Below are 141413 nucleotides of genomic sequence, written 5' to 3'. Positions count from 1 at the left end.
CCCAGCCTGTTGGGTTTTCCATAGGTTGCTGTACAGAAAACATACTCTGTAGCTGACTGAAAACATTTTCAAGGTGTTGTTAAGAGGTATGTGCCCATATTTTATCCCGTGATCTGGCCCAGCTTTGCTATTGTTATGGAAGTGAAAGGTTGGGAAGCTGCTGCTGGAGTTTCCCTCAGCACAGGGAAGTCGCAGCCTTGAGGAATAAGTCCTCAAGGAGACAGTACAGCCGTCAGTGGGGTAGGACCCTGGGTGATGAAGTCTGTGTGTGTGAAGGAGGCATCACAGCTTTTCTGCCTCTTGAGGTGTTTCAGTGGACAGACAGTGTCATGCTGTGCAGGGTGGTTGTGATGTTCGTAGTGTCTTTGATATGTATCTGCAAGCAGTTTTCTTTTAAGGCACAAGACGCTTCATTAGCTTTGGAGCACTTAACTGGGAGGATGTGGAGTGTCAGGAAGCTGTAACCCTGGAACTGTTTGTTGTTGCCTTCTAATAGATGTAGCGCATGAATAGGATACACAGTGGTCAACACAGGGCAACGTGTAAGTGGGCCAATGCTGGAGGCTTCGGAAAAGGGTATGTCCTAAGTTCTCCTCTTCACTGGGGACAAAGCATCTAATGTTCATAGCAGAGGCCAGTTCATAGATGCCTAATACAAAACATGGAGAGAGTATGGCTTGTCCTTTTAAAACAGACCACGGTGGGACCGGCCTCTCTGTGATCACAGCACGTGCCCAAGAGGCGCGTGGTGCCAGGTAGTGGGACTCGGGCAGAGGGACTGAAGAGCCCCATTTCCCTCACTGCAGAGACTGCCCTGGGCAGGGTGCTCTCCCCTCCACCTTCATGCAGCCTCATGAGGCTTTTGTTTTGTCTGCGGTTTTGGGGTTTTGCTTCTTAAATACCTAAATAAAAGCATCTGTTTGGATTGCTTGAGCAGGATGTTACACACACCAAAACCAGAAGGATTTTTCCCAGGGCTTCCAGACTTCGGTGGCCTTAGCACCCACTGAAACTTTGGGAAATGGAGCTTTACACATAGATGTCAAACTCTTTATCTCCACATTTTACATGGATATTTTGCTTTGCATTAATACTTCTCAGACACTGTATTTTGTGCTAATGAGCTCCAATACTTATAAGGAGCAGAACAGAACTGAATAAAGTGCCAAAGGAATAATTATTTTCACACTTGAGCAGCAGACTGACAAAGACAAGTCCTGCTCAACCTAATAAGCTCCTGGAGCAAGGAGGTGTTTTGAGAAGTTGAGCTCCAAGAGGTTAAGAGTGTATTTCCGAGCTTCCTAGAGACTGACACCTATTTGAAATGCAAACCAGAGGGAAGCAGGAAAGCATTAGCAAATCAAAGTGTGTTCTTCACTTGGGGTAGCTTCTGTCTTCAGAGGCAGATGGGTTATGGGCACCAGTCTGGTGCGATATAATTTTTTTTTTTCTCCATGACTGGGAAAGAAAATAAAGCTAATGCTGTGATTGATTAGAGAGCTCTTGCCTGGTCCAAACAGAAAAATACACCTTTTGCTGTTGGCACGTGACACTGTGAATATTTGCTTTGGCTAATAAACATGGAGAAGTTGTTAAATGATTTACCTGCTCTGTGTACCTAGTATTTGTTGCTAAGCTTTTCAATATTTAAACGCCCATCTCTCCAGCACACAGCTCTCTGCGGAGGTGGGGTGTGGAGGCTCCGTATAGTGTCTCCTACCAACCTTTTTGGTGAAAACTGGAACTGGGTGTGTAAAACATTCCAGAAGCAAGGATGGGCTCATGGACCATCAGCTCTACTCTGTAGGTAGCCATTGCGTGCCCTTGGTGGGAACTGCACAGGGGGCATTGCTGGATTTGCCTGAACAGTCTTGCCGAGGGACTGCTGGTGGCATAGTGATTGTGCTGGCTGCAGGATGCACAGGGTGCCTTTGGGAAGACAATTTGTTCTGTTTGTAATCTAATTTTGGCTTTTTTTTCCTTACAAATAGTGTTAGGCTACCAATAAATTGCAGGGGTTTGCCCATGGATCTTAATAGCAACTTTGTTGGCAAGAGAAAACTGCTTTTAAATGTGTTTGTCCTAAGAACAAGCAAGTGAACAAAAATTCAGCCAGTTGTCATCTGTGGTTTTAAAGAGGACTCAAGGTGTGAGTCATGTCATACGATTTTGGTGGTTTCTTATGCAAAGCTTTTGGATTTTGATGAGCTTGGGGTTTTTACATTTGCTTGATTCCAGTGTCTGCAGCCATATCCCAACAGGGTGGCCTGAGAGCTGGATATGCAAGACAAGCTGCCCTAAATCACTATCTCCAGTACAGGTTATCTTATTGTTATGATAGAGATTGTTGCTGGGTTTTGACCCTTCTAGGATTGATACGTAGCCAGAGGTACCTTTTAATCCTCCCTGGAGGGGGGATTTTCCAAAATAATCACTTAATGGAGCCATATATAGCCAAGAACAAATTGGCCCTTACCCCAGGTTGATGCTTATGCATGACTTCGCTGTAACGCTGTACAGCTTCTGGGCATGCTGGTGGGTACTTTGTGCCTTTGCAATCTCTTCTGCTTTAAAAGCTGAAATAGAGAAGAGCACAGAGTTTTCCTGGTCTTAAAACCCAAGACTTACATTCCGTATGCTCCAGTGCTATTTACTGATGTTGTCTATTAGCTGTTTGCTGGTGTGGCTGCAGCCCCAGAGCGTGCTCGTAGCACTGCTGGAAAACCCAAAGCAGGACAGAGGTGGTGTCTTCACCACCAGTTGACTACATCCCTGCAGTGCTGAGGGCTGTTTGGTGTCCTCTGTGTTCTCACAGGTGGATGCTCTTTTGCTCTGAACTCCTACCAGCATCCCAGAGCCAACCTCGGAACCAGGCTGGTCCCATTGGCGTAGAATCCTCTTTTAGGGCAAAACTCTTGCTGTTGACGTGGATATCTGTGTTAGCAGCAGAAATCTGTTCCTGAAAATCTGTAAACTGCAGTTCTTATGCTTATTACAGAAGGAAAAGTAGGCTCCCTAGATGGCTGGTTTGCTGGCTGGAGCTTGAAGTGTTAATTTATCTTTGCCTACCATGTTTAGCCATGCAGTGGCCCAGTAACAGCTATTCCAGACAAGTACCTGATGTTTATATGACACATGGGCAAGTGCAATGACAGACTGGCCATATAGGAATACACTGCATGGTGTGCTCCAAGGGATAGATTTACTGAATAAAAGAAAGAAGAATTTAAATAACCTTTACTCTTCATATTCAGGAGTGGGAAGGGCTCGATTCGAAGTTCTGCACACCTGCAGAATGATCTTTTTTACCCCAGTAAAGGCTTGCTAGTGAGTTGAATTTTGTACGCAGATTCCAAATCAAACTATTTGTTGATGTCATGAAAATTATACTTTAAGCTGTGTCAAACCCTCAAAAATGTAACTAATTTCCTCTGTTCACTCAACACCCCTCACTCAGTAAACTGGGGCCAGAAACCAAATGGCAAACCAGCTTGTGACTATTTTTGCTTTTTGTATGAATGTTCTGTTTGAATGTTTTTTGGGGTTGAGTTCTTTGGGGCTTTTTTTACCTTTTCTGTGGCCTTTTTTATCTTTTCTGTGAACATTCCAAGAGCGGTGTTTCTGCTGGGTGATTTTCTCTAAGCAAATGAAATGTGTTTGCTCAAATTATCTCTGAATGTGAACTCTGCATCGCATGTTTCCTGTGATGCATTGCAAGCTGTTAGTACATAGCCACCAAAATGGGGAACACGTGCAGTACTGGAGCTTCTATAATTATTCAGTACAGAACAAATTCCTAAATTTGACCGTGAGCTATCTGAAATTCACTGTTTTCAAGGTATTCACTGAAATAGACTTGTACAGTGCAGCAAAATTACAAGCAACAAATTCATTCAAAGATTTGATGAGATACATTTGAACATTCAGTGGGAAAAACATAACTCATCTGGTAGATTCCAGGTAGAAAGTAATTCATGTTTTAGCTATTGTGGTGGCTGAGTCTTTGTATGGGAACATTTCATACCAATTTTAGTCCTCCAGTAGTGTATATATAGTATAATTTCAGAGTGCTTTGAGTTAAATAGGTCTGTGTGCCTTTTTTACAAGGATCTCTAGGAGCTTTACAAATACTGATTGTGGCTTACGTTTTTCTTTCCACATGGGAGGTGTGTGTAAGTGGTTGGGTTCACATGTACAACAAAAGATTTGTGATCATAGAGGGCATCTGATCTGCCTGACATCACACACAGTACCTCAAGGTCAAGCCAGACCCCAGGAATCTTACCTGCTGCTCAATCCCCTAACTTCATCTACGACCTCAGGCTTTCTTCACATGCACTGTCAGAAGGAAACATGTATGTGTATCCCATGTTTGCCAGTAAAAAAGGTTTCTAACATCTGTGGAAATGATGGGTAGGAATTTGAGACAGGTTTCAATGTGAGCTGGAACTCTGATCTTATTGATGTGTCAGCTCTTGTAAAAGTTGAAGACTTAGAGTGGAGAAGTTAGCAAACATTCAATTATCTCTTTTGGCCCCAAACCGGGCTGTGAGATCTTAACTTGGAAATACCATGAGAAGTCAAAATACAAGAGCAACAGGAAGAAAATGTAGATGGAAGGAAATACGGTTGGGCCTTAAGCCTTAGAGCTTGATTTGATGTTCAGAGCAAAGTTCAGGCTAGCGGCTTTTCTGTCCAAGCTGGACCATGTGCCCATGGCTGGTCAGGACGCCACTCGCCTGCATGATGTCTAGCTCAAAGCACCAGAGTGTGTTTTCCCCAGTTAATGGCCACTGCCTGCAGGAGCTGAGTGCTGAGCCCACCTGAGCTGCAAGAGCGTCAAAGGGGACCCATGTTTGGTGTTCAGGCAAGGTCAGAACCGGGGGGGGGGGGGGGGGGGGGGGGCTAAGCCCCCCATTATGGGCTGCCTTTGGTCTCCACCACATTGGCCAGGCACTCAGAGCGGGCTGGCTGTCCCTTACAAATTACAGGTCTTTGGTCTCCAGTGCTGTCAAAGCCAGCAACTATCATCAGTACTGTGTTGATATTTCATAAATAAACAAAATTGGCAGAAATGGCTCTGCAAGCCATGTTGGCTCCGTGGAGGACAATTTCCCAGGTTCTTTGCTTACTATAAGCCTTGCCTTTGCCTAATGTACTAACTCTCAGAAGAGCTTGAGAAGAATTTTAATGTGCTAAAGCTGGAAAAGAAGTGACCATCTCATGGCAGGATTTGCCTTTCCCCTTTGGCCTCTGGTTCACTCTACGCTTTCCTCTGGGTTTTGAATGTGCTCCCAAAGAAACATGCTTTGTCCCCTAGGGGAGCATCGCTCTTCGGTGTTTCCTTCTATGCATTATTAAGCTGCAAAAAGAGCTTTGCAGCTTTGAAATATGTTCTCATTAGCTGTAATTAAATCTTTAACTTCTTCAGGCTTGGATAAGGCACAAGCTCTGCTCATCCCAAAGTCTTTCTTCTCCTCTTTCTTTTTTTTTAAATATTTTATTAGTCTCACACTTTGCTAATTACTGAACCCAATGATGTTTCCAAAGCAGCCACAAATAAAAGTATTTACTATTCAGCGAGGCATGTGTTAATCTGGCAAACTATTATATTGGCTGCACAGTCTCTTATTTAATATGAATCACTCTGTAAAGTGCCTCAACAGCACAGCTTCTTATTCATTATTGCTTAATTTCATGATATCTGAGATGTGGGATTTCAGTTAACGGATAATTGAGATCATAAATCAAAATATTTTCAATGAGATTACATGAAACACAAGATGTTCAGGTTTGGAGCCTGAAATACCGTTGTCCCTCTCAGCAGCTCTCAGCAGGGATGGGTGAGGTCTGCAGGCATGTCCCTTTTTCTGTCTCGACTCCAACGCTGGGTCTGCCAAGACAGGGCAAGTTTTTGGTGCGTGGTCCACTTTCTGTCTGATATACTTGCATCACCTCTAGTGGTGTAGGATTCCCAAGTGACGTTTCTCTGCTCTTGACACATCCTTTAGATGGGAAGATTTCTTGTTCCCAGTTTACCAGTAAGAACATGAGGCCAGTCACAGCATATGCACTCAACTTTTGGCAGCATGTGAACATCCAGCAATGTATATGGGACTTAGCTGGGTTTTCAGGTTCTATACTACGTTGCCAAAACCATTCTCCAAGTGTCCTTAAGGTTTTACAGGAAATCTGGGAAGGAATAAAGATGTCGTAGACAGGTGGTCTCAACAACTGACCCATCTCTCTAACTCTTTTCCATGACAGGCACTGAAAATCAACTTACCTGGGATGACTAATTCCTTCCAAAAATCCTAATTACTGCTTTTGTTACTGAAAAGGACTCCTAGATAATGCTATATAAACCACTGATGCAGCAAGTATTTTAGAAGAGAGAAATTACTAGATGTACTGACAGGCACCTTCATTCTGTCTTCCCCATTTAACCCTACTGACCTCCATAAGCCTCGGATCGATCACGCTACCAATTTTTCTGACAAAAAATTAACTGATTCCTTTTTTTGAGAAAGTGGGAAAGAAAGGTTACCTTAAAAGATCACAAAGAGGACAGGAGTCCTCTTCATGTGGAACAAAGATGTTGTAAAACAAGAATGTCCAGTTCTAAATTTTTCTAATGGAGATAAAACCTTCAGCAGAGTTTATATATTTTTCGCTAGATTCCTTTTGTTTCTTTTCTTTCTTGGCTTATTTGTAGCAGCCTTGAAAATAGTAGTTTCATATGGAAATGCTGATACAGCACTCGGCACCATAGCAGCAACCCGTATCTTCTCTGGTGTATTTTAGGTTGCCAGCAAGGCCTGGGTTACTGCTGGCCAAATCTCACCAGGCAGAATTATTGCTTTTTATAAGGTCAGACGTGCAGCTTCTTCCTACTGGAAAGCCTGAGGAAGGACAATGAGTGATTCATTGTAGGCACTCAAGACACACAGACCCCTCGTGTGCACGGTTGTGGGAATACATTAGTACACAGATTTCCTGTTCGTACAGTCCAAGTTATGTAGAAAATGCCTTTGACTCATCGCTGGAGGACAGAATGGGCTGTTTGTGACCAGCTTTCTCTTGTTTCCTATTCTTTTTTGCTCTGCCCCTTCCAGGGTGTTGTTTGACTTTGTTATTCACCCTAGGGGTTGAGCTGGGAGGTTCACCAAAATCATGGACCATGTAGATTTAGAGCAGCTGAACCATTTAACCCAGGGGTGCAGCAAACTGTGGCTGTTATGGAACCTCCTGCAGCTTTGTCCAAGAGTCTCTGAGTTGCTCCATCTATCCAGATACTCAAAGTGGACAAATACACTCTCATTGCTAATCCTGTTTACTGACCCCATGCTCTGTGCCCCCAGGTAGCTGCACAAAATGCAGGGGGAGGATGGAAAGGCCATGGGATGGGAGAGGAGAAGCACGGGAGGATCAGTGGTAGAGGGTGTTCAGAGGGAAGAGCGTCCTGGGCAAATATTTCCTTGTGCTGTTAGACCCTTCAGGTCCACAGGTACTCATACCTCTCTGATGGGATGGGGACACTATTTTATTTCAGCGAACACAGTCATTTTTCTAAGAGCTGAAAAAGTTGCTTGAAGCCTTCAAAGCGGTAGCGGTCTGATGTCAAAGTAATTTTGTGGATCCAGTGGTTTTCTCCAGGCTGTGGCAAATTTGGTGCAGCACTCATCAGTCCTTGGGTGCCTGTGGTTCTGCCCTATCATCCAAATCATCTTCATCTTCTGCCTGAATTCAAAAATTAGAAAGTGCCATTTTTCATTCCCAAAAGCTTCCAAGCTGCTCCATAGCTGCTTTACATTTGGTCGGTGTTGGCTAAAGGCCTTGCTAAGAAGTTCATCCATAGGTAAGGGTGAGTAAAGAGGTTAGGCAATGCAGTGTAAGGTCCTTCTTGCTGTCTGGCCTGGATCACAAGACCCAGGGAGCTTCACTTACTTGTTGGACCCTCTCTTCATCTCTGCTTTGCCCTTCTAGATGGGTTTTTCTTTCTTTCTTTCTTTCTTTTTTTTTTTTTTTTAATGATTAAAATAGTTCTAAATACCATCATTTTGCTCAAAGTGTAGAAATAGACTGAAAATGCATTCCCCAACTGAACCGAAAAATGTTCAGGTCTCATGTCATTATTTTTTAACCAGGTCTGCATTAAAAGTTTTATGAGCTGCTCCAGTTTCGGAAGGTTTCCCGTAAATGAACTTTCCACCACTCTGTGACAGCAGTGTGTTGCCAACACATGGATAATATGGAAAAATGAAAGGAGCGGGGGGAAGCCCCCCCCCCCCTTTCCTCCATCTGTTACAATACGGGACTGTGGCAGGAAACGAGTTTTTGCAGTTTTATACAAGCAGAAGTGTGTTGTGTGTTTTGTTGGTTTTGTTTTTGTTTTTTTTTTTTTTAAAGCCGTGGAGTGTGTCATTTCAGAGCTGTCTCCAACAATCTGGAAGCAACCAAATTAAGGCATGGAAAAGACATTATGTAATTGCAAAAGACAAAAAACCCTCCCAACACTGAGGCCTTGTGGCAGAAGCCAGTCTCTGACCTCACCCTTCTCAGGATCTCTGGAGAACACTGTGTTCCTCTGGCCCCTTGCAAAAAATAGCCTCTGCCAGATTTCAGCAAACAATTCCGGCATTTCCTTCCCCTGCCTCTGGTCTGTGGGTGTTTTGGAGTCTCTCGCATGTGTGGGCAGGGATTCATTAGCTAAAATAAAAACCGTACTACAGAGCTGCATATTAGAGAAGGAGAAAAAGAAAGTTGGGGGGGGGGAAATTTAGGCAAGTGTAATAAGCCTGCGGCATCAGCTAGTTTGGACTCAATTCCGGTTTTGGAATTAATAAAGAGTAAGCCAGAAATAAAGGGGGTCTCTTGGGTCCTCTTGTCTCCCCTCCCGTCATCAGTCGTGGGCCCTGGTGCCTTGTCTTGCCCAGCAGCAGCCAAACCCCTGGGGTCTGTAGTGCTGCATTTGCAACTCCTGCCGGCACAGCTGAGCACGGGCCGAGTATTTGAAAGATCAAGGTCTTTGTTCTTTTTTAGCTTTTCCCAGTATAATCCCTACAGAGATGTAATCATTTGGTGTTGTTTTTACTCTGAATTCTCTTTAATTTCCTGCCTGTGGTTTTGGGGGTTTTGTGAGGTTTTATGGTTGTGGAGAAATTTTGCTGTTTACAGTGGCTGTCCTACATGCTCTAAAAACAGCATCCCATTTCTTCTAAGAAAAGTCCTCGTATGTCCTAATTTAAGTTACTGGGTCATCATTATTGCCACAGTGATACTGCTGAGGGAACACAAATAAATATCCTTGCCCACGGGCATCCTGCTGTCACTTTGGTCCCAGGTCTCTGGGGGCAGGAGAACCCTGTTCATCTTCAGGCTGCAGGTTGAAGACCCCAAATTTCACTGCTGGTATATCCAAAAGCAAGGGAAAGCTTCTCCATTTCCTAACCACAGAAGCCAGCGTGTTGCCTTCAGTTTTCCCTGCAAATGTGCTTGACTGTGGTTCGTGTCTGCCAGCTGGAGCTCAATACCTTCTTTACAAGCTTCTGCTTTTGGCAGGCAGGCTGCCAGGGGAGCCGGTGATAGATTTTCAATGGCTGGGCTGTTTATTTAGGATCATTGAACCTCAGAAGGCTCCCAGAAGCAAACAGAAGTTTTGGTTGGCCTGGTAGGGAACCCTACATCTGCCTGCTTGGGCTCTGCAACTATTGTTTTAGCATTAAGGAACGTTTGTGTTGCATGTTCTTTAGCTTAACAATTTGGCTGTTGTGGTGCAGGAAAGAGTTTTGTCCTGCTCCTGTCGGCAGCGATGCTTTCCTTGCTCATAAAGCTCTGCGCTGAGGAACGGGTTGGGGCTGGGATCTCAAAGGAGTCTGAAAGTTGGCTGTGGTCAGGATGCCACATTATATGTGTTAAGGTTCCTCTGCTAGGCTTGAGAGTGTGAAAGTTGCATCTATTACCTGAAAATGTAGAAATTCAGTGATATTAGGAGTGGAGAGGCTGGGGAATAAGGTGTAGAAAGACGAGGGCTTTCATGAAGGGTGCCGTCAAACTCACTCACTGTGCTGCAGCAGGCACGGGGTTCCTCTTTCTGTGCCACAGCAGTGCACCCCTTCCCCTAAGCCCAAAGACGATGGAGAGATGCGCAGGCAAGTTCTCCACTGCAAATCCCGCTCCTGTAGCCAGCAAAGGGAGGTGAGCAGCTGCAGGGCTATGACAATGCTGCTGCCAGAGCCACAGCATCCAAGAAGCCTTCCTTTTGACTTGAGCTCAATTTCTGGGTAAAACAGGGATCCTAGGTTTTAAAAAAACCCACTAGCATATCGCTGGGATGGATGGCCAGGTGCAACAGCCCAGCGGCAGGGCTGTGCTTGGTACAGCTGGAGCAGGGCACCCACAGCCATGTCTTTCTGATACATCAGCTCACGGGCTCCTTTCTACAGCCACTTCCATACTCCTTGACAGGGCAGAAGGGCAATGAAGGGTGAGGTGAGGACTTCTTGCCTTCAAAGGGGCTTACAGCCATGCCCTTAAATGCCTCTGCATTGATCGGTCGTCCCTGGCACCAGCCTGCTGGCTGCACAGTTATCTGAGTGCTGGCCCTGCCGCTTGCCCTGTAGGGAGAAGCTGCTGCTTGCTGGCAGCTTTTGCTTTTTCCCCTGTGGAAGAAACCATAAATCATTGATGAATCCTTTACCTAAATGATGCTGCAGCTCCTCCACCAAGGGAGCCAGGCTGCAACAACCCAGAGTCATTGGGGGGAGTAATTCCCATTCCCTTGTCCCTCGCCAGCGGCAGCAGAGCATGCAGAAGCCCTGTGGACTGGTGAATCGAACATGAAGCCCTGAGAGAGCGTTTTCTAAGCCCCACAGTGGTGCTGCCTCATTGCCTTCCTTCTGGAGGAGTATCTGACATCTTGGTGCTGGGGATTTTTTTCCTCCATTGTGCCAGAACAAAGATAAATATATACATAGTGCGTTAACTGATAATAAAATTAATATATTAAATATATTATTAAACATATATTACACAGATATATCATTAATAATATAATGAATAAATAAAAATAATTAAAGGTAAATAATAAAGCTGTTTGCCTCCCTTGCAAACAACTTTAAAATGTGGCAGGTCTCCGTAGTGCTGCAGAAAATGCAGCAGGAAAGGACAGCGACCTAACTGTGGCGAAAGTGTTGATGGTCGCCAGGATCCTTCAGGCCACTTTGAAAAACCTCTGCTGAAATGGGGCAGAAACTCATTGATGGATGGATAGAGAGGGGCTGAGCTGGCTTGGGGGGTCAACACTGGCTGCCCAGTCCCAACTGGCTCCTTGTGGTATTTTGTCTTGGTTAGAGGAATCAAGCTCACTTTGTAGGATGACTGGTAAGAGCTTTTGAGTCTCTTGAGGAATGACCATCATGTTTGCCGGGGTGAGGAGCTGGGGAAGGTGTCGAGTATCTCCAAAGCTTGTGGAAATCGGTGGCTGGGGAAGCAGCAGAGATGCAGCTAGGAGAAGGGAGAAGAGCTGAATGTGGCCATTAGGCACTGGGGGGGGAGGGATATGACTAAGCTCCTGATGTCCTGGGGACCTCCTTCCATGATTGCTGAGGCTGACAAGTCTAGAAGGATCACACAGACATCAGAGAGCATTTATGAACCTGATCTCAACCTGGCCGTGCCTTGCCGGGGTTTCCACTGGGAAGAAGTTGGCTCTGTACACCTAATTCCACCTCCTCGGATCCTGATGCCTTGTTAACTGACTGCCTGATTTCTCAGGTAATGTTCCATTTACACAATGTAATTAGATTTTGGAGAGGGGGCACAGAAAGCACTGCCAGCAGTTGTTACCCCCTTGACAAACAGCACTGTGTGAAGAGAGCCTTGAAATGCCAGCCCTGAGCCCTCTCTCTAAACGCAGCCGGCAGCGGGGTTTAAGCCATATCCCCAAGGAGACACTAGCTCAAGCATCACATCTTCCCCTCTGGAAGAGGTTTTGCCTTGCTGCTTGATAATGTTCCCTATGATAATTTGCCAGCAATTACTTCAGAGCTTTGTCTCCTCTTGTAAACAGTCTATCAAATTCCGAGTTGTCATTCAGTCTCTGGGCTGAAATAGCATGTGTGTGTCTGTGCAATCCTGAACGCACCTGGTTTAGGTTAAACAAAGCCTGGGGTGTGTTTTCTGCTGCACTGATGTACCTGTGTGGCTCAGACCTGTGATTGTCCTTAAATGCTGCAGATTAGTGCTGACTGCTGCAGGGATTGCATTAGTGTCTGCTGGCTGGATATTAGGACAAATTTCTTCACTGAAAGAGTTGTCAGGCATTGGAACAGGCTGCTCAGGGAAGTGGTTGAGTTGCCATCCCTGGAGGGATTTAAAAGATGTGTAGATGGTGGCACAAAGCGACATGGTTTAGTGCTGGACTGGGTAGTGTTAGGTTAACGATTGGACTCAATGATCTTAAAAGTCTTTTCCAACCTAAACAATTCGGTGATTCTGTGGCTACTACCCAGATCTCTGTATATTGTTGTGTTCCTGCAGCACATCAAAATGTTCTCTCCAAACATTTTTGGAGCAAGAAACAGTTTTTTGGGGGGAGAAGGAAAAAAAAAAAAGTATTATTTGCTGAAAACATATTTTTGTTTTGAAAGAAAAAGGCAAAAAGCATCTCAGACAGGTAACAGGAATGTAAAATACTCAGTGGAAAGTAAAATCCTTTTGATTTTCTCTTCTTCCCATCCGTGTCTAACCCAGCCCCTCAGTATCTCCCATGCATAGCTATGGCACAGCCAGTCTAGAGTTGTTAAGGGAATTTCTTCCTTCTGAACTGAAGATGATCTGTATTGGAAGGAACAAACCTAATGCATTTTAGCTTGGCTAAAAAAATGGATTATTGTTTTAAGTTGGGTTATTTGAAAGGGTTGAAACTACTCAAAATAATTTGCTTCTTTCAATAAGCAGTACTTTATGGTGGAAAGATCATAACTTATGTGTCTTATCTTTTTATCACCGTTAAGTTTTTAATATATTACCAATTATCTCTGGATTAGTTGAAAAGTTCATCGTTATGTCTTCTCTCTCCAAATTAACATAAATTAATTACTCTTCCCGGAAAGGACTGTGGAGAGAATAAAAATGCCTTTTGGTAACTGGTCAGACTTGAACAAAAACCCAAAAGTGAGTGTATCTTTAAATGCAGAGAGAAGAGACAAAGCAGCCCCCAGTATTAAATGCCAAACAATAAAGCCTTTAACATGTCTTTGGGATTTGAGGGGACTGTACTGCTGACCTCTCATTCCTGCATATTTTCTGCTGGCAACGTGGCAGCCTTTTCCCTCTTATCTGCTCTTAGAAACCCATCCCATGAAATGGCAACTTGAGGACCAAAGTAAAAGCAGGCACTGAACTGATGGCTTTGCTTGTGAGGGTGGAAGAAGCTCAGAGCTGGTGGTCGCTGGAGGTAAAAATGGTCCAAGGCAGTTAAGGCCGTGGACACATATCCTGGTCCTGGTCTGGCTGGACTGTCTAGACACATCGCAGCCACTCACCAGCAATGATTTCTATGGCTCTCCTGGCAGAAGGGTTGTGAAGCCCCCAATGTGGCTGCTTTCTTCCCCGCAGGCTGGTTGGCTGGTAGCTGATGGGGCAGCTCTGGCATAGCCATGGTAGTAAACACATAGGGGATGTGGGAACGGCTTGATCTGGCCACCATTCATAAAAGAGACACTTATTCAGAGCCTAAATCCAACTGCAAATCCCTAGCTTGCTGCTGCAAGTAGCTCGTGAAGGTGTTCAGGCTCATGGGGAAGTTTAGGTGAGGTGGTTCCTGGTCCTGGTGGGACCTCATGAAGAGGATGGGTGCATGGTGGCTCCTTCTCACTCCAGCATGGACTGTGGTTGTTGCAGACACACAGAGCTGCCACTGTGCTGTGTCTGTGTCATGTTGAAGGCATCACCCGTGGTATGAACCTTGGTATGCACCTCTGGCAAATGTTCCAGCTCTGGAGCCAGAAGGCTTGGGCAGAGGAAAGGGGCCTCTATCTCCTGACAGTCACATTGATTCTGTATGAGCCTGACAGTGGCTTGGATACAGAAGCCTTGCCCCTGCGGGAGGAGGAGGAGACTGCATTTAGAAGTGACTCGTGGGGACATGAGCACCCTCCTTGCATGGTGGCATGAGTGCAGAGGACCTCCTGGCTGCTGGCATGGGGGGCATTACTGACAGGTAGTGGTGGGGTGGCTGATTTTATGTATTAACAAAAGGGACATCTGACTAGTAAAACAGTAATTACCTTCAGATCTAGTAAGTGTAATTACTGAGTAATCCACCAGAGTATATAAGGAGGTACGAATATTTTTAGCCTGCAAGTGAGTTCTTCATAGTCCCCAGGTGCCATACTCCAAGTAAAGAGCACTTAGGCAGCACTGATGGCCTGTAGCTTTTAAGAAATTACTGTGATGCATCTTTAAAACTGGCAGCTTTATTAAAAAGGGAGGTGGGGGGGATGCTATTATCTTAAAATAGCTAGGTTAAGAGGGAATACACATTTCAGGAGGGCCCCATTGGACTGCAAGGCTTGCAGGCTTGGTAGCTTGAGGTACAGCTTAGAGCCAGAGATGCTGAGAAATTTGTCTGGGCCATTTTGAGCTGAACATGCTGCTGTTCTCTGATCCAGGCAGTGGGGCTGGGCTGGGCTCATCCAATGCTGAGATGGGCACTGCCCAGCTGTCCCATGTGTAGTCAGAGCAGGACAAGGAACCTTTGTCAAACACCTGGAGGATGCTAGAGCACAGAAACCAGTTGAGCTGGACCGGTACTTTAACGAGTACACATTTGCTGCTTGGCTGACAAGTGTGAAAAAGGAAAGGAAATTGTAATTTTCTGGTGGAGCAGATTTATTATTCCTTTTTTTAAAAAAAATAAACTTCCAGGAAATCCCATTCATGTTTGCCATGTGGCCAGGGCACGTTTTCAAAGAACCGTTGCAGAGCAAGCAGCTCACCATTATGTTCAAGCATGATTTCAGAGCACCTGCCTGAGCTACTCCCATTGCCAAGCGCTAGATGAAGCCCTGGGAGACAGAGCCTTTGAGCCTGTGTCAGCACAAGCACTCCCTCATCAGCCTTTCTTTTAATACCTCTGCATAACAAACACCAATTACTATCATTTATGAGGGCAAAACAAAGGTCACACTGGCATCCTGACTTGTGCTTGGATGGTTTCAAGCTGCAGTTTGTTACTTATGTGACAAACATTATCTTTTGCTCCTACTAAGAACTTTCTTGGCAAGTTCCCCTCCTCCACCCCCCACCCCCAGCCAAAAGTTTGTGCGTTGGAGAATGTTTTCCTAAATTCAGGTGAGGGGTTTCAGAGCTGAGTGGCCATAGTTCACCTGAGCCAGCCAAGCACTCCCAGTCTTATCAGTGCCTTGCCAGCTGGGAGGGATGCTGATGGGATGGGTGCTTGAGTGGTTCCCGTTGTGACTGCAGAGCGATGGAGCTAGCAGTTTCTATTGCAAACACCTGTTTACCAGCAAGCCCAGTACGTACATGTTCACAGTGAAAGGTGTGCACTCCCCAAGTGCTCACAGAAAGCCTGTTAAAAAAAAAAAAAAAAAAAAAAAGGTGTAAAACCCACTCAGCTAGATTCATTTCCATATTTGCAGAAATTTCCGTGGGAATGCCTTTCACAGCACTCAGCCAGCTCGTGCTATGAATTAGCTGAGCCCTTCAACTGCCCCCGGCCTGCAAAGCAATGGTGTGCTGCCTCTTTCTTCCTTTTTTAGCAGACATTTCAAAAGGCAGTATCTTATTCCAGCCTCTTCAGACTGAAGTGGGAATGCAGGCCTCGAAACACCTGCTTCCCGCACCGGCAGCGCTGAATGGCTGAGGAGCATGCAGCCACTGAGCCTTTGTTTTAGGGCTTTCTTTTAACTACAAGGAGTAATCGGAGTTGGCTGTTAAATGAATGAGTTTCGTTGGAAGACAAGCCTGGACACCTGAGGTCTTGCATTCCCGGCAGGGCTGGTGAGCACCAAAGGGCTTTTTCAACAGGCATCACTGGAAAGTTGCTATTATGTGCGAGCTTTACACTCAAACACCTTTGGACAATGAAGGCACCAGAGGACACTGCTGCTCCCAATTGTCAGCAGCAGAATAAATCCGTGCTTCCTGCAGTGTTTCCCTCCTCCGGCCGAGGGGCTGGTGCAGAGCAGAGAGCTTTGCAGAGGCACAAAAGGTCTCTCAGTAGAGCAGGGGTCAAACTGCGGGTTCCTCCTTTCAGAACAGCTCCTGATCTCTGATGCAGAGAGTCCTGCGAGACCCCCTTTCGGAAACGGAGAAAGAGTGACATTGTGTTGCAGAAGCGAAGAAGAGAGGGAGGAGGAGGGAATTCCGTTCCAGGCCCTGCTCCTGAAATGAACCTGGGCTGGGGTTTCGAAGCTCCCCACAGCAGTTTTAGGCCCCCAGCTCCCAGTGGGACCGATGGGAACTCTTACCCTAAATCTCTGCCCTTCCTGGCTGTGCAGCATCTCTCAGAGGGGGATCCAGATACCTGCATCCTTCTAGCTGTGCACCCCATTTGGTCCCCCACGTGTGTCAGGGGGCGTCTGCTGGCCCTGGAGCTGTAGGGAGGCAGTGAGATGGGTTCTGGTACTGAAGGACACCTGCAATCACAGTAATTCAGGTGGACTGGTGATGCGTGTGTCAGCAGGAAGGGGCCGTCTCTTTGCAGAGCTGTGGGCTCCAGTGTCCACAGCCTTTCCCAGGACTTTGGTGAGGACCAGCAGAGATCTTTGGGATGAGCTATGCTGTGGTGCCGGTAGCATGCTCGCTCTTTCCTCCAGTGGTCATAGGCTGCAAGTGGATTTGCTTCTGCAAAGCAGACGGAGGCTGCAGTGCCTAACTTCAAAGTTGCTGGGCTCCCTGCAGAACCAATGTCTGCCCTTGAAGGGTGCAATACAGTGCCCTTAAAAATAGGCCGGGAGTCTTACACTTGTCCTCGCTCAGTCCTGTCCCGTGGCAGTCATTGGTGGCAGGGTTGTTTTGTACAGTGGGCTCAGCTGGACATGGCACCCCAGGATGGCCAAAGGAGGGTGCGCAGGGCGACCTCATTGCCGTTTACGTGTTATCTTCATGAGCAGATACAATGGAGCCATAGAAATTCATGTGGAGAGTGACGTATTAATACTAAGGACTTGATGTCCCCGCTGTTCGTGTTTTGGGATTAGTGCTTTGACTTGTTCTGTTCAGATCTTGGACCTGTTCGCTGATGGGCTGTATTTTTTATTTGTACCTGTAAGGAATCCTGTTCTCACAGCCTGAGTCCTCTGTGTGATGGGAGCCAAAGTGAAGAGTTTGGGAGTTCCAAACCGCACTTCTGATCCAAATCAAATCCTTCCGAGGACACTTTCTTGGACTCTCTGCTGGGGGTAGGGAGATGCTTTATCACCTTGTTTCTGCCAGTGTGTGCTGGGTGGCAAGTCTGGAAGAACTGATGGGATGTGCAAACCTTCTTCTCCCCTGTACAACAGCACAGGCACCTAGGCTGGGTCTACCAGCAGCAGCTGGAGGGGCCCAGACATCCAGCCCTCACCAAATTCGGGTGTCCGGTGGGTGCTTTGTTCCCCTGCATACTGTGAACATCCCAGCCCTGGGCCATCAAGGTCCAGCAAGCCAAGAGCCACTGTTGGCCAACGTATAAATGTACACAGCATCTACATTTTGAGTCTCTTACTACCTTTTTTAAGGCAAATGTTTTCCCCAGAGGTTTCTGAACTCTTTGAATAGTGTAGGAATATGGCCATGCACGTGGTACTCTTCCTGTCCAAGCCCTGCAAAATTCCTGGCTGCATCACCCTGGCACAGGTGAGGTCTTCAATGGCCCTGGACCCCAGCTACTGTCATTTGTCCCTGTGGCTGAGGAAGCTCTTGCAAATCATGCCCCTTCTATTTTTCTACCTGTAGAAAGCATGTGGCAGCCCAGTTCTGAGAAACTAACGCAGGGGAGCCTGAATTTGGTCGTCACATTCCCCATCTGTTAAGTACATCCACACAATGGTATTTCAGTACGTGTCTTAAAACAATGATTTCCTTTTCTCTTATTGTTTCAAATCCTTTGGATTCCTCGTGCAGATTAAGGAGTGACCCTGTAGAGCTGAAACACAGCAGCAGAGCTTCTGGGGTAAATCGGATCTCGTCTCCCCGCAGAGCACCAGCAGCGGAAGAATAGCACTGTGCTGGCATTGCATATTTGCTCTGCAGCCAGGAGCCCGGGGAAAGAAAGGATCCAGCTTGTCCATATTGCATGGGTGCAGCCGTCACATTTTAAGGGGTGGAAGAAGGGAAGGGGAGACCCACCAGAAACTTGTTGAAAATCACCATCCATTTACAGCTTTTCTTTCTATGCAATAAACTCCTCTGCTTTCTGCTGTGCAGAAAACAGCATGTGGGGAATTCTGATGCCAGCAACACTTTTTACTGGAAACCAGGATGTTTCTGTAATGAGGAAAGAAACGTTCTTCAGCATGAAGTTATCAAACAACTTGACAAATTCAGATGCGCTAAATCACTCGGTGTAAACATCTGTCTGGCCTGCTTTTATGTGCCTACAGCAAGGGTGGCTTATCCACTTCTTGGCAAGATGCGACCTCTGTCCTCTGGTGCTATTTTTAGCTTGTATTTATTTGGAGGAGGATGTTACAATAATCTAATCAGGCCTCACTTGCCTTTAATTCCTCTTAAGACTCTTTTGGGGAGAGGGGCGGTAAAAACACTGCTGTGGCTAAGGCTATTGCAGCGTGCTAGGATGTGAAAGCTCCACATATGGTTCCCTCCGAACATTGGAGCCATTGGACCCTGCATCGTTAGTACTTGTCTTGGCTGCATTAGTGACTTGCTTTCTGATGTTGGGGAAAATTGCTTCGCTGCGCTGTTTCACGTTTACGTTTTGTCCTTACGGACAAAGCTCTTTTGGGGCAAAATTGGTTGTTAGTGAGTTTTCCTGGCCCTTCTTTTGGGGTGTAGGGGGGGAGAAGCATGGCTGGGAGCTGTTAGAAAGCAGCAATATTCAAGTGTAATCCCATTGACCTCACTGAGAATGCTCACGTGTTTTAAATTAAGTGTGTCCTTAAATATTTTCAGGAATCGGAGCTGGGTTAGTTTAGGCTGAATATATTCAGAAATGCATATGCATTTGGGACCAGAAGGGAACTTGACTGTTTTAAACCCATTAAATGTAAAAGAACAAGATTGTGTGTTGGCTTAAGAGCTGGGAAACCAGTTTTGAAGTCACTATTCCCTATTGCTGAAAGGAACCCCGTGCAGCAGCTGCACAGTAGCATGGGAGGGGAGCAGAGCTCCTAAGGGCAAGGCAACCACCTCCCTTCATCCAGGCAGACCTGGGCACAAAGTGATGCTTGGTACAAACATCTGCTTGCTTTGCATTTCACTTCTCTGTGCAGTGATGCACTGCTTAGGAAGGTAGTCCCACCTGTGGGAACTGCACCTTCATGGCTTCTGTGCTCCCACCATGGGACTGCATCATGGAAATAGATTTGTAGTTTATACTAAAGGAAAACCTACAGACGGTTTTGAGAAAGTTGCCTGCACCAGGGTTTTTACCTGCATCTTTTCCCATCAAGGCATTTCTGTTTCATGAAAAGGTACTTAAAACCTTTAGCTGTTTCTTTTGTTTGGCATCAAAGCCAGCTTAGAGGAGACTTCTTTTTTTTTTTTTTTTTAATTTTAATAGCAGCCAGCTGCATTAGCATGGTCTTGAACCATATTCTTCCTTCTGCTTTGAATATGAAACGTATAGCAAGGGAACATTAGTTTTTTGTCTTGGCAATAAATAGTGTCTTAAGCTGCCAGTAATGGAACTTGCCCATTTACTTGGGAGAGAAAGTAAAAACAAGCACTAATGAAGAAAAGGAGCAAATCCAGCATTTCAGGTCCATGTTCCCTGTTCCCTATGAATAGGCATATACTGCTTGGAGCAGTTATGACAATGGACTGGAAATCCACCGGGTGTTGCTTGTGCAGGTATAAATCCTGCTGGCTGTGAGCCACTTCTCTCTTATCAGTTTCTCTGCTGCAGTGAAATGGTTCAAAATTCACTTCTGGGTCCTGAGGCAATGCCCATGTACTTGCTTTGGCTTTTGCATGTAACAGCAGAGCATGTGTTGGCATTTTTTTCTGTTTTAAAAAAGGGAGGAAGAGGAAGAAAAGAAGGTGTTTAATTTGCTCCAGGAAGGATCACCTTACAAACCTGAATGAAATAAAATAAATGCTGTTTGGTTCTCCAGCCACAAGAGAGAGCTTGTCCAGTTGACAGAGCTAATGCCCTGTTCATGGGCTAGTTCTTTTTGAGCTCTTCAGTGCCCATGGCCAACATCCCAGAGGCCATGGAGCCTATTTCTGAGCCATCCAGCACTGGGAAATGGGTGAATCCCCTAGGATTTGCTCTCTGGCATGAGCTCTTTGTGGCCCTTGGTCACACATTGCAGCACTTCTGGTTTTTGGCTGGTTCTTAAAGGATGTCCCGGTCAGGCTGAGCAGACACAGAGTCTGTGGTTTTCTCTCTTCCTGAGTTCAAGTTCTGTTAAGTGGGAGTGCAGGAAAGAAATGAGCCTTTGTAAACTGTTAGTTCACAACTGTTGCTGGGTCATGTATCTGTCCGCTCATCCCAGTGCCTGTCATCACACAGCTGCCACAACCCTCTATTTATCTTGCTCCTTCTCTTTCTTCCTCAATCATTTCCCCCCCTCCCCGCCCCATAGTCTGCCTTGCTGCTGGTTTCTGCTCTGTTTTTTCTCTCCCTCTTGCTTTCTCCTTGTCTCTGTACTTTTTTCATGCCTTTACATTTGTTCACCACCTGCGTTCGACCAGGCTTGCAGCAAGAGCAGCTCGCTCCCTTCGAACCTCCTAGGGGTGTTTCTCATCGTCTGCAGGAGTGAAATGAGCCACAACCACGGGACAAAACTGAACTTCGTTCCTGCGATCAGAGCACAGTGAAATTACTCAAAAGTCTATTTAGAAAACAAAATCCCAGCTCATCTTTCCTTTGAGTTTCAAAAGCCCAGCTCATCTTTCCTTTGAGTTTTTAATTCACCAACGTGAAGATCCAGCAGAGCTGGACACCCTGGAAGTCCCTGCAGAGCCAGTCTTGGTGCACTGCAGTCCAGCTGGGGAGTGTGGATGGATGCTGGGGACACTAGTTTAGCAGTGCTGCTGAGCCCAGGGTCTGTTGGTGCTTCAGGGGCAATTTTGACACCCAGTCCTGCCTTCTTGGTGCTTAGAGTTGGAGTAGGTGATCTCCTGAGCTGCCTCCCTGCCCTTCATTTCAGATAAGCTGCTCTGCTGGGCTGTGATACACCTGCAGAGTGCCCTGCCTGACAGCCAGCCTGGCAAACCCAAGAGGGATTGGGAGCACCCATTTCTGCCTGAGGTCTGTGTTTGCCCAGTTAGGACTTGCACAAGAGGAATCCTATGTGTGTGCATGAAGGAATGAACATAAAACCACCCTCTCACCCACCTTCCTGCATCTGCACCTCCCTACTTAGTGTTTCCAAAGCTATCTTTGCATCTGCTCACAGATGATCTCAGGAGTGATTTTGGGGGATGAACAGGCTTTGCTGCTTCTACATCAGCTTTAGTTTTCCCCGTGGCACCCTGAATTTCTTTAAACCTGAAGTTCCAGAAGTGCAAAACCGTGGCAGAAGACTGTTGAAACATGTACAAACTGGCAAGCAAAATATGCTGCATCTTACTGAGAGGGCCAAAGTCTTAGAATTATCCTTCTCTTATTTAAGGGCTCAAGTGTAAACTCAGAAACCTGACTTTAGTAACTCATGTCTCTTAGCTATTTTATTTATAAAGAGCGAAAGTTCTTCTGTGTCCTGCTAAATAACTTTTTGACTGGGAAGATATGAGGTGAGGTACATAACTGCTTCATAGTTACAGTAGTGCACTTGGGATTAAGCTTTGAATTTTCCTAGATATTCAGATATCAGAGCTTTTGCCTTGAACATGCTTTGTTTGTAGGAAGATTTTAAACAAGGCAATGTATAATTCCAATGGGATATTTGGTCAGAAGATAATCCTACAATTGTCCTTCAAGTGTGGATATATCATGGCTTATGTAGAGTTATGGAAAACTAGTCCTAATTGTAACCTGAGATTTTTATCTAAGACATGACAGTTTTTTGGAAGATGCACTCTGGAATGTCAGGTCATGACCTGCCATATTGTCAAAAGCCAAATACTGTATATAGCACACCATTCCTGTCTGCGGCTCACATCAGTTTTGGCCAACAGCTAGTCAAGGATGAGAAAGCATGGAGGAGAACAGCTGAAGGCAAGGTGATTGTCTTCCTCATCCTGCTGCCGCCTGTGTTTGCCCTACAACATGTGAGCCTGCAGAGCTGCTGTTCTCTCCGACAGTCAGCCAAGATTTCTCTTTCAGGAGAAAACTCTTGATAGCCAATAGCTTCTAAGGTTTTTGGGGTGCCCCTGCCAGACCCTAATTGGTTGTTTTACTCAAATGCCTCTTCTTTTTTGGCTTCATGCAGTTGCTTGTTAAATATAAGAATCCACTGGTCATCTGATATGGTCTTTGGAGATGAGAATATATCTTTTTATACGTAAAGATATAAATACACACAGACAAATAAATATGCTCCTTAGTGTTGTGCCGCCTTCTCTGTCTCAAAAGTCTTACATTGAGATACGTAGTGTAAGGAGCCATTAGAAACACCTGTGGACATCACCCATGTACATCTCTGTTGATATTTCTTTTCTTTAGCAACATATCTAATTCCCCTTATATTGAGCCTCCTCCAAAAGTACTAATGAAAATTGTCAATAATAGAAACCACTAACGCTCCTCAGCTCTTGCAGGGACTTGATGAGGTAAAGGACCTTCTTTTCCACATACCGCTTTGGTTTTAGCTCTATGTTTCCTGTTAAACATATGTAGTGTATTCCCAACATATGGGTGTTAAAAAAGAAGGAATTACCCCCAATGCCGCCTTATGAACATCATTATGATTCTTGTGACTTCTTGATGGTTGGTCTCCAGAGGGGGAGAAAGCGTGGGATTGCGCAGTGAAAACCTTTCTAGCCCTCTCCTGTCCAGACTCCTCTCCCTGAAAGCCAACCTGTTCCTAAGCGATGAAACGAGGGAGGCCAAAACTGGGATAGGGCTGTGCAACGGTAACAAGGCAAAAAGTATAATTGTGTTTGCATATTAGAAACCATGGCCAAATATCTTGAAATATTGCCTAAAGCAATACTCGGGCTGCTCCCCTGTGCTTTGCCGGGCACATGGTTTGTCAGCTGGATTCAAGAGCAGGCAAGGAAATGTTGTGAGGTGGTGTGACAGCTGTAATTGTCACAGAGGGGGGAAACCCTGCAGAAAGCTCGTACAGTGTGTGTGTGGTCTCCTCAATGTGCTTTACTCTGTGTGTATGGGTGTACAAAATTCCACATACAAGTTGGTTTGAACTCCAGGGATCAGCTTAAAGATCTGTGATGAGCCAGGTTGTATTGAGAAGCAGGAAGAACTGATTCAGAAGATGTCAGTGCAGGAAAAAAGTAATCCCAACGCATTTGTAATGATGGTGGCTTGGACTTTTACACTTAGTTTACCTTCTGAAGGAAGAATCTGGTTTCCACAAAAAAAAACATTTTCACTCCAAAAATTTATTTTTTACTGAAAACTGGAGAAGGGAATTTTGAGGCTGGGGCAAATGCTAGTCTCTGTGTCTTCCCGAGTACTAATGAGTGCCTCTCTAAAGTTTTATCACAAGTTGTGCATTTCTGTCCATGATCTGGACACTCTCCTTCCTCTTGTCTAGAAGTCACCTTCCCGCAATGCATTGCACTTTCTGCTGCAGGGCTTAGGTCCATACAACCCTCCACTTCATTGATAATTGCCATAATTTTCAAGCTAGCTGAGTTCTTGATTACAATAAAAGGGATGCCTATACTCAACTCAATAGATGTTAGCTATTTTGCTTCCAAGGGTAATTAGTCATGGATTTAAATAGAAGGAAATAATTGATGTACGCATAGAGTGGAAGCACTTCTGTGCCATTATGGTCTGAAAACTCATGTTTATTTGTTCATTCTGTCTGAACTTGAAGGAGCTCTTTTGTTAGCATGGTAAAAGCAGTAGGCTTTTTGACATAAGATTTTTCTGTGTCTTATTAGAAGCTATTTTCTCATTTCTGGAAGAGTGGGTAAGAGCAAATTACTTGAATTTATCATACTTGGAAAAGGAAAACAAAGGGAGTTTTCTGAAGAGTTATAACGTATTTCTGACATGGTGGGGGTTACATTGGTATAACATGACAAATGTTTATTGAGATACACCTGTATATCCATACTTTAGCAGAAACCTGTAGTTTGGAAAGGTTCTGACTCAGGATTTCCATCTGGAAGGTGCAAGACACACTGGTATCATCAGCCAAGAGCACAAGAAGGAGCTTTGCTTTGTCTTTGTAAGTCCTTTTCGTCCACTGACCTTGTGGTTCATGTTCCCTGTCTTCTCTTCTTCCAAATGACCTAGTGTGGTTAGTTGTGTTATGACAACATCATAAGGAGGAGCATCACCTGGCTCCTCAATCATCTTAAAATACAGTCTCATCCCTATTTTATGCCTCCCTTTGGTTATCTCTCAAGTCCCGTCCCCCCCCCATCCCCCCCCCCCCCCCCCCCCCATTCCCTTGCAGCACTTGCTAGGTGCAGCACCTCGTGATTCATCTGTCCTCCAGGGAGGTCATCTTGATTATCTTCCCAGTTCTGTGTCCACCTTTTCACCTAGCTTCCCACGGTGAGTTCTTACAGGGAAAAAAACCTCCACATGCAGGATACAGACCGGTGTCATGTTGGTTGTTGGAGGACGGGTATCTTACCTAAAGCAAAAAGTAACTGAAAAACTGGGCTAGGACACAGGAGCCAGAAGAGCTGGGCTAAGAACCCCTTGAGGAAAAATGGGACCCAATCCAGGTCTCCCACATTCTGTGCAAGAGCCTAAGCCACTGGCCACTAAAGAACAGAAAACCCTTTTATTTGCTGCTTCAGGTCATCAGATTTTGACTCAAATTCACCAGTTGCTGGATGACCTACACTGTATGAGTAAGCGGTTAGGTGAAAAATATGATCTATGTGTAGATAAAGTGATAACATTAATTCTTACCGTGCCTTCAATCTGACAAGAGTTACATCTTGCTACTATACGTAGGAATTCCCATTGTTGCACATACAAATGATAGTGTGTTACTTATAAGCTCTCTTTCATGTCTCTTACTGGGCTAGAGAAATGCCTTCTCAGAAACCTGTGCTGTCAGCTAAGCTGACAAAGGTTTTATTTAACATGAGGCAGAACTAATATTCTTTAAAGAAAGCTGCCATGCCATTAATTGTCACTCTGGTCTGTGTCAGATGCTTGCAAGAAGCGTGCTTGGTTCCTCCACAAACACAACTGCATCTTTCACTCTTGAATAATGTGCTCCAGATGTTCCACCCTGTGAGAATTTCTTGTGCCCGCTGCAATGCCAAGAGAAAAATAAAGCAGTTCAATTTATTTAACCCAGATCTCAGACTGTCTGTCTGCATCATCTAACTCCATCAAGCTGATGGAGCACATGGAATGGATGGAAAACATGTGGTTCCTATAGACTCTGGCATTTTATGTTGATTAACAAATGTAACATTAGTTTACCCAAGGCCATAATGGGCATGAGCGTGTATTCATGGCAGGTTCTCCGTATCTTCCCCATACTGTACCATTAATACTCATGCTTTGCTACTCAGGCCCAGAGCCCTCAGAAAACTTTGCCAATCTTTCTCATTCTGCTCATGGTATCAGCCTGAGGACTCTCTTACTTACTTTCTTTATAGGCCAAACACAGAAATAGTGCCTAAGTTGCCATTAAAATTTTAAATGGTCTGCGATCCTTTTCTGCTTAAGTATTTTGTGGATGGCGTTGGGACCTCTTGTGTTCTTGGCTGTAGCTCAAATACTTATTGTAGTGTTTCCAGGCAAGACTGGGGGCTTACAGGAGGGTTTTAAAGAAGCCCACTCACAGTGGGCTCCAAGCTGTCCTGCACAAACTGTCTTGGTAAGTGAAATGCCAGCACCACCTTCCCACCACTGAGGGGTGATGAGAACCGTTCAAGTGGCATTGGAGGGAAGGGCAGGAGAACTAGGTGTGACACGGTGGGCTACAGAGCTCTGGTTCTTCCGGCTGAGCATACGGAAAGGGGGGAGATCTATCTCCTCTGTATTTAGCTCAAGAGCTTTCGATGGTTGTTTTCAAGGGGGAAGAAGTTTTGTTGTTCAGGTGTCTTGGGACATGACTTGCAGATACAGCATAGTGACAAACTACCCAAGTAACCTCACTCATGTTGTACGGGAAGCTCGTGCACTTGGCTTTGCCCTTACAGAAAATATATGTGGGAAATCCCAACGAGTCAGACAATCTTGAGAGGGTATTTGTACAAGGGTGAAGGTTTTGTGTTGCTACAGGAATGAAGGTATTGATATGAGGATGTGTGCCTACATGAACACTATAGTCCTGCATAGGAGTGGAGAGCCATAAAGTTTGGCAAATAACTTAAAAGAATCTTTGATGGATTTCCAAAAGTCCTCCTGTCTCTGTGTTCAGAACTCATTCTTTAAAAGTTATGTAGATTTTGGGGAAGCCTGTGGTGCCTAACTCAGGCACAAGACTCCAGAGTCATACGAGTAAGAGAAATCAATATTATAATCAGTGGGACCTAGTGTGCTAGTTCAGTGAGTTAAGTCGGTATCTTGCCCTGAAGCAAAAAGTGGTGCAAGCCCGTGGGAGCTGCGGTGTGCAGGTGGCACGTGCGGGGGGTGGTACCTGCACTGACAGCAGGGCTTCATCAGGAGCGCCAAAGACAGGGCTTCAGAGCCAGAGAGTTGCACTGTCTTTACAAATGCAAACGGGAAAAATATTTTTTTTTTTTTCAGTGGCCACACAGTTGGGAGGAATTATGTTTCTTAGTGAAAGCTGGAGCTCCACGTGTCGTTCGAAAATAGCAAGTGTACAACTGACCTATTTCCCACTGGTTTCCACTAAGGTCCTGGTATTACCTGGTCCCTCCTGGACTGCACTATAGGATACAGGGTCCTGGTTCCATGGAGGTGCTGAAACTCAGCTTTTATAATGCCAGGCACCTCAGAGGTGATGGGGGCATGTGTTGCTGCCACACTGACTGTTAGGCTCCCTTGCTAACTTCCTAAAGGGTTCTTTAAACAGAGCAATGTAAACTTCAGAGCAGAGCAGCTCTTACAGGACAGAGGAGAGGCCACCAAAGTAATTTCATCCTCCGACCTGAGAAAAAAGCTGTGCAGAAGATGGTATTTGGTTACCCATGCCCCCATGTGCGCCTCTGCCAGTGCCATATCTGTACAGGATCACATGTGAGTGTTCTGGCATATCCACCTCCACACCATGGCTTTCTGAGGTTTGTTGAGTCTGGAGGACACTGATGTTCTCTAAGCCCTTTCAGAAATGTCTTACTTCCTTTGAGCTGTGTGTAAGATGCATAACCAAAGCAGCATGCAAGAACAATTATTAAATGTTGTTAATTAGGATGTGTGAAGATGGTCCCTCTCCCCTTCTCCTTTGAAGCACGAAAGCCCAGAGGGAGCCTTTATTAAAGTCAACAAAGAAATCTCAAAGGAAAAATTTCCCTTCTTTAATGTGGTCATACACATCATCTCCTGCCTGGTGTGACCTGACATGTGAACGTGATTACAGACTGTGTCGCATCAGGGCAAGGCACACTGCGCCCCGAGCCACGGTGGGGAGGGGAGAGGGACAGAGTCTGCACAGCTGGTTGAACACCCAGCTGCTTGGATCCTCTTGCTGCTGATGCCAAAAATGCAGCATCTGGAGCTTGCTTTTCATCGATCACATATTTTTTGTTACCTACCTTTGATTTAACGTGTTTTCTTTCCAAAGCAACCTCTGATAAAAGCAAGCTTCAGCACCCAGGGTAGCAGCTGGATATCCATCCTGGATTTTCCTGCTGGAGGGCTGGACATTGCAACTTCTTTACTCACCAGATAAATTTTGCTTGTGTGTTTACAACCAATCCAGAGTCTCACAGCAGCCTGGTTACAGTGTTGCTGATGGGTTCAGGAAATGCCCTCAGAAAGACCAAAGACCCCACTGTACTTTGGGAGTTGCGGTAGCAAGCCAAACCTCGAGATTCAGCTTGGTTACATGGCAAGCACAGTATCACTTCCCACCCAAATTCTCAAATGGCATCCCTTTGTAGGCATAAATGCTTTGTCCTCTTTAATCCCAAATGACAAAGACAGGATTTGAGAAGTGCTGCTTCAGGAATTGCTTTTTCTTCCTAAACCTTCCCTCACCGGGACAGGTAGGGTGTGGTGGGGTCTGATCCATAGGATCAAAGACATGGGGATCCTGTGCTGAAGCTGTGTTTTCTGTTGGATGCAGGTGGTGAAGACTGGGCAAATATGTTGTGCTATACTTTTATTGTATGAAAATATGAGAAGGTGATGCTCTTTTCCCTTCTCAGAGCTGCTCTGTGGGCTGGTGAGAGCAAACAATGTGCTGTAGCTTCTCAGGGATGCTTTGATAATCATGGAGATAAAACAGAGAAGGTTCATTATAAAATTCGCGGAGTGGAGACTCTGTACCTGCATGAAGTCTTCAGGAACATCGCTGGTTGTTGCTATCAGAAATATTTTGTTCAAACAGAAACAGTGCAAAATGTGCTGTTCTTGTCAGCTTTGTGCTGTTCCTTTGGTTTGGTCTGACCGTGTTTTTTCTAGAGAATTTTCAAAAAACCCAGGATTTCTGCCCCTCCCCATTGTTGGTTTCCCACTGGGGCAGCATCCTCACTGGGCTTTTCTGTAGCCAATACTACCAACTGTGTCCCTCTCTCTGCATCCTAGAGTTGAGCTGTGAGCTTGGATTTTTCCAACCAAAATTCTCCCTTCCTTTCTTTAAAACCAAAATAAATAAAGAGAGACATATGAAAACAAAACAAATTCCTAAGTGAAGCATCTAGCTGCTTTCTCCTAACACCCAGATAGCTTGGTATGTTCATCTAATCTTCTGCCTTGACTGCTGGGATGGCTGGCCACATCTGAAAGGAGGGGGTAAGCCAGCAGCCAGAGCCTGGATCTATGAGCGATGTTGGTGGCAAGGAGGCTTTGGCAGTGGATTCTTCTCTCACAGCTGCTTTTTTCCCCAGCTGGAGGTTCCAATTGTTGGGCAATGGCACATGAGCCTCCCCCCGAGCCCGGTGGAGCCCCACAGGAGCCGGCTCCGCGCTGTGAGCAGACAATGCAATTAGCTGAGTTTCACAATGTGCTGCTTTGGGTGACCTTTCCAGGGAAAATAATTAGAGGGAGACCATGTCTGCTGTTGATAATTGGCTTCATTAGCTCTGAGGTTAATTTCAGGGATGTGCCCAGGAAACAACAGAAGAGGCTCAGGGGAGGCTGCCCAGTTAATTACTTATGAAATCAAAAAGTCCGTCAGCTTTGTTCTTGCGCATGCGTGAGGGGGGTGGGGGGTGGGATGGTGTGTTCGTGGGGCAGCATGGCCAGATTGGACCCTTCTCCTGCCATCACAGCGATGGTGGGGTCAGCCAGCCTCTCGGAGTGGGAAGTTTCCAACTCCTTGGTACAGACTTGCCCGACTATTAGGAAATTTGAAACTCAGGGTCTGGATCTGCAAAGACCCATTTGGTCTCCCTGGCTGCAAGGCAGAGGACAGGGCTGTCCCCGGTGTAGGCTGCTGTTTCTCAGGGCTTGGGGGATGCAAAAAGAACATCCCTTTTGGGACCTGTTCTTTCTGGTGGCACTGAGGGTCCAGAGGATGGGAGCAAGATGAGCAGAATGGGAAGAACCCTGGGCAACAGAGCCACAAGCCCTCTTCATACTGCATCTGGTCTGGCATCACAAGCACAAGTGCCACTTTCTGTCTGTCACCATGGCTGTACCCACACTGCCCTGGGGGCTTCTCTACAGGGCTCTGTCCCTCTCTACAGGGGCAATTGGAGGCTGAACTTTGCATTTCCTGCTGGGAAGACAACATTCCTCATTGCACATGCAGTACAACATCTACCTTCGTGGAGTCTCTTTTTCTTTTGTCAATCTGCTTTGGTCTCACCAAAGTAATTAGGTGCTTGACCCACCAACAGCCCTGTTGTTTGCAGCCTTGCCATCTCCAGGCTGGGAGTGATGGGAGCATGGGAAATTAAGACAGAAGAGTGCTTTGCAAAATGGATTGGGATGAAACTCTCCTCCTAATCCGGATGGTGTCGGTATGCACCTGCCAGGCTTAGTGGGGCTGCTCAGTGCAGACCTACTTCAGACCCATTCTGGGAATGGACAGCTAAATAACGCCCCCCACCTTTCTCCGTGCTCGCCTGTCATTGCAATAAGCAAACTGTGGGCTCTTTTTTAGCTTTTTTGTGAACTTCCGAAACTTTTGTTTCCATTTGTATCTGAATCTGCACAGGCTTTGACTTCCACTTACTGGTGTGCTATTCTGACTCTCAAACATGCGCCACTTGATTGCATCTGGGCACCTAGGGTGTCAACCATCACTTGCGTGTGCGGTTTGGCAGGGCTTGCCAGAACCAGAACTGGGGAGAGGTGCAGCCTCAACCTGTTCCCTCACTATTGCCTGTGGTTCTCATGTTAAAAACTTGTTATTGTCTGGTGGGACGTGATGGGGAGAGGGCAGCAGGGAGAGCAGGAGCACCAACCCATGCACAGCCGCCCTCACTCCTCTCCTAACAACTACGAGGGGGCCATAGCCAGAAACGGCAGCTCAAAGGGCATCCCAGAGGTACATACAGCATCTGAAGGACACTTGAGGTACATTACATTTGTGTGGCAAGTCTTTGTGCTATGAACTAAAGAGATGTCAGACAGTTTTGTTTCCACTTCTTATTGAGAGCAACAACAGAGGCGAGCAAGAGGTCTTGGGTTTTTCAAGCAGGAGAGTCAAGCATAAAGAAAGTGGGAGAGGGAGCACTTAGGAATACATTCCCACAGCAAGCAGTTGTGCAGGAAAGAGGTGACCAGGTCAAAGGAAAAGCATATAAACAACCCAGAGAGAGAATCTTCTTGGCTGACAGTTTGTTTATATCTTGCAGAAAAGAGTTTAGCAAACCATGTGCATCTCTAGCAAGCTACGACACAGAGTTCCCGTCCTTTCAAATGATAATGCAGGGAGACAACTCGCAGAAGTCACGTCTGTATTTCCTGTCCCGATTTTGGCATAGGAAATACTGTAGGTTGTACCCTAATAAAATGATCAAAGTTTTTTTGTTTGCTTGGTTTCCCTTTCCTTGAGCGCACAATTCCCTGGGAAAGCTCTCTGCAGTGTGGCGTAGACAGCGGAAAGGTGGGAATTGTCTGGGATGTGTATGAGAGAAAGACCCTTCCTCTTGGCCTGGGTGAACCAATGCTTAAGCATGGCTGGACTCGGCGAGGCTTTGTGGATTAAGATTCCAAAATACACCATCTGATAAAGACTAGGGCTTTTAGGGGACCCAGCAGGACCTGGACATAGGTGTGCCAGACCATGCCAGTGGGTACTGGGCATTTTTGTGCTATCAAGGTTTGAGGAAAATCCAATTTGATGTCCTGGTTTGGGAGCTGCTGTTTTGTCCCTTAATCCCAAGTATTCAAATCTGTTCTCGGCACCCTGCTCCTCATTGAGCAGAAAATGCATCCACTGAGTGAACGAGAATACATTGTACCTTGATGGTATAAACATACTTTAAGAGTACGTTGGATCATCCCCAGTCTTCAAATTTTTCATTTGTGTTTGGAGTACAATTCTGCAGCCTTTATTGGTGATTGCAACTAAGCGAGTACATGTGATGTACTTCTCTGGGCCCTTTGCTGTGCACGTTTTACATGAGAACATTAGTTCAGTTTAATACTCACTAGGATGTTCTTCCCGTTGTGAAAAGCGTCACAGAAATTCAGTATGCTTGAGAGCAGTGAAGTCCTGTAAGATTTATTTGAAAAGCCTGTGCTCGATATCCGGTTGGTGTAAATCCGTCTACCTCCATGGAAATTGAAGCAGCTACACTGATTTCCTTGAGCTGGCTGTTCCACAATAATCTGGTTACAGCTTATACTTCCATGATAGATATTCAGAAAAGATCTCAAAGTCATAAAAAAACCCAGTGTTGCTTTCTATTCCACGCTATAAGACCTTTTTTTTACCCCAAAAAGTTCTTAGACTGAGACACACTCACTTGTTCACAAACTGGTCCCAGTTTTTGCAACTGTGTCCCTGATAAACATTTTCTCAGCAGTTGAGAGGACTTGCACCTGAAGGGTGGTTTAATTATGGTTAATTTCTGCAGCTTGGAGGGTGAGTGGCTGGTGAGATCACGTGGCATTGTTTCTGCTCTGTGAATCAAAGCCTTAAAGCTAGAGCTGAAGGACCAAGAAAAAAGTGTTAATAAGTAACAGGCTTCTAGGAAAAATCTTTGGAGAAATAAGTATTTGGTCAAAATTAAGGAGGTCTTGTGAAACTTCTAGACGTTTTCACAAGTACCTGAATGCTTTTTAATTTTCATCTTGGATTGTGAAGAGGCAGAAAGCTACCCCAGAACTTCTATTCATGATACTCTTTGTGAATCTCTTTAAGTTTTTCTGCTGGCAGGTATTTGTTAATTTGCAATTAGTACTTTGAACACATTCTTTTGTTCTAAATAACCCATTCATTTGCTTCCCCGGAATTACATCTTCAGCTTTATAACCTCTCCACACAGATACAGCCTTAATTCAGTGCTTGGCTTCAGGCTAGTGATATTTCTTTACCAGGAAAATATCTGGCAGCTCCTCCCCAGTGGATTTGAGAACTAGGCTGTATTGAAAATAAGGTTATACCTGGTCATTTCTCCCTACGCTGTCTTTAGAGTGAGCATAAAGCTCACCGGTCCTTTATCCATGTCATTTATGGATTTCCATAGTGCCAAAGGAAGCACATAGCATATTGCAAAGGCAAATTATTCAGAATAAATCATATGGTGAGTGTGGCAGGTTTGCAGGCAACTGGCTTCAGGAAGATTTAAACCTGAAATGAGGTTTGATGATGAATGTGGAATGATCACTTGTAAATGGATGGGAATATCCTCCATTTATTTGGAGAACTGTGAGACTCACCTAGCATACAGGAGCTCTTTATTTGTCCTTCCCTGATCCTGCCCCAAACTTCCCTCACTTTCTCACTTACCTCTCTTTCCTCCTTCCCTTCCACTGCTTTCCTGTTAGTGAAATCTGTGAAATCAAGTACATCGTCCAAGGACTCATTTTGAGGCAGAGCTGCTTATTTCTCTGGTCATGGGACATGGCTGGGTGCAGGGCGTTTGGAGCGAGCAGACGTGGCCCTCACCAGCCCGCTGGTACATTTTCACCAGCTATGTTCAGAGCCATCTGTTTAACCCACAAGTCCCATCCCACTAAACTAGCCTTGTTGTGTGTCGATTTTCATTTCTGAGCAGAAGCAGGAAACCAGCCAAAGTGTGAAAACAAGAAATAATGAGAAGACCTGTCTAAGTTGAACTGAGGTTTGATTTGCACTGCAGTTTCGGGTCAGCTCTCTGTGTTTTTTTTCTAATTAACTCAGCAAATGGGTTTAGGTAAAGCACAGCCTGTGTTTGCTGGGTAAGACCAGTGAACAGAGAGCTCTCAAGCAGAGCAGAGTTGGCATTCGTTATGGGTGAGCTCACCTTCGCAATGGGGTTTTACTGTGCTTGGCTGCAGCCTCAGAGAACCACCACAGTGCAAACACTCGCTAGGAGTAAACATCTGGAGGCCAGAGCCATTGCTTGGTCTGTCTGCAGAGCATCTTGCACAGAGAGGTCCCAATCCAGGCAAGAAGTGTGTAGCAAATAATAATAAAAAGAAGCAAAGTGATTTTTGGCAAACACAGCTAATTAGCCCATCATTCTTCTGTTCCCTGGAGATGATCTAACAGAGTTGTCTTCAAAATCCAGTGATTTTGTAAGTACGTAAATATTATTTTAGTCGTCTTTAAAATTACTTGCTCAAATGTCAAGAATGACATTAGTATGAGAGAGGCTATTCTTTGAATTATATTTCCTCTTTTCTTTTTCTGTCTCATAATTTTTAGAGCCACCTGCATAGATTATTTTCTAGCAACTTTGTGCTTTGTCATCAGGTAATCTTGTCACTAGTGATGGGAGGGATTATCTTTTTTTTTTTTTTTTTTTTTAATCACCTTTAATGTCACTTTCTTTTTCCAAGCTCTGAGCTGGAAGGTTCTGAAACCTTGTCATAACTCCAGAGCTCTGCACTTTCCTTGCCCAATCAGACAGTCATGGCTGAGTAGTTAGCACCTGGACCTGAGGGTCAGGGCACCTCGACCTATTTCTAGGTCTTTCCTGTATCTACCATGTGACCCAGAATGAGTAACGCTCTGAAAAATGTGACCACAAATAGCAGTAATGAGAATTTCTTAATCCTCGGCTTGGCTTTGCAGAAAGCTGGGTTACCTGCCCTGCAGTTACTGGTGACACCTCCCGTTTCATACTTTGGACCTACGCTAATGCCTGCTGTCTTGGAGATAGCACAGGGGATGGATGCTGGTATGCAAAGCATAGCTGCTTGCTGGGGAGCGTGTGGCACCAGGGCATCCTACCAGCATGCATTTAGGGGAGGCTGTTGAAGGACTCGGTGCTGGCTTTCATCCATTCCTGCTGTAAGACAGTAGGATATATGCAGGGGTTGACCTTAGGTTCACCAAACCAGCCTTGCCGTTGACCCAAAATCATCCCTTTTTCTGTGCAGAAGTGGAAAGTTTCCCATGTTCAGTAGTGTTGAAGTTCTCCATCATGTCACTGGGGGGGCTGTCAGGTTTTTCTAACTGGTGTTCCCTGAGATCAGCACTTTCCCCCAAAGGATCCCTTTCCAGCTGGCACTTCATTTCTGCATAGCCTGCATAGGATCTAAACATGAGCCTCACAAATACCAGAAGGACTGGAGATACCTTTCATTTCTCCTGATCGTGTCCCACATCCTCCTTGGCCCTTGGAAACATTGTTATTCCTTATAATAATTTACTTCCCAGAGGAAAATGAGTAATTCACAGTCACATAAAGACAATCTTGGCTCCTTGGAGCTCTCTGTTCAAGAATAATTTCTGTCCCAGAAGATCTTTCCAGAAGGTAGTAGATGGGTCCTTGCAGCTGGTGGGTTTCATTGAGGAAAACGATGGTAACCTCCTTCAGCTTTCCAGTACTCAAGGAACCTGCTCAGTATGCCCAAATGTTGAGCAGCTAATATTGAAGATGACCTTGTTTGACAGCACCTGCCATGAACAAAAGCCCATGACTGCCCAGCAGTTGTGTTTGGTCAGTGCTGCTGCTAAGGGAGGAGTTGCAAGAGAGGAACATTCATCTTCTGCCTGTGGCTTTGGGTGGCATTAAGAAAGCAGAAATCTTAAAAAAAAATGTAGTGAAACTTGCACAGGGTTTTATGCAAGCCTCAGCTGCTCCACCACGGTTGTGAGAGAGCCTCAGCCAGTGGCATGGGCTTTCCCCAGCAGCTCTTCTCATCAGCCACTGAATGTCATGAGCAAATGAACGTCAAGGGCCTTCCCTGTGGACATTTTCATTCTCTACCATAACCACATGACAGAATGCTTGTCAGGCCAGGTTGCATGCAGTGACCATAACAGTAAAAGGCGGTCATTTAAAGAAGTACCTGAAACTTCTAAGTATATTATAGGAGGAACAAATGAGACAGAGGATGTAGAAGGCCCACAGGGTCAGTCATCTTGTAAAACCCCTGGAAAAGTTGTCTTGATTTCATGTAACGTCTGCTTTCACAATATGGCCTGTGGTTATTTAGCAAGTCAGCTGAAGCAGAATTTCAGGCTTCTGTCTCCTTCACGGGCACTAAACGTATCAACAGTCTATACAAGTGGTTTGTTTCCATTCTCCCATCATTTCTCATCGCCATGTACTGGTGCACAGAGGCGTTTGGACAAAGCAACTGAAAGTCATCTAATTTCCAGTTAAAGCAAAAGCACTGTAAAATGCTTTCAGCTTTTTGGAGGTGTTGAACATCAAGTTGTTTTCACGCCCCACTGCAAAGCAGCAGTGCTTCCTGCAGCCCCACTTCAACTCAGGGGTCTCCTCCAGGTCAGGCTGGGGTTAAAGCTATGACAGGGACAGGGGGAGAAACTTAACCAGAGTGGAGGAAAATGCTGTGTTTCAGCTGTGGGATTATGGTTACATCGGGTCTCCTAGGTGCTAATCAGACATACCTTCCTCACCTCTGTGATGTGCCTGGCCAAAGTGAGGAGGGAAAGGAGCGGGGGTGAAGCTGGAGGGGTGCTGCCTGCTCCTGCTCATTGCATTTCTCATTAGTGGGAACAAGGGGGTCTGGGAGTCCCAGTCCTGGCTGAATTCACAAGAAGCACCTGGGGAAGGCTTGTTTGTAGTCACTAAAATCCAGGAACAACAAAAAAACAACCCAACCACCCTGTCCCCAGTCAGCCCAAGAGGTGGGCAGGTGAAAATAAACCAGTCAAGCATGGGCTGGACACCAGCAGCATAGTGGGTCTTGCATAACAGCATGGAACTATGGAACTTGCGTCATGGAGCCAAAAGAAGGGGCACATTGAGGGTAGTTGTGGGGACCCAGGATGGTGGGCAAAGCTCTGTGGAGGGCCGGGGAAGGTTTTACGAGGCTTCTTGGGAGAAGTGACCACACTGGAGAGCTTCAACAGTGGTGGTGACTTTTGCTCTACATCACAAGAAGAGCCACAAGAGGCAGAGCAGAAGGTGAGGAGGAGATAAGTATGTTTTTTCTGGCAGAGCAGTCTAAAGTTGGGAGATAAAGCACAAGGACTGTTTTGTCTGTGCCTTCATGCTTTCTCCTTATTGTGTCTCCCAGTGCCTCTTGCCTTGGGTCCTTTCTCTTTGTCACTGTGTTTTGGAGGAGGAGAAGGGGACTAACTACTCTCTGCCTCTGGTGCAAGTAAGGAAAGGCAGCCTATGGGCTAGAAACACCTCTCCTGGAGATATTTTCCTTTTGGCAGAGAGTCCCAAAGTCAAAGGTGAGGCTTCAGGACAGAGTGGGTCCAGGAACTATTCTTCAGTGGGCCTGTGTTGGAATCTTTGCCTGGGCTCTCCGATCCTTCCCCTCATTTCCCTCTCTGCCATGGTAGATCTTGGTGCCATCCTTTTCTTTCCAGCCCAGTTCCTCCACATGCCACTTTCATGGTGGGATTCATTCGCTTCCCTCCTTGCCTCTGCTGTCTCCTGTTTTCCCAGCGTGCTTGGCCTCTGCCCTAGCAGCGCTCCCATGGTTCGTGCCCTGAAGCTTGATTTCTCCCTTAATCCACCACCAAGGCCTGCGCTGTGCCGCCCTCTCAAACAGCGTAGCGCTGGTGCTGTTTGCAGGGCAGCTTTTTTGGTAAAAAGTGGCCAGTCCTAGGTGGAAACCCAGATGTAGTGTAATTACTGCATCCCCTCCTCTCTCTGTCACTTCTCCCTGTCAAGCCAGCAGGCGTGTAGACCCCCAATCTGCCGTGGATGTCAGTGGGTGTTGGCCCCATTAGTTGCAGGATATGTAGCCCTGGGAGGGATGTTGCCAGCAAGGGCGCACAGAAGGCAGAGGATGCAGAACTGTCCCCTCTGTCCCTCTCAGTTTTCTGAAAAGAGCTGAGGCTCAGGTGGGCTTTCACGGTCATCCAGGAGGGTCCTTCCTGCATAAGTTCAGGCCTTTGCACTAGAAATGGATCAGTGCATGGGTTGTACTCCCAGAAAGTCACCTCTAACACACCAAACATCTTGACAACACAAAATAACTAGGAATTTCAAGAATTTCCCTATCTCCCCACTGCTGTGCTGCATGATGCTTTTTGCTGGATGCCAGTTTGGGGGGGTGTTGCGTCTTTGAAGACAACATGGCCTTGTACAATCGCAAGCATCCAGACGGGGTGTTTGCTGCTGGATTTTCTGCTTTGACAATGCATTTTCTGGGAGAAAGAGCCACAAAATCAGGCTGTGAGGCAGCCATGGTGAACTATTGCTTCTTCAAATGAGGCTGTTTTCCTTAGGAAGTGAGACGGGACCTCTCCCTACATGCAAACCATCTTTCAGGGCACATTAGGAGTTAATAGCTGTTAGATGGATGGAGTGAACTAGGGAAACGAAGCCAGTGCAATTAGTTGGTGTATGACTGGAGGGAATTAGTTAATTCAGGCTTTGATTCTGTCCTTTGAGAAGAAAACAAATGAGAAGACATGCCATTTAGAGGAGATGAGTTGTCTTAATCATTGACTTGACATTCCTGTTCTTTCTGTTGGACACCTTTTATCAGCAGATAGAGAGTACAGCTGAGGGTACCAGACAGGCACTGCGTTAGTGCTGGAGAAAAAGTCATGTCATCTTAGGTCGTGGCTCACAAATTTCCCAGCAAAACTACACTGGTGTAACGAAACCTTGGTGTTTGGGGTAGCCCTGATGTGTAGATGCATTGCTTACTTTGGGGTATGAGTGATGCTACACAACTATGCTGCTTTAACCTGGTGGTTTCATTGTATTGGGACACTTGTGACGTTAAATTTATGGAGGTGGACGTGCCAGTAGGCGTATTGTGACTTAAATCACAGTATCTGCTGAAGGCAGTGTGTATTTTTTTCCCTTATGTATATATATATTTAAGTAGGCAGCAATTCTGCAGCGTTGCTCACATCAGCCCACCAGTCCTACCTACCTCATCGATAAATGAGTGTGACAAGTTCAGCTTCTGGGGGAAATCCAGTCAGTGCCTCTGCCCGTTGTTCCCCTGTGGTGTCCGAGATGGTCATGGGGAGCCTGTCTCTGAGATGGGTGTCAGACAGAGACATTTCAGCCATCTGTGGTCAGCAGGGTGGCTCAGCAGCAAAGGGCTGCTCTTTTCTGAGCTATAAAGCAAGGCCTTGCTCTGGCTAATCCTATGGATTTTAGCTAAGCTCACGGTGGCACAGATTTTTACCTGAGGAGAAATGTTGCATGTAAAAGTCATAAATACAGAAGCCACATGCAGCTGGAGGGGGGGCCAACCGCAGAGTGGTTTTAATCTGCTCGTACTGGGGACAATCCCAGTGGAGGGATTTTCTTGGTCCCTTTCCATGGTTCACCAGCTCAAAATAGAGGTGAGGAGCCCTGCTCCCACTTTTATTAGGAAAGGTGGTATTTGGAGGGGCTGGGAAGCAAGGTGTGAGAGGCAATTACACACCCCGAGCTTAGAGGCCAGCCGTGACTTTTATGATCTCATTTCCTCATCCACACACAAATGCTTGGCCAAAGCCCAATCTCTGCAAACAAGCTTTGGTCACCACTGGTTTTAATTAGCAGGAACAGTCCTGTGCAGTGTTCCCAATAAGCGAATGACAAAGTATCAGTCTCAGTCTCTGGCAGTTTTCTCTTCTTCATCCTGCCAGAGGGCTTTTTCTGAGCCCCAAACCAGTCCCTTGATCTCCGCTTCCAGGAAACCTTTATAAAATTCAGACCAGATTCTTGAGCAAGAACCAAATGTTTCAGCCAGAAAGATTTCTTTTTTTCCTTTTTTTTTTTTTTTTTTTCCTTCATTTTATTTTTGGAAAGGGTGAATGGAGGATGATTAAATCTGAACAGAATCTGAACAGATGATATTTTCAATGGCACATTTAGCATTTATCTGAGAAGGCTCCGATGGGCATGGCGTTGCTGTTGTTTTCTTAAAAATATCAATCGGGCCAATGTGTTTAAACAAGTTCGGCTGTTACCTTCTTTCCTCATGTTTCACAAGTACAACCAGTGAGTCATGTGCAATATTTTTTATTTGTATTACAGCACAGCAGTGACAGCCCATTGTAGGAGGCACTGCAGAAAGTCCAGCAAGCAGTAGGCTTTGCTTTTAAAGAGCATCTTCAGCAAAACACCCAAAATGCTGGCTAAAACTGCCAGCCCCCTTTTCACGCAGCAGCGGGGAGGTGGCTACCCTCCCATGGCAAGTGCCATTGCGTGGCACTGACATGACTTCTTGTAGGGCACGGTGGCCTTGTTGGTCAGGCCAAAGAGCGAGCTGAGCTTCTCTGAGCCAAAGGACAACCTGCTGCCACTCAGCGAGACCTCCCACAGCGCAGCCACGGCAGCCTCGCTGCTCTGACCTCTGCCGGGGTGCCCCAGTGGGTCACACGCACAGGGGGTCCCGTCCTGCACCATACAGTTGGGTGAGCAAAGGAAGCCTGGCATACCTGCCAGTTATTAATTACCCTCATTAAAAAAAGTCTCGCAGTGTGTGGCACTGAGTGAGTGGAATGTTTTAGTGTCTGTTCGTTTGTGCTCTCTGGCTGATGCAGTGTGTGCGCCGATCGTCATGCATGTCCCTGACCCAGTGCCTGGCATGACTGCCGAGAGATGCTTTTCTGCATTAAAGATGGTCTCTCTCCAGGCCTTAGTTAACTTCCCGATTAATGCAGCAGCATTAATTATTCATCAAACTGCCAGTGAGGCCATTAAGTTTCTCTCTCTTTGAAGATACCGGTACCTATTTCTATAACAAGAGCAAAGGAGGAGGCGGCAGATCTAATTGCAGGCATGTAAAGTGAGGAAGGCTCTTGGTCCGTTGCTGCCTTCGTACTGTGCCCGAAAAGCCTCTCTTTTATGGAGGTGTCAATAGCAATTTCATTCTTTTTTCAGAGGAACAAGTGCCTTTAACCATTTAAACCCTCTAAAACGAATGGCTTTTGTGCTTCAATTAAAGACACAATGCAGAGAAAAACAGGCCTGGCTAGCCACAGAGTGTCCCGTTGGGGAAGGTCCCGCCTGTGGCTGGAGGGGTCGTGGGTGCTGCTCTGCCCTCCTGACCCGCTGACCTCTCCCAGCTGGGACAAACCTGTCCCTGCTGAGCCAAGGCTGGACGCAGAGCTGCATGATTTGCTGTCTTAAGGCTGCATTTTGGGATACAGCTGTGGAGCAATGCCTCCCACCTACAGGTGACACCCTGTCCTGTCCAACCAGCCGTGTCCCAAAGCCCCCGTGTTGCCCCAGGAGCCCTGGGCAGCCAGTGTCTGACTCGGCATCAGGAGATGTTTGCCCTCTGCTTTGCTTTGCTCCGCTGGCTTTGTCCTGTGCAAAACCGCTTGTGAAAATGGCCTTCTGGAGCCCACAAGGGTCACCCTGTTGCAGAGCTTGAGCCCCTGCCCAGCCACGGTGGCTTGCTTTGTTGTTCAAAATACTCCAAGATCTCTGGGCTAAGTGTATGACAGCAGCATTAATAAATAATAAAAGACATCAATAGTTCTGGGGGATTTTATAGCCACTCCTATCTCGAGATCTCAAAACGTTTCACAAATGTTAATTTATGGAGCCTTACAGATGCTCTTGCCAGATTGTATGAGAGTAGAAAAGAGAGTCGGGGCATGCAGGAGAGCGGGAACCAGATCACGGCCAGTCTGTCCTCTGGCCCCCCAAGGAATGAACCTTTTGGGCTGCAGCTCTGAGCAGCCTGCATTTGTGCAAGCATCCATGGATGTTGCTTTTTCTCCCTGATTTTGATACGCATGGCGCCATTTTGATTGGATAGAAAAGAAATTAGGGAGGCTGCTTCCTCACATTGAAACTGTTTCCAGCGACCTTTGGTATAAATAGCCCAGAGCAGCAGCAGTGATACCCACCTAGTAAGCACTGGCCTGCTTATATGCTGTGAAGCATGTCTTTAAGGGAACGTGGTATCATTGTCATATAAGAGCATTACTTTGCCATTAAAATGCGATAGGATTGAATGATAAGAGAAGGAGATTGTCTGGTCCAGACAGTCTTGTCCTCCAGGTAAAGTTAAGCAAGCTTAATGGTTAAACAAGGACTTTTAATGAGGCTAGTTTGCTTTCACAGTCCTTTATTAGCAAGTGTGTTAAACCTGGTCTCAATTAGCTTATGGCTGGAGTGAACTCGAGGAGGTTTTGCTGGGCGGGCTGAAGCACCACAACAGAGCTGCAGGAAAGCTTGGAGGAAGACATGCTGTCTTCCTTTCTACATGCTTTCAAGGTGTGTGTTTGCTCGCCAGATTGAAATGTGTTTCTTGTGCCATTGCAGTGCCCTTAACTGGCTTGGTGCTCAGTTTGGTCTGAAGAGGAAACCAAATGGCAGCAACAAAAAGCTTAAGTAAGAAGAAGAAAGTCATCTTGCCTCAGTCTTTCAGGGCAGGGAATAAAGTCCTGCTGAACAGCAATATTAACAGAAAAGGGCTGAGATCCAAGCGGAGAAACCTTAGAGAGTCTGGTACAGATGGGAAGACATGAGCTGTCTGCTTAGAGACACACAGTGCCCAAAACCCAGAGCAGCTTTGGGTATGTGTGTGTGTTGCTGTATGGTCAGCGCTTATAAGGAATGAAGCAAATTACTTTGTATTTCCTAAATACTTGGTTCAATACTCAGTACCTGACCTCCAGGGAATCTGTTCAGCTGTGCTGTGACCAGTGTGGCTGCTCAGCACCAGGGCTGAGCTCAGGGGAAAGGAAGGATTGTGGCAGAAACAAGGGATCGGTGGTGTTTATTTCTGTTTATCCCATCTAAAGTGACTCCCTAGTCTTGGCACAATGCAGCAGGGAAGAGAAGGGATAAAGCAAGGCTCAAAATCCATCTTTCTTACTGACCTATCCTCAGTGAGCCCCATTCTGATAGCTAACCAGGACAAATTGTCCGCACTGGCAGTCTCTAGCCAGGAAGATCACACCACCTAGGTGAAGCCTTTTTCACCCACCAAAGATTTAGTTGTTCTTGGACCAAAGGCAACAAAACCCCCATAGAAACCTAGATCCTCTTTCTGTTTCTAGAAGCGAGGAGGGGAGGGAGCAGTTTCCACCGCAGCAGCCAAGTGCGTGACAACATGACAGCCTGTGGCCCTTCCCAGGGCTGCCTGGCTGCCATGCTAGGAGATCAGCTAGCACCCAATTGCACCCGTTAATGGTCACAAAAAAGTAAGGGGATTAAAAATTCTATAAAACAGGCAATATGACGGTTAGTACTATATCAGAAGATTAAATCATTTCCCCAAGAAATACAGGAGTGCAATATCTGCACTTGTCTACCAGGCCATGAAGTAGTGAATCTGGTTTAGGAGCAATGTTGGAGGCAGTTTCTGAACCATGTTGAGATGTTCCCTATTGAACAGCAGCCCAAAGCAGCTACAGCTAACAGCAGAGGATTATGTGCCTCTGCGGAAAGGCTTCCCAAGTCCCTGCATAACAGGAGTAAAGGAGAACCCAACTGGTTTGGGTTTCTTTCCTTTTTATCAGCCTTAGTTTATTTTAACCCACCTTGATGGGAAGTGGATTCATTTGGCAAAGGTGCTGATGTTGGTTAAAGTGTGCAGAGTGGAAAGTTTCCTCCGGTGATGCTGGAGGCTGCAACATCCTAAGCTCTTGCTCCACTGTGAGCCACAGATGCAGTGCTGTTTCTGGGGTTTTAACGGCTTGGTTGAAAACCTGGAGAAGGCACAGCACAGAGCCACAGAAAGAGAGAGAGCTAGAGAAAACAGACATTGAGGTTGAGAGACCTGTTTCGTGAGGAAAAGAGAAATGAGAAGCAATTTGACTTCTGTGCCCGAGTACTTTCACAGAGAGAAAATGCCAGGTACCAAGTGGCTCCTCAGTCTCAGGAGGTAATTCAGCGTGAGCATCCCTGGCTGGTAAAATGAAGCAAAGAAAGTCCAACAGGGCTTGTGTTTTTGGCAGTGGGGACAGTGAGCCCTGGGGACAAATCACCCCCAGCAGAGGCTCTTTGTCTGAAATGCTGTTACAGTCTTTCTTTTGAGATAGGCCATAATCAACACAAGCCATTAATCTTAATACTGGTGTAATTAAGCTTAATACAGGGTAACTGAGTGCAAATGAATAGGCTGGGATGTACGGGAAGTCAGATGGGATAATTCTTCCTGGCCTTCCAGTATACAAACAAGCTTTGTAGTCCTAATGCAAGCCCCAGAGGCTCGTTGTGTTTTACTGTGAAAAGATGTGGGTTTTATTAACAACCAGATACCCTTCCAGGCTGTTTTCACAGAAGTTGGAGGATGTTGCTGGGGCAGAAATGGTGCTGGGTTTTTTTAAAGTGTTAGCGAATCTGCTTTCCTTTCTGCACCCAGAAGTCTGCAGGGTGCAAAGAGGTCAAGTCCAAAGCTGCAGAAGAGCACTGCCTTTCCCCAAAAGTACTTGTGGGATGCACATCTTGGTGGATAGTTACAGAGGGTGCCTGTGTGGGGCAGGATGGGCAGTGCCGTATGTGCATTCAGCAGCTGCCACCCGATGAAAGGTCAGCCAGACCACTGCCATTTACAGCAGGAGCACACTGGAGCTGTGCAGAAAGATGTCTTCAGCGGAGGTGTCCCACGAGCAGGGAGGGAGGGGGAGGCAGTGCTGGGGGCAGAGGATGGGAAGCAGTCATCTCCGCAGTGTAAATGTCACTGCTCATCTCCTCTCTCCTCTGCCCCTGCACACCCAGCCCTCCACAGCCCCGTGACAAAAACCTCTTCGCTTTATCGAGAGAAATGCATTTCTTTCTGTCTGCTTTCAGTTTTGTGACTGCATTGTTTCTGATTTTATAGACATATATATACTTTCTTAAATTTTTTTTTTGCATCACCATTAGTTTCAGCCACATTCAGCCCTGCTGGGTGGCAGAAGGGAGAAAATGTGCGTATACTGTTCTTCCCAAATCTGGAGCACATACAGCCGGGTGGCAGTTCAGATTTGGCTTCTCATCTGAAAGCCGGAGCTGCATTTCTAACAATACAGCACCCACCCAGCATGAATTTGTAATGGATCACGCTTTGCCCTAGGTCTTTGGCTTATCCTTGGCTGACACTGAATTAAAGGACGTGATGTGTGGGACTCGGTAAATCCCTAACCTGCTGTCCCAGAGACAAGTATTACCAACCGTACCACGCTGACACATGAGATTAGTGGAAGAGGTGCCCTCAATGCCACAGGCAGAAATGGGTCAGCTCGGATTTGGAAAGCTCTCTACTTGAAGTGAGTAGCAAAACAGCCTGTAGAAATAAAAGACCAAAAATGCTGTGTTTTCTGCCTCAGATCCCCCCTGAGATCCACAGGCAGTGAGTCTTAAGTGGCTGAACATGACCATTTATGTGGTGGGTATTAGCTTTGTGAATGGCATTTTATTAGAAATAAAGAAATCAGGAAACAGTTCAGCTTAGCAGCCGCACCATTACCAAATATGAATCTCCTTGATACCAACAAAGTCCCTAAATTTATATTATTGTTTATCAGCCAAGAATCTGATGATTAAGGGCCTTATTGTGAACTTTTCAAATGCAATCTAAGTGTCCCCGCTGCTTCTAGTAACTCTGCGGCAGGAATGCAAATCACATATCTATTCCCCTTTCCCTCTTCCCCTTGCCCTAATCAAATCCGTTATTCATGCTTTTTCTGACATACTAGGTTTTCTGGCTTGGTTCAGCAGTGACTAAGTAGCTTTACAGTAACAAAACAATGCTGTCTTTGTTCTGGAAAAGTGGAGAAATGAAGATGTATAATCTTGAGATAAGGAAGCTCACAAGTGAGAAGGAAGCTGGGCGCACGCACTGTTGTACTCTGACATTAGCTGGGTTGAATTTACAAATGCTGCTTAGAAAGAGAGCAAAGAAAGAAAAAAACCTCTGTTGTTGTTTTGGTTTACCAGCTCTTAAATGACCCAAAACCCACCAGAGCTGATGGTGTTTCTCTGGTTAAACTGATGATACTCACCTGCCTCTCATACATTGGCTTTATTTTCTCCATTGCACTCTCCCATGCTGCATATGCTCATCCTGCCAGTCAGGGTCATGAGGAGCCCTCATTGAGTTCTTCTTCCTACAGAGCATCCCATCTTCAATTGGTATTTTGGACAGCAAATCATCCCCAAAGCTGTGCTTTACCTAGGACATCCTACTGTGCTTCTTCCATCATGTTGGCTTCTCCAAAGACAGTCCAGCTGAGCAGTACATGCATGCAGTAACGAGACCTTAACTGTATATCTTCCTGGGTGTTTTTCAGTAAACCCTGTTAATTCACCACACTTGTAGGAAGCAAAATTGAAATACGAAGTGTTATCCCTTCTGCGTAGATCCTCGGGGCAGGGTGGTGCAGCCTATGCACTTTCCACAGGCACTGGATGTCCCCACTCTGCCTGTACTTCTGGGCTGGCCACCACGTCTCTGGGAGCGTTTGAGGAGTGAGAGGTCTGCCATGAAGGTGTCACTGCTGCAAGGTGTGGATGAGGTGAAGGAGGCAGGTACATACGATCTGGGGACAAACCTCGGCTTCTCCCTTGAGCTGGTGGAGCCAAGTGTCGAGCTGGGGACAGCAGGGGAGTGAAGCTCTGTTTTACTTGCTGGTAACCTTGCAAAGCCTGTGCAGACGTTCAGGGCATGCAGCGGGCAGGAAAGGGGAATGCAGAACAGGTGGAAACCAGATGTGAGTGTGGTTGATTTGAAAGTTTGTGCACAGACCTGTGGAGTATTGCTTTCTCTGCTCTTTCGAGCCCACCCCATGAACTACCCCGCAGCACTAGTGGTACAATTAATTCCCTTGGGAAATTTGGCTTCTCTGACCATCTGATGGTATGCACAGTCTGCTCCGTGTCCAGTTGTGATTCTGTCCTGGCAGGGTGTGCTTTACCATGGCTGTGTGCTCTAGGTCTGCCTTTGAAAGGGGGAAGGGTCTCTGCCTTCCCAGAGAGCCCTGGACCCTGCTCTTGGGGAGAAACATCTATAGGGCAGCGAGCAGAGCAGAAAGCGGGTGCAGAGAGAGGTCACAGAGCTGGTGGGAAGCCAGAGGTACCTGGAGGAGACTATATAGCGTTCACAGCAGTCTGGAAGGCTCAGAGAAAGCCTAAAGGAAAGGACTTGTCTTTCAAGGCAAGAGTGGGAGCAAAGTTTGTTTTAATCCTCTTTTTAGTAGCTTTAACCTTTTTACTGGAGTTCTTTATTCCAGGAGTTCATTGCTAAGGTAAGTGCTAGAGCAGGAGGTAGTCCTGGAGGCTGCTGGTGGCACACATGCGCTGAGAAAGGGTATGGGTCAGTCCACCTCAGAGCTCTTGAGCTTTTGAAAACCCATTGCCAGATTTATCCCTTCAGCCCGTTGCTGTGGCCTTCTCTGGCCAGCCAGGACTGGTTGCACCAGCACCAAGCCAGCACAACTTCTTGGCCCAACCAGTGACCCCAGTGGAAAGCCAGCTCCAGTGGACTGGAAGTGTACAGTGTCCCAGCAGTGCTTTGCAGAGTGGGTCCCCAGCTTCTCAGCCTGGAGGGGTGTGTTGCTGCCGCAAATCCTGTTTCCCAGATTTTCCTTCATTGGTGGGAGCCTCATGAAACACGGGGCCACCTCTGCTCTTTCCCATGTCGTTGGGGTCCTTTGGGTACTGCAGGCCTGCTTTCTCGACCAGGGTGGTTTCCCTGCACATTCCCCATGGGAAGAGCCATCAGTGCGGTCGTGACACTGGAATTCATTACAAAGACAACTGTGACAACTGCAGGAAATAAACAGTGGGAGCAGATGGGCTTCTAGAGACCAGAAATCCCATTTCTCTATGAACATCCTCAATAATTAGACACACACAAAAACAAAGGAAGGAACTAAAAATGCCAAAGGCTTGGGGCAGCCTGTAGGCAGAGTTGCCTTAACACACGAGTGAGCCTTTTCTGGTGGCTGCAGCGTGGTGTGGACCTGCAGGAGCTGTACGTGAATCACCTGATATGCTCTTTGCTTCATTTTGCTGTTACTCGTTGAGCTGTTGCGTGAAGGTTTCCACACCGCCACCCCAAAGCATGGTTATCTTTCAGGGATTTGCGTTTCATCAACTCAGTAGTGTGAACCACTTACCCGATTTAACAGGGACGTTTTGTTCTCTTTTAAGGGCACAGTTGTGAAAATACTCTCTTTGCTTCTTTGATATTGAGGCAGAGGCTAAACCCCATTCTCCTTCCCGCTGTCCCATTCCACCCTGCCTGTCTGTAAATCCTGTTGTTCTGTGCTGAAACACCTTGGCTGCAGTGAAAATTACATCCTGAAATAATATGGATCTTAGCAATATGTAAAAGACAGGAGAACTGGAGAAGGCTGTGGGGAAGCAGTGGTCACCTAAGGCATGAGGTATTGCTCACAGCAGGCCCTCTGAGTCCAAACCTTGTACAATATGGCTGTCTTGGGCCAAAGGGGCTGTGGATTTGTTGCCTGCCCTCCAGCTAAGGTCCTTACTCAGTCCAAAATAGCTGCTGCTCTTCCCCAGGGTTAATGCATAGCAGTCATGCTGAGGGAGAAGCCCAGCGTGGGCTGCTCTGGGAGAACTGCACCTTTGGGTCAGCATCAGCACAGTTAGGGCTACAGTCAGGAGGAGAGCAGCAAAAGCTGGTGCTCCACTAGACTGAGCTGGTGTCTTCTTCAAGAAGAGGGATCTCAGATGGTCCTAAGAGATGTCAGATGGGATGTGATGGCTCATAGAGGTAGAGGAGGACAATACTAGATCTAGGTGTGGGGTACAGATTGGACAAGTGCCTGTAAACAATGAGGTCCAGCTGCTCAGAGTGAACTATTTAGGAGACAGGTAGTTACAGCTGGTCAGGAAGTTTTTCCAGACAGTTTTTATTTTTTTCTTAGAAGGAATATTAGAATTTGATACATAAATAATTACCATGGTAAGTTTTGTATTTTCCACAGCAATTTTGAGTTGTGCTGAAAAATGAAAAACTGAAAACATACAACCTATTTTTTTTTTTTTCATATGAAAGGCCTGAACATTCCCAGGATAGGGAGTCAATTTTCCAACCACTTCTACTGAAACTGGTGGTAACCTGCTTATTTCCTGAAGGTGACATTTGGTGTCTTCCACAAGGGCTAAGATGTACACCCTGCTTTGATTTGAGAGTGTCCTGTCCCAGGTTTGCTCCCTGGGAAGTGGCACATTGCCCTAAAATCCCCTTGAAATGTGCTCTAGCCACCACTCAGCCACAAACTCACACACGGTGCTTTTAACTGCCAGCGCAAATGAGAGTTGGTTTACACAGTTCCTTGTCTGTAGCGCTAAACGGAAACACAGAGCTCCAAAATATGCAAAGATGGAAAATAATCCTGGCAGGGGGTAGTTAATCAGGCATTAAAACCCAGGACTGAGTCCAGGCAGAGATTAGACAGTTGCTCTTTAATCAAAGCAATCGAGCTCATGTGTGACTTCTAATAACACTCACTGCTTTTCAACCTGGAATTGGAGTTAGAAAAGCAAGGTTTTCCTGTAATTCCATGAATAGCATTATTATTATTATTTGTGCAATTATCTGGAAGCATTCTCTTTAACCACGGTCTGGGATCAGGTGCTGTCAACCACTTGTTCCTGCTAGAGCAGCAGTAAAAGAGAAAGACGTTCTATTTGGTTTGGTCTGTTGCATTGAAAAGACCACAGCAAACCATTGCTTCTGAAGGTTAATGGCTTGCCAGGGCTTGCTACTGAAACTCTGCTGTGTTGGTCACTGTGAGGATGATGCTCTATCTTAGCTGACCATCTCTGGCAGCAGCCAGGTGCCTGAGCCTGAAAACCGCAGCACTTGAGCAATCTTGTTGTGTGCAATGCCCGGACTGTGCCGCGCTCACAGCCGGTCAGTGATTTGGTGGTTTGGTGTGTAAGCTGGGAGCTCAGGCCCAGAAAACCTGTCCCTCATCCTACAGGCTGCGGATCGTGCTTTACGTGGACTCTGAGGCTCCACCACAAAATATGGGTGTTGCTGTTGCATGGCTTTAGCCTCCAGGCACAGCAAAGCACTGGGCAGACCAAGAAGACCAAAACCGCCTTGAGAGCGTTGGTACTAAATACACAGCAGTCCCAGCAGCTGCCTCCTGCTGCATAATGCAGCTGTGCAGATGTGAGAGCACGGGATTAGCAGGACCCTGAGCTCCTCGCTGTCAGGATTTAAGGATGGATTCGAACTGTGCAGCTCAAGCACAAGACAGCTGCCCTCGCGGCTGGTGCTTGGTTTCTCCTTGCCCTCCTGCACTGAATGCCAACTAGTTTCGCTTCTCACCGGGTGGCCTTTCTGCACGAGCACCTCTCTTCTAGCTCTGGCAAGGTCTCCCCTCACCAAGCAGAGCTGGTGCTTACTGGAGCTTGCTGGACCCTCATGGGTGCTTACTCGAGCAAAACTGTTTATGGCACTGGGAAGGTTGCCAGGTCTGCAATAAGTGTCACCAGGTTTGTACCTCCAGCTCTGTGTGGTCACTGAGATAAATTGCACCCCAGACTACTTGGGCTTTCCTAGGGCATGGACAGGGTGGGTTGTTACCAGCCAAGGAGACGTGGTGGTAGATAGGGGTTCATTTTTGGCAGTTCCCAAAGGTTTCATATGATGGGTTTTGTTCTGGGTGTGATAGCAGGTCAGGCAGTCACAGACTGGATTTGTTTCTCTCTGGTCTTGGAAACCTTCTTGTCAAAACCTGGTTGCAATCTATGCCTTTTGACTTCAACCCACTATATCGACATAATGACGCATTTGAGCAACAGCATTTGAATGAGCTTTGCCCATCAGTTGCTCCGTGATGCTTCGGGGAATGGAGAAATAGAGCAACTCCATTCATTTCCTCCAAGGGCTTAGAGGTTGCAGTGGCAGCTGTCTCAAGAGAGTAGTTGCAAGTCCACCTACTTCCCAGTTCTTTAACTAAACTCTGAATATATCGCTGCTTATTGAGCGTGACCTGTTTTCTCCCTAGTGGAAGGAGGTGTATTGGGGACATTTCTCTTTTTTTCAGGATGAGAGAGGCTTTTCGTCATCCTAGCATTATGCAGCGGGAAGGAGTGCTTGTTGGAGGCACTGTCTGCAGATGGGTAGTGAGTAGCTCACTGGCTGTCCTGGCACCCTGCTCTTAAATTTGGCTAGTAATTTTCACCGCTTTCCAGCTAGAACATTGCTGCCTATTGTGGGCCATACAGAGTGCTAAGAAGAAATAAAGCACTCGGGAATTGGCCCAGGCACATGAAGCTGAATTGATCTTCATCTTAAAATTCACCAATAAATAAAAGGAGGCAAAAATATTTGCAAGGAAGCCACCTTGCTGCATTGCCGTGCTAAAAAGCTATGGAATTAGACATGCGTGCAGATAGATGAGAATGCTGCTGGGCAAAGCCAGGGAGATAGATCTCAGGTCATGCTCTGACACACTGCCTCTCTCTGTGGTGATGGGGGACAGAATCCACTCCTTGTTAATTGATGCTGCTTGTTGCCATCAGGACTGCAGGCCAACCAGAAAGCGTGCTGAAAACAGGCCAGCCATGAAAATGGCTGTTCTGGATTGATTTCTGCAGTGTTAGGAGGAAAACAAACAGGCTATAAAGGAAAAGATGAGCGGGAGCTGGGGCAATCGAAGGCAGCACAGGGGAGAGGCTGCTAAATAAAAGCAGGCTGGTGGTGATGTTTGCATCCAGCAATCCCTTCCAGAGTTCTGCCCTGTGCCCAGCAAGAAATCACTGCCTTCTCCATTAAGAGTTAACACCAGATCAGCACAATCCCTATTTTTACCGTCTCCAAGGTTTCCTAGCAGCCTGCTTTGACTGGGTTATGCTGAAGGCCTGCCCTAATGTTTCTGCCTTTGGGGAAAAGAGGAATTCCTGTGCCTGCCCAGGAGCGGCAGGACATTCCCAGCGTGTCCTGCTTTGCTCACTGCCTTTTCCAATACTTCTGTCTGGTTGAAAGAAGAGCCCTTCCAAAATTCCGAACAATTAAAACTCCTTGGAAGGCAGTCCTGGGTATTCTTTCAAGAAAGGAGGCTGAGCGCAAGCAAAGTTGGCAGTGCCGGTGCTGAACCATGCAGCAATGCTTGGAGCAGTTTGCCCTCCGATGGCCAGTTGGAGCTTGCAGCTCCTGCTCTCCACCGCTGCCACGGAGGTTTTCCTTCGGCTCACATGGCTCCAGACTCTGGATGAGGGCATTGTGTTCCTGGCCTGCGTCGTGGGTCCTCCACCCAGAGGATTATCCGTCAGGAAGGGCGAGCAGGGGGCTTGCTGGAGCAAGGCTGTCATGGAGAGCGCCCAGCACCTTCTCCTTCTCCAGCAGCACACTTCCTTGAAAGCAGTTTTGGCTTCTTGAGAACACTGTGAGCCTGCTCTGCGTTCCACCGTTTGGTCACTTGTTTGTGGTTAGTTGAGACTCTTGTATAAGCTACAAAATACCCAGAGCTACTACACTTTGGTGAGAGCATCTGACAAGCATTTTCAGGCTGAAGCACCATTAGGTACAAGCTCACTGGACATATCTTCTGCATGGTTCTTATTGTGACATCGCTTCTCCACTTTGGGGCCACATCTCTCACTGATCCCTTACGCTTGGCCAGCCCCACGTCAGGGTGTGCCTGTAACTGGGGTGAAGAGAGTAGGTTGGCCTGGCATGGCCTGGGGACCTGTCAGCCACCCTGGACCCTGCTGGGCTGCTGGTTCGAGCACCTCTCCCTGCCCTGGGGAAGCCCACAGGCCATTCCTGTTGTCTCTTGCAATGCACTCCACATCCCAGAGCAAAGCAGAGAGCCTGGGCCAAGGGACCAGCCAGAGCGGGCACTCCCCAGTAGTCAGCTTTTACCAGGGACAAGGAGGAACCAGTTTGGAGGAGGCATGTTTTTATCCTCCTCTCCCGAAGAGGAAACGGGATCAACAGAACCACAAAGAAAAACACAATGAAAATAGACAATCATTTTGCTTTTTGTCAGTGTTTTGCATGGTAAAACAAGAGGGTAATTACAAGCTCATGAGTTCCACAGTCTTTGTTTTGAAGTGCATTTATGTCCTGAGGCTCAGTGTTTCACAGTTAGGTAGAAGGCAAGAAGAGGTAGATAGGCTGGTTTCCCCTCCCCATCTTCAGTGACATCCTGATAACAACCAGGTATGAAGCTTTGTCTGTTCCTCTCCTTCATCCACCTATCAGAAAACTGTTCTCCCCTTTGAATTTGTGGGATTGTTGGGGGTTTTTCCCAGCACCTTTGGTAGATTTCCAGCCCCCAGCTATCCCTGCAGCCCCCAGCTACCCACAGTGGACTTTAGGCACTATGCGCATGACAGCAATTCTCACCCTGGTGACATAGGGTGTCCCCAGCCCCACTCTCCAGAAGACAAACCTCAAAAATGTGATCCCTGTTAACTGGCCGTTAGTGTTGAGTTGAATTTCTCAGTCTTTGAACGGCCGGCAGTTACCGTGCTGGGTCCATTGCAGCAAGTGTGGAAAGCCAGATGATTTTAATGACAGTGTATCCATTGAAGTCTCTGGTTTGTGGGAGGTTGTGATCATTTCCTCTTTCTCCCAGATGAAAGAAACGCAGACTAAGGAGAAGTTCCTTGGCCATTGCTGGGTGGACACTTTGAATATCTCATTTAATTTACTAGATAATGATCACATTTATGGAACAGCTTGTTTCAATTTTCTCATTATCACTAACCGAGATGATAGCTTATTTAATCCACTTCTGCACCACTTCACAGACAATGAGAAATGTGGGAAGGAAAGTCCTTCAGGGGAGCACGTGGAGCCCTTGCATAAAGCAGGCTGGTACAGGTGAACCTGCAGCAAGGAAGCCTCAGGTTGCTGATAAAGGTTACTAATAAGAAGCCATGTGAAAATGGGGAATTTTGCAGGGCGTCTGATGTCGTCCCTTCAGGGAGAGCCATCACAGGTTGTTACAGCTGGATTGCTGTAACACCAAGAACGGTGTCAGGATTGTCCTGGACACCCCATACTCCCAATGCTGCTGGAGCTGCAGTGGCTAAACCAGATGCCAAAGCTTTTTCTCCAAGGCAGTAAGAAGTCTGTGCTGACTGTCAAAAGGCTGATATATTGTCTGCCAAGAGGACTGAAGGAAATGATGAATGAGATCAGAGATGAATTTGCCTTAATACTAATATGTTATTTGTAAAAGCAGAGTGTTTCCGCTGATTCTGAAAGAAATTTAATCCTCTGCCGCTGAGAAGGAAATGGGTTTCTAAGTCTGAGGAATAGAGTGCATCATAATCCCAGAAGAAGTAGGCAGCAATTTCTGGCACCGGAGACTTGGCAGAATGTTAGGGTTGAAGTGGAAAAGGAGGAGCTTTAGCTAGTAGATTTCAGCAATGGTAAATGGGGTGAGGGACACCTGTGGTCTCTGGGCTGTTGCGACAGTTTTCCTACCTTTGCCCATGTGATGTAGCATGGTATCTATATTATCTAGTGGTTTTACATGGAAGAGAGCAAGCTCTCATGCTGCTAAGCCTTCTCCTTCCCTGCATCAAAGTGCATGTAAAGACCTGCTATGGGAGAGGATGGGGTCCCAACTTCAAGGGCAGCCGTGGAGGAGGATCACCTAAGGGCTGAAAGGGGACTCCCTCTGACTCCTTATTTGCCCAGTGTGACAGATGATGAACAAATTGACCAGCTGTCCAAGTCAGAGCAGAAAGGTTGCGACTGAAGCATTATATCCACATGCACACCTTCAAGCAACACCACCTTTTCTGAAGGTTTATGCAGATCCCCTAAAGTAAAATTATTCCTCTTATTTCAGTTGGCTTCTAAAGAAGGAGGTGCACAGAAGGGGCCTGGAGTATTGAGATGCTCAGCTGTCTTTGATGGTCTCTCCCTAGGACCTTCTGGAAAGCTCAGACGAAAAGCCAGGTGTGCATTGCAGGGGGATTTGTTTTCTCAAGTGGAAATTATAAGACAAGTAGAAAGACTGTCTTTTCAAAAGCAAGCAACTCTTCAGATTCCAGTTGTAAATCAGACTGTTGGTCCTTCTTGCATCTATTATGCAAAATATCTGCTTGACCTGTAGCTGTTTAGGAATCACTCTTGAAATACTCTATTAAGTACTAGCATCAGAGCTCTGTCTAAAAAGTCCTTTATGGTGGCATGTCCTGCTTTCAAATCCTACTCATTTTATGCCAATTGCTGACAAATTGTAATTTTCCAGTAAACCACTCAGAATAAGCTGATATAATAACTCTTTGAGAAGTCACCAAGAGTAAAATACGAAAAGCAGAGGCATTTGCTTTCGGAATTTGACCACTTTGAGTACTGCTTGGCTTCTAGACAGTTGGTACAAATTCTGTGTGTAGATGGTTGATTTTTAAACTCCAAATCACAGCGATGAGTTGAGCAGTTACCTATGGGATTGGCTCGGTTAGGATGGGAGTGCCTGGGTTGCAGTTTCTGTCCAGACTTGGGGCAATGACGTGCCCAGTCCCCACCAGCTTTGGTTGCAGCCAGATGCTGTATTCATTTAGGCACCTTTGATGTATCCAAGCTGTTACCCACTCATACTGCTCATTGCATTTCTACTCTCAGCCTTACAGAGGGCTGACTGCAAGTTGCGTGACGTGGAGGGGTGGCCAAGGTGCACTGATAATAAATGATATGGTCAGACATGCCTGGGGGTACCCCTGCTGCCTTTGGAAACTGCCCAACTCCACACAGATCCAGGAAGGGAAGTGCCAGGAGGAGCTGCTGGCCAGACCACCTAGCTAACAAATAAATCCTCATCCACGTTAGCCCTGCAGTCACACATCTGCTGTCCAATGGCAAGTGGGGGAAATTCTACAAAGTGAGCTTGTTCCAGGCAGCTTTAGTCTTATTAGTTTTTGGAGGAAACCCAGGAAAAGTTATATTGGAAAGCTGAAAGCTGTTATGGCAGGATAGCCGCTAAGTGACTTGGTATGTGCCCTTGGGGACCAGTTCTCCCAACTTTATGAAAAATGATATAATCTGATTCTCTAACTCTGTGTCATTGCAGGCCCAGTGTGGTGTTTTCTACAAAAGGATTGTGATGCTCAACAATTGCCATAGTATTTCTATTCTTTTTTGTGGGTAGAACAAAAAGGGAAATGGGAAAGAAAACGGTGAAAATGCAAAATCTGTTACTGACTTGCTTCTTCCTGGAGTCCAGTAAGTTGCTGGACACTGTAGATTTTTCAGTCCTTTCAGTTACTTGTATTAGGTAACTCCTAGTATCACTCATGGATGTTTAAAAAGAGGAAAACGGGATTTTTCCTCTCTGCCAATTGATTCATTGTGATCAACACACAATCTTCAGGGCATCATCACCACCCGTGGGCCCCTCCTTCCTCTGCTCACCACCACAGCTGCCTGGTGTGTCTGTTGAGCTGTTAACTTGGGACATGAGCTCCCACTGGAGCGGATGTTTGCTGACATCTTGTCTCAAGTCTGGAACAAGCAGAGGGAACAGTTGGAAGGAGATGTTGAAGCATGAGGGAGCAGCTGAGCTGGAACATGAGCTATGCTTTGAGGGAAAGAGGCAGGTAATCAGTTCTTACAGATAGCTCAACCCATAGGAGGGTTGGACCAGTTAGAAGCTGATGAATATCTTCCCCTTTCTTCCTCTTGTTTTGAAGGAGCAGGCTATGCTGCTTTTGACAAGCTATGAGCACCTCTAACCTTCAGCGAAGGCTTAGTTGTCTCTTTGGGCCAGGGCTGGCACTGGTGGAATGGCACCACATAGCTGGAAGTGAAGAGAGGATCTGAGCCACAGGTTTCTGTTACTCAAGGTGACTGCAGTATTGTCCCTCCACTCACCCACAGTGGAAGTGTTCCACATCCCACTCCTCATTAGGAGGGACCTGCCAAAGCCTCCACATAGCTTTTATGTCTGCTCCGTACCTGTGAGCTTGGACTGAATCATCTCCCGCTGCAGGTCCTGACAAAAAGTCAGTGTGGTTCAGGAGAGCCCCAGGAACAAGGCAGCTGGGCTTGCTGGCTGGGAAGAGCTACCAGACAAAGGAGGCTTTCTTCTTGTCATCATGCTGCTGATCCTGGGCTGCTTACAAGCAATTATGGCTTAGAGCAAACAGGACATCTTGGACATGCTCTTAGGCTTAGGAAAGGGAAAAGAGTAAATAGAAACTGGGAGGAAAGGATGACAATAGGGACGGAAGGAGGAAAGCCATTTAAGCTAGGCAGGCTATTGCAGCTGCCTACACAAAACCCTCTTCCCATCATCCCTGTCACGCAAAAGAGAGTCCAGTGCTCACCAGAAAACTAGTAAAAGGTGCACAGAGCAGCAAGCAGAGGTTGGAAAGCTTTGTCAAACACACTGTTGGGCAGTGTCAAACACAAATGTTTTCTGCTTCAGAAGATAATGCGTCGTGTTGGGAGAGCAGTGCTACACCTCGTCCTGTGCCATGGTGGAGCATCCTGGGGAGGAGAATCGCTGGGTTTCTTGGAGTAAGGAAGTATCTGAGCATGGCAGGCACTGTGGGCATTTTAGAGGGCTGTGGTCATCACCAGAAGGAATCTACTGTTGTGTTTGGTCAAAGGATGAACCAAGATGAAACTGGTGGCCTGAAGTGTGTGGCAGCTGCTTTGTCTCCAGTGTGACATGAGAGGGGAAAAGGAGCTGTTAGCCAGCCTGCACCCTCTAAACATGACTATTTTGTTGTGTCCTTAGCAGATTAGGCAGCAAGGCTAACGATTAGTCCTTTGAAGTTCCTAGCCCTCTCCCCACACCGGTGCCTTATGCTTGTGGCTGTTTGAGGCCAAACAGTGTCTCTGCATGTGCAAGGGGTTGTCATGCTGTCATGAGCTAGTTAGAACTGGCGGTGAATGCTTGATTTTACATTAGAACCCATTTTTCCCCCCCCACGCCGACTGTACGTGTCTCTTCATGCCCAGGCTGTGTCTTGTTTCCGTTTGTTTCCAATTACTACATCCCTCTCTGGCTGGACTCGCTTCCTCGCTGCCTGCTGAGCACGCATGAGATTTCAGTTGTGCCCAGAGCTGTGCAGACTTGTAGCGCTCCGTTCCCGAGGCCTCGCTCCGCTCTGCACCAGCCAGGCTGGTCCCAGCTGAAGGGATGCTGTGGGCTGAGCGAGTGCTGGCTGGCACCAAGCCAACCAGGCAGCCGGGCCAGCAGCCTGCCACTGCTCTGCTAGTAGGTGTGGTGTGATTAACAGCAAAGGTCTAAGAACAAATGAGTAATCTCCCTTTCAGTCCCAGCTCTTTCACCTTTCATTATTAAAAAAAAAAAAAACAACCAACAAACAAAAACACACACACACACAAAAAAAAAACCCCACAAACCCAAAACCCAACAAAAATCCCTTTGCGCTCTGTCGCTGAGCTACGGAAGGCCACTAAATGGCCCTTTGTACTTCATTGCCACCATCTATCCCTACCAACAGCGTGGCCCCAACTGAACCTAGAGTGTCCCTGTGCTCATAGGTGTTGTGCGTTAGGCAGCAGGGATGCCCTACATGTCAGCAGACATGGGCACAGCAGATGGAGGACCTTTCCCCATCCTCTGTAGGGTGTATGTGGCTTGTTTGGAGATGGATGGGAAACCCAAGGTAGAGATTGATGCTTAGTTCAAAACCCCTGAGCCTTAGCCAAGAGCTTTTAAACTTCTGGCCAGTCTTCCTCACCTGATCTGGAAAAGCAGTACAGCATGTGGCCAATGTTAAACAAGCGAGCAGTTTTTTTGCAAAGCCTGCTGACCAGCCTGAAAATCATTCCTTTTAAGCTGTCCCAACTTAGGAATACAAAAAGGAGAGAATTTAGTCCATTTAAATCATTTGGCATGTCATTTAAATCTTTCTGGAGCAAAGGCAAAGCTGTACAGCTCTTGTTAAAAGAAAGTGCTGTAAAAGTGCAAGGGCATAGAGCCTTCAGGAAAAAAACCCACCATTTTCAGATTGCCATGTTTGACAAGTTTTTATGTATTTGTCCCCATTGATGTACTGGAGGTAACTAACAAGCTGGTAAAGCTGATCATAATAGATCCAAAAATTTGAGTCAGAGAGATTCCCCGCAGCCCATATCCGACAGGTCTTGTCACTTGGATGCATTTGTAAAAAGCTGGTTTGTCTCTCCCCTTGACAGATGCTTTGATGAGCTAATCATCTCATTTCCGTGAAATGCACATCTGTAAAAACAAAAGGGGATGAGACTTGAACAAGTGACTAAGCCCTGTTCTTGTTTGCATTGTTTCATTACTATTATTTGAGTGAAGCTGGAATTCCTCCTGTGGAGCCTGCCGTGCCCTGCACCAGCTGACAGGTGACATGCACACATGCTATTTCAAGCAAATGACTTCTCTCTGAAATTCTGCTCACCAAAAAGTCCACAAGATGTGCCACTTATGATGTCTGATACCCCAGGACCAACTAGCCTTGGCTCGGCTGGCCACTCATCTCCTGAATGTGTTGCTCTGACTTAGGAGGCAGATAGGAAGGGCAAAGCCCCTAAAACCAAAAATAGATGCTGGAGCAAAAAACACACAGGCCACAAGCAGCAAGGCGGTCTTCGCTGTGCTTGCCATGGGTGGAGCAAGTGCTAGCCAAGGGACAGGGGTCAAGAGCCTGCCAAAACCTTTCTGCCAGGGCCATCAGTTTTGGGGGGTCACCCGCTCCGGGAGGCGGTAGCTCTCTCATGGGTGCTGGGTGCTTCCCTGCCTTTGTTATTGCCGAGCCAGTTTCCCATTATATTTTCAGCCTTGTGCTCAGCGGCCAGCGGGGTACAAAGATGTACAACTTCTTTGGGCTTTTCTATACATCTTCTGTACTTTTTCTTTATGCTGTGGTAGATGAAGTGTCTAGGACTCCAGTTCCCATGGACTACAAAGGAGCTAAGGGCAGTTCAGTGACTCTGTTCCAATGCTGAAAGTCCTTACATCCATCCTTTGCATCAAGCCCTCCACCCCATATATTCATTCTGGACAGTGATCCAACAAAGAAATCTAGTATGATTTAACTAATCTGCCTTTGCTTTCCACCATTAGTTAATTTAGATGGAATCTGCTGCATGTTCTTTACCAGGCAGTTACATTTTAGTGTATTTTTGCCTTGCTTTCCTGGTTTTCTCTCTTAACAATGTGGTTGTGGGTTTCATTCCCTTGTTTCAGTGTTTTCTGGATTAACTTTGTAGCAAACTACATTGCAACTGTATCAACTAGGGGGAAAAAAACCACCCATATGATTGTTTGCATCAGGAAATTTGGTTGTGTATTTTTTCTTTAGGTTTTTGCGGAGTAGAATTGTGACGGAGGAAGAGCAGATAAAATGGCCCTTGAGTGCAGGGAGGAATATGCCCAGCTACTGAGATGGGCAGGAGCCTTAAATACTGGTTGGGTTGTGAGTCCTCAGAAGTTTATTTCTTTTTTTCATTTCAAACTTGAATTTGGGAGAACGACACATGGTGTGGCCCTGCCTCCACCTGTCCAGAGCCATTTATTTCAAAGCAAGAAGGTTTTTGCTCTGAAGTGGAAGTTTAAAGGGAAATTATCAGGTCCTTTCTAAACCAGTTTTGCATCTTTGTTACTGCTTTATCTGTAGTAATTTGAAATGCTGGGGGTGGAATGTTTTTTGGTGCAATGCCAAAAGAAAAGTGAAGTCCAACTTTAACCCTTGGGCTCCTCTTGTCATAGCTGTGTACCTTAGGATCATGTTATGTGGACAGTAAAATTTCTTTACGCTTCTCTGGCCAATGTGAAGGGCACTCAGAAGTGCGTATGTGTTTGATGGTGGATGCAGATCTCCGTGGGTGTTCATTTTTGCAGGGCCAAGGTCAGTGTGAAGGAGGAGCATGCTGGCAGAAGTTGATGGGGTGCAGTGTGTGGAGCTGTGGCCATTCTTTCCCTGCTCTGTCTTTGCAGAGAGCTGCGGTCCTGGTGCTTCAGGCTGTGTTTTCCTTTGGTGAGACTTGTGGCAAGCAGAGGAGCTCACGCTGCCCTTACGAAGGTGTTTCCTGAGTCAGAGTTGCAGGCTGGAAATTCGGCATTTATGCATTAGCCACAGTTCCCTGGAAAGGGGGTGCTGGTGTGGCACTGACCCAGTCCAGAAACGGGGGTGCACATACATGAGTTGCACTATGAGCAGCCAACCTCGGTGAGGCTTCTGCCTCCACGTTCACAGATCAGCACTGCAAGATAGTTTAGTGATTGCTTTTTCCATGGATGTAGTTCCTATTCTTCTTTTTCTTTCTCCCCCCACCCCCACCCCTCTTTATTTCTTCTTTTTTCTTAGTTAAATGTGTCAACACCAGTGCATGGAAACTGCACCATAGGCTAACGTTGCTGCCAAGCAAGGGTTAAAGCGTGGCCATTCCCCTCTTGCCTTTCCTTACTAACAGCTTTCAGATCTTGGCATCTATCAAAATAGATGCTGGAGCCAAAAACTAACAAAGGTGGAAATGATTGCTGCAGGGCAGGCCGCTGTTTCCTGTAATCTGGTCTCAGGCCAAGCAGATACAGCTCCAGCTGCAGCCCCTGCTTCTGCTGGAGATGTTTACGATGAGCTGCCATGGGACCCAAGGCTGGAGCAGCCCAGGGAATTGGCTGTGCAACCTGAAAACCAAACCAAACCAGGCAAGGACAGATATCATACCTAAAAGTGTGGGTTTGGACAGAATATGCATTAGAAGGTGTTATGGGTAGGGGTTATAAAGGTGACCCGGCCCTTGGGAGCCAGCTTTGGCTTACAGAGCAGTACAGTGAGTAAAGGCAACTGGTTTAAGTCAAACATCTTGGCCACCCCATACGGTGGATAATGAGGGAAACAGCCCCTTTACTTTCCTGGGGCTCCAGTCAAATACAGTCACCTCCTTCCCTTCTCCCCAGCCAAAACCCACCAGCAGTCACAACAGCCAGTGGCTCAGCAGGGGCTGAGCAGGGACCTTGATTCGCCTGTAGTTCTTTTGTTGGTTTTATGGTCATGTAGAAACATGGTGGCTTTACATGCCAGTCCGGTGGTGCCCCTTGGTAGAGGTGTGGCATGGTGGTGGGAGGAAAAGGTAGTGGCGGCAGGACTTTGGGGCTCACTGGCAGCTCCGGCATGGCTGAGCACTGGCGTAGATTGATGGCAGCTTCTTCTGGACGTGACTGTGTGCTGGCGTGGCATCATGGGTGCCTCCTGGCTGCTTGTTCTCTACTCTGTGCCTCTTTTCTGCTGAGACACAAAACTCTGGAGGAGCAAGCGTTTGGAGGACTACGTCTGAGTTGCTGAAGTGCAGGGAAAGGCAGTTCTGATCCTTGAGGCATGTGGTGGGGCAATGCTGGACTCCGGATCCCATTTGAGGACAGTGGAAGCTACACTGAAAGCCCAGCGTGTTGGGAAACAGCCTGTAAATGAAAAGGGTGTGTGATTTCATAAGGCACATTGAGGCTTGTGGAGGAAGCTTACCTAAGTCAATTAGCAATATACATGTGCCTTGGTATGCATGAATCCTGCTGGCAGCGTCGAGGCTTTTAAAGCCAAATCTGATACAGTTTTGAGCACTTCTGGAAATAGGAAGGTATGCAAGTCTCCTTTGAAAGTGCTTCGCGCTGGAATATTAACTCCATTTTAAAAGGGTTGCCAACACACGTAGCTCCACCAGTAAAAATGGAGGTCAGGTTACACCAGTTATGTTGGTGATGAATGGTGTATAGACATCCATTAAATTTTAAATCAGGCTCATTTTGACTTATTTAAAGTTGATTAAGAAAAGGTTGGTGTTGAACCACAATAAGCCACTCTCAAATAAGGGAAGCAATACAAATTAATCAAGTAGGTAATAAGCTGGAGCTACAACACTCAGGTTGCACCTCTGCCTGTCCAGTTTTCTATTGTTTCCTTTTGCATTTCAGACTTTCTATTACTTTCTCTGTGCCTGTGAAGTAATTTTAGATACCTGTTCTCTAATGTTTGGGTTTAGTTTTGTTTGGGTTTTTTTTTTTCCTGTTGGACATTTCCTGGAAATAGCATTTAACTTTTTACCCCCTAATGCTTGTGTTCAAATCCTTCTCCATGCAGGGGGGAAACAAGTGCGTTTCTTCTTCACTCCCATCACAGGTCTGTACCACCGTGTGCTCTCTGCTTGAGACTGCTTGGAAAGTACTGGAGGTTAGAAATTCAAGCTCTGTGCATACAGGTTTTTGCATTATAAGAAGAAAAAGTGAAGTGCTTCAATGTTCAGAGCACCTGAAGGGCAGGTAGGTACAAAACGTTGGTGTCCTTGCATCTGCGATGGGTTTGGTATGTGATCGAAGTTTACTTACTGCTCTTGCCCTAATGCACTTAAGACCTCCCTGAGTTTGAAAAGTGCTTTGAGAACTTGAGATGCTCAGGTCTTTCTAGAAAGATAAAGCAGAAATTGCTATATTCACCTTCTCTTTCAGACCTCCTATTGTAACTGCCTTCTGTGAGCACCGAATTTATACGAAAAATTTATAAAGCATTAAAAAGTCATTGCAGTCTGCCTCCATTCCCCCACTGATTGCTGCAGCTTCTCAGTTTTGTACTCAGTTTCCATCACTTGGGAGACACATACATCATGCCAATAGGATCCATAAATATTCTTAATCCCATTTTGCTGGTAATTTTCTCTTGCTTTAATCTGAATGCAAATGGGATCCCAATTCACATGAGAAACTACTCTTCTGCCTGGCTGCATTGGTAGCAGTGCCGCCCCTCAAAATGAAGCACCCTACAGTTGTATTTTGAACATAAACCCACATTTATTTCATGTTTACATGATCTCCAGACTTTGAAATCCTTCAAGGGCACCCCAAAATGCGCTCTCAATTTCTACCAGTTACCAGGCACTGGAGGGAATACTGGAAGCTGTTCGGGACAACAGCCGCAAGGCAGAGATCGGGATGTACTGGAGACTCATCTGGCAATGCCAAAAAAAGAAAACACTGCATTTTAGGAGGGTTTCTTAAGTGCTCACCAGCACAGTAGGCGTGGGGTGGTGGGCTGTCACCGTTGTGACGGTTGAAGCAAGTGGGTTCAGCCAGAATTAATCCACAGCTCACAATTTTGAGAAGGGCTGTTGCCTCACCACATTATCCAAAGGTGTGTTCAGTGCGTGGCAGTACATGTCACCCTCATTAAGCTTCGTAACGTCACACAGATCTGAAGCTGGTGATTTGCTTCTGGGACCACTGCCATGCCTCGGGGTGCCTGACGGGAGGATTATTTTTGTTCTTTGCAGAAGACACTGTTTTCCAAATGGATCATAAAAAGAAAAATGTGCTCGTAGGTGTTGAAAGAGCAAATGCTTTTGCATTTGACTGTGCTGTGCTTTTTCTAGTTTCTCCACTCTTTGGAAGCAAACGGGTGCTTTCATCCTAATTTTAAATTCTGGGTCCTTGCAGACTGGCCCAGTCCACATAATTACAGTGAGGACAGTGATTTTTGAGGGGAAGGCAACTGAAGTAGTGTACGGTGATTCACAAAACAGACCTTCTGAGATACTGTCTGCTCCCTTAGCCAAGTTTTTGCTTTATGTTTTCCTGGGTTTTTCCTTTTTTGTTTCTGGTTCATAAGCATTCATGCTTTCATACACCCCCAGAGTGTTTCTGAAGCTCCATTAAGGCAGTATCTGCACCTGGTTTGAAGTCCATTTCATCCTTTCTCATGGAATTGACGGTAACCCACACTGCAGTTTTCCATGAGGCAATCTGCCATACCGTGTCCTGCCCATGGCTCTCATTACACGCTCTTTCTTTACTCCATGTTACCAGTGACCCTGTCTGGACCCATCTGTGCTTGCCCTGGAGGTAGCTTCTGGTGCATTTTTTCCCCATGTCTCTGGCTTTTAGCACAGGTTTCTCCAGGTCCTTCCTGAGAACTCCCTGGCACCTCTTTATATACTGATTTTGAAGGATTCTGCCCTGGTTTTCTGCACTATAATGTTTGGATCCACTTGGAGACTTCTTGTTTGTTAGCAGCTGTATGGCTGGCCCCGTCTTCTACACCAGCATGTCTCTCTTTAGCCACCGTTTGACTGTGCAGGTCTGTTGTGAAATCCTTTCCCTGACTCATCCTTTTGATCCTTTTTAACTGCCCACTCAAAAAGCACGTTGTGGGCTGGGATGAGGGATTCACCCGGGCTTCAGCTGTGCTGGTGCCTTTCATCCAAGCATCTCTGAAGCTTCTGGAGAGGAAATAGTTCCCACCATGGCCCCACACAGAGTGGGCCATGAGTTCATTTCTCCTCTGGCTGCTGGTGAATTGTCCTGAATTTTCTGGACCAGAGAAGCCACTTCCTTCACGTGCTGGAAGGCACAAAATAGGACCTGGCCAGGCACCGTGCAGGTGGAGCTGGCGCTCCGCGAATGGCCAAAAGGAAATCAATCAGTAAGCACAGCCGACCCCTCTGGTGGCACAACTTCTGTCACTGGATGGGCAGGGTTATCAAATCTTACCTGCTGTTAAAACCGCATTAAAATGGAAACAGCAGCTTCAGATAATTTTGTCTCTCTATCATTTCATTCGCCAACCATCTGAGCTCTGGTTGCAGGGTCTGTCTCTTTGGAGCAGCCTTCCTAGGTGGATGGATATTGTCTCTTTTCCTCATGAATTCTTCATGACAGTGTTGATCTCCTGACTTAAATTTTTTATGCAATTAAGGCAAGCAGTATCATCGAACTGTCTGCACAGGAAATGATGATCAGTGACAGCCTGAATGTATCACATCAGCAACTTCCTACAAGGCGCTTGCTACCTCCACAGAAGTTATTTGCAGGTAGTTTTAATTACTCTTTGTCTTGCCCAGAGGGGAAAGTGTTGCTCAAAAACTAAAGAGGTCACTGGGCCTCTAGAGATTGCCTCATGTTTCCATGTGGTCCTTGAAGGTCTTGTTTTCCCGGCCTGTAAAAGGAGGATGTTCTTACTGGATGGAGGTGGGAAGCACATTGAGATGTGCAGCGTGAGCTTGGTGGGTACCCAGCTGCAGGGAGAAACAGGCCCAGTGCCCTGCAGAGAACACAAACCACACGCGGTAGAGATTGAGCAGAGCTGTCACTCCTGGGCAGTACGATACAGTTGTGGTCCTCCTGGCTCCAAAGTGAAGTCAAAGGGCAATGGGACATTCAGACAGCCATCTCTAGGGGACAACATGCTGCCTGCACAGAGGGCCGAGTGCTGCTGCTGTGTACACTGAGTACTGATGCTCAGCAAACTGCAGTTTCCAAAGTGGGCATTGATACCTGTCTCTGCCTTTTGGGGCTGGTCTGGGAGCAGGACTCTCCCAGCCTTCGTGCCAGGGGGAGGATGGCAGAGGTTTCACATGGGCACATGTCAGGGGGAGGAAATAAGTGACAGAGCAGCCTTGCAGAGAAATGTTATCACAGGTGGTTGTGATTGCGTGCATGTGTTGTTTTACTTAACCTCCAAACAATGTATTTGATTCCTTTTTTTCATTTTAAGTATTATTTGAGCCCAGCTTCAAAACGACTTCCTGAGGTAGCAGATCTGGCAATTCTTAGCAGAAAACAACTTCTGAGTAACAGCTAGAGCCTTATACTGAGGTTTTGAAACGTTGAAGCCATCACTTCATTTCCCCAGGTACCTGCATGCCTGGAGTGCATTCTCCTTATACCCCTTTGCCTGAACACTAGGAGAGGTGGCAGAGTTATTAATTAAAACAGTGCCATGCACAGGGTTTGGAAAAGGAACAACAAATACGAAAGGCCTGTGAGCTATTTCCTCCTCTTCTCCTTCCCCTGCAATTTATTCTAATCCAGGTTTTCCATGTGATATCCCTTGCAAAAAAACCCAACCAACAAACAAACAAAAAACCGCCAAAACCAACCCACCTCCCCATTCAGACTTATTTTGGGAAGACGCTTGGGAACACCTTTTGCTTTGAACCTGAATCGTTGCTTTATTTCATAGATATGGAGGCAGCAGCAGGGACCCACACACACACTCCCTGGATCAGGCGTTGGCACTATGTGAATATAACACAAAAAGACATGTAGGCAGTACTCCCTTGCCCTGGTATGGGGGTATGAGGGAGGCTCCCAGAAACACCTGTTTCTTCAGGTTCACAGCCCTGTTTGAGTCATTGATGGCCAGTGATGTTGCCTTTATCTAGGTCAGGCTAGAAAAGATGTAGAGCTAGTACAGGTGAAGGCTGAAGGTCAAATCCCAGAATCCAGTGTAGTTGTCTCTTCCAGACAACAGTTCAGGACCCATTACCCAGCTCGGCATCCTTCAGAGCTCTGTCACCCCCAGAAAACCTCCTTTGTATCACCCACTTCTCTGCAACCTTCTTGCCACAGCTCTCCATCACTGAGGAAAACTGGTGTTCTTAGTGGCAGGGATGCTGCAAGGATAAGTACATTGTCTGTAGTGATGTCATTAAAAAAAATTAATACGTTAAAAATGTTTCCTTCCTCTACAATAATGATAATCTTAATTTTTGAGCTTCCTGCAGTGGAACATTTTCTTAATTGAATTCCTAATTCATTGAACATCTCTAATAAGCATGAATGACAATTTCATCTTACTGGCTGCATTCTTTGAAGGGATGCTCTTTGGAGACTGATGCATGAAACAAAACCTTCTTTCCCCTCTCAGGCCAAGGTTTTAACTCCAGTCTTTGCTCAGCAGTCAGCATCAACCTGGGGCACTCTGCCTCTCCGGGGTATGTGCTGGGCTCCTCTCATTGCTGTCTACAGCTTGAAGGCAGTAACAGTCCTGCAGGCACCCTGGGTTCATCTCTGGTAATTGAGCTGGGCTTCCCCTGCTGAGGAGGCACTGGAGTGGACATCCCTGAAGGTGAAGGCTGCTCTTGCCCCAGAGCACCAGCACCAATCAGGAATCCCACGTGCTCTGCTTTGTTCAGCACTGAATGAAACGCTTTGCTACATGCTGGGCAATCTTACTGCATCCTTTTTAGGCCTGCTTTTTTCCAAGGACCTGGGGAGCTGGAGTTCCTTAGCTGGCATATGATTAATCTGGAGCATGCTGTCACATTCTGGTGCATCTTCCTTATCCTTCCATTTCCAACACACAATTTTTTCCTTGTCCTCAACGTGGTAAGTCCTTTGTTGGAGATGAGCTCCTGTGTCTTGTTGCAGGATACAGGTACACCTCTGCAGGAGCTAAGCCACCACGGGGCTGCCTCTCAACTAGTTCAGCAAACGTTCTCCTGCCTGTACGAGCACAAACCCTGCAAACAACTTGCTTGAACCAGGCAATTTTTGCACCATTCCCTTGGCACATATCTCCTGATGCTGGCATGACTCCTGATGGAGGTATGCTCCACCATGCCCTCCATCCCAAGTGCATCTGAAGACAACCACATAGGTGTTTAGGTTGCACAGAGCTTTGCAGGGCTGGTAAAAATGTTTTTGGTGATGTTACAGTTCCCTTGTCACATTGGAAAAAAAGAGGAATGGAAAGAGAAAGAGGTGAAAGCAAGGGGAAGAGGATGGGAATCCTGCTGTCACAGTTACCTAGCTTCAATGTAACTGGTAGCACACAGACACGACTCCTTCTCCTTAGGGTTTTTTGAGCAAAGAGCCTCTCCCAGCAGCTAGTCGGTCTCTGCTGTACCCCAGTGAGTGTCGTTGGTTAGCTCTAGCCTTGAAGCAGTGGCATTGTTGGTTCTTTGAGGCCCAGCTGAAATCCAGCAGCACTCCTGAAATGAAGATGTCCTGGCTGCTGCCTGGATAAAGCATGGCAGCAAGCTGAGCCCATGAACCCGTGTCCTCAGATAGCTCGTCTGTTAAGGTAGCACTGCATTCTTAGAGTTAAATGGGTTCTCACAGCCAGAAGGTGACATCAGTGGAGTAAGGAGGTGGGCTCCATGTTTGCTACATGGAAAAAGGCACATCAGTTATGGGAAACAGTCTTTCGCATCTCAATTAGATGTGACACACACAAGTCTCATCTCTAGGACCATTTATTATCCTCTATCTTTGTTATTTCTAGAGCCGCCTTATTATTATTATTAATATTAATGTCAATATCAATATTATTATTATACCTCAGTGCTTCCCAAGATCTAAAGTATTTATTCAAGACCAACATAGGATGAATGGGCTATAAAGGGATTTAGGTTCCTTAGGGAGGAAAATCTCAGTCTGGCACGCACTGAGAAGCCAGCCCCATCTCTTCCCTTTGCAGCCAGGGCTGACTGTTTGCGCTTTGCCATCCAAAGCAAGCAGACGGTCCAGAGGCTGCAGGACGTTCTGGGATTGATTTCCAGAGTAAGCCCACATATTGCTGCTGGTTGTGCAGGAGCTAAATTGAGCACGTATATATGAAATAGCTGCAGCTTTGTCAGCTTGTTGCACCCACAAAAGCCACGCTTACGACATGCAGAACTCCCCAGGCGATCTTGTGCCATGCTGGGTCGTTTCCTGTGGCAGAGGCTTTTTGCATGATTACTTCTTAATTGTGCTTTGTGCCCGTTGTTTTGTGACTTGCCAAGCAAGGCTATGGATGAAGCGTATTTGTTTGAAGTGTTATCCTTTAGATCTGGCAGAGAGATGACAAAGCTGGGGGGGGGGGGTGGGGGGTGGCGGGGACGGACGACACACGACGGGACGACACACACACACCAATGGGAAATAATCCCCTCTTCACCGGAGGTCTGAATTCTTCTTCCCTCTTCTTCTCTGAAGGTCACTGTTGATCATGAGCCCAGTTACAGCACGGTTCCTGCAGAACATCTCTCCCTTGCTATCCAGCTTCATTACGGTTCCTATTTTCTCTTGCCTCTCAGGGCAACATTATACTGCACTTTCATTGCCACTCAAGAGGGAAGGGAGCCCTCCTAAGCAAACCTCTTGAGCAGGGAATAGTCCTGATAAAAAGCTGTTTATGTGCAATGAGAAGACACCGACCTTGAAATCACTCCACAGTCTTCCTCTCCAGTCCATTATAAACGTGACAGCAGGCAGGTGAAGACTGCTGGCTAGCAGAGAACATTTCCCTCCCCCCCAAAAAAAATAAAATTATCCAGCTGTTTAGAAGGAAAGCACCGATTATCTGCTCTCTCAGGAAAACTGCGAACAAGGAAAAGTGTAAAGCTATTCACACCAAGTCTACAGGGCCAAAGTGTGTGCAGTAACACCTTAAACTCCCAGGGCTCAACCATCGGCTGATAGCAGAAGTTGTACCAGGGGCTGTCAGGGCCATTTCACTATTCTGTGGTAATTTCACGGAAAATGAACTGTGCTGAAGATGCTTTTCCATTTGGGTTCACATAGGAATGTTCTCCAAAAACAGCAAACGTGCCCAATATTCTTAACTTAAAATGGCTGCTTAAAATGCAAGGAACAGTGTGGCTAATTAAGCCTCTGATCATTTAAAATTAGCTCATATGGCTTAGAGAATACAGCCCAATCCAATTAGCGCAAGAGTGCTTTGCTAGAGGCATATATAAAAAGAGGTCCTATGGAGGGGAAGAAAGATCTAGAGACTTTCCAACTCCCATCTACAGAATGAGACTGTGCCCTTTTGTGATAATTTCAATATTCTTCCTGTGACTGATTTGCAGCAGAGAAGAAACAGAGATAACAAACACCCATGGATCGTCTATGGCTTCAGTGTTGTATTTTCCCACTCTCCCGTTTCCACTGGTCACCTGAATGGAGTGCAAGATATACCTTTTACTCAAAGCCAGAGAAGATCGAAAGCACTCAGTATGTTCTATATATGTTCAGTTAGGAAATTAAATTAGGTTGTAGTGCAGTATTGTGGAGTGTGGCAGAGGAAGATTTTCCTCCCAGGGCGGCCCAAGTGATGGAGCAATTGGTAAGGGCTCTGTATTGTCACCTCTTGTCATCCTACACACTGGAGGGGATGGCTTGGTAACACCCAGCAGTGACATCCCACAGGCTGGGGGACACATTTAACTACATTCCCTGTCAATTTGATGGCTTCTCTTCATTTTTATTAGCAACACCGATTTTGACTAAGGATAGAAACTTGTACTGATCATGCATCATTTAATTAAAGGGATGATGCAAACGTGTCTGAAATTTCCTGTGGACATTGACTTCTGGGAAGTTGTCCATATTTTGTTTGGACTCTGGCAAATTGATATCTGTCTAGTGCTTCCTTGGAACGATTTGGTTTGCTCTGAAAGCAATAGCTCATTTAAGGCCACTTAGTACATGCTCTAAAGCTGCGCTGCATCAAGGCTTCAGCTGATTTCAGCTCTCATTAAGGAAATGGACACATCCCTGTCTCTTTATACCAGGGGCCTCTCAATTTACTGATGTTTTTCGTGGCTGTGTGAAAGGACTCTGCCCAGAAAAGTGACCACTGCCCAAGCACCGTGTTTGTTCCGATAGGTCTAGCCATATCCTCAGACACGGCACGTGCCTTATCATTCTCAGCAGATGAGCCTGCTATTAAAAACTCCCAAACTATAGATTTTTTTATTATTTAGAGAAGCTGGACAGGTTCAGAGGTGTGTGTGCTGATGTTTCAAACAGGACATTGCCATCAATGAGGAGCCTCCACAGTGTAAGTTGTTGTGCTGCTGGAGGATGTGGTTTGAAAAAAACCACGGTCACATAAAAGGATTGTATTGTCCTTTGGAAGTGGAATGAGTCGACTGCTTTTCTGGAGGCAAATTTATGGGGTTCACTTAGAGGCAAGCCCACATCATCAGTCTGTACAGCAGTCGTGGAGCCTTCAGAGTGCCTGACAACTGTTGCAGAATTTGCATCTCTACACCTTAACCCAGAGCCCCAAAGTCTGTGCCATACACGTTGGGGGACAGCACAGGCACCCACAATTACCCCCATCAGTTAGTTATATTCCCTTTGTAATCAAACCTTTGGTGTTTCAGTGCATTCCTTGCTGCACTGAAGTCACTACTCTTCCGTGACGTCTTCTCCTTTCTGTGTTGTTCAGGTAGTTGCACTGCCTTGATCACAGCAACACCAGACCTCTTCAAGAAGTGCATCATCACAGAACTCACATTTATTTCCGTGGCTCTCCCTTCTTCCCAGTCCCTGAGATGATAACAGAGGTGAGTGTTCTATTTTAACGTGTTCCTTTTTTTACCGCTGCTGATAAACAGGCGTCGGCAAAGGAGTAGCTTAGCACTTGAAATGTGATTCAGTTCTGAGATCTGGTGGGCACTCATTTTAGGGTCAGTGCTTAGGGAAGGTCGGACTCCTCCAGAAGTGAGGTTCAGTCCCATGTTTCCCAACCAACTGGCCTAATGCCGGGGAAATAGGCCATCCCAAGCTTCACTGTGGCCTCAGTGAACTGAGCGTATTTAAGAAAATCCCAAGACCTGAAAACTGACATTGAGTAGAGGAAAATGAAGGGCAGGGTGGCTGCCCACCATACGACTGTGCAACCTGGCTGCCATCCAGGTCAGTGGGTGGCCCTGAAAAACACCCGGTAAAACTCAGATTTTCTGAAGAACGTGGGAAAGCATCTTACTCGGCTTATATCACCTAGGAATTAGAGGGGTGGGCTTCCTGGGTATTCATCTTGAGAGGGACGTGTCAGAGCATTATTCCACCCCACTGCGTTAGCCTGGGGAGCTGGGGGAGAGCGCTCTCTGAGCCAAAGGTATTACCCTGGTAATGCAAGTTGTATTACTCAAAGAGATTTAGGCTTGAAAATGTTGTGAAGGGCTAAAAATGTGCAGAGAGATGGTTACTGCAGCTCAGCCGTTTCCCTCTGACAACAGTCTGTAGGAGAAGCTGAGCAACCTTTTGCAGCTGTCAGAGGAATAAGTCTTTTATCTCAAAGGACTGATCCATAAAGAATTAATTGTCCAAGCCCTGCTCTCAGCCAGGTCATTTTTGTTACAAAATGTATATGTATTATCAACATCAGGACATCCCATAGACTTTCTAAAGGTATAAGAAAGCCCTAGATTATCATCCTCTCACATTAAAAAAAAAAAGTCCAAAAAGAGTCAGTCATCTTAGTGCCACGGGCTGGATTCCTGATTTAAAAAAAAAAAAAAAAAGAGAAAATGCACATTAAGAAAAAATAAATGTGTACAACTGAGAGATTTAGGAGGGTGTTCCAACCCCCTGCAGCCAGAGAAAGAGACTGTCATGACTCTTAACTCTGGTACTCTGGCTCAGACCCTAAATAGTTGAGGCCAAATTATTAATAGAGAAGGTGAGTGACAGATTCCAGATACACAAGTCAGGCTGCCTCCTGACATTTTCTGTCAGTAAAAATAAGTAGCCTTTCTTTACATCTAACAGAAATCTCTTCCCTGGCTCTCCTTGACGGTTCCCCCTCCTGTCTCCACCTCCAGAGATGTCTGAACAGTATAATTTCCTTTTATTTTTAGCCATCTTTCATAATTGAAAGTATCTCTGTGTCAAAGAGAAAACGTTTCCATGAATTCCTCAACAGGCACTTACTGAAAGCAATTGATGAAAATGAAATATTTAATGGGGTTTTACACCTGTGGACTTGGCAATACTGGTGCATCTCAAAAGCAAAATTTTAGTGACATCAAGATGGATGGGCATGGGGCCATCATCTCACCAGCTTCACTGGTGCATCTCTTTGGGGTCGGGATCTGGCCTGAGGGGTGTATGAGTCAGTGGCAGGTGAGCTGCTCCTCACTCCAGAGCTTTCTGCTTTTCCCACTGAAGACCCAATACCGCTGCTTGGGGCAAAGCTGATGTTTCTCACTTCTCAGTAGTACTTAGGGTGGCTGCAGCGCTCTCCAGAGATCCAGCCACATCCACAGGCAGTATTCATCTCATCTAAGGTAAGGACCACCTGGGATCAGACCCAGGGTCCAGCTTGCCCCATTCCTTCTCTTGCAAAGTGGCCAGAGCAGATGCCTCTGGAAGACAGCACAGGAGCTCCTCAAGTGATCTCCTGCATATGTGCTGCCCACCTGTATGAGTTTGTACTTGGGATCTTCCTGAGACATTGTTTTTGCCTTTGCCTTTGTTAGTGTATGAAGGGTTTTTCTTCCCTGGATTAGCTCACCTCTTCCCAGGCCAGTTCTGTGTTCCTGTTTCGATGCTCAAGCAGACAGATCCTGCTCCTGCTCCTGCTCCTGCTCCTGCTCAGTAGCTCAGCTGGACTTTGCCTTGGCCCGAAGGGCTGCAGCAAGAACGTATCAAAGCAAGTACAGGAGCAGAAACAGCCTCTCAACAGCACACAGTGAGGGAAGAGGTGATTCAGTTTAATGCAACTACTAAAACCAACCCCAAGGATCCAAGACTTTAATTGCACCCACTTTGCAAATCAAGCTTTCTCTAATCAAGCTCTCTTGTGACTCACCACTAGCCCAGAGCTGACTGCTGTGGAGGTAGAGAGGACAGACCTCAGCTCTCGTCTGCCCTTTCTCCCTTCCTCACCAGCTAATAACTCCCCCTTGCTGTGTGCCCCCTTCTAGGCTGCCTCCCCTCTCCCTCCAAGTGTCACGGCTCTACCCCCTGCCACCTCCCACCATGGGCAGTGTCTCATGCCTCTCACAGTGTCTTGGTGGAGAAGGGTGCAGAGAACCCTGTTGCATCCTCAAAATTAAGGAGGCAGAACCCCACCCCACCTTCTCAGTGCTGTCCCCAGGCATGGGTGTCAGCTTAAGGGTCTCTCTTGCTGCCTATGTCAGTCCCTCATGGTTTTCTGTTGTGAAAGCTGCAGAAGAAAGTTTTCAGCTTACCGTGTCCATTTAGGAATGATAACATGGCTAGAATTTATGAATCATAACTAATCGTGTTGCCAGTACAGGGAGGATTATACAATGTGTGATCTAATAACCCCCGACTGTTTAATCGCCTGTGGTAGGTTCTGAGCATGTTACACGACAGGTGACATACCTGACCTTTTAAGGTGAAGCCACAAAAGGTGTTTCTTTCATAGGTGTTTCCCTGCTCCACTTGGGTGGAGCATCCTTGCGAGTAGCAGGACCTCCTGGCCTGGCAGAAGCAGGTGGGAGTGTTGTCACACAAGTGTTGTTACATCTCAGAGGAGTTTCCCACTGGCATTCCTGCAGTGATTTCAACAGCAAGGGGAGGAAATGAGTCTGGATTTTGCATGAGGCTGTTGCTGCACGGGTGTCTGTAGGTGCCCAAAAGCCCCCATGGTCTCCACAGGAGGCTGGAAAGGTTCTGCCATCCCAGAGAAGACATCGCTGGGGCAGAGCTGTGGCTGTAACCTAGCCCTGCAGTGTGCCCTCATATGAGTTGTGCAGGTTCAGAGCTAGCAAACTCATGCCGTTTGTGCACTGTTCACTCACTCCCGTCCACCGACCTCAAAGAAACACTTTTCCCCTATGAAGAGCTGCCTCCATAATGAAGGTATGAACAATGAAGATAATGAAGATGGCCTTTGCCTGACAGTGACAGTCCCTTCCTGCTGCTGCCCCATCCTCAATAACCTCTTGGGTTAAGTTCAGCCTAACCAATACAAATATATCTGTCATATGAACATAATTGCATTTAATTGCTGAGATAAATTTAAAATAATTGCCCAGGTGACGTTCACCCTTCCAGGGGCGTTTGTGAATGAACAGGGGGTTTCTGGGCAACCCCACGCTCTGCCCAGGTGCTGACGGTGACTTTCACAGACAGCCACAGCACAGTTCTCGCTCTTGAACATCTTCCCTGCAGCCCTTGGAGTGGTTTCAAGTGAAAAACAGAACGGTGACATATTAAACGTTGCCTCCCACACAGTGTCTCTCTTCAGCCTCCGTTGTTGCTTGCTGTGGGTTCAGGAGTCTCTGGTGGATCAGCCTGCCCCCGAAAACGCATGTGTTTGCCAAAATAGAAGCATTTTTGCAGAAGGCAATGATTTGGCTGAACGTTTTGCCAGCATGCGTCTCTGGGTTTTGCAATTTGTTTCAGCATTTTGTGTTTGTATTTAATTCTGGATTTCATTTTCTTGTACAAGATACTACCACAACAAAATATTTTAATGTTTGCAAATACTTTTTTTGGGAGGGGTAGGGGAAAGACATTGATTTTCAAATATGTTTTGAAATGCCAGGATTCCCTACCAGGCAGTAGGGCCATTTTCCTGTCAGTTCACAGCACCAGCTCTGGTTACATAGAAGTTAATGCCACTGTGAGAGGACCTGAACATCTTTCCCACTAATATGCTTTGCTTCCAGGATGGTGAATTATTTAAAATGCTTTCTATGGCTTTAGTCTCTCCCAAGTCACAATCTCATATTTCATTAATGTCAGTCTCATATTCGATTATTCCTTTTCTGGTAGCAGCTGGGATCTCCTGTCAAGGACCAAGGAGCAGTTGGTACCTTCCTAGGTGGTGATGGAGAGCAGGGTAGATGGGGTCTGGCTTGATGCACTAATCCAGCCAAAGCTAGGGACAACCGTGACCTGCACAACGCAGGGGGAGTTGGAAGAGAGCAAAGCCAACAGCTGAGCAGAAAAATTACACAAGCAGGTGAAGTAGACCCTAGGGTTGGTGGACCTTAGAGAGCAAGCATGGGACAAAATAAGAAAAGGTATTTCAAGGCAGTGGGAAGCGTTTGTGTTTGATATGCCTCACATATGCTGTTTTCTGGCACCTGGGAAAACTGCTCAGTAGTAGCGAAAAAAAAGAGTGAAGAATAATGTCTCCAGTGCAAAATTCCTGCAGCTCTTGGCTCAGCAGAGCATAATTGCTGGTGGCTGGAGCCTGCTTAGGACACTGGAGCTAACACCTCTGTGCTTGCAAGAAGTGGGATCTTGGGTGACCACAAGCATTAAGTTTGGAGTATCATTAAAATAGCAACACCTGCAGGAGCACAGAGTCCTGAACTCCCTGCTGAGGAGTTTCACTGTGCTGCTAACTTAGAGGGAAGATGTCACCTACTAAATCACCCAAACCACTTCCTGCAGCACCTGCTTTTTCCTCATGTCTCCTATCCAAATCGTGGCTAGACCCATGTAAAAAATGCTGTCTCTGCTGAAATAGCTGGGCTGGGCCTTGCTGGATCCACAGCACACATTGCCAGAGGGATGGCTGCAGGAGGAGTGATGTATAGAAGGTGTAACACCTGTGCCCGTGCTACAGGCAGAGCCAGAGCATGGCCCTGTTCCATACTGGAGCCTGCCAGAGTACGGCTCTTCATCACAGCCCTCAATGGAGTCAGGCAGCACACAGGCACTTGTGAAAAAAAGCTTGCAGGCTTTTCCACGCGTGAGGATATTGCTGGATATGAAATGCATTGGGAATGGTCATTTAGGATTGCTGCCCAAGCATCTTTGGGGCCAAAGTGGTACCAGCTTTCGGATCCTGGATGCATCAATCCAGGTGGGGATGGACAGCCACCATGAACCCTGGTCCTGCACCAGAGGTCCCCTCTCCAAAGCAGCTCCTCCAGGAAGGGCATGGGTTTGGTCAGAACTTTCTCTCCTGAGCTGGGACCCGGTACGTTGGTGGTCCCTTGATTGCCATGGAGTTACATGCTCACAACTCATGTGCCAAAGACAAAAACCCCACAGTGATTCCCTCTGGTCATTATTTTCTCAACATATTGACTCTGCCAGGCAGTTAGTCAGCAACAGTGGGCACTGTTGGTGGAGCCAGGAACCCTCTGCAGTGGAGGTCCTCCCTTGCTTTCCTTCCTGAAGAAGGAACCTGAGTGTCCCACTTGCTCCCTGGCCTGAAGAAGACCTGACACAGCAGATCTGTAAGCTGTGGGCATTTTGCACTCCCACACAGTTCCCCAGCACCTGGTCAAGCTGATTTGATGACTGTTGTTTCTGGACGTGGACTGGAAGGCAGGCAGAGACATCTCTTGGGCTGGCTGGAACATTCAGCAGGGAGGAAGGCTGTGGCCCTCCCAGCTGGCTGCTCACTCCTCAGCTTTCTCTTTCTCAAGGGCTTCAGGAAGCTGAAGAGATTCAGAGATATGTTTTATTCCCTTTCTTGAAAGTGTGGCTAAAAATAAAGAGACTATTAAAACCAAGCCCAACCCATGAAACGGAGTGCGTAGGTGTGATGCTCACCAACACCTGGGGCTGTGGAGCGTCCTGGGGGAGCTGGCACCCATCTAGCAGACATGTTCTCTCTTTCTCCTCATTCTTTCTTTGGCACCTTGTCAAAGAGTTCACGAGATAATAAATCTAAAGTCATTTTGTTTGAAAGTGACCTGTGTGTTGTTCCAGTTATAAGGAGAAGAGAACAAGACGACAATGATTTTCATTTGTAAAACTGACCAGGACCCCCAGGCTGCTCCTGTGCTCTCTGCTTTTATTTCCTGGCTGAAGGTTTCTAGAGGTGGCTGGTAGAAAATTACAATGGCAGATATTGCTTTGCGGTAGCAGAGCAGGATGTCTCTGAGGTTTGCCTTTGGCAGATGCGATAGACCAGCAGAAAACATGCAGTGCACAAGGGTGAGTTCCTGGACAGCCCTGGGTAGCAAAGGAGGAAGGTTTAATGGAAAGGAGTTCCTCCAAGCGGCATGAAACCATGGGACCTCAGCTCAAGACCTGAAAGGAAGGCTGTGCAATGTGGGCATGCCAGCCCCACAGCACATCCCTCGCTCGTACCCTCCCAGCTTGCGTGTAAGTAGGTCTTGTGTGTGTGACAGGGAGATGCAGGTCTCCCCTGAAGATGGGGGATTTGCAGGGCCCTTGCATAGTGAGAAAAGTCATAAAATGTGTGTCACGCTACCATAGTCCCCCCAGAAGACCTGTGCCTCCACCCTGCCATAGCAAAGGGGATTGGGGCAGGGTGGGCATTAACATGTTAATCCTTAGACAGCCTGAGGGCTTCAGCTACTGTAGATGAAGGGCTGTGGTGGACGAACATGGACTTAGTGTCATCTGTAATGCAGCAGAGATTGGTGTTTGGTACAAAGGGAATTTGCCACTGTTGGGTTCGGTAAATTGCTTGGTGATACCATGAACTTGGAGCTGCTCATATCCTCCCTTTGCATGGCCAGGAGGGTCTGTATGCAGCCTTAGGGGTGGAAGAGTTACCCTGTGATGCAAAACAGCCTAGGATTTGGTGGATTGAGGTAGCACAGGTGGGGGTGCATGTACAAGATGAGTTTGATTATCTGCATTAGTCTGTAACAGCCTACACAGGTGCACCTCTCAGGCACAGTGTCCCAGCTACTGCAGCAAGCTGAGAGGCAGTAATTCCCTTTCCCTCCCTGCCTTCTCCATCCACAATGCCTTTGGTAGGACTGGGAAATGGTAGGAAAGAGCAAGCCGTGCCAGAGAGCTGCAAAACTGGAAGGAGGGCTGCAAAAATCTGGTGGGAACCAAACGGGCTGTACTTCCAGTGGCAACTTCTCAGAGATGGACTTCCAGGGACAGCCTGGGCAGTGCTGCCTGTGGACACCAGCAAAAGAAAAAGCCACGAACATTGCCTAGACCCCGCATGAACCTCCCCTGCCACTGTCCACCACCCCTGGTGACATAAGTGCACAGCTGGAAGCAGTTTATTCCCCACCAGCCCTTTCCTGCTTATCTGGAGCCAGCAGCAAGAGCAGGAGCTGCTCTCGTAGAGGGACCCTGCAAATCCTCTGATGGACATGCAGACCAAGCGCTGTTTCCCAGGGGGATCGGGAAGGATTGGATAATTAATCACAGCTTGTCTGGGGGTGGATGAGGAAGTCTGAATAAAGGTGTTAACGGCTCTTAAAGGCTTTCCTGGTTCACAGAGGGTGCTGCCTCAAACAGATTATCTGGAAATATTATTAGCTGGGGTGGGAAAGGGGTTTGTTCCTTCTCTAGGCTCTTTGCAGCCACCCTAAATCTGCTTGAGCTGTGGAGACAGATTTTATTGTGTGGGGGGAGGTGGGGGAGAGGTGTTGGCTGTCAGTGGGTCAGCAATTAATTGGTTTATTCCTTTCTCACAGTTATTTTCTAACAAATGTCTGCTAAAACCCTAGTGCCCACTTTGTCCCAGCTCAGCAAACAAGAACCACAGGGATTTGCACTGGGGGAGACCCCAGGCCCTGAGATCAGCTTTCCAGGCACTGCCAGGAGGTCCCTTGTCCCCTGCCAAGCCTCTTTGCCTGTTGTCTCATCTTAGGAAGAGGATGTGATTAGTGTTTCCTGCCACGGGCTGTCAGCTGAGGAATGAGAACTGTGTGCCAAGAGGAGAAAAGAGCTGCCACAGATGGACGGTAAGTGAAAGCAGAGATGTGCCCCCTCTTTGCTCCAAAGGAAACTTTCCTTCCAATGTCTCCGTGGCCCATTAGTTCAGACAAATGCTCTTGTTCAGCCCTCTACCTTCTCTCCTAGCAGAAGTGGCCCCCAGCCATGTGTTTCTGGGTAAGGGTGGGCTCTACTATGTCTTCTGCTGCCATCTGGAAAACCATTTCTCATGAAACCAACTTTATCAGAACAATGTTGCTGCCTACCCATGGCTTTGTCACAATTCTAGTCCCTTTGCAAGTCAGAAACAGGGGGTGCCATCAAAGCAGAAACCTTGTGCCCTTCCAGCTCCAGCTCAGCACAGTTTCTGCCCCGCCGCCCCACTGCTGTAAATGAGGTAAAGTCAGTGGCGGGGCTGTGCTGGCACAGCTATGCCAGGCAGCAGGGTCTTGCTGGGAGCACCGCAGATGGCTTTCTTAAGGTAATAGCTCTGACAGTGCCTCTCGGGCTAGGGAATCACCTTTCGGAGCAGAGCAGGAATGGAGAAAGAACATGGCTTTGGCCTGAAGGATTTTGGTATTTGTAGCTTGACATCATTTTGGCTTGGAGTGAAAAGCAAATATTTTGAGCCCTAGAAGGGTGATGAAGCAGGGACTGTGAAAGTGCTGCTGCAGGGTAGTCCCCTCTCTGCTACGCCTGCCTGGCCTCCTCAAAGCCTGCTGGGCATGCGGAAAATCCCCTTCATGGAGAAATTAATTTGAAATCACATTGTGCACAGGGAACGTTCCCTGTTGCCGTGCTGCTACTTCTCTCCCAGCTTTTCCTAGATCTTTAATAGGCATTAGGCGCTCCGAGCAGGGTCCCACAGGCTGCTATCTTCATGGTTGTGTTGATTTCCAACAACTAAGTTAGCCCCAAAGAAAGCATAATGAAAGCAGCAGATTTCCAGGTCTCTCTTTTCCTTTACAGAAGCCTGTCCTCTTCAAACATGAAGCACAGCAAGTCCAAGCTGGATCCTCGTTCTCCTTGGGGATCAACCTGCCGTGATGATGAGAGAAACAGAGCAAGTCCCCAGCCCTCTCCAGAGGTAAACTGCAAAACCACAGGCTTCACCAAAGCCCTTCAAGCCAGCCCATCTCCCAGGAGAATCTCTGTCCCTTTTTCTCAATACAGGGCTGGAAATAATGACAGGTATGGAAAATCCATTACAAATAACTAAATAACCCTCCGCGCAGCGCTGCTGACTCCGTAAACGCTTCCCCAGCTGTTGGGAGACCGCAGGAGCACTCCCTGGAGTGAGCAGACGCAGGTGGTGCTGGCATGTGTCTGGAAACAGCCTGATGTGGGGAGGAGGCTGAACTTTCTGGTTGTCTGGACCCTTCCCCTCTGCGGCAGGACTTCTCGCCAAGCCCTGTGGCCTCTCTGGGGTTTCCAGACAGCCTGACATCCGCCCCCGGGGAGTCCTGCTGGAGACCGGGGTTCTGGGCTCCGTGATTTGAAGGCAGTGGCGGCAGAGCAGGGAGATATCCTGTTTTCCTCGAGGCAGAAATGTAGTTTTGCGTTAAAATTGTTTTTTTCCTCCCAAAAGGTCCTTAAGCATTTGACAAGCTGTTAAGAGTTAGGGGGAGGATCTGGCTGGCCAGGCTGCGAGGTAGCGGTGGGCTAGAGGGGAAGGGAAGGGACCAGGCGCTGCCCAGCTGGGTGCTGGCGACCAGCACATTAACCATGGGAAGGGAGAGATCTTGGCCAAGGGCTCCAGCGAAACCCTGCCATCAGGTGCAACCCACCAGGGGCTTTTTACTGTCTGTCTGCTGGTACCTGAAGCAACACGTGTTGTTGAATAGCTCCCACATGCCCATACTGAACCCAAGGGCTGTGCCCACACCCGACACAGCATGGTTTTTCCCCAAGGGTTCCTGGAAAGCATGGAGCAGGCAGGAACCAGGCGAGGAACTGGCTGTCTTTATGTAGACTCTTGTTACTGTGTTAAATAAACCAGAAAGCAAAGGGTCAGTGTTTCTGGTGTGCAGGCAAGCTCTTGCATGTTCCAGTGTCCCTTTCCTTCTTGAAGGACGTTTCTGGTAACGCATTTCTGGGGAAGGAAATCAGCCATGTGGTCAGCAGGGTGGCACACAGAGCTGTGAACTTGATAGTGCTAAGGGCAGAGAGACACTCCAGGAGGACCAACTGGACAAGGGGCTTCTCACAGGCATCTCCTACCATATTCTTCCAGTGCTCCTCACTTCCCTGCAGACTTTAAATCTGCAAAGCAAGTTGGATTGTAGCCACTGGGACTGAATAGATGTACCTGGCTAGTCTTGTGTTGCCCATTACCGTGTTAAATGGGCATAGTGGGCATGATGGAGAAGAGACCGACTACTCATTCTTGTCTTGAAGAGCCTTCTATTGGAAGTGAAGGACCAGGGTTCACACTACAGCTTATGTTTCACCAGTAACTTTTCCTACTGTTAAAATTGCATTGTCTCTCTTAATCATGCAAGGTTTATTTTCCCACACTGGAAAATGAATTCAACACTATTGGCAAAGCTGGGGGCTGGGAAGTTTTAATTACTGTTTGTACAGTGCTTTGGGGCTCTGGAGTGAATGGCGCTGGAGGCCTGGGAAGGGTTATATTATATATTGGCAGTTACTTATACTTTATTATAATATATATCTCAGGTCTGCAGTCCTATCAACAGCTCCTTCCTGATACCTAGATGCAGCGGGGCTTCCTACTCCAAGTAGTACAAATACCCCACTCCTATAGTTGCTGACCACTGCTGAGCACCACTGCATGGTAAGAGGACCCACTAAGGTCCAGTGTCCACCTCCAGCCAAAATAAACTCAAGTAGCAAGTGCCTGTGAATACCCAGCTGCTATGCAGGGGAGAAGAGCCCCAGAGCTCTCCTCTCACAAGGCTTTTCGCATTAAAGCATCTCTTCCGTAGGTGACGCAGCCACATCCTGCATTAGCCTTCTTGTCCCCCCTCCTTGCTCAGAACACCACCTCCTTAATTATAATCCATCAAATTCCTCTCTCCTCTACCTGGAAAAAAATGGGATTTGAGGACAAGGAACAAATGTGAAGGTATAAGTCTCTTTTCATGGGAAAGGAAATCTATGCAGTGCCCTGCTGGGAACCCTGCTTTGCCTAAACCCCGGCATAATGCAATAAGAAGTTAAGGCTCTTAGTGGGCGAACAGTGCAAGAGTCCTGTTAAGCACATCTCAGGTCTTTGTGGTCAAGTGCCCCGTGTTGCACCCGGCGCACCACGCTCTGCACAACAGGGCAATTGTGGCCCCACTGCTCTGGCATCAGCATCCCGCGCTTGCCCGGTGCAGGATCCAGAGAGGATGGGCTGTTCAACAGCCTCTCTCAGGTCAAAGCCAGTGCTTCAGAAAACGATTTTGTAGAGGACCGGAGTGTTTCAGTATCAGCAGTGTCCTGGAAAAAGCACGCATTAGCTATCAATTAGCATGTGTGTGCACATCTGTACAGATGTGGGCGTGTGAAGTAATACGGTATCTAGGCTTATGATACCATCCACATGAAAATCAGTGAGGGACTGTGATGACTTTGACCTAAAATACGATAATTTTTTTTTCCATTGCATTTGTGTTTTGGTGGCACACTTGGTTTTCTGATAGATCCTGCAGAAATATTCAGGTGATTACTGCGAGGGGCAAAACTGTAGTTACTTAAACTTTGACAAAGCTTCTAAAATACAAAAGCCTCCGCAGAAGCTGTGCTTTCCTTCTCTAGCCAGCTGTCACCCGGTGGTTCCTCCTGAGCAGCGGCTCCCTGGAGCAGCGGGCAACCCCTCGCTGCCTGCACCAGGCACAGCAGGCAGGGCAGGATAGGCCAGGCAAGGCTCCCAGGGTGAGGGCAAAGCCCATCTGACAGCACTGGAGTCCCCACCCAATGGGTGACAGTGCCAGCACTGCTTCCCATGTGTCCCCTCCAGCCTGGTGTGGATGGAAGGCAGGAAGAAGTTAGCTGAGCCTCTCTGCCCCTGATGCTGCTGCTCAAGGGGTTTCGTTTACTGCCACGTACATTAATTGCTTCTGTTTGGTGGCTGCTGGGGTGAGACCTGCAGCTTTCCCAGGGCGATTGGTTCTAGGTTCCATGGGTTACCACAGCCACGTCACCAAAATCAGGTGAGGAAACTGTCCGCTGGTCCTTTCAGCAGCACTAGAGCATGTCAGTGATGGAGGCAGCCCAGCCCCACAGCAGGGAAGCGCAGAAAGGCACGGGGCTGCTAACAGGCTGACTTGCATCCCTCCAGCGCTTCCCCACTGGCAAGCAGATGTCAGAGGAATGTGGTTTGCAACTGGTTTATTCACTCTTGGGTAACTCCTGGTCTTTCTCTTTTGGGATATTCTTCCGTGCAGCCCACCTGACATCCAGCAGTGGCAAAGAAACAAACACATGGACCCAGGTACTGCCTGCTGCTGGGCTTCTATTGCAAGCACTCAGGAGTGGTAAAAAGAGTGCTGAGACCACAAATTTCAACTTTAATTTAAAACCCCCTTTTTAGGGATGGGGCCAGAGCTGGGCCCACAAGGGAGAATCCCAGTTCCAAGCACTCCAAGGAAGTAAACAGACCTTTTAAAGACATTTAATGCTCAATAAAGCGGAGAGGGATTCAGCATGAAGCTGCAAAAACAATTCTGAGGAAGGCAGGCAGCTTGCCTGCTGCCCCCTGCCCCTGCGAACCCAAGGGGAGAGGGCATCCATTGCTGCCCATCGCTTCAGGTCAGCATCCCTGGGTGCTCAAAGGTTTCTTTGAACATGGTTCTGTTTAGGTTGGCTGTCGCTGATCCCAGCCTGCCTTTGGCACATGGACACTTTTAACCCCTCAGGGAGGGGTTGGCATTGCCAGCCGGAGTGGGAGAGTGCAAGCCTGCTGCACACTCTGCTCCATGGCTGCCGAGGACACTGCCACGATTCATTCATGTCCCTGCTCAGGGCACAGATGGTAAACATGGCAGGGAAGCCAGGCCATGTCCCACCCCGGCTTGGCTGCCTGCCTCGAGGTCTCCATCGCCCAGAATTTGGAACTTGCCTCTTTTTCCATTGCCTCCGAGGAGCAATGGTGAATGTTTCAGTAACATTTGCTAAAAATAAAAATGTCAACAGAAATAGCCGTTTAATAACACAAGCCTGTGCATCCTTGGGCCCTGAGTGATCTTCAAGCTGGGAGGAGAAATACTGAAATAGCTCACAAGTTTGAAGATACTCTGAGAAACTCCCTTAGTGCACATGGGCCAGCTCTCACCAGCATCGCCTGGGGAAGAAGAGCTGTCTGAGGACTGTTTTCCCTAACTCCCTAGGCAAATAGTCAGCCCCTCTCCAGAAACAGTCTGTCTGATTCTCTGTTTGATAGAAAAGGCTGTATCTGAGAAAAAGAAACACAACTTGTGTGACTGTGCTGAGATGCCTGTAGCGTGGCAGCATATGGACTGGTTACTGTTCCTTCACTTAACATTTTCTGTTATGGCTTTCACAGGGAAAGGAGTCAAAGGATATAGGCATCCCATGTTGGGCAAGGCTTTGCTACGCAGGAATGCACAAATCTGGTCCAGTTCATAACAGCCTTAAATATCAGGGAGTGGCTTTTGATGGAAAACTCAGGAGCTGTCTCAACAGCAACACTGTGCAGCAGCACAGGAGAGAAACCAGAGAGCAAGTATTTTGTGCAGCCTTTTGTGGAATGAGTGGTTGAGACAGAGTGTAAAGATAACAAAATTAACTCCTACTTGCAGTTCAGGCAATGTTAAACCCCTGCAATTCAGGCTTTTGGGAATGATCAGATTTGGCATCCTTGCTTGCCTTCCTCAGGCCCTAATCTGTCCCCAGAAAAATCCCTGGCTGGATCCTGGAGAGGAACCAGCAACAGGGACAGGAGCTTCTCCCCACCAGCTGAGGGTGGATGGTGGATGCGAGTGGTTAAAGCACTAGTATAAGCTGCATTAACCCATCTTCTGTGCTCCATCTGTAGGTTTGCAGGTCTGACGGGTGCGCTGCATGGTTAAAGAGAGCAGTGCTCAGTACAGGAACGGGGCATGTGAGGACATCAGGAGGACAGTGAAAGCCCTGTCCTACAGCCTGAAGTCTCACAGCAAGTGTGCATTAATAAGCCATGCCTACGCTTCCTCCAGGTGTTTACAGTGTGCTTTTCCCCTGTTAGCTTTGAAAACCACAGCTCCATTTTGACATAGCAAGTCCTTTGCTTTTAGTGATGAATTTGGTACAGCAAGTGCATTTGGCTGGGAACATGTGTTGGTAAAACCCTACCTCATTTTGAGAAGTGAACAGGATTTCCCTCTAAAAATGATCTCTGTCTCCAGATGAACAGTTTCAGCCTGTCCTCTGGGAATCTCTCTGCTGCAAAGACGCTGGCTGGCTGGCATTGATGCTGGCTGCAGACGGGTGCCACCGAACCCATGGAAAATATAAAGGTGACAACATCAGCCCAGCCATCAAGGTCACCTCTCCTCTGAGCGGGTTGTCCCAGGGGAATGGGGGCAGGTAGGGATTCCTGGGTGCTTGGAAAGGGACCTTTGGAGGCTTTCCAGCATGCAGGGACCCCCAAAAAACCGTGAAAGGTGGCTGGTTGCTTACCCTCTCCTGGGGCAGAGCTCCTTGTGCCACGCTGGTTCTTTGGCAAACGAGCTGAAACTGGCATAACTGCAAAATGGGGCCAACCAACAACCGGGATGAGCCTGGCTTGTGAGTCAAGATGGGCTGGAAAAGTAAACAAAAAAGCATTTTCAGCCCAGAGAAACAATGGGGAAATGAACTGGAAGCTGGGACCTCTGAATTCCTCCACCCTTCCCCAAAGAGAGCAGTGGGGTGTAGAGGGCAGTACCCAAAATCCAGCATTCCTTGTAACTCAGTTGTACCCTCTGAGAAACATCTTTTTGCCGTTCCATGTGCAGCTCCTGCTGGAGCGACTTCCTCCTCTTTAGCTGGAGCCAGAGACAAAGGAAAGAATTGTTGGTAATGAGCTGTCTATGAAGAAATTCATCTTGATATTTGCATCACTAGTACAAGACAAGGCAGCACCACAACTTTCCTGCAGTGGTTAAGGACAGCACTCGGAGGAGGCTGGGGGCCTCCAGGTCCTGCAAATGGTTAGAGAGTGTTTCAGCATTGCTCATTTGCAAGAGAAGAACCCAATTTGCATTGCTGGAAAAAACAGCCATGCAGAAAACCACAAGAACCTGTAGTTCTGGTCAGGCCTTTGGATTTTGACAGGGTTTTTTGAATACTCCTTCGCAATTAAAATTCCCACTGGGTTGTCTTGCTGTTTTCAAGGCCAGTTGGGACTGGGAAGGTGCAGGTAAGCTGGCAAGCGGGATTGCCCCGAAGCATCGAACTATGTTCCATTAGCCCACCTCAGCTGCAGGAACATGGTTAGCTGGCAGCACTTCACCCCCCTGGTAAATTAGATACCACACAGTGGCTTAGTCACACCAGAGAAGTTAATGGCTCACAACTTGCTGAGACAAATTCCTCCCAGCTTTAATTAGCCATGAGATGCTGGAGTGCCTAAAGCTCTCTCCCTGCCCCTGCCCTTGTTTACTCTCAGTGCATCAATCCAGTCTGGACTCGGGTCTCCAAGTATTTGTAGTGAGCAAATAATGCTAAGTTTTGCCATTGTAGCTTTCTGCAATCAGCTGGAAAACACAGATTCGTAGCCTCAGTCTTTACAAAAACACGAGGATGAATACCTGGGTCCCCGACAGAGCTGCTCATCCAGGTTCTGCTCCGCTGTGTGCTGGCTCAGTGTCACCCCCAAAAAGAAATGACAGGAGAGGCTGCCGGCACCCTGAGGATGGAACAGGGACCACGTAGCAGGAGCTGCTAATATAAATGAAGGGGACCTTAATGCTTAAGACTTGATCCTGCCTTTACTGTGTGGTTTTCATACCGCGTCTTGTAAAATCAGTTGCAGGTCATGTGTGCTCATGTATGGTGCTTGGTTTTGCCAGCGTGTCTGTGACAAACAGAGCTGGCTTGTTGGGAGGCTGATGTGATTTTGACTACCTGAATAGTGACCCCTGGGTGTCCCTGCACAAGCTGGGTGCAGGAGTCGATCAGTCCTTCGGAGGGAGGCCCAAAGCCAGCACAGGCTGGAGGGCATCTGGTAAGGCTGGGGCTGATTTTGTTTTACGGTGAGTTTGAGATGAGATGTTTTCGTCCTGGATGGCTTGGGCAGATCTGTTTGGCAATTGAGCGTCTCTACTCAGTTTGTGATGTTTGAGAAAACTCTCCCCTTTCCACATCTCCTCCCCTCCCATCAATATTTCTCTTACTGATGTGATGACAGCCAAGGAACTGAGGTGTTTTCAAATGAGCCTACATAATTCTGATGGTGGCATGAAGGTTCCCAGTCCAGCCAGTTCACACTTGCCAGTGCTAGACTTGGCACTTCTTATCTGACAGCAGATACACTGGAAATCTTAAAAACAATCTGCATTTTAACCTTGATTGTGCTAAATAGCCTTCAGGATGCAGTGGTGCATGTTGCTGGTTGCAAAGAGCGCTGTTGGCTGTCGTTAATTATGTTTAATTTGCACTAACAAAGCACACAAAATCCATGTCCTATAAACTGTGCTAAAGGTAAGTGTGGCTTTTCTATAAAGATGTACAATTTAATTTAAAGATCTGAGGTCTGCTGACCCTCCAGCTTGTTGCACAACATTTCATACATATAAAAATGGATGCGAGAGGCAGTCTGGTTGGGTTTACCTGTTCATACCGGCAGCAGAGAGCTCCAGCTGCTCTGCGGGGATGGATGGGTTTGAACACGTATGGCACTAAGGCATGTGCTTAAAAACTTCCAGCTCATAAATACTCATTCTGTGTTCCAGAGGCACTCATCTGAACCTGACCGCAATGAGCCGGATGCCAGATAAGGGTTACAGCGCTCATCTTCGTGTTGGCCCTAACAGCTGTGGCGTCGGTTGCCAGAAGCGCTGGGTGGCACCCAGCAGCCGTGGCAGCAGCTGCAGAGCCCTTGCCGGTGGCAGCACTGCCATGGCACTGGCAAAATGGCCCCAGTAATAGCAAGGGGACAACTTGACTGTGTAGCAGGGGAGGGGAGGGGAAGAACCTGTTTGGCTCCAACAAATGATGCTGTTCTCCTCCAGCTAAAATGGAGCTTGAACTAATACTTTATTCCTCCCACCCAGGCTCAGAAAATGGGAGCCTCGGTTGCTGGGATGTTTTCCTTTGCCAAGCCTCTGCGCGGCTGCATTTTAGTGAAAAGCCCAGCCCCTGAGACATCTGTGTCAAGGACCTGATGCTTGGCTGAGCACATATATTTAAGCCAACACAAGCAAGTGAAGGGGGGGAGGAATCCCACAACATGTTCTTGTGGATTTCTGACTATGTTACAGCAGTGTGAAGGAAAGAGGGGCAGGAGCAAGAGGAGAGGACAAGAAGGTGACCCTGCTGGCAGGAAAGCAAAGGCCTGACCCTGTTAACACGGTTCATCGTGGTGATGTGCTCTGTCAGACCCTCCAGCCAGCATTAGGTCCAGCACCTTTGTGGATGGTGCTGCCCGGGTCCTCTTGCTCAGACAGGCGCTGTGTGACAAGTAAGCTTTGCTGGCCACGTGTCGCACCTTAGAAAGGCATTTGCTGGTTTTGGCACTGGTTGTGATGCTCAGGAATTGAGAGGGTTTTCTCTTCTGCAGTTGTCAGAGTGGCTGAAAGGCAGAAGTTCTGTAGTACCTGGCATTTTGTCTCCCGTCTGTCTCCGGGCTGGAAGACTGAGAAGCCAAAAAGGGAGTAGAGGATTGCCTTTACCCCTTCTCCCAGCATGGGTTAGGAGAAGCAAAAGGATAAATCAGGGGGCATTTCAGCACTTACCTCCTGTTTTTACAGAAAGCACTATACATTGCAAGTGCCTTTGCACATTTTATAGCACTTTAAAAAGCCAATGTAGCTAATCTGGAAGTTGGCTTGTTCAGAGAAGCACAAAACATGTTCAGCCATAAAAATCCCTCATTTGATGCCAAGTTATTACATTTTCAAGTGTCTGAAAGGCAATCACTATTATGCATCCAAAGAGTTCAGATGACTCCCCCCAGCTCCTTGTGGTTGGTGAGAACAAAAACACCAGCGCAGCATCTTGCAAAGTGGTGTTGTGTTGTTGCCATATGGTACAGATGTTTCGGTAGCAAAGGCAGCCTCCATCTACGGCCTCACCTTCGGAAGAGGAGCAGTGTGCTTTTGTGCAGTTGGAAAAAACACATAGCCTAATTGAAAAGGACAGAGATAAGCAAAACAATGCCAAAAGGTCAGAGAAGTCATGGTCCTGGAGCAACTGGCATACCTCTAACGAGGAAATGTGTTTCATGGGGGTTTTGTGTTGCAGAACTGTTGTCCCAAATCCCTGCGAACTAGTGAGGGGTTGGGTATTCATAGGGTTTCACTCTTCTTTCTGGTTCTTATTCCTACAAAATGTGTGGGACTTTGTTACTTTTGGAAAAGCTGCTTCTCTGCCTAGTTTGACCAGGATGTTCAGAATTTATCGGTGGTACCCGTAAGACATGTGTACACGCGTGCACAAATACTCAGTGTGGTCACATAAACCCTCTTCCCATAGGAAACCAGGATAAAAATGTGGCCTCTCCAAGTGCCTGACTCAATGCTCAGTCTTTAATGGCCGTTCCCGTGTCCCTGTCCTTTCTTCACTTGGGCATTTGATGTGTTTGATTGCTGGAGGGATGAGGGAGGAAGATAAGTGTTGGTGTTAATAATGGTAAGGGATGCTGGTTGTCTCCAAAGCTCTTGCTCTGCCCGGATTCAGGTGATGACTGGGTTACCTTGTCCCCTCTTCTGCTGCAAAGAACAGCTTGGTCAAGCCTAAGTATGTCATCCTCTTCAAAAAAGGTCCCAGCGATGGGAAGAAAGCCATCTTCAAACAGGGAAGGGGGTCGGACGTGCTGAGTGTGCAGGTCCAGCCAAGGGTGCAGCCAAGAGCTGGCCCACGTGCTGGTGGCAGCCTGTTCAGCTGGTGCAGAGGACAGCCGTGACCTGGCAGTAGCAGCTGGTGCATTTACCGACTGTAGCCTACTTAACGGGAAGGCTGAAATCTGTTGCAGGAGCAAGAAGCCAGGAGCATTGGATGCTGGTGGAAGAAGGAGCATGATTCAGCCACCTGAAGGCATCTCCCTGTAGGAGAATTACCTTCTCTATAAAGCAGCAGGCATTGCTCTTAAGTGTTATCAAGCTTAAATCGGTTCCCTAGGTGACATCCTGGTAAGTGGATTTCCCAATTAAGCACATCGCGATTAAGCGGGATGTACTGTAATTACAGTGCTCAGTGCTAGGAGCAAATCAGATCCGTTTGCAGCAGAAGGGCCAGATCGAAGCTCTTCCCCAGTCTGGAGTGGGTTGTACCAAAGCATTTCTGTAAGTGTGAAGGTGGGCAGGCAGGAGATAGGATTTTGCAGCCACCCCCGTCATGCCAGTCAGCATGTTCCCTACAGAAGGAAGATGCTGGAGAAGCCCTGGTGCCACGTCTTTAAACCCTCTGATACAGGAGCAAATTCCTTTTGAGGATGCGCTCCTCTGTCTCCTGCTAGTCCACAACCCGCTGGATGAAGCCTTTGCTCCTGCTAGAGAAAATATCCCTTAGCAGAGGTGGCTGTGTGGATGCTGCGCAGGGAAACAGTAGCTCTTTCCATGGAGACAGAGGCTGTCAGATGGTGCTGCCACCTGCCAGGCAGACATCACAGCCCTTCAGAGCCAAACCTCCTTCGCCAGCCCAAGAGAGGTGGTTTTCCTTGCACGGCTCCTTCTCCCCATCCCTCTGGCTTCCTCTACAAAGGTGCGTGTGTGTCCCCAGCACAAAACCTCATGGTCCTGGAGTCAGACTGGGGCTACATAAGCCCATTCCTCTAATATTTTGTGGTTCCCAACTTCTGTTGGGACATCATGGGGGAAAAGAAAGAAGATGCTCCTTTGTTCATTGTTTGTTAGCTAAAGGAAGAAGAACCGAGTGTTTACTGCCTTGGATTGCTCGGAGTATTTTTAGGTGGATGAGATGAAGTCTGATTAGAGACCTTATGGGAATGAACTGGTCAAGGTAACACTGAAATGCTGGAGATGGGACCTAAAGTGTAGATGCAGTGCAAAGGGAGGTGAAATCTGTGCCAGGAGGAGTGTGTGGTGCAGGAACGTGGCCACTTTGGAACTGGAGGAGGACACAAGACCTGAACATGGACACTCAGACCAGGCCAGCCTCCAGATTAGAGCCTGTTTTACTACTCACCATGTTTACCCAGCTGTCCCAGGATCCTTAATTCCCCCCTGGCTAGGCAGTGACATAAGTGTGATGCAGCATGCTTTCCCTCCAGGCTCTCGGTCCCCTAGGTCATGCTGGCTGGTGCACGTCTTTGGTGGCTGGGGGGCTTCTAGGGGTCTTGTGCCTACAAGCCAGATGACCAAAAAGCTCTTACACCTACCACACCTGTGTTCTTCGCCAGGGTTAAAGGGTGGGGGGCAGAAGCCTATCTAGCTCCCAGAGGGGAGACCTTATATTTTGGGGTGACATATTACATGATTTTTGGCTGCAGAAGGAATCTTACAGTAGGATAACAGGGGAAGCCGATGACTGCTCCTACCTTTGAGATGGTTAATTGGCTGTCCCATGTGGACATGGATTGATTCGAACTCCCACTTGCTGGGCTGACCCCCAGCGCCCACAGAAGGCACAGTGCAGCTAGCCTACACCACCGCGGCCCCTCAAACCCCTTGCTGATGCCTTCTCACCTCCCACTGTGGCTGTCCCTCTCCCAGCTCAGCAGCATCCCTCCTCCCTCCAGCCAGGCTGTGGCATCCCCGCAATGCTCGTATCCATCCCTCCAGCTGTGCAGCCAGAGGTGCGCAGCAGCCCGTGTGCAGTGGCTCTGCTGCTGTTCCACCCCGAATCCTTGCTCTGCTGCTTCTTCCATACTGCTGGTTTTGCAGTGCCACCCACTGGCAGAGGCTCCCCAGAAAACCTCCTTTGCAGCTTTTCTCTGCCACAGGTGATGCTCCAAAGATGAAATATTAGAAGGATGGCTCTGCTGGGTGTAATTCACGGAGCACGTCACATGGGTGCTGGTGCAGGACATCTGGAAACCTTCTGGCATCCTTTTCAGCATATCTCAGTGTATGCTGAGCCCAAGCTGCAGGGTCACTGGGTTGGCAGAGTCCCGGGTGTCAGCTCAGAGTGCGATGAAGGCAACTCACCGGCTTGCTCCTATGGGCCCTCCAGCCCTGCGTCCTGCCTGCAGCAGGCCAGATTGGTTTATGTAGGTTCTGTGGTCGTGCTTTCCCATGCAGGATGAAATACAAAATTCTGCCTGATATCAAACCCCATGTACAACCATTCCGGTTGGGAGCATGCTCCCAGGGATGCAGGCCGGGGGACTTGTGTGTGAGAGGAAGCTTTGGGATCACTTTATGGAACCGTCAGCCTGGTCTACCTGAATTTGCCTTGTGCCTTCTAACCACATTTATACTCTTGCCTCTGTCTCCAGTTTAATGGCCAGTGTGAGCCCAGCTGAGATGCAGGAGGAGAGATGGCGAAGAAGACCACGATGCACTTCTCGGAGTTGGTTCGCAGAGAGCTGGCGTGCACAGGAGACGGCTGCCGGGCTGGTGCCCTGTCGAGGCAGCCCAGCTCAGCTCACTGCCTGGATGCGACCGCCGTGTCAATGCAGCAGCAGCACAGATGGACTGCCAGGAGCTTTCTCTCCGGCCTCCTAATAGGCAGTGAGTGCTTGTTTAAAATAAAGCCTGACAAATGGCATGTTGGGGGCGTCAAGTCCTGGAGCACTGTCTTCCGAAAAGTATGAAAAGGCACTGGAAGGGAGCCTGGCACAGCCTTCCAGATGACAGTAATTAAAGGCTTTTGCACTCAGGCGCTGGGAGCTGCTCCTCTTGCAAATTTGTCTTGATTGAAGAGGAAGAGAATGATTAGGCTGAAGGGGACTGATGGGGGTGGCAGGCGAAAACATGGAGGTAAGTCTCTATTTGTCTTCTGGTTTGTTGGGTTTTTTTCGTTCTTCCTCTCTCCCAAACAGTGTCCAGGTGGGTGGAGGGAGCAGCACTCCAGCTCCGCACGCCCTGGGCTGGCTCTGCCTGAGCTGCTTAGGGGGTGTTCAGCTGCAAAGGAGCAGCTCTGCTCTGGTCCTGCCTCAGAGCATCACCCAGTGCTTTGTGCAGCTGACCCTCTTCTGGAAAGCTCTCTGGGCTGGGTGGCACCAGGGTCACCCATCCCTTTACAGAGCTGGCAAAGAGGTTAACCCCTGACCTGGGCTATACCCCTAGCTCCCTATAGGGGCTATACCCCTATAACCTCTATTAACCCCAGGAGTGAACAGCTCTTTCCCTTATTTTAATTATAAAGGGACTGTTGATAGCTTGTTCAGTCCAAGTTTTACTGTGTTATTTACTTTAAAGCCATGGTTTTGATGAAGTTGTCTGAATATATTTTGAGTTCAGGGCTAAGCCCTGCATCAGCATGAGCAGTTACTGCAGTGTAGCTGACAGCATTACAGAACCACGCTCCCTTCCCTTCCTAAGACTTTGTCCCTTTCAGACCTGTGAGCACCAAAGGCATCCTGGCTCTGGCTGCCCTAGATGGGGTCCTCCTTGGAGCAGTTTGTCTTGAAGTATGTGGGGAAGTCACCGTGGTGTGAGCTCGGATGCCACCTCCAAACCCAGCCAGCTGCTCCACAGTGCAGGGCCAAGGAACCAGTCCAAAATTCGACCGAGAGCCTCTTGCCCCGAAGTCCAGGCCATTAATAGTCAGGTAAAGCAATTTAGCTCAAGTTATGGCAGGATAAAGCATCTCTTTTTTTCCTGGTGTGAAGGACAGCTAAATAAATGGTCTGTATTCAAGCCACTGTAAAAACTCCAGTTCAGAGCTTCTGGGCAGCCATCCGCACTCAAGGAAGCTGCTGGACCAGCCTGCAAATGGATCCTCTTGTCTGGGTCCAGTCCTGCAACTGCTATACCCAGTGGCCAATCTCCCTGTTTGGGAAGATGGGGAAGCAGGCCCAGTGCCTTACATTTGGTGCTCATTAATATTTGGACGAGATAAGCGGTGTGCTTAATCTAGTGCAGCAATTGTGTTTGTTATAGAGCAATAACTCCGCAGGGTTACCATGAAATTCGACGTGGCTTATGAAAAATGCAGGCTGTTGCGGAGGCTGGGCTGCAAACCGCTGGCAGGAAAAAACCCTGTTGCGTCGAGGTGAAACGCATGTTTGAATGAAAAGCCTGATATGACCGAAGGAGGGACATACAATGGTGCTTTACCTGCCAACTCAGGTGAGACACGGTGCCTGGCCATCGCTGTGTGCTGTGGCCGAGCCCCTTCCTGGTGGCAGGGTGGGAGATGCTTTGCCTGGCCAGGCTCTGGCTGCTGCAGTGGCACTCAGCCACCCTAAATCCTCTCTGGCTTTTCAGAGGGGAAGCTGCTTGCTGAAGGGAGCAGGGTAGGTGAAGGAGGAAAAAACAAATAATTTCCTTCCAGCTTCTGCTGGCAGCGGGGGCGGTTACTATGTGAGCAAGGCTTGCAGCACTGGTTCATTCAGCGGTAGTGTCTGTGTACCTGGACCCCCATGCACGGCAGGCTTGGTGCCCTTGAGGTCAGCTTGAAAACCCGCTTGAGCCCATGGATGGTCCCTAAGCTTTGCATCCAGCCCTAAATACCCTACAAAACACTTGCAAAATGTCTGGCGCAGCCAGATCTGGCAGCTTTGCAGCTGTGAGCAGCCAGCTGCTAGAGGAGCAGCTAGATGTTGTGGGGACAATGACACCCCAAGTCCATACAGGCAGGTGGGATCAAACTGGCCCTGGGGGGTGATGGGTCATTCGAGTGGTGCCAGATGCTCTTCTGAGCAGCGTGTGCTGCTCGCAGCAGTCACACCAGGTTGCCTGCAAACATGCAGCACTTGAAGAGCAGGATCACACCCCAGGCTAGTTTTTCCTTCAGAAGGTGGAAAGGAAGAGAGTGCACTTTTTCCTCCAAACCAGAAGTAAAGCTGGATTCCCTTTCCTCCCCAAAGCATCCAGGTTCGGTCCTGACCCTACTCTGCATTACCAAGGCAGCAGCACCATCTCACTGCTCCCTCCCATTATCCCTATTTAAACCACCCTGAATCCCAGTCACAGTCAGGCTGGCCAGTGGGTTCAGCTGATTGTGCTCTGGAACAGCACAATAAAACCTCCAGAAAATTATTTTTTATTTCCACGTGCTCCCCCACAGCTGCCTGCAAGCCCTGTGCCATGCTTGGCTGTGAGAGGTTCCCAGGGGCTCACAGGGTTGGGCTGCACAGGGGGGGCAAAGCGAGGTCCTTAAGTCCCCCGGTGCCAAAAGGCACCTTCATGGCCTGGCCCTGCTGCTCATCTCTCCGGGTTATGCACTGGTGTGACTCAACAGCAGATGACAGGGGTTAGGAAAAGGCCTGGGATGGCTGGGATGTCGTTGCCATGGAAATCATGCAGTGTCTGGAATAGCAAGAACAAGAGCAACTCAAAAAGTAATGATCTGCCACATTGATTAAGGGGGAGTCGGAGGGATTTTGTTTGGGGAAAGCCTCGTGCTTCAAGTAATATGAATCCATATGCCACGGCTCGCTGTTCGCCTCCCCCTGAAGGGCTCTGTCAACAGGAAATAATCTGATTTGTTTTGACCAGGGGTTTCTCCGGGGAGTACCGACGCAGTGCCTGCCCATCAGCTGTGCTGCACAGCTCTGCCATCGCAGGATGAAAGGCACCAAGTCAATGCAATATTCATTCACATCCTCTTCCCTCCTTCATTCATTTCTTCATCCATTCATCTGCTTCATTCACATTTCCCCAGCGCTTTAATGAGCAGTGCTTAGCCTCTGTAGTCCTGCAGAGCCTTCCCCTGGTACGCTCGTTGCTGCAGATGGCTGTCTTCAGGCTTATTTATTTTGCAGGGCAAAGCTCGGCGTGGCTGGAGCGGGGTCGTGTTGTACCCAGCTGGCACTTGGATCTGCACACCCTGCACAAATCCACCCAGGTATTGCTATTCCAGCTTTCACGTCTCGATTTCTCTTTGTTGTGATTCCCGTCTCATCCAGGTCCTGTCCTCTTCACGGGGGAGCCCATCACGGTGCCGTGCCCGTGCCCATCGCAGCTGTCCCGGGGGCAGAGGGAGCCAAGCGTGAAATGGGCATCCCTGGAGGGCTGGTGCCAGCCGCTTGCTGCAGAGCCAGAGCCACAAGCATAAACCTCCTCGGGGCTGTGTCACCGTCACCTGTCCCCACCGTGCCGGTGCCCTTTGCGGTGCTTGAGGAGTGCGGGGTGATTTCTTTTTTTCTCTGCCTGGCGTCCTGCTCTCAGAAACCATTTCAGCAGGGGCGGGTGGGTGATAGCCCCCATGTGAGCCCCCGGCTTAGACCAGGGGAGCAGAGCCGTGGGCCAGCAGTTGCAGGGCGAGCGGCCAGACCCCCAGCGTCAGTAGCCTGGGCAGCGGGGGGTCACAAGCCACATGCATAAGCAGGAGGCACGCATACCCAGCAAACACGAGCCCCTGGTTTTAGGGATTTTCATCAGATGAACATGGCTTATCCCTCCCATCACCCAGTTTGGGGCACTGGAGGGGTACAGCTGGGGGGAACAAGCATGTCTGTATTTCAATGCCCCTTTTTAACCACCCCAGAGCAGATTTGGGTGGGTTTTCTTCCCCACCAATATGCAGACAGTTCTCTTGAAGAAAATAAAATGCCTGGAGAGTGGCTGGGTAGAAATCCAAGAAAGATTAAAAAGAGAAAAATTATTTTCCTGCCCATGATCTCATAGTGGAAAACAATCCTTTCCTCCCCCCGCCTGAAACCCACTTTTGCTGCGTGTGCGAGAGAGATGTACTCCTCGCTCTCCAAATAGCTAAATGCATTTCTGAACCAAAGGAAGCAAACAGAAAACATCCGTTCTTTGTATAATGGAGAGAGCTTTCTCTTTTGTTCCCTGTTTTTTATCAAGTATCTGCTGCCATTATTGTTACTCACTGGGTTATTACCTCCGAGTGGCTACTTCCACCAGTGTGAGCTGGTTTATTGTTTGCTCAGAGCAATTATGGATTGGGATAATTCCTGCCATGTCGTTTCATTGTGGAAGGCTCTGCTGTGCTCTGTGCCCAAGGTAACTTGAGGTGATCTGTGCTGCTGAGTTACCCATCAAGTTAATTAGGAGCGGGTGGCTGGTGCCCCACCGTGTGCTGGGACAGAAGGGTCAGCGGAGGCTGAACCCAGGCGTCTTTCTCAGTGTGAGAGGTTTTCAAAGGGAAGTTTGTTCAGTGGAGCAGAGACCAGGGTCATGTTTATTTCTAGGACTAGTTCATCTTTATTGACTGATGGACAAAACCTTGGCCAATGTGTCCTCCCTCCGAGGGTGTGGGACCCCGATGCTGTTTGTATGTAGAGGACAGGAGAGTCCCTGCAGGAGGACTTGCAGTCTTGGTGGAAGATGCTCACCGTCTTGTCCATTGCTGATGCCCAGGAGGTCATTTGGTTTCTCATCCTGTGCTGCAAAGACAAGAGGAGGAAAGTGTTCCTCGGTCCACATAGGATTTCCCCTTACGAATTGCCTCATCTTGCTGATTGGGGAGGGGAAATAAGATCAAAATGCTTCTCTGACGTTTGAAATTGAGACCTTCTGCTGGGCCTCGAGCATCTGCAGAGATCAGAGCCCCAGTGCCGTCGTGCTGCCTCTTTGAACCAGGGGTGGGTTTCACCCCAGGCAGGAATATACACCTGGCTTAATGGCAGAGGGCTCAGCCTGCAGGTTGCAAAAGTACTGAGTTATTTTTACCCCTTTGATACTTGATCTACTATCAAAATAACTTATTTCTTTCTCTTTTGCTTCCTAGGAATCCCAAACAAACCTGCCACAGGCAATAACATTCATTGATGAGGCACTGCCAAACCCCACCAGTTGTCCATGCACACATGGGGTCACGTCATCCCTTGCACAGCCCTGCGACTGCCGCCTTGCTTGGTGCAGCGTTTCTTCCAAAGCTTTGTCCTGCAGCAGGAGCCGTGTGGGGTTTGCAATCCGGATGCTCAGGTTGGTAACAATGTGTTTATACATGCACTTGCTAAGAAATAAATACAAAAGCATGACACTTTTAAGCGCTTGCTAGGGCTGTGACAAACACATTTTTCCCACAGTTAGTAACCTGTGGATTAGGAAGCCATGATTTTTATTTATTTTTAATAGCATACAATGAGGACAGATTAGCATGAAACAATAATGCCATCACATGCTCTCAAAATCCTTCAGTCCAAGACTCCATCCAAGTTCAGCACATGTAGCAATGAGCTTTTCTGAGGAGGCTTGATGGTAAGAAGAGTTTTTTCTTGCTACCTTAGAAACTATAACTAGCAGGGATGCATTTCTGGGGTTGTATGTAGACGTAAAACATCACAAAACAGCATTGTTCAGTTATTTACTCCATTATTAAGCTTGGCCCTCCATTCCCACAGAAACCTCAGGGTGTCTGGACTGCACCTGACACAGAGACGTCCTGCTGGAGCCACTTACTGGAGCTCCTCTTGGGTTTGATCCTAAGCCCATACCCTGGGCTAGGTCAATATTTCTGCATTTCCCAGTAGTTTCTTGTGCAGAGCATGGCTTCATGCTTGCTTTGCTATTCAAACCTGTCCCATCTGAACTCTCGTATATCCCCTTGCAAACAATTGATGATTCAAACTGATCTGAATGGACACAGAGGCTTCACCCCTTTCCTACACTCCCAGGCTGGACCCTGGATATGTAATTTTGAGGGTGCAGGAGCCAGGAGACAGTAGGAAACCACCTCTCTCCTGCTCCTCTCTGCTCTGTCACTGGTTCAGCTGAGGCTTTCAGGGTCTGGAAATCCATCCTAAAGTTTCATAGCAATCTTTCTGGTGTCCTCCCTTGTCAGGCTGAGTCCCCAGAGCAAAGGGAAACAGTGGTAGTTCGCAGAGTGCATTGCCCTCTGCATCATGGTGATGGCATCCAGGGACCTGGAGGACAGGTCACAGGGAGGCAGAGAGCAGGCAGGACCAGGCACAGTCCTGAGTCATGATGCTGTCCCTGCTGCCTTCTTTTCCCATCAGCAGTGTGAGACAGGCTCTCCTTTTCTGCTCAAACAATTGCTTGGATCAAAGTTTCGCAGCTACTCTTGCCATCCCAGAGTGCACTAAGGTATGGGTCATCCATGCTAATTTTCTCATAGGTAACTCGGTGTCTGAGTGGATCATTAGAGTCCAGAATGACTTGGGAGACACGTGGAAGCCAACATCTACCTGCCAGCTGCAGATGGGGTCCATCCACTTCAAAGCAGTAACATCTCAGGTCCAGACAGGCACCCAGGAGTGGCATCCTGGCAGGTGACTCCATCAGATGGTAAGAGATCAGAACTCTCCAGAGACTTTTCCTACACAAGGTTGCTGTCTTACGTCCCTATTCCCTCATATTTTTGGCCCTTGGCCTGCCTGCTCAACCTCTTTCCCTTGCCCCCAGCTCCCGAAGCAGCCCTGGGGGACAGCACGCTGTGTGCAGGTACCTCCTCACTGCCCATCTGCATTCCTGAAAATAGTCCTACCAGGACCCGAAGGCACTTGTAAATATTTTGTGAGGAAATACCCTGTTTAAACGTAGGGTGACACTAACTCCACCTTCTTTGTGTTCCCCCACATTCCCCAGCTCCGCTCACCAGCGCCGGCCCCTGAGACAGCTCTGCTGAAAGCAAATATGTCAGTCTTGACTGCACAGGGAATATTTTAAGGTTCTGAAAACAAAGTTTATTATAGCAAAGCTGCCAAAAGTGTAACCACTGCCATGCTAAAATATCCTCTGCCTCCTACATTTGTAACGTGGGAGTCTTTTATATCCTCTTTACTGCTGCTGAACCATACATTTGTATTGGCAGCAGATGTATATAGACTGGGACCTATTTCAGTGTCATGCAAAAGAGCTTTTAGGTTAAAAGATATATTACAGCTTACTGGAAAGCTTGAAATTAACTGCACAATGATGCCGCATGAAGATAAAGAACCAGCAATTTTATTGAATTGCAATTTTATCCATATGGGCTGAAGGTTTGAACTGTGTTAACATCTCCAAAGGTCTCCCTTTGCCAAATTAACTATTGCATTTGGGGCAACTGGTTGGAGACAGAAAAAAGAGACCTGGTTTAACGGTTTCCCGAAAAGCACTGCCTCCTTCTCCACTGTATCAGAGTAACCCAAAAAGAAGGCAGCTGAAGCAGAGCCCCTGCTCTGTGCTGGCCAGCGCGAGGGCTGCAGGGAGGGCATCGCTCTCAGCACCGTGGCAGGAAAGGCTCGGCCAGTGCCTGCAAGCTCAGCTGTGGTTATTGTTGATACCAAGCCCATAAATGTGAGTACTTCAGTGGTCAAATTCCTCTGCGGTGCTGACAGACCTCTTACAGGCGGCACCAAAGGTGTCCTCGGATGGCCTAGGATTTCCTTGGGTATCTGGCAGTGGCAGGCAAAGAGTTAACAATGGAAAAATATGTATAGGTTTAGGGGAAGGATTTTTTTCTAATATATGTTTTTTGCTTCACATCTGAGCTCTTGGCACAGCATCCCCCGCCTCTAATCACACCTTATAACTGCAGTTTAAATCAAAACCCGCAAGGCTGGACCAGTTGGATCCAGTTTCTATTAAGCCATTTGATCTGCGACTGAGCAGACTTGCTGTCACCAAGCCAGTCCCCTGCCTGCGCCTCTACATAATGAGGCTCCCGCGGCAGCCGCTGCTCCCCGCTCAGCGCAGGGAAACCATGAAATGCCGGGTCAGGATACACCCCCCCCGCACTGCCCCCCCCCCCAAGCAGCTGGATGATGAAGCATGGCCAGCCACTGCCCCAGTGCAGGGAGGAGGCTCTTGCTGGACACCTTAAAAGCTCTGGCCATTTAATAGGTTAAAAAAATAATAATAATTTAAAAAAATTAAAATTTCCAAGTTAAAGCAAAATCCCCTTTTTGTTCCTCACTGTAATTTGTTCAGACATTAAATCCTCAAAGATATTGGTTAGGGGTTTTGCTGTTATGTGCACTACACAGCCATGGATGGGTATGTGGCTGCCTTTAATAAGAGATGAGCTCTCATCCTCTCCATGGCGCATCGCTTCCTCAACAGACCGTGAGCTGGAGCCACAGCTGATAAAACCACACAGGCCCCGTTTTGCTCTCTGCTGATATTAGTAAGGGAGCTGATAGACTTCAAAAAAAAGTCACTGTTTATTCCTTAAATCACCATTCCCACTGATGCACACATCGGCAGTAGGAAGGAAATGGTCTCAGACACAATCTCAGCTGCCCCTGTCCTGTCAATCACTGCTCCTGGGATCTGTGTACGCAGGGCAGGAGGACGGAGGGAAGCGATGGGTCAGCATCCAGGACTGCACCAGCAGGCTTCTGCTTTAGCTCCTTTTTGCAGCCATTTTGAACACTGGATAAAGCAGGAAAAATAGCATGCAGTCATATAAATCCAAGCCAGTGTCCTAAGTCAGATGTGTTTGAAAGCAGAACTGCAGCTGTGACAGGCAAGGAGTGTATTCGCTAGCATTTCCTGCTTTTTTAAATTGATCTTTTAAAAAGCACTGGTTTGAATGGGATATTTGCTTGGGTCAAACTGTTGAGGACTTACTCTATTAGTGGTATTTTTTTCCTTTCCCTTCATGTGTCAATGAACCGCACGAGATGGCTGCAGGCTCCGAACTCTGAATCCCCATTCATGGACTCTGAGCTCCTGAGGTTGATTTTACCACTTCAGTAACAGGGAAAATTATGTGAAGTGGTGACAGAAGCAAGTTAAATATGAGTGGAGAGAAATACAGCTCCAGAGCCAGGTTACTGCTTCAGACAAGGCTGCAGCAGGCGACAGTGCCCTGCTCTCCCAGCAGAGACGGCTGCAGTGAAATAACCCAAGAGGTCCTGGATAAAATTAATTGAGTTAATTAATTAAGCAGCTGTGGCATGGCTATTTTCTCTGCATGCTCTGGCTCTTAGTCCTCCTCTCCAAGGGGAGAAAGTGTCATTGAACCCATTTAATGGCAATGCTGGTTCTCCAAAACAGAGGTTGTCACCCTTGGTGTCCCACCAGCTCTGAGATACTCATTGCAGGTGCGTGAGCCTCAGCCAGGACTGAGGACTTTTAGACCTTGTGGCAACACTTTCTAGATGCAGAGAATTGAGAGAAGGAAATATTCTGGAGAGTTTCGATGTTACTGCCTGCAGAGGGGTGGCGTTGCCTTCCTTTCGCCTGCTGTGAGCCTGGGATGGGGACACGGTGCTGGGTGGCACCTGTGAGGGGAGGGCGGGCTGGGTGCACACAACGTGCTTCAGACTCTCAAAACTGATGTAAACTCAGAGCTTCACTCTCCTTCTTTTACGTGCAGCCTGGAAGTCACTGAGTTGTGGATCAGCCACGTAGCTGATGGAAATGCTGCTGCTGGCCCATGGATGGAGGGTTTGGGGTGGTTTGTTTTTTTTTTTTCCAGCCAACCCATTCAGGAAAGAATAAGCTTTTATTTTCTTAGCCATCACTTTTTGCAGCATGTGTCAAGCTAACAATGGCTGGGTATTCCTGCGAGGCTGTAAAATAAGCTCATTCATCCTTTCTCTCTATTTGTTGTAGGGAGAACAAAACAAAAAAAAGGGGGGGGGGGGGGGGGAAGAAAAATTCTACTGAGCTACTGTTTGCTTTCCAGACGGAGCCTGTGGTATGGCGCCAGTGGCCAAGCACTGCTCTGGGTCAAACATGAAGGCGACACGCCGTTTGTTCCCTCAGCCTCATGGCTGCAGAGCGAAGGAGAAGGCAGGAATGTCAGTGGGAGCCTCTTGTGGGCTCCTCCTGGCCAAGGGGAGCCTCCCTCCCGCCACCTTTGCCACAGCTCTGTAATTTCCAGCCGAATCATGTTAACCACGGACTGTGCATGGAGCAGGGCTGGGGTTTCAGTCCATGGCCACCCTCCCATTGAGTCAGGGCTGAATCACCCCCCCACATCAAGCGCAAAGGGCCACGGTGCTGCTGGAAATGCAGTGGTGGTGGTGGTGGGAGCTCAACCTGCATCAGCAGTGGGGAGGGACGGGGGATGCTGTCACTTGGCATGTGATGGTGTCCTGATGTTTCATGCACTGAGATACAGTAGGGGTTGGGGGGGTAGATAACAAACTGACATCTATGTCTCTGGAAAGACAGACAGTGAACAAGTTGCCTGACTCCCTGGGAAAGGGCTTGGTGGAGGAGTTTGGGTGCTACTCCAAAACTCCCTGCTGGTGACAGGAGACTGGTGAGGGCAAAATCTCCAGTGTGGCTGTGGGACAAGGACAGCAGCACTGCAAACAGCTTTACCTGCCAGGAGCAAAGTGCTAGAGAAAGTATATCCAAGCATTTGGAAAATCTTTTGGGATTTTCTGGGAAAAGTGTGGTTGAGTACGTGGCCATCCTGGAGAGCCACAGGAGCAGCAGCTGAGTACCTGCAGCTGCAGGTAGAGGTGGGCGTGCACTGACATGAGACCTGATGCACTTATGGCCCAAATTTCCAGCGCTCATGAGCAACCGCTGAAATCCTGATGGCCAGTCTTAGCTGAAAAGCAGACCTCACCAAAAATGAGGTGAACTCATGGGCATTCGGACTGAGGCACTTAAAACAGGGGCATCTTGTCACCTGTTAGATGTCTGCTCAGCTACCAGGTCTGCCTGTGTCGCTTCCCACTAGAGACTGTGCTGATGGGCTTGAAATTTCTAGGGGGAAAGGAAGTTGTGGGTGTTTAAAATAAAGGCAAAAGCCTGGAGAAGAAATGGTCTTGAGAGGAATTGGGCTAGACTGGATTGGACTGGAGGAGCAGTATTAATCTTCACCTGGTGATTTTCCCCCTTTCCATGGAGAGTCCAAGGAACACCAGCTCCCATTGGCACTGCAGCTGTCTTGAAGGTCTTGAGATGTCAGACATCAAACCCCACCCCACTTCTTTCCAGGTTTGAGGAGATGCTTTATTTTGACTAATCTGGGCTAACCCATGGGCTTTGCCACCAGGCAGGTCTGGCTGGAGCTGCTCGGCCTGGAGATGAAGTCCAAAAGCAGGAATCACACCTGGGGAGAAGGAAGACTCACAGGAATGGGTTAGGAAGGGAAGGAATGGAGCAGACATTCTTCCCATCTTTCCAGCAGGTTTAGGGCCTATTCTTTGGTTTTACTGGTCCAAAAGCAGAGCAACCACCCATCCTGCTGAATTCCTCCCAAATTCTCCCGTCGCAGCATGACCAGTATGAATGCCAGCAGCTGGAAGACTGAAATAGCAACTACCATTGCTTAGGCCCCACTGATTTGTCCTGTGGTTTTTCCATGTCCTTTAATCTCCAGTAAATAATCCCTCACTTCCTTGTGGTCTTTCTAATTCCATGCTCTGTGCCGGCACTTCCTGTAAACAGCGGGGCTGGTGGCCCGTGCGTGGCCACCGCCGTGTAATTGAGGCTCTCCCCAGCTGTGCAAAGGGCATGTGACAGGGCTGTTTTTCAGGCTGGATGTGGCTGTGTCCAAGGGCTATGTGATGGAAATGCCTGCTTCTCCTCTCCATCCAGCCGAGAGAAGTCAGGGCTGGCTGTGAGGAGGCTGGTGAATAATACAGGTGCAAAACCAGCACGTGTGAGAGCATCAGGTCCTGGCACCTGAAGAATTGTGCCGTCTGGCCTCCAGCAATCATCATTAGGCCAGTTCTTGGAAGCAAATTTGGACTAAATTATGGACGATGAGGTCCCTCCAGCACATTTGCACTGGTGCTTGCTCTCCTGTGCAGTAGCCACGTCCATGCAGAAGCCATGACCTGACCTTGCTGAGCCCTTAACTGCCACATCTCTGGTCTAAGCTTTTGAGTGGAGTCCCAAAATCAAAGAAAGAGATGAAGGGCCTGTACTGAAGGAAGGCCCTTCCTGATGTTTGTTGCCACACAGGCTTGATCCTTTGCACTCTTGTAGGTAAAAGGCCTCCAGATCCTCTGACAGCAAGGAGAAGGCATTTTTCCAACCAAAACATCTTCAGCTGCTTTATGAGTCCAGTAGCTGTAGGATTTGGCTATCAGATACCCATCCTCAAGTCTAAGGGAATTTTTTTTCCCCAGGTGAGTTTGTGTTAAAACAATGGGGGATCAACGAGGGTTGTGGCAAGAGCTGGGCAGCACTTTTTAGGTGGCACAGCTTTTCCTCCTGCCTGAAAGTTCATCTCTCTGGGTTTCTGTTGACCAGCGGATCCCTCCACAGATACCTGAGTGTCCAACAAACCATTTCTGCAGGAACATCTTTGCTCCCAAGTTACCTTGGCCTCTCACTTGTAGTTATCCTGGTCATCCCTGTGCATGGGGCACTTGCACATGCCTGGCTGGAAGATGATGGTGTGAGTGTGCTTGCAGAGGTGGTTCTGGAGACGGTTGGGTGCAATCCTGTCAGCCCTGCCAATATCTGCAACTTGCAACATTAATGCTTGCGTGTTTACACGGCCGTAGGAGGGGTCCTGTAACGAGACCCTTCACACGTGCTCCTTCCCACCATAGCTGCTTCTATCTATGATTTCTATCTCCAGGTTTCGATCCATTGGCTATGTCAAGTAAGTCCAATTTATTTATTTTCTTTTCATAAGCTCCCCACAGCCAACCGTGACAGCCAAGGGAAAACTGCTCAGCCTTTCAGCATTAAAGTCTCAATTATCAGAGCACTGACATCTTCCATATGAGGGCTGCACATGTGCGTGTTGGTACTCCTCAAAGTATTTCGGGAGCTGAAGCGTAAGCAGGGACTCAGTTTGACATTGTGTTGGGAGCACTGATAAAAATTCTGGGAGGGAAAGGCCAACCTCAATTTGTGTCTGTCATCTTGTTTAGGACGGGATAGTCAATAGCAAATATGTAGTAGAGCTAAGTTTTTCCATTAAATGCTAATGACCCCTTTGCATCTTGCTGTGGTGCTTGTATTACAGGGGATTGTGTGCATCCTGCAGCTGGCTGAGGCACTGAGACACGAGCAGTAGGTGTCCTGCTCCACATGCTCCGGTGTTGACTAAGGGAAGCTGGGATGGCTGATGCGAGGAAGCAGGTGGGAAATTTGGGGTTCTGGCTGCCCACACAGCTCCAGGATGACTGAATGTTGGCAGGAGCTATCCTAGAGCATCCCATGGAGATCAGATGGGGGAAGATAGTTTCCTCACCACTCAGAGGACTGGGAATTGTTGGCTTTTTTCATGACCACCCTTCCCTTACAAAGCAGATGCCGCACTACCACCAGGCTGAGCTGTTGGCTGAAACACAGCCTTATGCGAAATCAGACTAAAACAAAACTTCTACAAGCTGTTAGGTGGTTCCCTGAGCCCTCTTGAAAGCATTCACAGGTGGGGATGAAATTATCCCATTCTGTATGTATGTGTCATGGACATCCCTGGCTTCAGGCTGACCGTGTGCCTCCACCACTCCATTTTTTCCAACAGTGGGGATGTGAGAAGCCTCAAGAGGGGCAGAAAGGCTTTGCCTGGGCAGCAATAGGAGCCCTGGAGACCTGAGGCAAATAATCCCTGCCTGGAGCTGGTCCCTTTGGCTCCAGGCACTGCTGAGTTTGCTAGTGGAGAAAACCACTGCGTTGGATCAAACCACTGTTAAAGAAGACTTCACAAAAGTGAATAGCTAGTGGTCAAGAAGAGCTGCCAGACTCCTGCTTTCTCAGTAACTAATAAAAGTGCTTTTTAACACAATTAATGTGATGCCTTGCTAAAGACTGAAGGAAACTGGAATTGAGACATTTGTATTTTGACAGACTCAGTGGAAAACTTCTGTTCAGACCGGTAGGAATGAAACCAATAAATTTCTGAAGAAACTTTCTGAATTCAGCCTTCAAGATAATAGATAGGCTGTTCTGACTGCGGATAAATAAACTCTGTTTTTATAAGTGTTTAAAGACCTTCGGGATGACGAAGTGGAACATACTTCAAGTCTCCAAAGATGGGAAGTGGCTTCTGAGTCAAATGCCCTCCCGTGCCAGGGCTCATATTTTAGACTGCGATCACTCTTTTGTGACTTGTTGACAGGTTTTTTGTTGTACTTTGAAGAAAAAAAGGGAAAACGTCCCAGGCTGAAAATAGCAGTGAAACATTCCCCAACTGGCCAACCTGTTCTTCAAGAAAACTTCCCAGGGAACATAAAGCCCCAGCAGCAGCCCCGAAAATACCAGCTAAGAAACGGCAGGTCAAGTGATAATTGGGGTGAAAAACACTACTTCGAGTGACAACAGCCCCTGCCTGAGCGTTGCTAATCCTTCCTCTTGTGGTGAAGGTGATGACCTGAGGAAGGAAGGTTTGGTTCCCACCAGGAAATGCTTATAGGGTGGACTCTCAAGACGGGAAAGGTGGGAGCAACTCACTCCTGTTTTGCCTCCCTCTCTTGTGAGGAACATCCCTACTTGCGGTTCCTACCCTCCTTGGCAGTGGCTGCAGCCATCCCAGAGGCAGATGGTGAAAAGGCTGGACCACAGCTCATGGCCATCTGGAAAAGAAGGGCAGGTCTCTGCATCTGTGCAAGCCTGGGGCTTAATTCTGCCAACAAAACCAAAAGTGATGCAACCCAGAACCATGTGCGGCGAGCAACACTGAAGCATTAGCACTAAGCTTTGCTTGCTTTGTTCTCCTGCGTATCTACTGCCTGATGTGGACTGTTGGGTGCGTTGGACAGAGGCCAGCAGGATGTGCTTTATTTGAACTGAATATAAAGTCATGTTTCTGGAGGGAAAAAAAGATGAGTCACATATACAGGGTGAAGCCCAAACCAGGCTGATGGGCTCTGAATGGATGTAGGTGCCTGCAGTGGCATGTGGCCAAAGGATAGTCCTGGCACAGGGGCGGCAGCGATGTGCCTTGAGGTCAAGCATCAGTGCGACGGCCAAGTCACTGAGGCTTAGAAAAGAGGCACCAGAACATTCCAAGGGCTGGCTCAAGGAGCTCCATCTCTCTGGTTTCTCGAAAAGAAAAGGAAGGGAGAGCGGATCAGAGCCTGTGATGTACAAAGGCGACAGAAATGGGGGAGTAATGGGAGGCAAAGCCCTACAAGATAGCTGGAAATGGGCACCCAAGGAATCCAGCCTGTGAGAAAGGCTCCATTATTTAAAAGTCAATTTTAAATTGACTTTTTATTAATCATGGAAGTAACTTAGCAAGGCTTGTGCTGATCCTCTGCTGCTGAGAATGTTTTGATCAAGACTTGATTCGCAAAGCAGATGCTCTCATTCGTGTGGCAATAAATTCAGGTCTGAGCTACCCCAGGGAGGAGCCTGGATGGCTGCAGCAACCCACCCTGCCATCGCAACTGGATTAGGGAAAGGCAGGTTGTCCTTGCCAAGGAGCCAAGGGGGAGCAGCGAAGGGTCTGGAGGAGGTGCTGAGGCTCTGACTAGTGTGCGGAAGATTGCCCAGGAGCATGAAGACGCAGCAGCATCCCTCCAACTCGGCACGTGGGCCTCCCTGTGCCTCTGCTGCTGCCTCAGCAGCACCTCTCGGGCTCTGGCTGCTGGTGGGAGGGCAGAGGGGGTCTTTTTCCTAGCAGGGGGGGGGAAAGAAGTCTGCTTGCAATTAAGCAGCTCACACTCTGCCTGGCTGTGGGAAACGTGTGCTCCTGCCACCAGAGACACCACAGTTGCTACAGCAACTGCAAAGCACTGAGAGGCACCAACACCCTCCCTCTGCCACCCTCCACCCCCCCCCCCCCCACCCCCAATCAGGCGGAGCAGGGAAGGTGATGATGAGGAGACAACCAGCTCGTTGGGATGACCCTCGGCAGTCAGGGACAGGGCTGCCACTTGCTCTGCTCCTGTCCTGCCATGGCCGGTGCCCCAGCACCGCTGCACTCCCATCGGTCCTGCTGAGTGCTTGGACTCCAGGTGGGAGCTGTCAGGGTGGGGATGTGATGCTGGGGATGCTGTGGGGACCACCGCACCCCACAGAGCAGGGGGCAGTGGCAGGCTCAAACCGAGCTGTGCCTGCAAGCACCTGCCATCTCATTACTATTTAAGTCTGTGGTTCCCAGCACTGTGCCATCCTGCCTTGGTAAAAGCACATGGTTTCCCCTGGTGCTCCTCTCTTAAATATTTAATGGTAGGAGGAAGAGCTGCTTTAAGAAACAGTTCAGTGCTTCCATCCAAACAGAAGGTTGATTCAGGTGGCCGGAGCAGACATGAAAAACCTTGAGCTTCAATTTTTCAGGATCCTTCTGCTATTGAAGCAGTGGCAGCGTGATGATGCAGGGGAGAGGGGAAGGAAAGGTGTTTCAGATGCCGGGACAAAGTAAGGACTCCCGGGGGTCTGTTCTGCATCCTCTTCCTGACTCTGTGCCACTGTGGCTTGATTTCTCACACTAAAAAAAACCTCAAAGAGGCTTCAGGTTTGGAGCTTTAGTGGAAAATGCTTGAAGATCACCTACCCCCAGATCTTAGCCAGCCATTCTGTCCTCCCCACCACCTCTGGATGCATCAGGTTTGCCAAGTGCCAAGGGTATAACACAGATATAAAGGCATCCACCTGCCAGAGACTTCCTAAGGATTTGTTGGAGTTCACAAAGTGGTTTGAAAAGCCTGGATCAAATCACTGTGGAAGGAAATGTGTTTTAATGCCAGCCAAATCATAAATCAGGCCATCCTTAATACAAATGACTGCTTGAGATGAGGATGATCAGGGAGAGAGCTGTGCTGCTTCGTTCAGCAGTCCCATGTCCCAATGCACCCACTCCTATGGGGACCAGCTCAGTTATTGACAGTATTCAGAGCAAACCTGTGTCTACCCAGATGCCCTGCACCTGTGCATCAGGGGGTAGGATGCCAGCAGGGCTAACGGACGTGTTGCTACAGCCCATGTTATCTTACCTTCCTATTAAAGCCCATTTCCCTGCAGGGCGGCTGGTGGCAGGCTGAAATCTGTGGCCTTAAGCACCATTTCCAGAACAGGCTGGGCACAAGCACTATTTAAACCAGTAAAATGTCCCAGGCACGATATACATGGTGGTCTGCACCAGGCTGGGGCTCAGAGAAACAAAGCCAAAAAACATATACAAAGTGGTGTTAAAATGCAAGTTTTCTTAGTGGAAACTGTGAACTCCGCAACAAAGCTGTTTGCCAATCCCAGCCCCTTGCCATGCAGCTGTAGTGCAATTAGGTTTTCATTTGAATTATGTGCAAATGAGGGTGCCAGTCATTTCTCAGCGCTGACTTTGTGAAAGGGCAGTGCTACTGGGCTGCTCAATAATTTATGTCCTTAATATCAGAGGACAGCATCTGTGGAACTTCCTATTGCTGCCACCCAGGATAAGAAGCAACCTTCCAGGACAGATGGGCTGATTGCAGTGAGCCCTGAGAGCATGCATGGAGCGCACCAAGAGGCATTCGCATTAGCGGTTTTGATGGAGATCTGATTTCTTAATTAGCACAACCTTCTGTAAAGATCCCAGTACAAAACCGTGGCTAAAATCAACCAGCAGAGGCTGCACCCTAAAAATCAAGCAGCAGATGCAGCTGGGCAGATTTCTGAGCATCTAAAAGCAGGAAAAGAAATAGCGCAAGATCTGCTTGGTACTGCAGAGGGGAGGATTTCACTGCTGCCGAGCGAAGCGTGCAGCTATCCGCATGCCAGGAAAGCCGAGACGGCCCGGTGGCTGAAGCAGGTAATCTGGCCAAAGGAAAGCATGGGGGGGTGCAGGGGAGCACCACCAGCTTGCAGAAATTAGAACTGATTTACCATCCTATCGATTTCTGGGTACTGGTCAGGGAAGGGAGATTTTTAACCAAATGCTTAGAAACATAATGGTAGCTTCCAACTAGGCTGGTGTTCATGCATTGCACTGCTCTTCTGCCATCTCCAGCAGGCAAACGGCTCCCGTGCTCACAACCATACCTGGTAAGACATGTAAGACAAAGTGCTGGGCGCAGCAGGTATGATGCCCATACTGGACCAGGTCTCACGCATTTTCCTTGGCAGCAGTCTGGTCGCCTGCCCAAGACTCCACCCGAGCTCCTTCTGTTCCGGGGGGTAAAAAACTCCTGAGGCTTTGGTGATGGAGCCGTAAGAGCAAGTCCAGCCATGTCGGGCCACATCCTGCCCTGCTGAAATCCATGAGGGAGCCACTATATTGACACAATCAGCTGTTCCTTAGAAAAATATTAAACTTGGGCAAGCAGCTTAGTAAATGCCTGAACTGCTAGAAACTGGTAAAGTGCCAAAAGGAAGGTTTCTTTTTACTCTTTCCCTAAATATTTACTCCCAGCAGGGACAGCGGCAGCAGCCACGTGTGGAGGGGTCTCTGCACTGCCCTGGGCAGCTTGGTAACTGCTAGCAGAGCATTGCGTATCACTGGAAATCCTGCAAGGGATGTCTTTGTCCCAGGAGGTGTTCTGAAACCCATCTCCTAATGCAAGTCAAAGGAGAATGCCAGCACATTAGCTCCCCTTCTTGCTTCTGTATCTTCTATGTTAACAATGGAAGTTTTGGAAGCCACCAGCTGGGATATTAGTCAAAAACCCCAAGCCACCTCACCCAAGAGAATAACCCACACCTGAACTGAAATGAATGTGCCTTGCCATCTGTGCCTCTTTGGGCTGGGGTCCGAAAGCTCAAGCCTTTCCCACGCAGAAAGTTTCTGGTCCTGGAAAGCCCTGACCCCCCACTCCAGGGGCCCCCTCGGCCACCACCCCCACACACATGTTCATTAAGCAACAGAGGGTTAATGTGCTTCATTTACTGAAGCTGTCGATATTGTGTGAGCATTATTTTAATGGCTGCTTCATTTATTGCAGTGCCCATTGGGCAATGAGCAAACCCTTCCCCACTGTGTGTGAGCTTCCAGCACGGGATCTCACTTTAGCTGAGAAAAGTATAACCCTGAGCATGACCTCCCACATCCAGGGCTGCTGCTTGGGTCAGGGTCCCTGTAAGCATCTTTCCCCCAGCCATCGCTGCGGCTATGGGCAGCGTACCCGCTGTGCCCAGCTGCATGGACAGCTGGTCCAGGCGTCATTTTAAATGTGTGCAAAGCCCTAGCGCAGCCCAGGGCAGAAAGGCTGGCACTTGCAAACATCTCTGAAGCTGTGCTTACCTTATCAGCTTAATTGTAGGTATTTTTCTGTCCCCATTCCCACTGCCCTGGGGAATTGCCCTGTGCAGCTCTTTCCCAACGAATGTCACTGCTTGACACCAGAGCTTTGGGTGATGCCCGTAACTGAAGTGCTGCCATTTCAGAGCCACAGCCCTGGATGCTCCAGCATATTGCCCTCCTGGGGAAAAGGCGATGGATGCCGTAGGAGACACACGTGTTGGAGCCACCAATGCCTGCCATCGTTCCTTCTCCCAGTGCTGGAGCCTTCCACCTTCAGCATCACCGCTGTGCCTGACCCACAACTCCTCAAATCCAGGCAGGGTCTTGCTGTGGGACCAAGCTCCCGTTGCTCCATCCATTCCCAAGCTCCCTGAAGTGAGCCTGAAACTCCTCTCATCCCAAGGCTGCACCACTTGTTGCTTTCTCAATGCATTTCAGGTCCCTGATGATTTAAAATTGTGTTTATTTATTTCAGCTTCAAATGGACTTGAGGAGGACACCAAGCTAGACAAGAGTCCTCAGTCCAGGACACACTTGCCGAGGTAGAGACAGGCAACTATTCAGCTCCTGCAATGAGGCCAGCGAGGCGGTTTGTCCCCACATCCACCCAGGCAATGCAAAGTGGGAATGAAACAATTCCCTAGGAGTAACCCAAAACCAAACGAAAAGTGGGTCTGCATGGAAAGCCCCCAGGGTGAAGCAAAATAAGGAGCCATTGCCTGTGTGTATCAACACATAAAATACACTGGCACGTAGCCCACCTTTAACAGGGGATCCCTACATTTTTAACATCTCAAGTTGCAGCCAGACATTCAAATGCTGGGACATTTTCTTGGGAAATGTCTGGAGCTGGGCCACAGCACAACGCAGTGCTGGGAGGGCTACGGAGCTTAATCAACCTGCTCAGCATTCTTGCTTGCTTCGATCCACATGCCATACAGGCCTACAATGCTTTTATTGTACAGAAAACAAAGCTCTTGTGCTTGAATGTAGCAGCTACAGTATCACGGTCTTGCCTTAACTGGAGGCTCCTCAAGTGATTTAAGTCATCCCCGTCTCTGGTGATAAAGAGTTGCCAGGGTTAAGAGAGATCTTCCTCTTTTTTTAATCTTTTTCTATCCTTCCGCTTAATTTGCAGCCAGAAAAAAGGAGGTGTTTACACGCAGGGCCTAGTTATTAATATCTTTTGGGGATAGCAGCCCTGGTTGTATTTCCAGCATGAAACCAATCGCAATTTTTCAAGGTTTTTGGTGGTGTGCTTGGCTGCTGATCCTGTCTCCGACCCCGATCCTGTCTCAGACAGAGATTGTCCCTCCCTGCTTGCCCAGCTTCTCCAGGGCGCCGGGGCTGCCTTGGATGGTGGATTTTAGAGTCCCCAGTTGATCTGGCCCCACACAATGCAGCCCCGTGCATCAGCGGTGGATTTCCAGCCTCCAGGAGGAGGTTTGCTGACTTACCTTGCTGATGAAAAACACCTCGGCCGCTGCTGCATCTCATCGGTGCAGGGCTTGGGACATGCAGCCCTCTTTTACGTGGGGTCATTAATTCACTCCCACCAGTGAAGCACTTTGAAGATGAGATGTGCTACATGAGTGCTAAGAATTATGGGGTTTATGTCTCTTGGTTAGAGGTGCAGGAGGTAAAGGCAGAGCTGGGGGCCCTCACACGCTGCCTGCTGCCCTGTCTCCGGCAGCATGGACAGCCCTTTCCTAAAGGTTTGGAAAGGGTTTGCATGCATGCTCTTTCTGAAACCCCCGAATCAGGCTGCCAGCCAGGGTTTCAGCCCTGCTCAGAGGAAGTGCAGGGTGCACAGCATCTGGCAGGATCAGGCCCTGCTTATCTCCTTCCCCCTCCCCAGCTCTGCTTGAGCAATAACCTACTTTCTTGCTTTGCAGAAAAAACATCTTGGATTACATTGCTGCAAATGAAAGGTTTCCGTCATGGTATCAGATGAGCTGCAGGTAAGCAGCAAGTTTAATGTCAGCTTTTTTGGCAGCTTCTTTATTCCCCCTCCGCTTTGCACAAACAAGCCATCTTTGTGTGGAAGTTCATTTTCCTTTTTAGCCACAGCATTTGTCATCATGGCTTCCCAGTAATCCTCTCTGTGCAGATAAAGGAGAGCTGGCAGCCAAACTGGATCCCTCACCTCGACCAGCCTGCTGCCCGCTCCAAAACCGGCGGCCAGCTCTCCCCTCCGTCACAGCCCCCCGGCACTGAGGAGAAGGGCAGGAGCTGTGCCCACATGACAGATCCTAAATCCCAGAGTGACACTCAATCAGCCTTAACTACATCTTAATCAGCCCCATGCAATTAAGACGCAGGCATCAAAACCCCAGAGCCAGGAGGTTCTGGGATGGCATAGTGCCTTTCTGCTTTCATCAGGAAAATCAGGGGCATCCTCCACCAAACTCCAGACTGGGATATAGGGAGGGAAAAAAACTTCCAATCACTTTGGCTGCCTCCGTCCTTTATGTGTTCATTCTATTTTTGGCCTCGCAAGGCTCTCAGACCAACATATCTAAACACTGTATCACTTTATATTAAAAAAACCACAACGAGCCCCCCACAAAACCCTTTGGATCAAAGCCTGACACGGGCCAGGCTGTGCACCCTGTGGGTTGCCAGAATGGGACCCTGCTGAGGATCACCCTGCTCCAGTTTAACCAGTGAGGGCAGGAGAAGGGGCTGGCTGTGCCAGGTGCAGCAGCACCCACCTTCACAGCCCCACGCCCAGCTGATTCCCTTTGGTGCCTGCTGGTTTGGAAGACTTGGACTTGCAGCCTCGTTAACTGCCTCACTTCTGCTAATTTACACTATCCCACCCCCAGCGGCATCACAAAACTCTCCAGTGATGTGAAGGTGGCGTGAGCTGAAATGCCTTGGCTGCGGAGCTAAATAGCATCAGGGCTCGTTTTACTGCTTAGAAACCTTTAAGGAATCAAGCAGGCTGGTGAATAATCCATTTTAAAAAATCGTAACAGAGGTGCTGGGTAACTGGATACAACGCTGGCCTAAATTTATACATCAAGTGACAAACCCTGATGAAAAAACAAAATCCAAGGGCCCTGCCTGGTGCAGGCTGGGTGCGGTAGGGTTTGAACCCTGGTAAGCAGACACTGGGTGCAGGAGCAGCTCGCTCCGTACCCTCTTGTACCTGCGCAGAAATGGTGCATGTGTGCAGACAACCTGCACAGGCATCACATTTTTTTTTTCCCCCCAGCCTGTGGCTTTTAAACCTCAGCAGCGCTGAAACGTGCCGTGGGCTCGCAGAGGACACGTGCAGCCTGCAGGGTGAAGCACAGCCCCAAGAGCTCTCCAAACAGCTGGGGCTCCGTGTCCTTCTTGTAATAAATTCCTCCCAGACGGTGTTCCAGGGGATTGCTAGGATTTGAGGAGAGAGGAGGCTGGCTGGAAGCGAGACAGGCTCCAGGTTTATCCTTGAAAGCCCCCGTGCTGCAGAGCCCGGGGCTGCGTTTGGCAGCCTGCCCGGGGGAGATGACGGTGGAGGCTGAAGGCTGCCTCGTGCAGTACAAGCTCACCAATCCTCTCACCAGCCAGCTAAACTGGAGAGAAATCTCCCTATTAACAGCGCACAAAGCAGGGCCAAAATCTGAACACCTTCCTGGGCAAGGAGGTAAAGCAAAAGCTCAAAGCAACTTAAAATTTCCTGTGCTCCTAGTTAGAAAGCGGCTGCGTTGGAGCTCTCCCGTAACATGCCCGGCTTGCCTGATGGGAGAGGGGGTGCTGAGCAAGGCTGTGCTGTGCTTTTCAGCACGACGGATGCAAAAATCGGGTCAAAAATAACCCCATCCCAAAGTCAGCAGCAGAGCTGAGAGGAACCAGAAGTCCTGAGCTGTTTCAAAGTCGCGTTAAATAATAAAGCAGAGAAATGAATAAATTAGCTCAGCATCTATTTAGGTCAGCCCTCTCCATTTCTCCCAGCCGCCTCCATGTGCCTCCTCCCCACGGCGCTCAGCTGCTCCACGCATGCTGTGCCTGTGGACCTGCTCGCTCCTTCCGAACAGCCAGGCTCTCGGGGAGTGCAGGTTAAGCAGGTGTCCCATCGGCTGCACACTTCATCCCAGCCTTGGGAAGCGGCAGACATGCTTCCTTTTCCATTACTGGGGCAAAAAGTATTCTGGAAAATCCTATTGAAGCAATAAGCGTGGGCTGAGCACATGTAGCTGCTCCCTTCCTGGCATTATCCTCTACACACAGCCCTGCACAGAGCCGCAGGGTCCTGCTCAGTGGGCTCGCAGCTGCCCAGGAGCCGTGTCGCTGTGCTCTGCCTACTCATCCGCTGCCAGCCCAGCGCAGCCTCTGGGTAGCCCTGGCCATCATCCAGCTTTATTCCATCCCCAGCTTGCAGCCATGGCAGCACCCCCACTTTTGCAGCCCATCCTTCCCCACCTCGCCGGTGCCCCAGGCTTGGCTTTGTGATTGCATTCATCCTTCGCTGATTTGGAGACAGCCAGCCAGATGGACCAGGCGGATCGACACAGAGGGGAATCAGCTTTTAAACCCCTAAGCTCCCCTCAAATCGTTCAAATGCCTCCAGAAAAATGCAACTACCATGCACTCCTCTATCTTTATTTACAGGTTTCCCAAGCCTGAAATGCCCTCTTTGATGTCCAGAGCATCTTGTGGGTTTCAGCTATCAGCAAGATGGATAAACACTCACCAAGAAGGAATTTATCTGCATCAAGGGCTGCTCCATCTCAGCCCAGCTCCTGCATTGCCAAAACTTAAAGGAAACACACTCGAGCTAGTCCCCCCTGACCCTGCAGGTAGCTGGAGAAGGCCTCCAGTGACAAACCCAGCCAGAAGAAGCATCCAGGGTGTAGGCAATGGAAAATGAGATGTTACTAAGTTTGGCCAAGCTTAGCTGGCTCCTCACAGGTCCCAGCCTGTGAGTCACCGGTACGTGGGCCACCAGCACGGCCTCCCCTCTGGAGGAAGGAGCGGAGGTGGAAAAATAACAAGAGGAAACCAGTTGTTAGTAGTGCCAGCTCTGGGGAGAGTGGTAGGAGGTGGCAGGCCTGGAGAGAAAGGTCAGGGCTGCATTGCCGGCTGCTGCCTGATTTTTCCTCCTGACTTCATGGTGGAAAGCTGCTTATAGGAACATGCTCATGAAGGATGGGCAGAAGGTCTGGGCTGATCTGAGGGATGGTCTCCAAGGGGGAGCGAAAGCCTCCGAGGGCAGCCAGGAGCGACGGAGCTTTTGTTCACGGTCTGGGCTCACCCCTCTTCTGGTTGTACCTCTGATGTCTGCTGGGCTGAGCTTGATCGCCCCATTGAAAGCAACTTTTGGCCCAGTGCAAACATTGCAAAAGAAGATACGCTTTGCAGATGTACTTGGAACAAACGCATCCATCTCCCCACTGTGGCTAAACACTAGTGCAAACCAGTGTTCCCAGTCCCTGCCCCACCATAGCACTGATGCCCATGTGCAGCTAACCCTGAGACTCTTGCTCTTGCGCTGGTCCTCGGTGACAATGGTGGCAGGGGGAGATTCAGACAACTAGATCATGAGCCAGTGACCCTGTTCCTTGTCCAAAGCCAATGCAATGAAACTTTTGCTGGGGAAAATAAAAGACTGCAGCTTTCCAGCCTCTTCCAGTGCCCCAGCTCTCCTACCTAGGGCTAGCTGGAGTGCACCCAGCAGAGCACACAAGCCTCAGCTACTCTTCCCCTGTCCCTGACATCAGCCCAGGAGCACTCACAGGGCTGCACCACGCTGCTCCCCATCCCGTAGGGATACCCAAAGCTGCAAATCGGGAATTCTGGTCCCCTTTGCCTTGCAAGAGTTCCTGCTCTCTTGAACCCTCCGGTCTGATGATCGCCACCAGTTGCCACTGGTTTTTCTTACATCCTACTGCAAACGCAGAGAGCCAGCCGTCTCCCTGCTGGCAGACCAGCGCTTTCTGTAAGTGAAACAGTATTTCTTCATGTCTGTAAGGAAATTGTAACAGATGTCAGGGCAAAAAAGCCACAGCCAGGTAGGATGTCAGGTCAAGGGGGAAACTGCTGTGTGTCTTGCTGTTATTCGTTGGAGATGTCCCTTCTCTCTGGCTGGGACCAGTGCTCCCACTTTGAGTCCAGAACGGGATCTGTTATGCTCAGGCTCCCCCTAGTGCCTCCACACGCTGGTGTCCCTGCTTCTCCAGGTGGCTTCTGTGGAGGCGCAGTGGCCGTTTGTCCCTGGGCACCGTCCATCACCCTCACTCCCCTCTGGCATCATTAGCTCGGGCTTACGGCACAGCCAAGCCCTGTTTACCCACAAGCTGGGAACAGCCCTAACACTGCCCAAAAGCCACCGCCTCCCGCCAGGGACCTCTCGGGCCCGTCAGCCGCCTCGGCCCTGCCTCCGCTCGCTGAGGGAAAGGAAGGTGACAAAGATGGCCATACCCAACAAGATGCAACCCTGCACACTGCAGCTCCACTTTGATGGTGTCTGCGGACCGTGGGGCAGGAAGGGTGATGGGTGGCAAGAGCCTGAGCTGCCCTGGGAGCAGCCCAGGCTGGGGGTGGGGGTGGGCACCTTGCCTGTGAGCCAGCTGGGACAGCCAAAAGCATCACTGCGCTCTCCCCCACTGCTTGATACCTCTCCACGAAGGAGCAGCTTTTAGGGACACCCCATAGTCCATGTCAAGCAAAGTCAGCTGCACTCCTTCTAATCAACACCCAAAACTGCTGTCACGGATTTCGTCCAGCCTGCAGGACACTGCGTAGTAGAGGCTGCCTGCATGCCGGGGCACTGGAGAGCTACGCTGTTGTGCTGTGTCCAGCACCCTCCATGAACACGGCCTTTCCTCATCTTCTTCCTGTGGAAACAGGGAGGAAATTTCCCAATATCTTGGGAAACGACCAGCCTCAACCTCAGTTCCAAACCCTTCTTGTAAAACTCAGCCTGACTCAGCCCTGGCATCAGCACTGCACTGGACAACCAACAGCCCTGCAAGCACCTCTGTTTCAGAAAGCACCGTGCAGAGGTGAAGGCAGCCTTATTTCCTTGCTTAACGAGGAGGTGGTTTGGTATAACCATGAATCAAGGCAGTTGCTGTAGCTGTATAGGACAGCACACTTGGCTGGGTGTCCTGGCAGGGTTGGTGCTACGCTGGGTGAGCGGAGATACAGAGCAGGAGGAGTGTGGGGTCCCACAGCTGTTTCCCAGTACCAGGGAGGTGGCAGCAGGCCACTTGTGCTCCCAGCTGCCAAAAAAGCCCTCCCAAGCAGCCTCCTGACACTGCCCCCTCAAGAAATGCATTGGAGCATCAGTCCCCAGCCACTGCTGGTCTGTGAGCAAGCAGTGCCCAGGGGAGGCACCCCAGGCACCCCATGCTTTGCTCACCTTTCAGCATGGGCTGTGATAGCTGCCTGAGCCCTGATACATGTTGGGAGAAGCTTCTCACATGTAACATCTTCCTTAAATGTACATACCAGAATATATAATACAGAACACCTCCAAAATATTGCACCAGATGTCAACAAAACCCTGCCCATGTCCTTTTGTGGGGTGGATCGCAGTGGTTCCCTAGAAATTAGTGATGTTTTCCTGGATTTATACCCATGGAGCACTTGGCCTGGGCACTGAGCTTCTCCAGGTCACTGACATTACTGAATGGTGGCAGCTACGGTAATTCATTATCCCAAGTCAAAATGTCAGCTCACAGGGAGGGAGGAGGCAAGATTAGTCGAGTCTGCTGAAATGTGGCGTCACCATGAAAGCAGTGACAAACCCAACAGAGATCAATCGGCATAAACGTGTGTGAGGCAAGGACATTGACTGAGATAAGTTGTCAAAGGTACTGTGAGATTTTTATTTTAACCTATGATTTTTTCATAATTGTTTTGCAGCTGGAGTAATTACCATCCTATTTAATGAACACAGCTCCTTTAATAGAGGACACTTGGGCTAACATGCACTAATTAAGTCTGTAATCACTAAAAGTATGATTCAAGGTTTTGAACTGGCCAATTGTTCTCCGTAATACCATAATTACAGATACTGCAGCTCATCAGAGCACAGGAGAAATTCAAGGGGTCTTGATCATCCAGTAGTGTACATGGGTCTTGATCCTGTGTCGGAACATCCTTTTTACCCGATATTCTGCATTGGTTTTCAGTGGTTTATAAACTACTCTGAATATATTACACTCAGCCCCATGAACTGAATGCACTTCCACAGCTTTATTATAATAAATTGGCTTACAGGTCTTGCATACCACCTGGGCATTAAGCACAGCTTTTCTAATCCCCACCAGTCTGAATGCTTCTCTCATGTGGACCCAGCAGCAGCTGTGAAAGACTTCTAGGGAGCTTCGACAGCAGTAATTGCAGTGAGATACTGAAAGAACTTGAAAAAGATAACTGAAACCGTATATATAAATCCTTGTTTCTTCATATGAATGAAGGCTCAGAAATGAGTGAAAAAGAACAAGAGTTTTCATCATCTAATGGCCAAGATAAGGGAACCTAAAAGTCGATTTCTTTCTGCCTTCTGCAGTGCAGGGAGGCAAACATACCTCTGGGGGTCAGTTTTATCTTCCGCTGAGCTCTGCTCTTTTGGTTATCAGGGAAGTCAGGCTTTCTTTTTGCTGTTGGCTGTGATTAGATGGCCACAGTGATGGCCAAATATTTTAAGACTACAGATCACTACAGTGGAAAGAACTTTTAAAAAACAGTATTTAAAAAGTCAGAAGTTTGCATATCAAGAAGGATTTTTTGGAGAACCTCGTATTCCAGCTGCAAAATGCCAGTAAAAGAGTATTGCTATTTTCATTGATTTTTACACTGATAAAAACAGCTGCCCAGAAAGAAAAAAAGAAAAAAAAAAGCCAAATACATTTTGCAACTTAGGTCTTGCTGGAAATAAGAAAAATACTGAAATTAAATTGCATTAACTTTCTTTATCCTATTTTCATTTCAGATTCATCAGTGTTATTTGTCTATCAAGGATAAGCTATTTTTCGTGTTGCATTTTTGTAATATGAAAAGCTTGTTCACAGGTATCTGAACTTAAGGCAGAGTAGCTTATTGCTCTGCAAGCAATGTCACTGAAAAAACGTGTCTGGTTCTCTCTCCCATGTACTGGTCCAGGGGCTTTGGTCTCTGGGCTATTTTTTCCTGTCTGGGTTATTTTAGGCAAATCACTTGTGTCTCTCATCTTAAAATAAAGGCAATGCTATACAAAGATGGCAGTATTTTTCCGTTCTACCACAATGCAGAAAAGTGTGAGCCTTTTTTTGCTCATTTTTCAAAGGTTCCCATTTGAAAGCACAGCAATCCTGGACGGAAACGCTGCGGTTTGTACAAAGAGACATCCCAATGAGCTTGGGTGAGCTTGCCCTTTGGTTTGCCTTTTTCCTTTCGTACTTCACTGTGGGAGATGCCTTAATCCATAACCACAAACGCCTCTCTGTGGCACCACGGCTGGCGTCCGCAGCTGCACAGCCAGCACCGGGGCTCCCCCATGGCTGCATCACAAACCTTCCTGCGTTCAGGTACCAGGAGCTACCAGGAGACTTAATTCCATCCCTCAGGCGTTGGCAGCCCGATCCGCTCACCTCAGGGCTGCCCACACCAGCAAGGCCTGCTCTTGCTGTCACGGAAGGAAAACGGCCCAAGTGCCCTGGGTTAGTCGGCACCTTTGCGAAGTAGCTGCACTGTGGGCAGACGCGGCTTCATTTGCTCGCCTTCGTCACCACTTCAGTGTCTGGCAGATACTGAGGTACCTGAGCCTTGGCCTGTGTTTTCGCAGGAGACGCGACCCCCGCGGGGCAGCCCGGCCCGGCCCGCTCGGACACGGCTCGAAGCCGCCCGCACCCCGCCGTGGCTCTGCCGCAGCCGCAGGCGCGCCGGGCCCCGGGTTCGGCCGGCGTCGGGGCTGGGGCCGCGGCACAGCCCGGAGGGCTCACGGCCAGGGCTGGAACGCGAACGGCGCCGCCGCGGCCTCCCTGCACCCCGCGGCCCGGCGCGGAGCCAACACCCGCCCTGCGCCTCCACCGCCCCAGCGCACGCACGGCGGGGACACGCCGACCCGGTCCCGGTCCCGGGGGCGCGGGCCGAGGCCGCTCGCCAGCGGCGACCAGGCAGGGCCAGCACGCGCACCGGTGGCCGCGGGCCTCGGCACCACCCGCCTGCGCCGCAGGGCCCCGGGGTGGGCCGTGCCGCCGAGGGACCCGTATCGCTGAGGGACCCGGGTCCGCCACGTCGCTGCGGCCCGGGGGCGGCGGGGCCTGGCTGCTGCGTGTGTCCCCGCCTCGCACGGGGGCCGGGGCCGGCACGGACGGGCGGGGCGGGAAGGGGAGCTGGGCGGCTGCCGGGCGGAACCTTCGCGCTGGCGGCGGCTGTTGCACCACGGAGCGGCGCGGGGTTCCGGTCCGTGGGCCCCATTTCCCAGCAGCCCGCGCGGTGCGCCCTTCTCTTCCGGCCCGGCGACGGCGGTGAGGGGGGTTCTGCGGAATCCGGCTCCATCGGCGCCCCGGGGACGGTGGCGGGCGGTTCCCCGGGCCGAGCCCGAGCCGGTCCCACCGGGCTGGGAAGGGACGAGGCCGAGCTGGGAGGCGGGGGCCGGCGGGAGGCTCGGGGCCGGCGGGAGGCTCGGGGCCGGCGGGAGGCTCGGGGCCGGCGGGAGGCTCGGGGCCGGCGGGAGGCTCGGGGCCGGCGGGAGGCTCGGGGCCGGCGGGAGGCTCGGGGCCGGCGGGAGGCTCGGGGCCGGCGGGAGGCTCGGGGCCGGCGGGAGGCTCGGGGCCGGCGGGAGGCTCGGGGCCGGCGGGAGGCTCGGGGCCGGCGGGAGGCTCGGGGCCGGTAGCGCGGCCGGCCGTGGCGGACGGGCCGGCCCACCGTGGCTGAGGCGTGTTTCTTTCTTCCTGCAGGTGCGACCATGGCCAAGTCCAAGAACCACACCACGCACAACCAGTGTAAGCCGGGCGCGGGGCCGGGCCGGCTGCAGCGCCGGGAGCGGGGGGTCGGGGGCTGCGCCCCGCGGGGAGGTTTTAGCCAGCTGCTTTGAGCTGCTCGGTTACGGCAGCCCAGACGTCTTTTATTTTTTTGCAGTGAGAGAACTGGGGGAAGGAGGTACTGGTACGCAGAGACTGAATGGGGTGCTTAATGAAAAGAGTGTTTTGCAAGAGTTGGGAGATATTTTGGCTCAGTATGAAAATAATCTGTAACCAGAAAAAAAACCAAATTTTGTATGTTTGAACTAAGCACGTTACTGAATGACGTTCAGCCTGTGATACTGTGCCATCGAAAGGTGACCACGGTGATAGAATAGTTCTTGTTCAGGGTGTTGTCATCGATGCTCTAAGTAGCAGAGTTTGCGAGTAGATTATGCTTGGTCTTGCACAGTGAACGATCGTGCCTTTAACGCTAAACACAAGTGCTTGAATTTCTTCATGACTAGAATAACTTTTACTGAGCTGCGGGTGTTGCCACTGGTATATTATTAGATAATGAGAAGCTGGAAATCCTTGAATTTAGAAACTCAAACAGTGTGAATGAGCCAAGAGCACAGTGTGCAGCGGAATGAGAACAGAAGTTCATCTGTAATTTGCATTTAGTTTGGCTCAGAAGGATCAGAAAATGTTCTATTTTGCACCCTTTTGATAGGGTCAGCTGGACTTGAAAAGAAGCTAATGCTGCTGTTTAATACTAGCAGAAATAGTAATTTGAATTTTCTTGTTCTCCATATAGCCCGTAAGTGGCACAGAAATGGCATCAAGAAACCCAGATCCCATAGATACGAATCTCTCAAAGGGGTGAGTATTTCTATTGACGTTCTCGGGCTGTTAGGCCATTGAGGCTTAACCATGAAACAGTCCAGTACTTGTTTTATTTTGACTGATGTATTTTTTGCAGACAGGGGCTTGTGTTTCAGATGGTCAGAACCACTGTGGGTTTCTGTTTTTATCTTTTGCTTACCTGACATGCAGCTGTGGTACTTCTGACCCACATTAAATCCACCATTGTATGTCTGTAAAACTGTTTTTTACTGTAAAACTGGCCAATTTTGTCTCTGTCCTGCTCAGGTGGGTGTCAGTAACTGCTGCTTCCAATAAATAAACACTTGTCAGTTCAATAGTTCTTCTCCCTTCTGAGTCCTGCTGTGTCGTCTTCTTCTCTGTACCTTTCAATATTATTTTACTTATGTACTAATACAGAGAATTTCACTCAGAAGATGAGAGGAATTGGCATTTTTCTACAATACGTATGAAAATGACAGTATTTTTCTTTTTCTGAGGTGAGGCAAGTGATAAGACAGGATCTTTTTCCACACTTGGAAATGAAAACAGGGTATTTTTGATTTGGGGAGGGTTGTGATTCTGTTTGCTTTGTAGATGTGACTATCAGCTTTTTGGATGTGACGTGAAAACTTCTGTATTGCATGGTTCAGTCCTGCCCCCTTCTGCAGATAGTCTGGTAGTCTCAGAGTTTGTCTCCTTGCACTGAGCGTGCGTGAGTTAAAATGACAAAACCCTGACACTCATGTGCCAGTTAAAATGCTGCTTACAGTACAACAGCAAATGTTTTTCTGGCCAACAGTAGCTGACAGTTCTGAGAATTGGTCCTAGCTGTGGCAGGATGCATAGCCAGCTGTCAGCTGACAAAACTGGGAAGCTACTCTTCTGTGCTGGTACTTTTTTCCTTTCAATGTAAAAAGGAAAGGCCTGTGGAAGTGGCGCTGGTCTTTGCCCAACAATTCCATGTATATTTGCTCACCTGCCAAGGTTGGTTTGTGGTACTTCAGATCCAGAAGGTATTGTGACATGAAAATGAAATTTGTCTTGTTTACAGTTGTACTCAACTTGTTCTGTTCTTTCTGTATGTCAGTTGCTGGGGTGTTGGGTTTGGTTATAAAAATCAAGGAAAATAGCTAGTTAAAGGATAGTTACAGGTGGCTAAAATAATTTTGCTGATGTAATAAATTTAAAAAAATGAGAATTAATCACAGCCAACATTTAGGAATAATTGAACATTCTGAAGATACAGATGTTTTTACATATATCCCTTCTACAACACAGCTTATTTTTTTTCCTTATTTTTATAGGTTGATCCCAAATTTCTGAGGAACATGCGATTTGCAAAGAAACACAACAAAAAGGGGCTGAAGAAGATGCAGGCCAACAACGCCAAGCAGGCTGCTCAACAGAAAAAGGACTGACGTGGTTTAAGATAAAGAACCAGTTTTCCTGTTGGCATGCATGTTACAGCATTTTTGTAAAAATAAAATTGGATGTAACAAAGTCTTCACCCTCTGAATTTGAGGAGACCCCTCCAGAAGCCTTGTTTGCGTTGTTTTGGATGCCAGTTGTGCGTCAAGCCTGTGTGTAGTGACCAGTTGTGTATTTTTGTTCCCTGGCAGATCATGCCAGCCGGAGCTCTGGAGAAGTTTTGTGTGGATAGCGTCAGCCTCCACATGTAGAAAGTGAAACAGGTGCTCGCTCCTTGGTGCTGTTCTGCTGCGATCGTTGGTGCAGGTCATGAGCGTTCAGTAGTTCAAAGTCTCTTGAAATTGTGAAATGGTTATGGAGTGAAGCTCTCAAATTTAAACAAGAAACAACTTGTTTCTTCGTGTTCAAATTGGAGCCAGTGTTGCCTAGGCTTTTGGGTGACAGCGTTCAATACAGGTTACATTATTTTTGACACTGGCGTGCATGTTCAGAGTTCTCAAATACCATGGTTTTTATGGTAGTTCCTAGTGTCGTTACAGCAGGGTGACATTTCCAAGGGCTGTTACATGTCTGCTGTGTTGCTGTCTGGGTAAGGTGATTCTAGCTAGGGAGATGTGAGAAATGGGAAGGTAACAGTGCTAGCTGTGGTCATGGAAATCATAGCAATTAGTGTTAGATTGGTGTGTTGTGTTCTGAAATATGTGAAAGTACTGACGTGGAGCTACCATGGGAATGTGTAAAGTTTCAGGACTATATAAAATAAGTGTATTTTTCATAGTTCCTGTATTTTAGTGGATGTCTTTCATTCCAGTAACAAAAAAAGTACCTGTCTGATGAAATGCACTGACTGGTGAGATTGGGGGAGTAACATTCAAAAGCCCAAGAGGTGCTGTGGCAGGGGTTTGTTACTGCTGTGCTTCTGTAGATCAGGAGGGGGCTTCACTCCAGATCCCACCAGCCAGCAAAGCTGGTTCAGGAGGTCCTTTTTTTATTCCTGAAGTGAGCCACCTGTTGAGATGCACGGAACTCTTCCTGAAATTGCAACTCCCATGCTCGTCCACCTGATGGTGGTGTAAATCCACAAATCAACACAAGGGCTGGAAGTTTGCAAGTATCTTCTGACTTTGCTGTAGAGCAGCAAAACACCTGCTAGATTGGGATGTTTCGGTTGAATTTTTTTTTTTCATTAAAGTAATTGATTTTTTTAAATTAGTTTAGCCAGTTACCAAAATGCAGTTTTATTTTGAAACATGGTAAATACTTTGATTTCTTTGTGGCTTGAATTCAAAATTCTTTTCCTAGTTCCTGCTTTTTAATTGGTTTTGACTGAAAAATACCACCTAACCCTAAACCAAGCAATGTAGATTTACTAACATAAAGCTCAGGAGTCAAAGGCTTTTAAAATCTGAGGGACATCCGCAGCCCTCAGCTGTCTGGTTTCTGCTGTGTGCATCTTTGGGACTGTTGTGGAGGCTGATGTTTGTCAGCCAAAAGAACTCAAGTAATTGCTGTGTGAGAGCAGTGTGCTGCACTGGGGAGAGCGTACAGCCACAGCATTCATACCACCAGGTAGACAAGATAAAAACGTGGTCTCCCAGCTGCCTTCATTTATGCCTGAAAGCCAACTGGTGAGAGGTTCCTGGTGTTAATCCTCCCTGGAGAGCTGGGTGGGTTTTGTGGGTATGGGGTGTTGGGGTTTTCTGTGGAGTTTGTTGTTTGGTGGGGTTGTGGGGGTTTTTTTGGCAAGTGGTAGGTCACCCAGAGGCAGACACACAGAGCTTAAATCCCACTGGCCTCAGTGGTACCTGAGTGCCTGTGGGTGCCGGAGGTCTCAGCTGTGTGGCTAGTGCCTGCCCCGCTTGAGTGAGCTGTTACAAAGGCAGGTGTGTGTAGTGGTGGTTCAGGTTAGTGTGCACTTCACATCCTCAGCCACTGGCCCGGAGCTGCCCTGCAGCCCTTGCCAGAGCTGACAGCAACACCCAGCATGGGGAGAGGTCCTCTTGGGTCGCTAGTGGTGTTGGAGGAGATGGTGGCAGGAATCCAGCTGTGTAAATGAAGGTCAGTCTGCTGCACATATGTGTTGTGACAAGAAGAGTGAAAGAAAAAGCCTCTGGACAGAGCACATCGTGTTTGTCAGGCTACATCTTCACCTGCATGTCTGCAGATCTCCAACCTGGTTGTGTTTTGGGTTTTTTTAAGTTCTGCGTTTTAAATCTCTAGCACTAAGACTTTCCTACCTAAGAAAGGAGATTCCCTCTTTTAAACACCTGCTGGTATCTTCCCCACAGTGCTTGTGTTGTGAGTAGCTCACCCCCAGGATGCAGCTTAAGGGAAGAGGGAAGGAGAGGGGCAAGGGTCAGGCTGAGAAAGGGATGTTGGTATGTTAACAAGCAGGGAGGAAGATACAGGCTTCCTGTAGCTCCAGGCGGCTCCCCCAAGCCTGCCTTCAGAAGTGGCGTTTTCATCTCGCTGCCCTTCATGCTGCCCTTCAGCAGGACAGCTTCCCAAATATGGGCTCGCTGACTTTCTGACCAAAATAGCAGCTGCGTGACAAAATGCAGCACAGAGGAACGTAACCTTAATCCAGGCATCATTGTGTAGCAAGAGACAGGAATTTTGTAAGCGTCCACAGCAGCTTGGTGTCAGGTTTGTTGTCCGCTCCCTGCGTGCATGGTGGTCCCACAGGACACTGGCCCCAGATATCAGTTGATCACCTATTGCATTTTCTAAGCCCATGACAGCTCAGTCTGTGACTTTCCTTGTTGAGGTTGCCCCAGCCAAGAAGGGAAGGCTGCAAAGGGGAGTCTGCTGATGTGGCCTTGTGGTGGCTCCTCATCCTCTTTCACTTGCCTTGTGTAGTCATTTAAGTTCTGTTGGTCAAGCTGAAGATCCTTTTTGGGAGGATTACACATACAGAGCCCAGGAGACTGAACTGGCAGCTGTGGCCCGCTTGAAATTATTCCCGTTATACAGACCTCTGTCATCTTTGACATTTAAGAACTCCAAAACTCTTATGATAAGTCCTCGGTATCCTGCAGGAGGCCAATGAGCTTGAGAGCATCTCTCTGCTCACCTACTGCTGTATATCAGGTTCTGCATGTCGTGCTTGCTGCTGCTGGACGTCATACTTGCTGCAGATTAGTTCTCCCCTTTGCAGTTGAGGACTCCAGTATCAAGTTCTTGTTTGGCTCCTTTTTTCCCTCTGATTTAAAGAAAAAAAAAGAGCAAAGGGTGTGTAACCAAACACTGAATCAGCTCATTTAGCAAAGGTGAGCTGTCACGCAAAAGCCAAGAGCACAGAACTGGGGAGCAGAAATCAAAGCAGTACGAATTGCTCTGATGGGGCAGAGTATTCACCGGGGGCATCGATGTTCACAGTGAAAATGAAAAGTAGGGCTGGATACGTGTTGCTCTGTCCCCCTTTACCGCCTTTCAGTAGCGTGCCTAAGAAAAAAGCAGTGAAGAGAACTTGAGTTCGGCTTTGCCCAAGTTTTAAGGCTGTCACAGGTGTTTCTACAGACCAGGGCCTTTGGTGCAGTGAAGTGTTTGCCTGAAGTACCTTGGCTCGTGGTATGACTGTAGGCGAGATGCAAAGTTTTATTAGGGAGATGTGTACAAAGTTTCTCAGATCTTCCTGCAGTCACTTAGTTCACACAGCAGGGTTTTACTGGGGGCTGAAGAGAGCCCTCAAACGTGCTGGGAAATCTGCAAACCACGGCAGAAATTAAATCTACTGCCAGTGAAAGCAAGCAGATCAGTTGGCCTGAGAACTGTGGCTGTGTCTGGTGGCCTGGGCTGCTGTCACCTGCCAGCACAGCTCCTGGCTCAGCTGGGGGGTTAGAGCACACAGGTCTAGGGACTGTTTTAAAGAGCGGTAAATGGCTCTTTGCCTGATTTAAAAGAAAATTGTTCCAATTACTTTGGGTTTTTTTTCACTCCCAGTTAGTGCATGTGGACATGTCATGTTCTTAAAGGCTTCAGACACCAAAAGTTCACTACATATGCAGGGAAAACTGCAAATTTATTTGGAGTTGAAGAGATACATGGACTCCCGGGTGGTTTTCATTCACCATTAGCACATCTCCAGGCACAGTGGAGGCTTCAGCCAGGCTGATGCTGGTTGGTTACTGATTTTTCAGCCATCTAACCCACTCGCCAGCATGTCATGCCACGTTGCATTCTCAGTGCAGTTGTTCCCATGTTTTAGCCAACAGTGAAATCCACCCGCAGCGCTCGACCCTGTGGCATTTGCTGCCTTACTCTGGGAGGACAGTCAGTGTGTTAAGGCAAATTGGTCTCGCAGCCGTTTTTCTGACTTGGTGCAGAGCATGCTGATCTGCTGGCACCTCTGCTCTGAGGACTGAAAAAGCCCAAGCAGCACCAGTGTGTCTGCTCTTCTAGGGCCAAGCTTCAGCTGCTACAAGATCTTTGTCCTCTCTCTCCAGCCTCTGCTGTCCCTCTTTTACTCTCAGAAAAGAGTGGGCAGGCAGCGAGGTCGTGGCTTGCTGTTGCACCAAGGGGAGAGAGGCAAGGCTGCTTCTTGCAGCCATCCTTTTCCCTGGGGTCACAGCAGAGTCCAAGCCTCGTGACTGAAGGGAGGGAGTTAACCTTGTTCAGTGGGCCACAGCCTATGAGTAAGCAGTGGAGAGTATCTTGGAGATGTCTGTGTTGATGCTGTCGGTGGTGGCTGCCGAGATGTGATGTGAGAGTGCGGGTGTGGGGTGGCTGTGGGGAGAGCCGGCATCACCTTGGCTCGTGGCTGAAGTCTGGGTATTTGCAACTCTGTGGAGATTTCCAGGCCTGGCGTAGTAAAACGTTTCAGCTGTGTCCTCAGAAGCAGGTCTCAGTGGGACATGGCTTCTGCTGCTACGCTGGGAAGGTGGAAAATGATAGGTTTTGATCTCCAGGCTAAGGATTCATTGGAAATGGAAGATGGTAACACTCAGGAGCGCTTCCTGTCACAGGGTCGTTTGATCCAACACATTTCTGTGTCGCTTGTGGTGCACCTGTAGTTCTCCTGGCTCAGCAGGAGCTATGGCATTGAGGGCTTGGGACCCTCGGGGAGACCCCTCTGAGCAGGTCTGCCAGATGTTTGCAAAATTTCTGGGTTTTAAAGAAAATCAGCTGCTCTAGCTGACAGGGGTTTGTTTCCTTAGTTTCTCTGATGTTACAAGCCCTGGTTGAGCAAAACGTTCAGTGCTCGTTGTTCCGAGGAAAGACACAGCTGTGTCCTTCCAACCAGCCAACAACCCCTCTCACGCCTGTTTTCACCTCAAGCTCATTTGGTTTGAATTACAATATTTTGCTATTGCTGCAAATGAGGGTGTGTATCACATCAAATACAGCTGCTCGAGGTATTGTTCCTGCAAAGAGGGGAGTAAAAAAAGCTGGGTTTGGGAGGAGAGGCAGAAGGGTGCTGCAGCACGTGCTGCCGTGGCGGTGTGCTTGCCCAGGGTTGAGGGCATCACTGGGGCTTGCACCGACACCATCTCAAGCCTTGCCCTGCCAATGTTTGTTTTGCTTGGGTAAATGTTTGATTTTAGCAACATGACTGCGATGCACAAGCTGTGCTGGGGCTGTAATTCAATGGGAGGAGGCAGCTGTGTGCAGGGAGAGCTGCTAATGCCACAGGAATGCCACACTTCCTTGGGACGAGAAAAGATGGCACCTGGGGCCCTTGGTGACAGCACGGCTTGTCCTCCTCAGCCCTGCTGTCACGCTCTGTCTGGGGGCCAAGACCCAAAGCGGCGTTGTACCTTGCTAAGGGCCCGTGTGGCCCAAACAAACGTGGCTTCTGAGGGAAAATCGGGCGTTTCTGGTATTGCAGCGAGGCTCCCGCCCAGGGCTGCTGGAGGACCATGAGGTGCCATGGGGCTGCCACCTGCCACCAGGCTGGGTGAGATGGGAGGGAGGCACCCAGTCCGGCTTAGGAATGGCTTTTTATTCATGCTCCCAGAGGGAAGTGAGCTGGTCTTCAGGGTGGCAATCTGGATGGCGGGGAGGAGGAAGGGCTGTCCCTTTGGGACAGCTGGGGCAAAGAGCAGGGAGGAGAGGGACTGTCCCTCACCTGTGGATTCCAGTGATGGTATAAGTGGTTGTTAATTCACATTTTATTGCTAAAATGCTGCCAATGCTCCAGTTAAACCAGCAGGCACCAGTGCTGGCTCCTTAGCCTGCCCACCATAGCAGGGGTGAGGAGATGCTGCATGGCAGCTCCCCGCTGAGCACCCTTGGCACCACTGGCCGGGCTTTGCTGCTGGGCTGGCAGTGAAATACCTTCTGGGGGGCTTAAAGCTCCAGGTGTGGCGTCACCTCACCAGGCGCCGCTTGTGAGCACTCGATGCAGCCCCGTCAGTTGTGAGTACGCGACCAGGGTGAAGGTCTCACTGAACCTCCAAGGAACGACCATCTGAGGCACTCGGTGTTAACGTGTTTTATTTTCCCAGTGGCCACCCTTCTCAGCGCTCAGTCTTCATGCCGGTAGCCAGGGGACTTAGCCAAGGAGATGAGGTGCAGAGCCGGCAGGGTTTAGAAGATTGGGGCTGTCAATCTGGCCTCAGATTTATTCAACTCCTTTCATAAACTCCAGGAACTCTGCCAAGGGGAAGACATTGGAAGCAAGGGGAGTGAGGTGGGACTGAAGTGCCCTTGCAACTGCCAAGTGTGCTCTTGGCAGCTTTCTCCAGCCCTGTCTCCGTTTCCATCCCCCTGATGCATGAGAGGCGGAGGGGGGATGGCTACGGCCCCTCTGACTGTGGCGAGGACTCCTCGTGACTCCCGACAGAAACGTCAAAGGAGCCCAGCACCACCCTCGGCCTCTACCAAAATGCCAGAGGTGAGAGCCCAGGGAGGGACACAGCCACCAGCTCGGCTCAGAAATGGTCAGGGGGTCATTTCAGCAGCATCACGTTCGAAGATACAGCCCTTCAGAGATGGTGCTTGCGTTTAGGGGACGGGAGGGAATGGGCAGGTCTCTGGTGAAAAGCAGCGTTGCCTCAGTGCAGGCTGGCTTTCGCAGCATGGGGCCAGGTAAGGCAGCCCCAGGTGCTTGCTGCCATCTCACGAGCATAAGAACCCCCCCTCCCTGTGCAAACACCAGCTGCAGCCAGGCGTATTGCCCAGCACTGCCTGCATGAGCTCAGGCCTGTCCAAGAAGGTAGCCAGGACCATGGGAGCTGCCCAGGCAACACTCAAGGGCTCGCGACCAAACTGCATGCCAGGGGTCCTACCGTCATAGTCAATCCTGCCGTCGTTGTTTTTATCCCCATCTTTCATCAGTTCTTCTATGTCATCCTCGGTGATGGTCTCTCCCGTTGCCTGCAGCATGATCTTCAGCTCCTCGAGGTCGATGTAGCCGTCAGCATTTCTGTGCGAGGACAGAAGATCTCAGGAGCGGAGCGACACGCCAGGCAGGGGGAGCGGGAGCGGTTGCATGGCTCCCACCACCCTGCCACGCTGCAGTCGCGGCTCTTACTTATCAAACATCCTGAAGAGATCTGAGAGTTCCTCTTCAGTTTTTCCTTTGCTGTCGTCTTTCATACACCGGACCATCATAACAAGGAACTCATCAAAGTCTACAGTGCCACTGCCTGCAGGCAGAGTGAACATCGTCAGCTGGCACTACAGTGGGTAGATGGGCAATGCCAAGCCAGAGACCACACTTCCCTTTAGTAACCAAGGACCAAAGCTCAGGAGAGCAGCCCTGCAGCGAGAGGCAGCTTTCAGGACACCGGAGTAAGTGACCGAGGCCCTGCACTGATTTTATCACTGAATTTTTACCTTCTGCGGTCATTCTGCCAAGGCAAAATGAACAAACAGTCCTACTGGAAGTGCTGATCAATGGAAATTCCTGCTATGGAGATACCTGTCCATCTCATCTAGGTCTTAATAAGAGAAGTTCCACAAGGCAGGTATTCATGCAGTGTGGTTTTGCACCAGCAGTACAGTACTGTTGTTTTCAATGGCACCGCTGTTGTCCCTTTTTGCCTAATACTTAACTGGTTTTTTATTTTCCAGTTAGTGTGGTGTTTCTGCCCAACTTGCACACAGTGGATTTTATTATGTGTGATTGCTGGCAAACTGATTTAATCAGTATTGACATTTGTGCATTTGTGTGTGTGTGTGTGTATGCGCTTGAGTAGTGAAAGACTTGCCTGATGATAGAATCCTGTAATTGTGGCATTTTCGAAATGGCAGTTGCTACATTCAGCCTACACTTTGTTTTTACATGGATCTGTGCAATTTCAGGGTACCCCCCACCACCAGTTCAAGCAATCTGATCAATACAGGAGTAATATTCTTTTCTAGTTTCTTTTTGTCTGGAAATTTCCTAAAGGAACCACACTGAAGTTTGGTGGGTCTTTAGTGTCCTTCAAAATCACAGTGCTGCAGGCTGCTCCCCACTGGCTGTGACTGTCCCCAGCATGGATCCTACCAGTGCTGCACAGATGCTGAGTGCTGCAGATCCACACCATGCCCACCATGCCTGCAGGTCTGGGGATGGTGCTTGGGAGAGTGGAAGGAACCCAGATCTCTCACCATCCTCATCCACCTCGTCTATCATCTCCTGTAGCTCCTCAGGGGTGGGGTTCTGCCCCAGCATCCGCATCACCTTCCCCAGCTCCTTGGTGCTGATGCAACCGTCCTCTGCCCCCAGCACGAAGATGTCAAACGCAGCCTTGAACTCTAAGGAGAGAGGGGAGAGGAGATGGGGGGGGGGCGGCTTGCTCTGCACCTTGCCCCTGCAGGCAGGTGGCCCTAGGGCAGGGGTCTCATCCCAGGCACAGCTCCCCTGGCCATGCACCCCCAGCACTGCCCGGGCATGGCACGGTGGGGATACCCGGGCACACGCACAGAAACTGCCTGGCTTGAAATACTAGTGGATCAAAATCCTTGTGGTCATGCCCTGCTTTGGCCAGGCTGGCCAAAGAATTTTCCGGGGTGTAACGGCTGAGGCAGGCTGGGCTGCTGGCTGGGGATCTGGTCTTTAGGCTGTGGTGTCAGGTTAAAGGTGCACCTACCATTTTTTTGCTCTTCTGTCAGCTGTTCAACCTGCAAGGAAAACACAGAGACCAAGTCATCTTTCTTCATCAGCGTCAGTAATTGTTAAAGGGACACGTTACTTGTTCAACAGTTTTTGCAAATGTCAGCCAAGCCTCGCAACAGTCGCCTTCATGGACTACAGGGTGTATGACCAGGGTGGTTTTGACACCACAACTTTTTGTGGTGTTAAGAGATTCTTCCCCTTAAAAAAAATTATTCCCAACTTCTTTGAAGTGAGCATTATTTCTCTAGGGCGGCAGCGTCTGATACCCAGGAGAAGCAGCCTTTGCACAAGGAGGGGAGACCAAGTGGGAAAAGCATCTGCCTCCGCCCTCCATTGGTGGAGCGTTTTTGTTGCCGGCAGGCTTTGCGGCAGGACGGCTGTGCTGCTGAGGGCTGCTCCCACCTGGGCTGGGCCAGGTCAGAGGTGGGATGTGCTGGGGAGGGGGAGGCGGACAAGACCACCCCTAGTACTTGTTTTTCAGCCCTAGAATCAGGAAACGCCTTGCACTGCACAGAACATTTAGAGCAGTCTACTGCTGCCCGAGTCGGTGTTTATTACCAAGGTTTCTGCCTCCGAAGGGAGCTGCTGGTCCCTTCAACCTGTTCGGGGCACCTCCCTGAAGAACAAGCCTGTGGAGCCATCAGGTATTAGCTGAAATGGGCTGGCGGATTGTTCCCGTATCCTACCCTAATTCATTCCCCACAGATGATCAGTGGGAGCTTCTTAGTAGTTAGCATGAATTAATTAATCAATGAGGAGAGCAAAGAGGAATCCATCAGCTCTGTCATGCCTCTAAGTGCATTTCTCTCTTTGGCTTCGTTCTTGCATGCAGGTACTGCTGCTGTGAAATTGCTGACCCCACCACCGTGCCCAGCTGCCCCTGTGGTAGCATCCGTGAAAACATTGACTCTTCCTTCCCACGCTGGTCAGCAGCCTCTCTGGAGTCAGCCACGTATGACCCCCTGCCGGACCCACTAACATCTCCTTACTGTTGTCCCCTGCAAGCAGTCCCCAGCACCCATTCCCCCCTGTGTTTTGGTTGGGGCAGAACCCTGCAGCCCAGGGTGGTGGCACCTGTCTTTGAGGGAAGGTAGGTGCTTTTGACCCAAAAAGCAACAGTTTTGCAAAAGCTGGCTGGAAATCCTTCCCATTTGCAGCAGGAGGCTCCCCTCTGCTCTGCCCTGTGAGGTTGTACCTGGAGTGCCGTGTCCAGTTCTGGGCTCCTCAGTTCAGGAGAGACTGGGAACTGCTGGAGAGGGGCCAGCACAGGGCTATGGAGATGGTGAGGGGACCGGGGCATCTCCCTTAGGAGGAAAGGCTGAGAGGGCTGGGGCTGTTCAGCCTGCAGGAGAGAAGGCTGAGAGGGGACCTTATCAATGCCTACAGATATCTCCAGGACGAGTGTCAGGAGGACGGGGCCAGGCTCTTTTCAGTCTGCCCAGCAGAAGGACAAGGGGCAACGGGCACAAGCTGCAACACAAGGAGTTCCTTCTGAACACGATGGAAGAACTTCTTTACTTTGAGGATGTCACAGACCGGCACAGGCTGCCCAGGGAGGCTGCGGGGTCTCCTCTTCTGGAGACATTCAAACCCTGCCTGGCCGTGACCCTGAGCGGCCGGCTCCTGGGGGAGCTGCTTTAGCAGGGCCTTGGGCTGGATGGTCTCCAGAGGTCCCTGCCAGCCCGGACCAGTCTGTGATTCCACGATTCTGTGAAAGTGCTCTTTCATAGTGGGACAAAGCCTGTGGGAAGTGGGTAGAGAGCCTTGGCCCGCTCCCCGCACACCAGGAGGTGAAGCCTTCCAAGGCAGGGAGCACTAAGGCCGGCAGCAGGACTGCCGTGGCAGGAGGACACCCAAGCCCCTGCAGCCCTGGTGCTGCTGAGGGCAGGCTGGCCGCTGGTAGCCCTTCGGGGCTGTCATTTGGGCAGAGAGCCACAAGGCTCCCTCGGCAGAGGGCCACGGCCACTGTCTAGCCGCTGGGGTAACATGACCCTCTTGGCGCATTCACTATTTATAAGCTTGGGCGAGAGAGGTGCTGGAGATAAAGATGAGCTCCCTGATTGTTCCCAGGCTTTGGTATTTATCCTTGCAGCCCTTTATCTGGACACTTGTCCCTGGCACTGTTCTCAGCGGTGCTTAACAGAACCTAAAAATGTTCCCAAAATAGCACACCCTTATCTAGGCATGAATGGGCAAGATGAAAATCCATTGGGTTCCCTGGCTGCATGTAGGGAATTTGGCATAAATATAGTATTAATATGTGCCATCAGCATACAGCAAATTAATAAAATACTCACTTTTGAAACTTCCTTGACTACTGAATGGATAGATGTGCAGCTATGCTGTATGCAAATCAAATGTATTTGCAACTATAGAGTGAGGCTTGTCTTACAGAGGTGTCTGTTGAGGTGTTTATCGTGCCCTCTGGACTCGGGTGCTGTTTGTGGCTTTATTCCTCTTTTCCCTCCATGTCATTGCAGGGACAGGTTTCTCCGGCTGCGGTGTGAGAAGCCAAGCACAAAGCTCACAGCACTGCGCCAGCTGCCGTGATACCAGATCTGCTGTATTTTGCTTTTATCAGCTCCTCTCTTCATCCCATGTTTCCATCTGAAGTCAGACAGGGGAAGCTGAAGTTCTTGAATATTTTTTTTTCCAAGTAAATGTTTTCTTACAGTTAAAATCTTGGGGTGTAGATCCACAAAAAAGCTTTGTCCCAGCTGGTGCCTGGCTTGGACTTGCTTTGCCTCTGTAACGGAGCTGGTGGTTTAGGGCCAGGACTCAAGCTCCACATTTACCAGCGTGCCCCCACCTTCCAACCAGCAACAACATCCTTATGGGACATCGGATCTGTTGTGTGGCCCAGTTCCCTGGGCAAGGACTCTGCATTTGGGGTAAGTTTTTGGTAGTTTTGGGTTGTTATCTATCGCTGCAGTTCCTTTTTCTCGGCTAAATTCCTCCATGTTCTAGCTCTGCTAAAGCTCACAGGCTGCAGTTAGAGATGACCTTCACCTGTGGATTTTTGCCCATTTCTGGGGCAGAGGTTTGGAGGGAGGCTGGAGCTTGTGGGTGGGGAACCCTTTTTGTGGGGGGCTCTCCACGCATGCTGCGGCCGCACTGCCCCAGCTGACGGACGGACCCTTTGGGCTGTGGGCATCCCTGGCTTGCAGAGAACTTCAGCCTTGCTCCCTGATTAAGGGCATGAGGTGCCCAAACAGTAAGGGGAGGGCCTGTGCCTTGAGTCACAGAGAACATTTTTGATTAAAAAGCTTAATTAGAGAAGCCTTGATTTTCCTTGATTTTCCAGGTCACATTTTCCTCCCATTTGGAGGTGTTGGTTGGGGGACTCAGCATTTCATTGTACAGCCTTTCCTGAGCCTTCACGCTACTGGGACTGCTAGGGGATTTCCATTTCACAAGCGTCAAGGCTGACCAAAGGACAGAAGAGGTGTGAGCATTCTTTTTTCCTCTTCAATTACATATCAAGCACTACCTTTCTTCCCACTAAAAACCTTGGAATTAAAATAAGACTTGTATGATGTATATTTTGTGCCCCTGGTTAATATATAGTTGATCAGGTTTGATTTTAACAAAAATTAATCATCAAAAAGCTCTTATTTTAATTCCAGTTATGGAAAGGACAGCAGCGATCCACACAATCCAAAATCTATTTTCATCCTTATTCCACATGCATATCACTGTCAGTCTGCATTACAAAATAATGCAGTGTTCTTATTACAGACCAAATAGTTCGGGTTTACACAGTGAGTGCAGTGTGCAGCTGTGTAAGTTAAAATAGCTGTTAGGATGCTCTGCGTTCCCTGAGAGCATAGCTGACATTCTGGATTTCTGCACAGCAGATAACAGGAGCAGGAAAGCAGAGGAGGATGTTTCAAAATAACTCACAAAAGCCAATGATTTTTTTAAAAATCTCCCAGGAAAATATTCAGTTAAGGGGGGAAACGGTGGCAATGGCAGAATTATGAAGCACCAGAAAGAAGAGGCTGAGGTTTAACTCATAGAAATAATGTTCATTTCATGGGAAACACTGCTCGGCTTTGCCTGGGCTAAAACCAGCAGCCACCTCTTGCACTTTCACACTTCTGTTGAGATTTATAACTTCACTTAAAGGCCATCTCCCTGCCTTACAGTGGAGAACCAAGGGAGTCATTGCAAATAATTTAGCAGCACAGTTGAGAGTTTCACGCTTACAAGAAGAGTGTGAAACCTTCGGAGCCGTCAGTGGGAAAGGTCTGTGAAAGGATGATGATGATGACTAAAAGTTGCCACTCGGTAATTATTTATTTGCTTTTCTCCATTGAATTAACTCCATCACAGCTTTGGGAAATCTACTATAAAACCTTTCAACACCCCCACTCCACCCCCAAAAAAAACCAACGTCGCCCCAAAGGGAGGCACTTACCGCTGCCTTATAAATGTCATCCATGGCTGGAGAGGGTGGGTGAGGGGCCGGGGGATGTCAGGGTCACGCTCTGCTGGCGCTGCCCCCCGAGCCTGGCTGATATAGGGGGCCGCCCGCCCCAGGGGATGTGACCAGCCCACCAACAGCCCCACACGCGTTCCCCTGTCCCACCCCCATCCCCGCAGGAATGCCTGGCCTGCGTGCCTTGGGATGGGGACACTGCCGAGCCCCAGGCTGGCATGTCCGGGGCCAGCCCCAGCTACCGCGGGGCAGCTGGAGGTTTCCTCGTGACCTTGATGTGGGAACGAGCGAGCCCTTGCAGCTGGGTTTTGGCAGGACCCTTGCTGATATATCACAGTATTTGGCTGTCCTGACTGGACATGTGCCACCATGTCACCTCCACCTCCCATGTGTTGTGTCCCCCCCGCCACCCCCGCCCCCCCCCCGGGGAAGCTGCATTACAAAGATTATACTGTGCCTAATTAACTTGGGTAATACGGGAAAGGCATGCCTCCCAAAATATCCCTGTCCAGCAACAAGTGTCCCCTGGAAGCAGTGGGAACAGGGGGTGTTGGGGCCGCCCTGTCCCCTCTGCCTGCTGTCCCCAAACCCACGAGGGACACGCGGCAGGGGCTGATGCCCTCGGAGGAGCCGATGCTGTTTGCGTGTGGGTGCTGAGGACCAGGGGATGCAGCCTGGATGCTGCAGCAAGGAGAAGCTTGGAGGCAGCTGGAGCTTTGCCTCTGCTTTCTGCATTTAGCTGGGGCTGCAAAATGAGGGGCATGGCTGCTAACCATGCTGGATCTCAGAAATAATTCCCAGTCCTTTAGGAAGCCAGGACTTGCTTCATCCAACCAGCGAGCCGATCTGTACCCACTGCAAATGGGGAAAATCTACACTCCCGGATTTATCCCACCACGGTGGAGAGCAAAACACACCAAAGGCCTCCAAGTGATGACCAGCATTTTCTCATTGCAGGGAAAAGCGTTTTAATCGACAGCAACCAAAGCAAAACATCTTTTTCTGGTGATTCAGGACTCCCTCTTGTGTCCAAAGGAACTACAGATGGCTCCAGTGTCCAGGGTGATGAAGTCTCGCCTCCAACTAGCTCATATTGGCATTAGTTAACACAACTGAAAATACTATGCGTGCAGCTGTTAGGTTTCATCTCTTCTAAAAAGCCCTTCTCCCTTTAGTAGTAATCACATTGCATGACAAAACCGGCTGTCCCTCCGTAACGCCTAGTCCAAGTGGCGTTAACCAGTGACCGGGTGATGTCAGCACTGTGAGGATGCAGGTGAGTGCAGAGCTGTGTCCCCACACCACATCCTCCCAGGTTCTGCAGTGCCGGAAGATTAACTTGCTGCTGAGCCTGTTAGGAGCTGCGGTCCTGTGGGTGCCCGCTGGCCGTGATGTACCCAGGTTTCTGGGCTCTGCCTCTTCTCAGCATGGGGATGGCAGATGTAATAAAAAGGAAAATAGTTGCATTTAGGGAATTAATTTTTGAGTCATGTTAGTCTTCAGAATTGGAACATATTTTGGTTGCCTTGAACATAGAAAAGGCAGCAAAAGCTGCAAAGGGAAGTATTGTTTTGTTAAAGACTGAAGCCTGTCCTTAGGTGAGGGCACAGGTTGCGACGAGGGACCTGCTGTCCCCCACCACCAAACCATCACCCAAACCCTCCTGGGCACCCCCAGGGAGACTTCCCCAATGGAGTGCTGCCCCGAGGCAAAGCCCAGCCTGAGCTGCTTTCCCCCCCTTGGGATTGATTCCCTGC

The 141413-nt window shown here is 48.5% G+C and overlaps 2 protein-coding genes and 1 long non-coding RNA gene across 3 annotated transcripts; 2 read left to right on the top strand and 1 right to left on the bottom strand.

The window, feature by feature from the left end:
• The first annotated feature begins 62838 nt into the window (after window positions 1-62838).
• Window positions 62839-122189, top strand: LOC119146716. The gene is made up of 13 exons (XR_005103814.1): window positions 62839-63011; window positions 71689-71806; window positions 79771-79864; window positions 80805-81026; window positions 85837-93613; window positions 93763-93862; window positions 94443-95176; window positions 96958-97180; window positions 98745-98941; window positions 100095-100264; window positions 105863-113536; window positions 114890-114955; window positions 117594-122189. It is a non-coding gene; the product is annotated as an uncharacterized LOC119146716 (long non-coding RNA).
• Window positions 122190-123342: 1153 nt separating this feature from the next.
• RPL29 (ribosomal protein L29) lies at window positions 123343-126253 on the top strand. The gene is made up of 4 exons (XM_037384805.1): window positions 123343-123439; window positions 123872-123916; window positions 124692-124756; window positions 126046-126253. The coding sequence occupies exons 2-4, from the start codon at window positions 123880-123882 to the stop codon at window positions 126157-126159; spliced, it is 216 nt and encodes a 71-aa protein (XP_037240702.1). The 5' UTR covers window positions 123343-123439; window positions 123872-123879; the 3' UTR covers window positions 126160-126253.
• A 6333-nt stretch (window positions 126254-132586) lies between these two features.
• On the bottom strand, window positions 132587-139719 carry TNNC1 (troponin C1, slow skeletal and cardiac type). The gene is made up of 6 exons (XM_037385450.1): window positions 139636-139719; window positions 135190-135220; window positions 134708-134854; window positions 133644-133758; window positions 133399-133535; window positions 132587-132763 (listed from the first exon to the last, which is right to left on the bottom strand). The coding sequence occupies exons 1-6, from the start codon at window positions 139657-139659 to the stop codon at window positions 132732-132734; spliced, it is 486 nt and encodes a 161-aa protein (XP_037241347.1). The 5' UTR covers window positions 139660-139719; the 3' UTR covers window positions 132587-132731.
• Between the last annotated feature and the right edge of the window lie 1694 nt (window positions 139720-141413).

This window comes from Falco rusticolus, chromosome 4 (assembly GCF_015220075.1).
Source record: "Falco rusticolus isolate bFalRus1 chromosome 4, bFalRus1.pri, whole genome shotgun sequence".
In the NCBI taxonomy this organism is placed as follows: domain Eukaryota; kingdom Metazoa; phylum Chordata; class Aves; order Falconiformes; family Falconidae; genus Falco; species Falco rusticolus.
The sequence above is the reverse complement of the archived record's forward strand: the minus strand, read 5'-3'. Positions and strand labels throughout refer to the sequence as shown.

What these genes read in the sequence shown, in the direction of transcription:
- RPL29 (XM_037384805.1), top strand. Translation starts at nt 123,880, where the DNA reads ATGGCCAAGTCCAAGAACCACACCACGCACAACCAGT. An exon ending in CCACACCACGCACAACCAGT is followed by an intron (nt 123,917 to 124,691) that starts GTAAGCCGGGCG and finishes TTCTCCATATAG; the next exon opens with CCCGTAAGTGGCACAGAAAT. An exon ending in GATACGAATCTCTCAAAGGG is followed by an intron (nt 124,757 to 126,045) that starts GTGAGTATTTCT and finishes TTATTTTTATAG; the next exon opens with GTTGATCCCAAATTTCTGAG.
- TNNC1 (XM_037385450.1), bottom strand. Translation starts at nt 139,659, where the DNA reads ATGGATGACATTTATAAGGCAGCG. An exon ending in GACAGAAGAGCAAAAAAATG is followed by an intron (nt 134,855 to 135,189) that starts GTAGGTGCACCT and finishes CTCTCTCCTTAG; the next exon opens with AGTTCAAGGCTGCGTTTGAC. An exon ending in CTCTTCAGGATGTTTGATAA is followed by an intron (nt 133,536 to 133,643) that starts GTAAGAGCCGCG and finishes GTCCTCGCACAG; the next exon opens with AAATGCTGACGGCTACATCG.